This window comes from Babylonia areolata, chromosome 21, assembly GCF_041734735.1.
Source record: "Babylonia areolata isolate BAREFJ2019XMU chromosome 21, ASM4173473v1, whole genome shotgun sequence".
Taxonomy (NCBI): domain Eukaryota; kingdom Metazoa; phylum Mollusca; class Gastropoda; order Neogastropoda; family Buccinidae; genus Babylonia; species Babylonia areolata.
In genome coordinates, this window is record NC_134896.1 from 6,344,032 (window position 1) to 6,488,210 (window position 144,179).

General features: G+C 40.7%; 5 protein-coding genes across 5 annotated transcripts; 2 read left to right on the forward strand and 3 right to left on the reverse strand.

The window, feature by feature from the left end:
- Positions 1-1,442: 1,442 nt before the first annotated feature.
- LOC143296503 (poly [ADP-ribose] polymerase 1-like) lies at positions 1,443-52,893 on the reverse strand. Its single transcript, XM_076608471.1, has 25 exons — positions 52,654-52,893; positions 47,279-47,423; positions 44,580-44,698; positions 43,954-44,093; positions 43,017-43,088; positions 42,157-42,241; positions 39,703-39,819; positions 39,090-39,172; positions 34,029-34,148; positions 30,894-30,992; positions 29,713-29,858; positions 29,101-29,252; positions 27,316-27,382; positions 26,578-26,655; positions 23,493-23,628; positions 21,348-21,546; positions 19,817-19,942; positions 18,033-18,116; positions 16,428-16,673; positions 14,484-14,582; positions 12,893-13,045; positions 10,810-10,937; positions 8,526-8,587; positions 7,504-7,621; positions 1,443-4,676 (listed from the first exon to the last, which is right to left on the reverse strand). The coding sequence occupies exons 1-25, from the start codon at positions 52,771-52,773 to the stop codon at positions 4,604-4,606; spliced, it is 2,967 nt and encodes a 988-aa protein (XP_076464586.1). The 5' UTR covers positions 52,774-52,893; the 3' UTR covers positions 1,443-4,603.
- A 190-nt stretch (positions 52,894-53,083) lies between these two features.
- On the forward strand, positions 53,084-70,630 carry LOC143296504 (protein YIF1B-A-like). Its single transcript, XM_076608473.1, has 9 exons — positions 53,084-53,219; positions 55,118-55,264; positions 58,403-58,551; positions 59,806-59,910; positions 61,944-62,022; positions 62,519-62,576; positions 64,406-64,561; positions 65,759-65,852; positions 68,813-70,630. The coding sequence occupies exons 1-9, from the start codon at positions 53,192-53,194 to the stop codon at positions 68,972-68,974; spliced, it is 978 nt and encodes a 325-aa protein (XP_076464588.1). The 5' UTR covers positions 53,084-53,191; the 3' UTR covers positions 68,975-70,630.
- Positions 70,631-76,384: 5,754 nt separating this feature from the next.
- On the reverse strand, positions 76,385-113,565 carry LOC143296089 (uncharacterized). Its single transcript, XM_076607848.1, has 10 exons — positions 112,997-113,565; positions 105,184-105,349; positions 103,861-104,026; positions 100,241-100,382; positions 99,424-99,476; positions 97,451-97,737; positions 95,549-95,725; positions 95,035-95,177; positions 82,964-83,094; positions 76,385-82,050 (listed from the first exon to the last, which is right to left on the reverse strand). Exons 1-10 carry the CDS (start codon positions 112,999-113,001, stop codon positions 82,022-82,024), a joined length of 1,299 nt encoding a protein of 432 aa, XP_076463963.1. The 5' UTR covers positions 113,002-113,565; the 3' UTR covers positions 76,385-82,021.
- A 4,439-nt stretch (positions 113,566-118,004) lies between these two features.
- LOC143295744 (NPC intracellular cholesterol transporter 2-like) lies at positions 118,005-128,263 on the forward strand. Its single transcript, XM_076607365.1, has 4 exons — positions 118,005-118,214; positions 123,814-123,924; positions 124,698-124,873; positions 125,923-128,263. The coding sequence occupies exons 1-4, from the start codon at positions 118,124-118,126 to the stop codon at positions 126,007-126,009; spliced, it is 465 nt and encodes a 154-aa protein (XP_076463480.1). The 5' UTR covers positions 118,005-118,123; the 3' UTR covers positions 126,010-128,263.
- A 7,307-nt stretch (positions 128,264-135,570) lies between these two features.
- Positions 135,571-143,850, reverse strand: LOC143296715 (uncharacterized). The gene is made up of 3 exons (XM_076608770.1): positions 143,478-143,850; positions 140,187-140,394; positions 135,571-136,230 (listed from the first exon to the last, which is right to left on the reverse strand). The coding sequence occupies exons 1-3, from the start codon at positions 143,747-143,749 to the stop codon at positions 136,177-136,179; spliced, it is 534 nt and encodes a 177-aa protein (XP_076464885.1). The 5' UTR covers positions 143,750-143,850; the 3' UTR covers positions 135,571-136,176.
- Between the last annotated feature and the right edge of the window lie 329 nt (positions 143,851-144,179).

Genomic DNA, 144,179 nt, shown 5'->3' on the forward strand with positions numbered 1-144,179 from the left:
GGCTATTGCGCCCTTATAATACAACACAATACAACCAGCCTCACTCTGCCACAGTTTGTGTCAGCAGTCCAGTGAGAACTACCAACATCAGACCATCATGAGGCCACACACCAGAGGAGACCCTGCATTGCTGTCGAGTCGGGTGTGGGTTTGATTGACATGGATACTTATAAAGTGCCTTTCCTCGGATACCAAGCTCTGATCACTTTACATACACAGTCATTTTGCACAACAGTCTGCCTGCCTGGGTTGAACCAAATGAGAGCTGCCTTTAGGTGATCATCATTCATTTCCCATGTCATTCAGTCAGGCTTAAGTTACATATATATATATATATATATATATATATATACATGCAAACTCTCTCTCTCACATGTATACTGGAATGGATTTTATTACTTTCTGCCAAGTGCAAATCTCTTATTGCCCATGGCTTCTTTAACATGTGTCAGTTTCTTGATGCTGGTAACCACTTGCATGGTTGTCGTGTGTCTATCAAATGCAGGGGCAAGGAAAAGAGTGGGGGTAGGGGGATGGGGGTGGGGGGGGGGGATCTGCATAAAATAACGATTTTACTACCAAGCAGCTCAATGCTTCAGAGAAACCCATTCAAACAACCCCTAATGGTGGTAAGAAACTCCAGCTGGACAGTACAAGGTCTTCAGAGAAGAAGCCCCCCCTCAGTCAAGCGTTTTGGCCCTAAACTCCTTACACTCTAAGAGGGCCGATCTAGGGGAAGCAATCCACACTGAAATGAATGTACTATGACTAATTATCTCCCTCAAGAACTGCCAGAACCATAAATAAAACTGATTCAGCACTAGCCAGGTTGTGTCATGACCCAAAGAGATGAACAGAACGACAACAGCAACAATGTGCCGTCACTGCTCCACTGATTCACCCACAGTGATGAACAGAACGACAGCAGCAACACTGTGCTGTCACCGCTCCACTGATTCACCCACAGTGATGAACAGAACGACAGCAGCAACAATGTGCTGTCACCGCTCCACTGATTCACCCACAGTGATGAACAGAACGACAGCAGCAACACTGTGCTGTCACCGCTCCACTGATTCACCCACAGTGATGTACAGAACGACAGCAGCAACAATGTGCCGTCACTGCTCCACTGATTCACCCAGTGATGAACAGAACGACAGCAGCAACAATGTGCTGTCACCGCTCCACCCAAAGTGATGTACAGAACAACAGCAGCAACAATGTGCCATCACCGCTCCACTGATTCACCCACAGTGATGTACAGAACAACAATGTGCTGTCACTGATTCACCCAAAGTGATGTACAGAACGACAGCAGCAACAATGTGCCGTCACCTGCTCCACTGATTCACCCACAGTGATGAACAGAACGACAGCAGCAACAATGTGCCGTCACCGCTCCACTGATTCAACCACAAGAAGCCAAAATGCTGATCACGATTATGTAAAACATTTTATTGTTGCAAACAACGCGGGACCATACATGTCCAACATGTATCCACTTCTGGACATCAGACAGAAAGGAAACAGGGTGCATTAACTCGATACACACAGGCAGATCCAGATATATAAAAAGCAACAATTGTGGCCAAATCTGAACAAATTCTTGATATCTAAAACGCAATGATACTGCTGAAGCCATTTTGATCTGCCGCAGCCTAAGCAAGACAAACATGCATAATAAACATTACTCTCACTGGTTAGTAACAGATTAAGACATTCTCATCTGCAAAACTGGAGAGAGAAAAAAAACAGAGAAAGAAAAACAAGCAATGTATGAAATGAATACACATGATGAATAAATGGCGTTCCTATGATTACGCTGTGAACAATGGCATAAATTTGAACTTCAGCACAACCTATATCCACACACAACTGGGAAAACGTGCAATCAAATGATCATGCATTCACAAGGTGAAAAGTTAACATCAAAGCAAAGAAGCTGAAGCATTTTACTCATTTGCAAAAGCCAGGAGAGGAGCACAAAACAAAAGATAAAAAAAACCCACTCTCCTTAGGACTGTCAACAAAAATGGAATGCTACAAATAAACAACAATCACAATAAAAGTGGAGTCACATGCCAAAAGTCACAAAAATGTCTTCCCGATCCCTCCTTTTCTTTGGTCGAAAAAGATATCATGATATTCATTATAACAAAAACACTTAGCAGGATAGATCTGAACACTATCAGTGCCTAAAATCTTCATCCTTGTGTGATAGAGATTTTGAGCCTAGTGGCCTTGGTTACAAATCTGCGCTGTTTACTTGTATTTATACTACACATTTCTGACATGGCAAAATCAGATTAGTTGCCTCCCCTGAACAAAGACAATACAGGCTGAGCAGTGTAAAAAGCTTGCTTTGGCAAAACTTTGAACAAGCTTTCAAAGACTGCAGTCACAGAAAATTCAGAGTAGTTTCCCCTGACACTCTTTCAATAACAGCAATATCCAAGTTTTCAGTCTGGAGACCTTTTTCCACAGATGAATGACAATGTCTTTTGAAACCCCCAAAACACAGCAACAGCAAAAGGGACATAAGTGATCCAGGACAAAAGAGTGCCCGACAAAGGGAGACAAATGGGTGACTAGCAACATGCAAAATGATTGGTGCCGAACTAATGAAAATGGGCAAAAACGTTTGTGCAGAGGTGTTCATGTACATAAAAACTTTCATTCAACAGCAAATGTCGGAAACGCTGAAGACTAAAACACTAAAAGCATTATCATTTGTTGCTTATACACCAGATATGGGCTTCTTAACACAAAACTGTAACTTGTACACATGAAACTGCACTACTGATTCATTTTATCAAACTTAATTACACACACAGAGAGCTCCACATTAAAAGCCATTTTTAAACATGGGAACTGTTTGTGCGAGAACTGAAAAAAAAAAAAAAAAGGAAACAAAGATCTGCACCTACTTTTCACAGTGAAAATGTTCCCTGTGTATCTCCAAACTTCACATTGTCAAAATGTATGAATTCTGTACAAAATAAATGAATTTTTCGAGTGCATTTAAAAAAAGAAAAAAAAAAAAAGACACACCGGGTGGTCTTCTTCCAGAAATTACAAATCCTGAAAAATAAATGCTGCCTGAAGAACAGCAGGCACCTAACTAATTTCACATAACCACTCCTCCGAATCTTCCATGTTTTAAATCTACACTGAAGGGACCCACAATCAATTTATGTACCGGGCATTTTAAGTACCTTCCTGTGACCCACATCCCGATTTTACGGACATTCTGACAACCCTGAATCATCATCATTACTATGACTAATATCCTGATTTTACAGTCATTCTGACAATCCTGAATCCTCATCATTACTATGACTAATATCCTGATTTTACAGTCATTCTGACAATCCTGAATCCTCATCATTACTATGACTAATATCCTGATTTTACAGTCATTCTGACAATCCTGAATCCTCATCATTACTATGACTAATATCCTGATTTTACAGTCATTCTGACAATCCTGAATAATCATCATTACTATGACTAATATCCTGATTTTACAGTCATTCTGACAATCCTGAATCATCATCATTACTATGACTAATATCCTGATTTTACAGTCATTCTGACAATCCTGAATCCTCATCATTACTATGACTAATATCCTGATTTTACAGTCGTTCTGATATTAGTAAATCATATTCGTTACTATGACCACTACCCTGATTTTACAGTCATTTTGACACTTCTTATTTATTATATTCATTACTATGATCCATATCTGACACTCCTATATCATCATCAGTGCTATGACGAATATGCTGATTTTACAGTCATTCTGACACTCTTGAATCATATTCATTATTACAACTAATATCCTGATTTTACTACAGTCAAACAGTCCTAAATCATATTCATTATTAAAACTAATATCCTGATTTTACTACAGTCAAACAGTCCTAAATCATATTCATTATTACAACCAATATCCTGATTTTACCAGTCAAACAGTCCTAAATCATATTCATTATTACAACCAATATCCTGATTTTACCAGTCAAACAGTCCTAAATCATATTCATTATTATGACCAATATCCTGATTTTACCAGTCAAACAGTCCTAAATCATATTCATTATTATGACCAATATCCTGATTTTACCAGTCAAACAGTCCTAAATCATATTCATTATTACAACCAATATCCTGATTTTACCAGTCAAACAGTCCTAAATCATATTCATTATTACAACCAATACCCTGATTTTACAGTCATTCTGACACTTCCAAAATCATGATCATTACCATTTTTGTCAAGCAAGTTATCATGTTAACACTGACTAACTGACAAACGCAAAAGCCAAGCATGAGAAACGTACCTCTCTGAATGACGTTCATACCCTGCACCATAATATTTACCAAGTATGACTGACAAAATTCCCCCCCCCCCCCCCCAGAACATTTCTCTTCAAGTATGAATACTATGCAAACAAGAACAAATTCTCCTTCACATGTTTTTCCTATCGTTTTGTTCGTGAAAGGGCAGTGGGAAGAGGCCAGATAGGAAAAGTCTCTCTTGACAGGATTGGTGCCTCATCTGGGACCTGCATAGAGCTGGGAGGGGTAATCCAGATCACCACTTGTAGCTGAACTTGGTCTTCAGCAGGTACTTGATTTTCACCTGGGCTACGTCGTACACAATGTACCTGACCACCGTCAAGGAATACACCACACAAAATACAACAACACTTCTTCACCTCTAGGAGATATTATTTATTTATATATATTATTTATTTATTAATTATTATTATTACTACTACTACCCCTTTTTTATATATTATAATTATTATTTATTTATTTATTTACTTATTTATGTACGCTTATCTATTATTTATTCACCTTTTTTTTTTCCCCCAAGGCCTGACTAAGCACGTTGGGTTACGCTGCTGGTCAGGCATATGTGGTGTAGCGTATATGGATTTGTCCAAACGCAGTGGCGCCTCCTTGAGCTACTGAAACTGACTGAAACAAGGAGATAGGAGACAGGTGGCACAGTGGTTACGACGCTCATCTGCCGGTACAGAGACTCCATTAGGGTCTGGGTTCGAATCCCACTCTCATCTTTTCTCCCAAGTTTGGAAAATCAAACTGAATGTCTACTCATTTGGATGAGACGATAAACTGAAGTCCTGTGTGCACCATGAACTTGGCTCACTCAAAAAGAACCCATGGCATTGAGAGTGTTGTCCTTTGGCAAAACCCTGTAGAAGAAATCCACTCTGATAAGTACACAAGTATATATGCAATATATACGGATGCACTCAAGGCCTGACTAAGTGCGTTGGGTTACGCTGCTGGTCAGGCATCTGCTTGGCAGATGTGGTGTAGCGTATATGAATTTGTCCGAACATAATGAGGCCTCCCTGAGAAAATGAAACTGAGAGAGACACTGCTGACAGGTTTGCTGACAAAAAGGCAATATATCATCATATATCCTTTACCTCCACAGAACTACACAGTCCAACCATGCTTCCACATTCCAACAAGAACACTCATTCATAGTGAACATATGCTCTAACACAGCACAGATCATGTAACCCATGTTGTGCCCTACCAAGTGTTTACAAAAGTGCACAAAACAGAATATAAAAGGAAGTAAACATTAAATACAAAATAATAAAATGCAAAATACGATGCAAACACATCACAATAACCTCTGTGTGAACCAATGTAAAACTGAAAAACAAATACATGGTCCAACATACAACTGAAGACATTTATCGAAGTGGTGTAGCTAAAACAGAAGAATATTCTTGAAAAAACAGTCAAAAATGTTTTGCTCATGAATGTGTGGATCACTATGTGTATACGAGTGTCTGTGAAAGAGGTATTCTTTTCCCTTTGTATACAAGTGTGTGTGTGTGTGTGTGTGTGGTGTGTGTGTGTGTGTGTGTGTAGTGTGTGTGGTGTGCGTGAGGTGTGTGTGTGTGTGTGTGAGTGTGTGTAGTGTGTCTGTGTTGTGTGTGTGTGTGTGTGTGGTGTGCGTGAGGTGTCCGTGTGTGTTGTTCTTGAGATGTTTTTCCCACACGTGCCATATCAGACCTACACACACGTAGATGTCTTTTCGTTACCGTCTTCATAGAATTGAGAGGCAATTTTACACATTATTTTGATACGCTCTGAAGCTGACTGGTGAGAAAATCACATGTCTTTCAGACTGAAATAGAAGAAAAGCGAGCACTTGTTTCCGACAACAACAAAAACCTCATGCACACACATACATGTAGACCACCCAGTCACTTCAACCTCCCTCTCAGTGACGCACATCACTACACACTGCAGGGCTCCCACAGAAGAAAAAAAAAAAAAACCTGACTGCATGTGCCCCCGGAAAAATTTTGAAATTCACATTGAAAAGAGTGCAACCTGACGCAAATCTGAGCACATTTATAGCACTTTACTACCATCATCATAAACCTACAATTTTGCACACAGAACACCTCCAATCTTACATCTACAGGAATGAAAAAGGCACTGACACACACCAGCACTTCTCAGTTTTCACCTTTACAGCTTCAGTAGTGTCTCACAGTAACAATATTCCTGGTCATCACTCTAACTCGAAACAAAAAATCTTTTTCAGCTCAGTTGCTCATGCAGTTGCAACCCACTTGTTTCCAGAATTTGTCAACACTCAAATTTTGCACCCGATTAAGTCTAGTGTGTAAGCAACTTTTTTTTTCTTCTTCTTCTTTTGCTGAATATATTCTTTTTTTATTCGCGGAATCTCATTTTTACTTTACACAGAAATCCGCAAATTTGTGGAAAAGTGGGAGCCCTGACACTGGCAACAGCAGCACACAAGCTCTATAAAACCAAGTGCGCACACACACACACACACACACACAAACACAGATGTTTCAGTCTATCTTAAAAGTAACATCATCTTACCTGACTGCGCTTTTTTTTTTTTTTACATGATAACTGGTGTGTGCGTGGTGATCAGGGAAAAGTGGGCCAGTTACTCGTTTTTCTCTTTGATATTTGCTGGCAGGCATTTTGAGTGAACCGAAAGAAAATCGTGCGTGTGTGGAGTGATGGCCTAGAGGTAACGCGTCCGCCTAGGAAACGAGAGAATCACGGCTCAACCGCCAATATTTTCTCTCCCTCCACTAGACCTTGAGTGGTGGTCTGGACGCTAGTCATTCGGATGAGACGATAAACCGAGGTCCCGTGTGCAGCATGCACTTAGCGCACGTAAAAGAACTCACGGCAACAAAAGGATTGTTCCTGGCAAAATTCTGTAGAAAAATCCACTTCGATAGGAAAAGCAAATAAAACCGCACGCAGGAAAAATTACAAAAAAATGGGTGGCGCTGTAGTGTAGCGACGTGCTCTCCCTGGGGAGAGCAGCCTGAATTTCACACAGAGAAATCTGTCATGATAAAAAGAAATACAAATACAAATTTTCTGTTCTGTTTGAAGCAGACAAAGTATTTTGAATTGCAGTGAATTCAGAAACCCAAAGGATACTCGTTGTAGAGCAGACTGGAGTAGGGGATGTCGGCCTTGGAGCTGGCCCCCATGGGGATGACAACACCATCCTTCGTCGTGTGGAACCCTTTGGGGTCAGGGGTCGTCATACCAATACCTGACCAAAAAAAAAAAAAACCCCAAAAAAAAAGTTTCTTACTTTCTTTTCCTTAGATTTGTTCATGAATGAAATTTTCTTTTCTCATTTGTAATTTCCAGAAGAAAAAAAAAAAAGAACAAAAATAAAACAAAACAAACCATTTCTTACATTTTTTTTCTTAGATTCGTTTGTGAATACTTCTATTTTCATTGTGTTGTTTGTAAGTTCAATAGTATTAGTACAAAGTTTTTTCTTTCTTCCTTCTCTTATGTTACCAAAGATTTCTTAAACATACAGATACAAAATTATCTATTCCAGGTAGTTGCAGTACAAAAACTTCAAGGCAAGCTATGTGAAAAACATTCTAACATTAGAAAGGCACATAACCTCACTTCTTAAGACAAATCACATTCTACTACATAAGGAAGTCAGATGCCCACAAGTTTTTTCCTTTTAAAATTTGTTTAAAAATGTCAGATAATTAGCTATCTTTATGTAATTATATTTTTTTGTCTTTGTTTTTCGATGTTTTTTTTCTTTCAAGACTTGATTCAAAGATTCTTGAAACTCCAAAGATATGAACCTGTAGTCAATGCTTCTCCTCAATGCTAAAAGGATGATTAACCCTTTCAAAGCCAAGCCTATTCTATGCCCAGTGACAACTATTTGCCATGGGATGTTCTGGTCACAGATGGTAACAATCAAAATTTTTTTTTTTAATCTAGCAAGCAAACTACTAAAGGAAATTATATACATAACCTATACTTTTCTGAAAGAAAAACAAACACTCTATCCAATTATGACAATTTCATATAAATTTAATGATTTTATGACAGGGGAATTCCTACTATGACAAGGACGGATATTTTCATCCTGGGTGCACTTGAGAGGTTAAACAGAGGACAGCAATGTCTGTACACACCTTTGGTGCTGTGTTTCCCCTTAGGCAACTTGGTAATGTAACTCGAACTGGTCAGTTCATGCCTGCAAAAAGAAAGAAATATTTCTTAAAAACATATATGTTATAACAAGAAAGGCAGAGAGAAAAGACAGAAATGCAGGGTAACTTACATCAATTACCGTAAAGTTTGGTCTATTGAGTGCACTGGTATATAAGCCGCACCCACTAAATTTTGGAAAAAATTTAACTTTATACATACATAAGCCGTACTTATTTCCGGTACCGGAACACATATTGATACTACAGAAAAGCTGTTGATAATGTAGGTTATAAAATAAACACAAGCAAGAACAACACAAAGAAAAGCAAGCGAAAATACTGCTAGTGCCACAAAAAAATAATAAATAAACACAACGAAAATAAGATTCATAATTTAGGGATAGTCACATTTATCCAACGCCATCCTGCTCACTGAATCCACTAAAATCTTTGTCTTCACTGTCCGAGTTGAAGAGAACCAGCACAGCTTCCTCCGCCATCTTGTCACTGACTTCAGCCTCGCTTTCACTTCATGAACATGAAGGTGGAGGTCGCTGCTGGTTCGTCGCTTGCACTGTCGTCTGCTAGGTTGATCACCTTCAATTTGAAGGCTGCGTCATAGGCATAACGTCGCGTTTTCGGCATGATGAGGGTGTACGCTTGAGCAGAGTAGAACTGAATGCTGATCTGAAGGCTTTAATGTGTGCGGATTTGATTTATAAAATGTGAACAGTGAGCACACTATCCTGAAGCTCATCATGGACAGAAATCATGATTTTGGTGAGTTGAAGGGCAGCTAAGAGTAGACGAGAACGTGACACTCCCGGGATTGTTAAAATCCGCAAATAAGCCGCATCATTGTATAAGCCGCAGAGGTTGAAGCTGGGGTAAAAAGTCGCGGCTTATAGACCGAACTTCACGGTAATATGCAAATATCAAATATGTAAAATATTCAGAAATATGTCAATGTAATTTAACCTGATCTCTTTGAATGGTTAAAACATGTGCATGTCTAAGTGTGCTTGTATCATGAGCTACACAACCATATGGCAATTTCTCTTCAGAAACAATAGAGTGGAGTTGACTTGTATCATTACTCTTTGTCGCTACAGCTTTCTGTGTGCAAACTTTGGGCTGCTCTCCACATGGACAGTACATTGCTACACCACTTGACGGGCGCCATAGCCAAATGGTTAAAGCGTTGGACTTTCGATCTGAGGGTCTCGGGTTCGAATCACGGTGACGGCGCCTGGTGGGTAAAGGGTGGAGATTTTTACGATCTCCCAGATCACATATGTGCAGACCTGCCAGTGCCTGAACCCCCCTTCGTGTGTATGCGCAAGCATAAGATCAAATACGCACGTTAAAGATCCTGTAATCCATGTCAGCGTTTGGTGGGTTATGGAAACAAGAACATACCCAGCATGCACACCCCCAAAAACGGAGTATGGCTGCCTACATGGCGGGGTAAAACGGTCATACACGTAAAAAGCCCACTCGTGTATATAGGAGTGAACGTGGGAGTTGAAGCCCACGAACGCAGAAGAAGAAGAAGAAGAAGCTACACCACCTTCAGCACCACCCTATTTTTTCTGTCTGCAAGTGTGTGTGTTTTCCTGTCAGAGTGGATTTTTCTACAGAATTTTGCCAGGGATGACCCTATCGTTGCACTGGGTTCTTTTACTGCCTAAGTGCATGCTGCAAAAGGGATCCACTCTACCGTCTCATCTCAATGACTAGATTCTATCATCAGCTGAAGAGCAGACACACCTTGACTTATATTTTACCAAAAGATTCTATCAGTGGAAGACACCCTGACTTGCATGTTACCAAAAGATTCTATCATCAGCAGACACACCTTGACTTATATTGTACCAAAAGATTCTATCAGTGGAAGACACCCTGACTTGCATGTTACCAAAAGATTCTATCATCAGCAGAGACACCTTGACATACATGTTACCAAAAGATTCTATCATCAGCAGACACACCTTGACTTATATTTTACCAAAAGATTCTATCAGTGGAAGACACCCTGACTTGCATGTTACCAAAAGATTCTATCATCAGCAGACACACCTTGACTTATATTTTACCAAAAGATTCTATCATCAGCAGAGACACCTTGACTTACATGTTACCAAAAGATTCTATCATCAGTGGAAGACACCTTGACTTGCATGTTACCAAAAGATTCTATCAACATAAGACACCCTGAGTTACATGTTACCAAAGGATTCTATCAGCGGAAGTGACCTGGACTTACATGTTACCCAGGGCCACTTCGCACAGCAGCAGGATACCGATGGGGTCGCTCTTTGACGTGCGGCAGTAGTTGGCCGATTTGGACACCATGTCCGCAAAGTAGATCCCTTTGCCGAACATGTAACCCGTCTGAAACAGACATGTAACCCGTCTGAAACAGACATGTAACAGACATGTAACCCATCTGACATGTAACCCGTCTGAAACAGACATGTAACCCGTCTGAAACAGACATGTAATCCGTCTGAAACAGACATGTAACCAGCATAACCAGTCTGAAACAGACATGTAACCAGTCTGAAATAGACATGAAACAGACATGTAACCAGTCTGAAACACACCTCAGACCCTTCACCAAACATGTGACTCATCTGAAACAGAACACAGCCTCCACATGGGACAACAAAGGAAGTATCCAACAGAATGAAAATCATCCAAGCTTAGGCATGTTCTTCAAATGGCAGGTCAGTATGACTCGTATCGTGCACATATTCCTACGCAAATTCAAGTTTCACATATTGTGAAACAAAACGGGAGAGGACAGCACAATACACAATCTCAACATGGCCAGTCAATACTCACCAAAGCATATCTCTGTGCGTGCGTGCGTGCGTGCATGTGTGTGTGTGTATGTGTGTGTGTATGTGTGTGTGTATATGTGTGTGTGTGTGTGTGTATATGTGTGTGTGTGTGTGTGCATGTGTGTGTGTGTGCATGTGTGTGTGTGTGTGTGTTTTGTTGTGTGTGTGTGTGTGTGTGTGTGTGTATATATGTGTGTGTGTGTGTATGTGTGTGTGTGTATGTGTGTGTGTGTATGTGTGTGTATATCTGTGTGTGTATATCTGTGTGTGTGTGTGTGTGTTTCATCAACCAGCATCGTATCGTATCACATCTTTATTTCACAGTATTTTCCCTCAAGGCCTGACTAAGCGCGTTGGGTTACGCTGCTGGTCAGGCATCTGCTTAACAGATGTGGTGTAGCATATATGGATTTGTCTGAATACAGTGACGCCTCCTTGAGTAACTGGAACTGAACAACTAGCAAATTACCCTTCCCTAGGCATCAGCACTTCCACAACTCCAATTAAGTCCTCTGTGATAATAAAAATCTAATTCATAACGCGCTTTTCCATGTACAGGGCTCGCACTGAAGAATACCCCAAACCCCTGAAATCACAGGTGGGTCCGGGGACATGCTCCCCCATAAAAAGTTTTTAATTTACATTCAAAATGGTGCAGACTGACACAAATTGGAGCACATTTATATCACTTTACTTCCATAATCATATTCCTACAATTCACACAGAACACCTCCAATGTTACATCTACAGGGATGTACAAGGCATCAATACTTAACAGCACTTCTCAGTTTTCACCTTTACAGCTTCAGTAGTGCTTCACAGTAACAATATTCCCTGTTATCACTCTCACTCTCAGCAAATAAGATTCAGCTGCCACTTGCTGAAATTTTGTTTTCCGCCGAGATTTTTTTCTTTCGATAAATTTCTTTTCTTTTTTCTTTTTTTTTTTTGCTGCTCCATCATCTGCGCCGTTTCAGTGGCATTACTCCCACGCCGCTCATTTAGATTCCCCCATACACGGCCACACCTGGGTTCGTCCGTCCCAGTTCCAGTGTCGGCAGTCCAAAGGGAACCATCGATGTTAGGTCGCCTGGAGGCCACACACCAGAGGAGACCCTGCACTGCTGCTGAGTCACTTCGGTGGTGTTCAGTGGTGCCTGTTCTGTTTTAACGTACTTAGGACACCACCTACTAAGCCCCCTACTAACAACAATAATGGCTTAGTCGCGGAGCCAGACTGAGTGAGCATCTCTCCCAGAGTGGAGACCGCCACCACGTCCCTCAAACAACAGCCCCCCATGAATCTGCCAACACTGACGACATTGACAGGACTCACCCCAAGCACGGAAGTGGAGGGGTATCGAAACTGAGGTCACCATGAGAGCAGGGCATGAAAGGCCACAGACTTTGAGACTTTACTTTGCGCTGAAATCTGCAAATCTGGTGAAAAGAGGGAGCCCTGCATGTACACCCTGCTCTCTGCACCAGGCTGTAGCTACATACCACGGGAGCCTCTGGGGGTGCGATGCGCAGACCCTGCGACAGGATGCCGGCGAAGTTGGTGGTGCGAGAGCCGTGCCACAGCAGCTGTCGGTTGTGCATGGCCTTGAACGGCTCAAACTGCTGTTGCTCACCTTCACGGTCCACCTCAAAGATCTGTCACACACACACAGCTCACCTTCACACACGCTCACAAAGATATCTGAACAAGAAGAAACTCTCAAAAAGATCTGTTGTGACACACGACAAACACACTTGAAAAAGCTCTGACAAAGCTCTGCCGAACAGAAACAGACACTCACAGATAAGCACAACAAAGACTGACACTCACACAGGTCTCTGTACAAACAGACACTCACACCTCTGCACAACATAAACAGAAACTCAAGCTCTGCACAATATGAACAGACACTCACACCTCTGCACAACACAAACTCACACCTCTGCACACACAAACTCACACCTCTGCACAACATAAACAGAAACTCAAGCTCTGCACAATATAAACAGACACTCACACCTCTGCACAACATAAACAGACACTCACACCTCTGCACAACATAAACAGACACTCACACCTCTGCACAACACAGACATTCACACCTCTGCACAACATAAACAGACACTCACACCTCTGCACAACACAGACATTCACACCTCTGCACAACACAGACACTCACACCTCTGCACAACACAGACAGACACACCTCAGCACAACAGACACTCACACCTCAGCACAACACAGACACTCACACCTCTGCACAACACAGACACTCACACCTCTGCACAACACACACAGACACTCACACCTCTGCACAACACAACACAGACACTCACACCTCTGCACAACACAGACACTCACACCTCTGCACAACACAACACAGACACTCACACCTCTGCACAACACAGACACTCACACCTCTGCACAACACAAACAGACACTCACACCTCTGCACAACACAGACACTCACACCTCTGCACAACACAGACACTCACACCTCTGCACAACACAGACACTCACACCTCTGCACTCGTGGATATGCACAACACAGACGGTATTATACTTCTTTTTTTTTCCCTTTATAAAAAAAAAAAAAAATGATGATGGTTGTGGAGGATGACGATGCCTCCACTCTAACTGCCCACACATTTAACGGACAGTTTATTTCTACCACCGAGAAATAATTGGGAAAATAAAACAATGCCTTCCTTATACCTCAATAAACAACTATACAGAATAATCAGCTAAAAAATACAAACAAAGAACTGATAGAAACAAAAACATGAGACATGTATTACCTTTTGTTACAACATGTCAGTCTGTGTGAAATTTGGACTGCTCTTCCCTGGCTGAGCTCATCACAGCAGTGTAGAACTGCCCCTTTCTTTTTTCCTTCTTCTACTTCAAGTCTGTTTGCTTTCCTACGAAAGTGAATTTTTCCACAGATTCTCGCCAGCGACAAACCTTCTGTCACCGTGGGTTCTTTTAGGAGTGCATGTTACACACGGGACCTCATTTTATCGTCTCATCCAAATATATATTTGAAGAATCAGCGTCTGTTCAAAGGTAGAGTAATTATGCCACAATGCTTACATCCAGAACGTCCAAGGTATACTGCTGATGGGTTGCCGCGTGGGTGTTCTTGACATAGTCGCACATTTTCTTGTACATGTCGGCCTTCTTGTCCACTGGCTGAGAGAAACGAACCACACAATACAAATCAACAATCACAACATGATAATAATAATAAAAAGGACATTTTGTACGCCCAATCTAATGATACAAAAGCCCTGGTCGTTTACAATAAAAAAATTTTTTTTAAATGCAATGACACATGCACACTAAAAAAAAAACCACAAATACACCTGCAAGAACAAAATCATCCCGTTCCAACTCCATCCCACAAATCCACAACCACTCCAGACAAGATGTAGACACTCACACACACGAGTACACCCGCACACACAGACCATCCCGTTCCAACTCCATCTCACAAACCCACACCCACTCCACACAAAATGTAGACACTCACACATGGGCACGCACATCCCAATTGTTCAAGGCATATGAACATGTGTACGTTTAAAAATAGTAAAAACAATAGAAGTAAAAAATTAACTTGATTAAAATATAAAAGTGAAGACATGGAGTTATTTACTGAATTGTATGGCTGGAAATAAATGAGTTTTCAAAGAGTTTTTTGCAAAAAGAAGGGCAAGAAACAGCGTAACAGACAGGAAACGGAAGTGAGTTCCATGCGGAAAAAGCCCGGAAAGAGAAAGTGTGTTTTCCATATGATCTGGGGTTCTGTAGGAGGGAATTTTTAAGAGACAGTCATCACCTGAAGATCAGAGCTGGCGAGGTGGAGAGTAGTAATGCAGAAGCTCAGAAAAGCAAGGAGACATGCCAATCATAAGTTTATAGCACAAGAGAGAGTTTGTAATCTATTCTTTTCTCAATAAGTGAAAAACAATACTGTTTTCACGATTATTTAATATCATTATTAATCAGAACATAAAGTATTCAAATATTTCGGGGGGGGGGAAAAAAAAAGACCAAACAAACAACACACGATGGGTAAACTAGTCAGCGTTCCCAGTGAAAAGAATAAGAGCTTACAATGATACCCAACAAAGTAATGTAAAAACAACACTGTTGATCAAGTTTAGTGGTATGATATTCAAGAAACCGATTGCTCGGCATGCACAAGCATAACTTTGTGAGCGTAGAGAAGGGCTGAGGGGGGTATATGAAAGCTACATTTGCAATACATGTGTAATTTTTGTAAATGTGTATTTTTGTTGTTGCATTTTTGTATTTCTTTTTATCCCAGCAGATCTCTCTGTGTGAAATTCAGGCTGCTCTCCCCAGGGAGAGCGCGTCGCTATACTACAGCGCCACCCATTTTTTGTATTTTTTCCTGCGTGTAGTTTTATTTGTTTTTCCTATCGAAGTGGATTTTTCTACAGAATTTTGCCAGGAACAACCCTTTTGTTGCCGTGGGTTCTTCTACATGTGCTAATTGCATACTGCACACAGGACCTCAGTTTATTGTCTCATCCGAATGACTAGCGTCCAGACCACCACTCAAGGTCTAGTGGAGGGGGAGAAAATATTGCTTAGCATAGTGATCCTATCAGTATATATGTACACTCCTTGAAGTATACTGTGTAATGCTTCATCAGTTTTCAATGAATTCAGATTTTCTGTTTGCTTGTTCTTTGTGTGTTTTTTGTTTGTGCATTTTTGATGACTTTATGTGGAACTGGATTACATCCACATAAAGTCATCAAAAATGCACAAACAAAAAACACACAAAGAACAAGCAAACAGAAAATCTGAATTCATTGAAAACCGATGAAGCATTACACAGTATACTGGATTACATGTGTTTTTCTTGAGAAATACAACATTCACTGCAAGGGATCAGAAAAAAAAAAAATTGCTTTGCTGTAAATCATTTCAAGCTATTTTCTACATCAGGAAATCACTGAAAATCTGCAGTCCCCCCTCAAAAAAAAAACAACCACCACATACCTGCAACCCACACTTGAGTTTCTTGTAGTGGGCGTCGATGGGGTCTTCGCCAGCGTCGCCCCCTCTCAGGAGGCTGTAGGCGACCTCGATCTCCAGCAGGTTGTCCAGCATCTCCGTCTTGGTCTTGATGGCCTCCTCAGTGTCCAGCAGCTTGATGTTGCCCATGCCAAAGTCGTGCGGGATCAGCGTGTAGAACCGGTTCGTGGCGTCCACAAACTGTGTCTTTGTTCCTTTCTTGGTCACCAGCTGGATGGGGGTAAAGGGGGGTGGGGGGATGAAAGGAAATTTGACTGTAATTTTTTTTTTTTTATAGGCTTGACTTTTATTGTCATCAAGTTATGATTACATGCTTGCAATTAGACTAGAATTTTTCATGCATGTCATCAAAATATAATTACATGCTTTAAATTTGAATAGAATTTCCCCCCCCCCCCCAAGACATATATTGTCATAAAGTTATGATTACATGTTTTCAATTTGATTACAATTTTTTAAACATTTTTTTAATGATTTGTATGGTCAACAGGTTATAATTATCACATGCTTTCTATCTGAACATAATTTTTAAAAGCATGAATTTCATTTCAAGTTATAAATACATGTTTGCAAATTGAATAGAATTCTTTTGATGTGTGACTTTCATTGTCATCAAGTTATAATTACAAGTCAAGTTTGAAATTTTAATAGAATTTTTTTTTTTATGCATGACTTTCATTGTCATCATCTTACAATAACATGCTTGCAAACTGAATATTTTGCTTTTTGTATGCACATTGTCATCAAGTTACAATTACATGTTTGCAATTTGAATATATATTTGTTATTCATGACTTATATTGTCATCAATTTATAATGACATGTTTGCAATTTGAACAAATTTTTTTTTATGCATGACTTACACTGTCATCAATTTACAATCATGTTTGCAATTTGAATAGATTGTTTTTATGCATGACTTGTACTGTCATCAAGTTATAATTAAATGTTTGCAAACTGAATAGACTTTTTATGCATTGCTTTCACTGTCATCAAGTTATAATTACATGTTTGCAATTCGATTAGAATTATTTATGCATGTCTTATATTGTCATCAATATATATTTACGTATTTGCCAATTTGAACAGAAGTACCAAATATGCACTAACACAATAAAATTAGAACTTCCTCCTCCATAAAAAAAATCAATACCATTACCCCTTGAGTGCCACAGAATATATCACATACATGCATAGTGACGTCATTGATGACGTCATTAGAAGAAGGCAAATAACTCTGGAAGGCTGAAAATTCACACAGTTTATCTAGAGTGGTGTATCTCCAGACAATTTTCTCAGTTTTAGGCTTCTTGTTTTGGATATTGTTTTATGACTTGGAACACCAATTTCTACCATTTTCCTCTGGCACTGAGAGGGGTACAGCGCACATGCCTATTTCTATTCCTTTGAAAGAAGACTTTGGTAATCTTGTTCAAAACTAGTATTACATCCACAGATAAATTTGACAACATGAAGCAAATGCTGCTTGAGATTAAAATGCTACTCAGGATTAACAAGGAACGTATGACATGCATGTTCAAAACCAGCAATGTTTAACAGTCCTCTCACAGTCTGTAGTTCTGTCAGAACTTTGTAGGCGGATTCAATCTGCCGTTTGGACAGCTTTCCCAGGGGCATCTTCTTCATGTCGATCTGGAGGGGACAGAAGAAATTGAAACTGTCTGTAATATCTAACAACTTGTTTTGGTAACAATGTGATGGGTTGTTTTTTGTTAACAATTTGATGTTTTGTTTTGTTATGGAGGAATGTGGCAGAATGGTTAAGATGATCAGCTGTCAATACAGAGAGTCCGTGAGGGTGTGGGTTTGAATCCCGCTCTTGCCCTTTCTCCCAGGTTTGACTGGAAAATCAAACCGAGCGTCCTGTGTGCAGCACGCAATTGGCGAACTGAAAAAGAACCCATGGCAACAAGAGTGTTGTCCTCTGACATAATCATATAAAACGAAATCCACTCTGATAGGTAACACAAGTATATAAGCATGCACTCAAGGCCTGACAAGCGTGTCGGGTTATGCTGCTGTCAGGAATCTGCCTAGCAGATGTGGTGTAGCGTATATGGATTTGTCCGAACGCAGTGATGCATCTTGAGAAACCACAACTGGTTTTGTTAACAATGTGATGGGCTGTTTTGTAAACAACGTAAATATGGTTTTGTTAACAACCAAATGATTTCTTAACAAAATTAATCTTTGTGCTATAATCAGTTGCATCAATAATAAATATTCTATTAAAAACTTTTCTTTTCATCACACACAAATCTCACTTGTTATGTGGATGGTCACCCAGTGTTTATTACTCTTGTTTAATCAAGTAATCCGCGTGTGTGGGGTGTGTGGGGTGGGGGAGGGGGGGGGTGCGGGTGTGTGCTGATTATCTGGTTGCGTTTTTCCGCAATTTATCTTTATTCTTATCTTATCTGTCTATTATAATCAATGTGCAGTATAGTAGGCTATGTTTATAATGATATTCAAATAATGTTTCTTAATTCTTTCTGTTTTTACATTAAGAATACTAGTTATTACCTGCAGTGTGTGGATGTATGTATGAAACGGTGTATGTGATATTTTTTACATTTGTATCTTCGTAATATTCGTAAAAGCTGTTGTTCACTTTTACAGTTATGGTCCCCATGTTGTTTACTTGTCTATGTTGTGATAATGCACCTGACCAAATTTCTCCAGTTGGAGATAATAAAGTTATTCTTATCTTATCTTAAACTGGAGTACAGCTATCTCATACTGTGAATCACACACAGTACACTGAAAACTTACACACCCACACACTGTATGCCCAAATCAACATTACTGACGATAGAACCCAGAATAAAAAATAAAAAAAATCATGAATAAAATCAAAGCGTGACACTAAGAGAAAAAACAATCAGCTTCAAAACACAAACCCAATGTTGCTGGGGGAGGGTGGGTGGGGGGGTTCTTTTCTTTCTCCTTAATATTTTGCTATCTTAATTGACATGATCTGTCTTGCTCAACATTTTTTTTTTTTCCAAAGCATTATGACACTTTCTTCTGAACTGATCTACAGTAAACATTTCCGCAACTCCAGATAGTCTGCAACCCCAACATTATTTGTATTACTTAGACTGGGTTTTCATCCCTTGTGTTGGGCTTCGTTTTGTAGCTATCAAGTCATTTCGGCTGAGGGTCAAAACCTCTGACACACAACCGACAGACCTGGATGTATCTGGTGAACATTTCTGTGCGGCGTCCCTAAGGCTCTTCCCAGAGCTGGGAGGGAGTTAGGCAGCCATACTCCATTTCCAGAAGTCAACAAGTAAAGAAAAAAGCAAATATAAAAAAAAATGTGCACATACCTCAAACTCCATCATCGCCTTCTTCATTTGATCCACGTCAAAAATCAGACAGATCAGGTCCTGTACTGATTTCGGCAAACCTGATTTGGAACCAGACACCGACAGTTTCTTCACCGTTTCATCATCCTGCACAAACATGGAATGACACAGAGATATCACAGCTGTGTCCTGCACAATCATGAAATGACACAGAGATATCACAGTCGTGTCTGCACAATCATGGAATGACACAGAGATATCACAGTTGTGTCCTGCACAATCATGGAATGACACAGAGATATCACAGTCGTGTCTGCACAATCATGACATGACACAGAGATATCACAGTCGTGTCTGCACAATCATGAAATGACACAGAGATATCACAGTCGTGTCCTGCACAATCATGGAATGACACAGAGATATCACAGTTGTGTCCTGCACAATCATGGAATGACACAGAGATATCACAGTCGTGTCTGCACAATCATGGAATGACACAGAGATATCACAGTTGTGTCCTGCACAATCATGGAATGACACAGAGATATCACAGCTGTGTCCTGCACAATCATGGAATGACACAGAGATATCACAGTCGTGTCCTGCACAATCATGGAATGACACAGAGATATCACAGTTGTGTCCTGCACAATCATGGAATGACACAGAGATATCACAGTCGTGTCCTGCACAATCATGGAATGACACAGAGATATCACAGTTGTGTCCTGCACAATCATGGAATGACACAGAGATATCACAGTCGTGTCTGCACAATCATGGAATGACACAGAGATATCACAGTTGTGTCTGCACAATCATGGAATGACACAGAGATATCACAGTCGTGTCTGCACAATCATGGAATGACACAGAGATATCACAGTTGTGTCCTGCACAATCATGGAATGACACAGAGATATCACAGTCGTGTCTGCACAATCATGGAATGACACCGAGATATCAGTTTTGTCCTTTTGCACAAACATGGAATGATAGAGGTATCACAGTTGTGTCCTCTTGCACAAAGAATAACATAGAGCTTTGTTATCTTGCGCAAACATGGAATAACACAGAGATATCAGTTTTGTCCAACTGCACAAACACACAGATCAGTTTTGTCATCTTGCACAATCATGGAATGACACAGATATCACAGTTGTGTGTAGATGATGGGGCAGCAAAAAACACACCAAAAAACCCCATAAAACCCAACAAAAAACACCCATAAAACCCAACAAAAAATACCCATAAAATCCAACAAAAAACACACCATAAAACCCAACAAAAAAGACCCATAAAACCCAACAAAAAAGACCCATAAAACCCAACAAAAAACACCCACAAAACCCAACAAAAAAACACCATAAAACCCAACAAAAAACACCCCTAAAACCCAACAAAAAACACCCCTAAAACCCAACAAAAAACCAACAAAACCCAACAAAAAAACCCTAAAACCAAACAAAAACACCCATAAAACACAACAAAAGAAACACCCATAAAATCCAACAAAAAACAAACAAAACAAAAAAAAAGGACAGACTACCTGTCCATAGTCAATCTCCAGGGGGTAGAACTTGTTGGGTTTCTTCTGGAAGTCGTTGCGGTCCTCCCAGTGGTTGCCCGTCTTGTCCAGGTACAGGTTCTTGAACTTGTCAATGACGCTGTCCTTTGACCCGCACCGCTCCACCTTGTTGCCCCCCACCGTCGTCCCCACACGACCCCACGCCCGGAACAGCCAGTAGCTGCCAGGACACACCCACACCCACGGGAATTCTCTTCAGTTCTGTTTTAGTTACTCAAGGTGTTATGGCCTTGGGAGAAATCTGTACATGCTACGCCACCACATCTGCTATGCAGATGCCTGACCAGCAACGTATTTAGTCAGGCCTTGAGAGAAAAAAAAAAAGTGCATAAACAAATAAATGGATGCATAATAATCAGTGTGCATCAACACAAAAAATGAAACTTGACACGCGTTGTAGAGAAGGTGGTGGCAGAAAGGTTAAGATGCTAATCTGCTAATACACATTCTGAGAGAGCCAGGGTTTGAATTCGTTTCGCCCTTTCTCCCAAGTCTGACTGGAAAACCAAGCTGAGCATCTTGCCATTCTGATGAGACAATAAACAAAGTCCCATGCACACCATGCACTTGATGCACTGAGAAAGAACCCACGGCAATGAAAGTGTTGTTCTCTGGCAAAATTCTGCAGAGGAAATCCACTCTAACATAATTATATACATGCACTCAAAGCCTGACCACCTTGTTGGTTTATACTGATGGCAAAGCATCTGCCTAGCAGATGTAGTGTAGTGATTGTCCAGTAACATTGTAAATTGAGCATATTTGATATGACATAATTGTTTTAACAAATGTTACTGGACAATCACAATTTTCCATGTAATCTGCTACAGAAGAAAGAACACATACTCTCTTAAACACATACAAATGTTACTAGACAATGAAAAGTTTCAAAGAAATCTGCTACAGAAGAAAGAACATATACTCTACTACAAAAACAAACAAAACAACAAACACATACTAACAAATGTTACTAGACAATCACAACTTTCTACATAACATGCTAGAGAAGATGGAACACATACTCTGTTACACAAAATCATACACATACTGACACATGTTACTCGACAATCACCGTTTTCCAGGTAATCTGCTGCAGATGAAGGAACTACAGGCCTAGTGGTAATGCTGGGAAGCCAGAGAATCTGAGCGCACTGGTTCGAATCCCATTATCGCCCGCATTTTCTCCCCCTCCACTAGACCTTGAGTGGTGGTCTGGACGTTAGTCATTCAGATGAGGCAATAAACTGAGGTCTCATGTGCAGCATGCACTAAGCACACATAAAAGAGCCCACAGCAACAAGAGGGTTGTCACTGGCAAATAATGTAGAAAAACTCACAGGAAAACAAATTATACTGCAGGCAGAAAAAAAGAAAACAAGAGAGGCAAGGCCTTCAAGACTCACTTGTGATAAATTACGTCCCCTAGCATTAATTACAGAGTAATTTCCCTTTTTTACTATCTGCACCAAAACGTTTGCAAAATAAATAAAAATTCCATGCTTAGCAAAAGAAGTTCCTGTTTGAACAAAAAATGATGATAATGACTACTCTAGTTGTTGTGTCAGAATAAGAGGTCAAAGTGCCAAGTTTAGAGAATACAAAAAATATAAATATAACAGTAAATGCAGTTTGCATATAATTAGGCTTCTTTTTTTAATTTTTTTTGTGCCCATCCCAGAGGTGCAATATTATTTTAAACAAGATGACTGGAAAGAACTGATTTTTTCCTATTTTTATGCCAAATTTGGTGTCAACTGACAAAGTATTTGCAGAGAAAATGTCAATGTTAAAGTTTACCACGGACACACAGACACACACACAGACAACCGAACACCAGGTTAAAACATAGACTCACTTTGTTTACACAAGTGAGTCAAAAAAAAAGTGGCAATCTCAGTGTAGCGACGTGCTCTACCTGAGGGAGAACAGCCCGGATTTCACACAGAGAAATCTGTGGTGACAAAAGAGCGACACAACAAATACTCTGTTGTACAAAAACAAAGAACATGCCCAACAGCCCAAATTTCACACAGAGAAGTCTGTTGTGATAAGAGTTATACACTACAACAAATACTCTGTTATACAAAAACAAAGAACATGCCCAACCTGTTGGCACTGTCGCCTTCCAGGGCCTGCAGTTTGTAGAAAGAGTTGGTGCTGCGGGTGATGTCCACAAGGCCCAGCACAGCCGTGTACAGATTATCCCCCTTGTCTTTCAGCACATGGGTTGTTTCCGCCAATCCTGGACAACGGAAAAAATATTTTTATTGTTAGATGAATTATGCTTTTTGATTCTCAACTGAGAATGCATTGGATTGACAAAGAACTGCTGTAATGTTTTTACATTGTGTTTACATCTGGATGATATGTGGCGCTCAATTTATCTCCCTTGTCTTACAGAACCTGGGTCAATCCTGGACAACGGAAAAAATATTTTGATTGTTAGATGGATTATGCTTTTTGATTCTCAACTGAGAACGCATTGGACTGACAAAGAGCTGTTGCAATGTTTTCACGTTATGTTTACATCATGATGTAAGGTGCTTTGAGCTGCAGCAATAGCACTGGATATCAAGCCATAGATATTATGTTATGTTTATATTTATCTGGATGATGTAAGGCGCTTTGAGCAGCAGTGGTACTGGATATCAAACTATAGAAAAGTTATGAATTATCATTATTGCCATTAAAAGCCGATTAACCATTCATCTGACAGCAAGTAAAACTGTCCTGCATGTTACCATGATCACTGTTAATGTGAATCTTAATTCAGTTTAGTTTTCTGACGATGGCGGTTTGCATGCATTTTCATGACAAACGCTGGTTTTATGAAAACCACCTGACAGATGTTGACAACAAATCATTAATAAGATACTGTCTTCTCTTTAGTGTTACTGTAGTAGTATATTTTTCAAAGCTTGAATTTTCTAAGAAATTGACAAAAAAAAAAAGACATCAACCACACCATTTTGATACCATGTAGTGTGCAACCATGTAGTGTGCAAACAACTTCCAAAAACAAATAAAAAGAAAAAAGAGAAAAAAAGAAAAGAAAAAAGAAAGTACCTTCTTTACAACAGAGAGGAATGGGTGGAAACAAAATAATATTAAATGGAAGTGAAACAGTCATATTTCTCCATAACAAAGCCATCACCACATACATAAGCAGACACAGAAAAAAAAAGCACAGAAAAAAAACAAACAAACAACAACCAGAAACACACTCACACACACACACAAAGACGGTTTATTGTTTATTGTTGCCTATAGTCCAGCCGACTGCATAGGGCCATATCAGGACTGTCAAACCACATGATTACTCAACCGCGTCAACATAAAACTGTCACATCCACACACACACACAACAAAACACCACCAAGACAAACTCGTAAAACACAGTTCATGACAATATCTTAACCATTAAGCTCCTTATGGTAAATATAAGAGTAGGCTGTGCTGAGGACATCAGCCATTCTGCTTAATTCATCATCCCCAGATGACAAAGAAATCATAAAATAAGCAAGAGAGGCAAGGCCTTCAAGACTCACTTGTGATAAATTAAGTCCCCTAGCATTAATTACAGAGTAATTTCCCTTTTCTACAATCTGCACCAAAACGTTTGCAAAATAAATAAAAATTCCATGCTTAGCAAAAGAAGTTCCTGTTTGAACAAAAAATGATAATAATGACTCCTCTTGTTGTTGTGTCAGAATAAGAGGTCAAAGTGCCAAGTTTAGAGAATACAAAAAATATAAATATAACAGTAAATGCAGTTTGCATATAATTAGGCTTCTTTTAAAAAAATTTTTTTGTGCCCATCCCAGAGGTGCAATATTGGTTTAAACAAGATGACTGGAAAGAACTGAATTTTTTCTATTTTTATGCCAAATATTGGTGTCAACTGACAAAGTATTTGCAGAGAAAATGTCAATGTTAAAGTTTACCACGGACACACAGACACACACACAAAACCGAACTCCAGGTTAAAACATAGACTCACTTTGTTTACACAAGTGAGTCAAAAAGGAAAAAAAACAACTTCAAAGCCAAACAAACAAAAACACCCAAAAAGGCCATAAGACTAACAACACCGCAGAATGAACAGCCAGTGCCCATCCCTGTGTTTTCAATTTGACTACCTAATCACCTGAGCAAAACAGCACAGATAGTACAATATAGACTGCAGAAGAGAAAAAAGTGTCATGGTGTGCTCAGAAAAAGAAAGGGGAATGGACTGGGAAGGCAGAAAAAGCAGACAACTGTAAAGGAAGAGAAAGAAAAGGCAGAAATAAAGAGAGCAACAGAAAAGAGGACATTTGTGGCGCAGAATTTCCAAAAGGTGGAGATGCTGTTTATACTGAGAGACCCCCGGCATTGCACAGGTGTACGCATGGACACAGACAAATAAACAGGTGTACGCATGGACACAGACAAATATACAGGTGTACGTATGGACACAGACAAATACACAGGTGTACGCAGGGAGACAGACAAATACACAGGTGTACACATGGACACAGACAAATAAACAGGTGTACGCATGGAGACAGACAAATATACAGGTGTACGTATGGACACAGACAAATACACAGGTGTACGCAGGGAGACAGACAAATACACAGGTGTACGCATGGACACAGACAAATAAACAGGTGTACGCATGGAGACAGACAAATATACAGGTGTACGCATGGACACAGACAAATACACAGGTGTACGCATGGAGACAGAAAAATACACAGGTGTACGCATGGACACAGACAAATACACAGGTGTACGCATGGACACAGACAAATACACAGGTGTACGCATGGACACAGACAAATACACAGGTGTACGCATGGAGACAGACAAATACACAGGTTCGAACACACACAGACACACTCACGACACACCCTCACATACACACACACAGACACACCTCACATACACACACACAGACACACTCACGACACACCTCACATACACACACACAGACACACTCACAACACACCCTCACATACACACACACACACTCACGACACACCCTCACATACACACCTCACATACACACACACAGACACACTCACGACACACCCTCACATACACACACACAGACACACTCACGACACACCCTCACATACACACACACACAGACACACTCACACACTCACGACACACCTCACACACACACACACAGAAACATCCTCACCAGATTCTGGATCCACGGCAGCGCCCCCCTTCACCATCATCTTCAACTTGGTCGGCACACTCTTCGTGAACCGCTCCTCTGAAACCAGCAGACATTTTCAAATGCTGGATTCTCCTCAAATCCTAAAACAACATCTTTAAAAGGACCACAAAATCCTAAAGCAACTTCACTGAGGACCACAAAATCCAAAAGGACCTTTCTTACAGGACCACAAAATCTGAAAGACATTAATAAAAGACCACAAAATCTGTAAGCAACATTTAAAGGACAACAAAGCTCCAGCAGAAGAGAAATTACGTTTGCTGACTGCAGTCCCAGTCTCAAGGAATCCATCCCATTCTGACAACCTGGCGTGTGATGGCGCAATAACACAGACTAATTCAGAAGATTCCAGGGAGTAAGTGTGACTCACAGGGCACACTTTCTCAGTCAGACTCTGTGCCTAAGCAATTACTGTAGCAGGCTTGGTGGGTGGTGTCCTAAGAACGTCAAATCAGAACAGGCACTACTGAACACCACCAAAGTGACTCAGCAGCAGTGAAGGGTCTCCTCTGGTGTGTGGCCTCCTGGCGACTTAACACTGATAGTTGAATGGGGACTGCCAGTGCTGTGACTGCAACAAATGAACCTGGTGTGGCTGTGTATGGGGGACTCGGAATGAGCAGCATGGGAAACAGTGCAGATGATGGAATAGCAGGAAAAAACACCAACAGACAACAAACAGAAAATATGACTCACCGTCCTTTTTGGTCATTCCGCTCTTTGGAGCACTCTTCACAGGTCGTTTGCCAATTCTCTTGTCCACCTGCATTGTATAGTCAAAATCTGAATCACTACATTACCTTAGAGAAATTAACAGATTACATGCAGAACAGTAAAAGATGGCATTAAACACACACACACACACACACACATACACGCAAGCACACACCTTTCCACAATTCACAACACACACACTCACACACATACTCACACGCCATTTATGCATTAACACATAATGGACAAAATATATTCACATAATGGACAAATGTTTTGTTAAGGGCAAAACACCACCACCAACAACAAAAAACATCATGCAGTAAAACAGACAAAAAATTTAAAACAAATCTGACATAAAAAAACCCATCAACTTCCACATGAAAATGAGCCTCTTTGAGAAACTGAAACTGAGGGAGAACCAGACACTCAGTTTATTTTCCCCCTATTTTGTCATCAAATACACGGGCAATAATGTCGCAACATCCACTGTCAGCAACATGGCATGCAAGTAATAATAATAATAATGATAATAATGGTACTTATATAGAGCTGAATCTTGTGCATAGACAAATCTAAGCGCTTTCGCACCAGTCATTCTCACGCACGCATAACTCTAAAACTGGAGAAACTAAAGACAAGGAAGAGGCAGGGAAGGGAGGCTATTTTGGGAAGAGGTGGGTTTTAAGGCCAGACTTGAAAGAGCTGAGTGTGGAGACTTGACGAAGCGAAAGAGGAAGTTCATTCCAATTGCAAGGTCCAGAGACAGAGAAAGAATGGCAGCCAACAGTCTCCCCCCTCCCCCATTCTCTCTCCTGATTTTGCACAGATCTCATGAACAGCTTCAGGGGCTTTTCTGCAGCAGTCATGCCCAACTGACTGATGCCTTTTTCTTTCTTTCTTTTTTAATTTTTTTTATTTTTATTTTTTATAACTTTTTAAAAATGTTTTCCAAAAGCATGTATACAATACAGAGAAAAGTATGAAACAAACAATATAGAATGAACAGTAGCATCCTCCACTACAGATAGAAAGATTAAAAAAAAAAAAAAAAAAAAAAGAAGACTAAACAAGGCAAAACAAATCTGTAACAATCAACAACAACATCAACAAATACAAAACAAAAACAAAAACAAAACAAAAAAACCACACACAAAAAAACCTTGTCCAATCATTCAATCAATCAATGTTTACACATTAATGATTGTAGTAATCATGATGATTTAAGATGACATTCATAATAAATAGCCTGGACCAGTTGTAACATAGCAACAGCATCAATTATGTCAACTATTACAGTAATGGTATCAAGGATGAGGCGAAAGCGAGTGGTAGCATTATGATATCATAATAAGGAGCAATGAGTAAACCACTTCTACATTATTGGAAAAGAAAGCTTGTAGTTAATCACATTGTAAAGACAACAACAACAACCATAATAATTCAAAAAATAAATAAATACATATACGAAATAAATAAAGACCTGCTAGTACAAAGTAATGACTGTTATACATTTTTTAATTGAAATGGAACAGTACATTTATGCATTTCCACATAGCTCTCACACCCCTATTTGTGCAAAAAAAAAGGGGGGGGGGAAAACAGGAAAAAAAAACACACTCACACATAAAAAAAGAAACCAACTCACAAAGCACAGGAACACAACAAACAAAACAACAAAAGAAAAAAAAAAACCCAGAAAAACACACACGCAAAGACACCAGGTCAGGAAGCACAGATACGCAACGCAAGCAAGAAGCAACGTACGTCACCACCCCAGGGCGCCATGTTGAGGGTCTTGATGAGGTCAGCCACCACAGCCCCACCCTGCTGGACCTTCTGCAGGAAGTTGTCCGGCACCACCTCCACCTCTGCCCCCTTCACCTCCTTCATCGCCTTGCCCAGCTTGTCCACCTCCTCTGTCACAGGGGAACCACCACCCTCATCTCAGTTATCATACTGCTTGTCGTAGGGGAACCACCAGCCTCATCTCAGTTATCATACTGACTGTCGTAGGGGAACCACCAGCCTCATCTCACAGTTATCATACTGCTTGTCGTAGGGGAACCACCAGCCTCATCTCAGTTATCATACTGCTACTAATGTTGCTGCTACTGTTGTGGCTGCTACTATTATTACTACTCCTGCAACTGTTGCTTCTGCCGCTGTTGTGGCAGCAGCTGCTCCTACTACTACTAACAATAATAATATATTTTCTGGATGTTCCTATTTGTATACAATGTTATCCAATACTTTATTGTCATAATATGTGTGTGTGTGTGCATGTGTGTGCGTGTGGGTGTGTGTGTGTGTGTAAAACACGTGTGCACATGCGCGCGCCCCACCCACCCACGGCCACGCCCACACACGATGACTGACCTTTGGTGCTGATGCAGGCGGCTGTCTTGCTGTCGGGCTTGCTGACCACCACACCGCCCAGGCCCTGGATGTCTTTGGTCAGCTGGGCCTTGGCCTTGCTGATGATGACGAACCTCAGGTCCTCCAGGGGCTTGCTGGTGCTGGGCCTGCACCGACAACAGTCCACGTCACACACACACACATGCCAAATCCTGTCAGGCATTTGAAGAAACAATCAGGAAATTTGGTAGGAACACTCTCTCTGAGCCACATCAGCAAACCTCTGGGCACAGACACTGTCCGAACGCAGTGACGCGTCCTTGAGAAACTGTCTCTTAGCAGATGTGGTGTAGCGCATATGGATTTGTCCCAACGCAGTGACGCCTCCTTGAGAAACTCTCTTAGCAGATGTGGTGTAGCGCATATGGATTTGTCCGAACGCAGTGACGCCTCCTTAAGAAACTGTCTCTTAGCAGATGTGGTGTAGCGCATATCGATTTGTCCGAACGCAGTGATGCCTCCTTAAGAAACTATCTCTTAGCAGATATGGTGTAGTGCATATGGATTTGTCCCAACGCAGTGACATCTCCTTGAGAAACTGTCTCTTAGCAGATGTGGTGTAGCGCATATGGATTTGTCCAAACGCAGTGATGCCTCCTTAAGAAACTGTCTCTTAGCAGATGTGGTGTAGCGCATATGGATTTGTCCGAACGCAGTGACGCCTCCTGAAGAAACTGTCTCTTAGCGGATGTGGTGTAGCATATATGGATTTGTCCGAACGCAGTGACATCTCCTTGAGAAACTGTCTCTTAGCAGATGTGGTGTAGCGCATATGGATTTGTCCGAACACAGTGACATCTCCTTGAGAAACTCTCTTAGCAGATGTGGTGTAGCGCATATGGATTTGTCCGAACACAGTGACATCTCCTTGAGAAACTCTCTCTTAGCAGATGTGGTGTAGCGCATATGGATTTGTCCGAACACAGTGACATCTCCTTGAGAGACTCTCTTAGCAGATGTGGTGTAGCATATATGGATTTGTCCGAACGCAGTGACATCTCCTTGAGAAACTGTCTCTTAGCAGATGTGGTGTAGCGCATATGGATTTGTCCGAACTCAGTGACGCCTCCTGCAGAAACTGAAACTGTAGTATGGAGAACACACAGGCACACACACACACTCAGCCAACCACATAAACTGACCCATCCACTGCATCGACAGATGAGCTGACCGGGCCCACATGGGCAGTGACGGTGATGGTCGGAAACACTCTCTCCCGCTTCACGTACTTGTAGCTCTTTCTGAAAAACACAACACACATATTTCAGTCTAGGTACTCAGCTTATATCACAAACTGACATAAGCTTATAGTTGGGCCAGCTGCAAGATGAGAGCTGTATGATCAACGGTTTCCTGACTGCAATAGGAATTCATTCATAGCTTTGTCTTTTGTTAAAAACTATGATTCAAACTACGAGATAAAACTGCACTGGCTCTTAGTGCTGCAGCCTTGGGAGCTAGCTGGCCTTTGGGGGCCATCCCCAATGGCAACTGACCTGAAGCCCTCTTGGCCAAGACAGTGGGGGTGTAACTTGGGCAAGACACTCTCCACTATAATCAAATTCTAGCCCAGGTACCAGTAGTTGCCTCCTCTGCTGTTCTGAGGGTCACAGTCAGACAATACTACCATACATAGCAGGACAATACTACCATACATAGCAGGACAATACTACCATACATAGCAGGACAATACTACCATACATAGCAGGGCAATACTATCACTAATAGCAGGACAATACTATCACACATAGCTAGACAATACTATCACACATAGCAGGGCAATACTATCACACATAGCAGGACAATACTATCACACATAGCAGGACAATACACATAGCAGGGCAATACTATCACACATAGCAGGACAATACTATCACACATAGCAGGACAATACACATAGCAGGGCAATACTATCACACATAGCAGGACAATACTATCACACATAGCAGGACAATACACATAGCAGGGCAATACTATCACACATAGCAGGACAATACTACCATACATAGCAGGACAATACTACCATACATAGCAGGACAATACTATCACACATAGCAGGGCAATACTATCACACATAGCAGGACAATACTACCATACATAGCAGGACAATACTACCATACATAGCAGGACAATACTATCACACATAGCAGGACAATACTATCACACACAGCTAGACAATACTATCACACATAACAGGACAATACTATCACACACAGCTAGACAATACTATCACACATAACAGGACAATACTATCACACACAGCTAGACAATACTATCACACATAGCAGGACAATACTGCCACACATAACAGGACAATACTATCACACATAGCAGGACAATACTACCACACATAGCAGGACAATACTATCACACACAGCTAGACAATACTATCACACACAGCTAGACAATACTATCACACATAACAGGACAATACTATCACACACAGCTAGACAATACTATCACACATAGCAGGACAATACTACCACACATAACAGGACAATACTATCACACATAGCAGGACAATACTATCACACATAGCAGGACAATACTACCATACATAGCAGGACAATACTATCACACACAGCTAGACAATACTATCACACATAGCAGGACAAGGCTATCACACATAGCAGGACAATACTATCACACACAGCTAGACAATACTATCACACATAGCAGGACAATACTATCACACATAGCAGGACAATACTATCACACACAGCAGGACAATACTATCACACACAGCTAGACAATACTATCACACACAGCAGGACAATACTATCACACACAGCTAGACAATACTATCACACATAACAGGACAATACTATCACACACAGCTAGACAATACTATCACACATAACAGGACAATACTATCACACACAGCTAGACAATACTATCACACACAGCTAGACAATACTATCACACATAACAGGACAATACTATCACACACAGCTAGACAATACTATCACACACAGCAGGACAATACTATCACACACAGCAGGACAATACTATCACACACAGCTAGACAATACTATCACACATAGCAGGACAATACTATCACACATAGCAGGACAATACTATCACACACAGCTAGACAATACTATCACACACAGCTAGACAATACTATCACACATAACAGGACAATACTATCACACATAGCAGCACAGTACTACCATACATAGCAGGACAATACTACCATACACAGCAGGACAATACTATCACACATAGCAGGACAATACTATCACACACAGCTAGACAATACTATCATGCTGTGCTGTGTGGTTCGTCCGTCGGGATCGACGAGGACCATCTAGTCATCCTGGGGGTGGGTGTGTTGGGCTCTTTGGGTGCGCAGATGACTGGTCAGGACAATCCACGCCCGGAAGGTTCTGACGCAGTGTGGACAGGGGATGGCGGCGGCTGTCTGGGACTTTCTGGCACTGCTTTTCCTGGCCTGTCTGCGTTGCTCTGCTGCAGCGATTCTGTTGGCCTCACAGGATTTGGACAGCTGAACGCCACTTTGGTCTGTCCATTGCATTCAGCTCCCATGTGTCGTGGCTGATGTTGAAGGCCTTCAGAGAAGCTTTCAGAGTGTCTTTGAAGCGCTTCTTTTGGCCTACATGGGAGCGCTTGCCATGTTGGAGTTCACCGTACAGCAGTTTCTTGGGGAGCCGGTGGTCTGGCATGCGAACTACATGGCCTGCCCAGCGCATCATACATAGCAGGCCAAGAGACACTCGCAACCTTTTCTCTTTTTAATTTCCCACCAGTTCAACATCCCATTCGGGTTTTCTCCCAAGACACTGTATCCCTGCTAAGTTTAGATCTCTGTTTCACAATTCTTTTTTTATTCTTCTTCCAAATGTTCAAATTTGATCTGTCTTTAAAACCTTTCTTTCTTTTTCTCTTTTCAGCAAAAAGAGGCAGTAAAATCTATACACAAGTATAAGTCAGCACGCACTAAAAGCTCAAGCTTCCTAAAATGTTTTCTGCTATCTTCCCCACCCATCTTCAAATCTACAATCATGGGAATAAATACAAGCAAACCAAAACAATAATATTAATAAATCAGGTGTTAAAAAATAAAGTCCACAACAGAACATCTTAACTCCTCAAACATAACTACATTCCACAAACAGGATTTCAAAACTCACAAAAAAAAAAAAAAAAATTTTTTAAATCAAGTATGACATTCTACATGCCAGCCAAGCACTGCAGTTTCCTGCAGATATAAGCACACACACACACACACACACACATATCAGGTAAGGGCTTACAGAAAAGGCACATCGTGGAACTCTGTGGGCACCTTGAAGGCGTGGCGCTTTGGGGTCTTGGTGATGTGCATGCACTTGGTCCACTCTGTCACATTGCCCGAACACTTGTACCCCTCAGGCCTGCACACACACGTTTACATCATCAGTGGAGAACACTTGTACCCCTCAGGCCTGCACACACACGTTTACATCATCAGTGGAGAACACGTGTACCCCTCAGGTCTGCACACACATGTTTACATCATCAGTGGAGAACACGTGTACCCCTCAGGTCTGCACACACATGTTTACATCATCAGTGGAGAACACGTGTACCCCTCAGGCCTGCACACACACGTTTACATCATCAGTGGAGAACACTTGTACCCCTCAGGCCTGCACACACACGTTTACATCATCAGTGGAGAACACTTGTACCCCTCAGGCCTGCACACACACGTTTACATCATCAGTGGAGAACACTTGTACCCCTCAGGCCTGCACACACACGTTTACATCATCAGTGGAGAACACGTGTACCCCTCAGGTCTGCACACACACGTTTACATCATCAGTGGAGAACACGTGTACCCCTCAGGTCTGCACACACACGTTTACATCATCAGTGGAGAACACTTGTACCCCTCAGGCCTGCACACACACGTTTACATCATCAGTGGAGAACACTTGTACCCCTCAGGCCTGCACACACGTTTACATCATCAGTGGGGAACACGTGTACCCCTCAGGTCTGCACACATGTTTACATCATCAGTGGAGAACACTTGTACCCCTCAGGTCTTCACACACATGTTTACATCATCAGTGGAGAACACTTGTACCCCTCAGGCCTGCACACACACGTTTACATCATCAGTGGAGAACACTTGTACCCCTCAGGTCTTCACACACATGTTTACATCATCAGTGGAGAACACTTGTACTCCTCAGGTCTGCACACACACGTTTACATCATCAGTGGAGAACACTTGTACCCCTCAGGTCTTCACACACACGTTTACATCATCAGTGGAGAACACTTGTACCCCTCAGGCCTGCACACACGTTTACATCATCAGTGGAGAACACTTGTACCCCTCAGGCCTGCACACATGTTTACATCATCAGTGGAGAACACTTGTACCCCTCAGGCCTGCACACAAATGTTTACATCATCAGTGGAGAACACTTGTAACCCTCAGGTCTGCACACACATGTTTACATCATCAGTGGAGAACACGTGTACCCCTCAGGTCTGCACACACATGTTTACATCATCAGTGGAGAACACTTGTACCCCTCAGACCTGCACACACACGTTTACATCATCAGTGGAGAACACTTGTACCCCTCAGGCCTGCACACACACGTTTACATCATCAGTGGAGAACACTTGTACCCCTCAGGTCTGCACACACATGTTTACATCATCAGTGGAGAACACTTGTACCCCTCAGGCACACACACATGTTTACATCATCAGTGGAGAACACTTGTACCCCTCAGGCACACACACGTTTACATCATCAGTGGAGAACACTTGTACCCCTCAGACCTGCACACACATGTTTACATCATCAGTGGAGAACACTTGTACCCCTCAGGTCTGCACACACACGTTGACATCATCAGTGGAGAACACTTGTACCCCTCAGGCCTGCACACACATGTTTACATCATCAGTGGAGAACACTTGTACCCCTCAGGCCTGCACACACACGTTTACATCATCAGTGGAGAACACTTGTACCCCTCAGGCACACACACATGTTTACATCATCAGTGGAGAACACTTGTACCCCTCAGGTCCGCACACACATGTTTACATCATCAGTGGAGAACACTTGTACCCCTCAGGCACACACACATGTTTACATCATCAGTGGAGAACACTTGTACCCCTCAGGTCTGCACACACATATTCACATCATCAGTGGAGAACACTTGTACCCCTCAGGTCTGCACACATGTTTACATCATCAGTGGAGAACACTTGTACCCCTCAGGCCTGCACACACACATGTTTACATCATCAGTGGAGAACACGTGTACCCCTCAGGTCTGCACACACATTTACATCATCAGTGGAGAACACTTGTACCCCTCAGGCCTGCACACACATGTTTACATCATCAGTGGAGAACACTTGTACCCCTCATGTCTGCACACACATATTCACATCATCAGTGGAAAACACTTGTACCCCTCAGGCCTGCACACACATGTTTACATCATCAGTGGAGAACACGTGTACCCCTCAGGTCTGCACACACATGTTTACATCATCAGTGGAGAACACTTGTACCCCTCAGGTCTGCACACACACGTTTACATCATCAGTGGAGAACACTTGTACCCCTCAGGCACACACACACACTGACATCATCAGCCCTGTCCATGTATACTGCATAATATGTGGCACATGTTCAAATGAACATGTGTTGATATGCTCTGCATGCGTGCGCACGTTGAGGGACATACAACTAAATGTTGAGGCGTTTATGTGATCGAGTGTGTGCATTTACTCGCACATACTTGTATGTACATGTATGTGTGTCAAAAATCCTACTGTATTATGTTTGTACATGATTTCAAATTAATGTTTGTACCCTTGACACAGTATCCCCCCGCACCCACACCAGTATTCCCTGTGACCCTGGTACACTAGGTAACGAAGACATTCTATTCTATTCTATACAAATATATAAAAACATTAACAAACACACACGAATGTATGCATATTCATGGAAACACACCCCAAAACATGCACACACATGTAAGCACACAAACACAAAACCCACCCTTCCACCAAAAAAAAAAAAAGACATGCACAAAAACTTGTACACTCGCACCCTCACACATGTATTATTGGATACACAAACACACACACAAAAAGTGCACACAAACACAAACATGTACATGAGCACACACACACACACACATCTAGTAACTCTATTACCCAAATTAAATACAAGTAGTAGGATTAGTTTTTATGAACAACACGGTCCTTTTCATACAACTAAGCTGAATTTGCACAAAAGAAGTTTAAGAAAATGTCCATAAACTGCTGCCTTGAGCGTATGGTTTTACTCTTTTTCCAGTAACTCTTTATCAATATTACCACTGCAGTCATCTTTATTAACTGCATAAACAGTCAGCGTACATACACAGACAAGACCAACATACCCATGTGCATTTGGAAACAATGTTTAAAGATAATGTGAAAGATTCCAACTCACAAGAAAACACCCTCCATCTACCCTGTTTCCCCCAATTCAGCATTCATACCCCACTTCTCTTACCTTTGAAACTACAACATTCAAAACTCCCACTTCTCCTACCTTTTAGACAACATTCAAAACCCCCACTTCTCTTATCTTTTAGACAACATTCAAACCCCCACTTCTCTTATCTTTTAGACAACATTCAAAACCCTCAACTTCTCTTACCTTTTAAACTACAACATTCAAAACCCTCAACTTCTCTTACCTTTTAAACTACAACATTCAAAACCCCAACTTCTCTTACCTTTTAAACTACAACATTCAAAACCCTCAACTTCTCTTACCTTTTAAACTACAACATTCAAAACCCCCACTTCTCTTACCTTTTAAACTACAACATTCAAAACCTCCACTTCTCTTACCTTTAAAACTACAACATTCAAAACCCCCACTTCTCTTACCTTTTAAACTACAACATTCAAAACCCCCACTTCTCTTACCTTTAAAACTACAACATTCAAAACCTCAACTTCTCTTACCTTTTAAACTACAACATTCAAAACCCCAACTTCTCTTACCTTTTAGACAACATTCAAAACCACAACTTCTCTTACCTTTAAAACTACAAAATTCAAACCCCCACTTCTCTTACCTTTAAAACTACAAAATTCAAACCCCCACTTCTCTTACCTTTAAAACTACAACATTCAAAACCCCCACTTCTCTTACCTTTTAAACTACAACATTCAAATGTAAATATTAACGCTTGAACAAAATGTCTACAATCACCAGTAATGTGTGACGGGACATTCAACAAAATTCCTCCTCCATTCCTGATCTCTTTGAGAAAACCCACCTGAAATTCTGAATGAATCAGTACTCCTCCAAATCAAACTGTTTTATTTCAGATTGTTCTTACATCTTCAGTCCTCAATTTGAGCTGATTTACACCCCCAAAAGTGGAGTATGGCTGCCTACATGGCGGGGTAAAAACGGTCATACACATAAAAGCCCACTTGTGTTCATACAAGTGAACGTGTGAGTTGCAGCCCATGAACGCAGAAGAAAAAGAAGAAGAAGAGCTGATTGACTACAGAGATGTGATGAAAGCCCTTCAACTTTCACACTTCTCCTGATCCCAGAAAGAGGGGAGGGGGTTGTGTGGGGAGGGAGGGTGGTATCAGAATTTAAATACACATTTTCTAGTCAAGCACTCTCCAACATGATGACAGTTTATATGTGTGTGAATACATTCTCTTATTCAAATACATACTGGCAAATGCACACACACACACAGACACTGGAAACTGGAAATCTTTAGCACTCTTTCCCCCCCCCCCCCCCCTCTCTCTCCCTAAACGTTCAAGGAAAATGGGAGACACAACAACTGATTTTCAACACCAACATATCCATCACCAACATACAAAAGTTCAGTTTTTGTTTAACTCTTTCCATACGAACGGCAAAAGAGACGACGTTAACAGCGTTTCACCCCAATTACCATTATCAAAATACTGCAAGTGGAAGGCTCTTAGACTGAAGACGTGAATGCTGACAAAGAATACCACAATTCTGACGACAGAAGCTAAAGGTTGGGTCAGTGAGACACCCACTGGACATCCGAGGGGTCTGTGTAGAGGAGAAGAGAGGACTGGCCATACTGAGTGAGTTAATGTCTTACATTACAGCATGGCAGATGTTTTAGGTCTAATTCACACTGGCAATGATTCTCCAATTCTGTACGCTATACACACTGACGAAGGGGGTGAGAGACCACCGAAATATTCAATCAAGCCCATTGCAACTTTTTGGTTCTGAGTAGAGAAAACTTTCTGCTGTACAGCTCTACTTCACGTACGAGTAATACAGCTGTCCATCTTTACACTCGGCACAGGGATCCAGAGCTCCAAAGACCAGGCAGTCCGACACCGCTTCCAGCAACTGTAACACACCCACAAACATGGCTGTAACAACATCATAATAATAATGGATATCTATATGGCGCTGTATGTCTGATTTCGGCGATCCACCACTGATTTCAATACAGTTCAGTTCAATTCAAAGTAATCTACTGTCTGCTTCAAGCAATATCCAAAAAGAACATTTCTGAACAAGACTACCTGAGTACCTTCATTTCACCTGAGGGGATTTTCTGTACAAGACTACCTGAGTATAATCAATTCCCATGAGGGGATTTTCTGTACAAGACTACCCGAGTATAATCAATTCCCATGAGGGGATTTTCTGTACAAGACTACCGGAGTATAATCAATTCCCATGAGGAGATTTTCTGAACAAGACTACCTGATCGTTCGTTTATTTATTTATAGTCTGTTCATCTAAGATGATGATATTAGACTGTAGAGACTACCTGAGTATCCTCATTTCTCAGGACTTTCTGTACAAGACTACCTGAGTACGCTCATTTCCCCCAAGGGGATTTTCTGCACTAAACAAGACCACTGGTGTACCTTGGTTTCCCCTGACGGGATTTTCTGTCCGTTCAACTCCAGCAGAACTCGCAGAGCTTCGTTGGACACGTCGATCTTGAGGGCGTCTCTGTACTTCCAGATCATCTGGCTTTGTTCCTGGTACAGGGTGATGAACAGTGCACTGTACACTACCATGGACAGACAGACAGGAAGACAGAGACAGGGAGACACAGACAGAGAGACAGGGAGAGAGAGTAAGACAGGGAGACAGAGACAGACAGGAAGACAGAGACAGGGAGACACAGACAGAGAGACAGGGAGAGAGAGTAAGACAGGGAGACAGAGACAGAGAGAGAGAGAGACAGGGAGACAGAGACAGACAGGAAGACAGAGACAGGGAGACAGGGAGAGAGAGTAAGACAGGGAGACAGAGACAGAGAGAGAGAGAGACAGTGAGAGACAGAGAAAAAACAGAGAGAAAGAGAGTGTGCATGTGTGTGCATGTGTGTGCATGCGTGCACGCATGTGTGTGTGCGTGTGTGTATGCGAAGGTGTGTGCGTGCACACACATGAGCGCATGCATGTGCGTGCATGTGTGTGTGTGTCTTCAGCTTCACTGAAGAATAATTTTAATGTCTGAAATACACTCAGAGAAAGGGTGTTCCCTCAGTCTTACACAGAGTTGTCAGACTGACGCATAACAAGTCAAACAATCCCATGACACATAACAAGTCAAACAATCCCATGACCAGACAAATGTCCTGAGATATCATCATCAAGCCCTGTTGTGGTGTTCATCATAGTCCTCACTGAAGAGACAGTGAGAACCCTCCATGATCTCAACCAGCCCCAATGTGTTGCAGGCAGGCAAAATAGCCTGGTGGTTAAAGCACTGGACTTTCAATCTTTGGGTCCCAAGTTCGAATCTTGTTAACGACACCTGGTGGAGATTCTTCCGATCTCCCACGTCAATAGATGTGCAGACCAGCTAGTGCCTGAACCCCCTTCGTGTGTATACACAGGTAGATCAAATATGCATGTTAAAGATCCTGTAATCCATGTCAGTGTTCAGTGAGTTATGGAAACCAGAACATACCCAGCATGCACAACCCTGAAAACGGAGTATGGCTGCCTGAATGGTGGGGTAAATAAACAAAACAGTCATACACGAAAACTGTTGCATGTCTGTATGACTATGAGTATATATGTGTGCGTGACTGAAATCTGATTGAATGACACAGAAAACGAATGATGAGCACCCAATGGCAGCTGTCAGTCGGCTCTATCCAGGTAGGCAGCCTGTTGTGCAAGTGACTCTGTGTTTGTAAAGCGCTTACAGCTTGGTCTCCGAATGAGGACAGGCACTGTGTAAGTATCCACATCATCAGCATCATCATACGGTGGGGTGATGCCCTGGTGGTGACACATCTGTTCTATGAAGTGAATCTGAGAGCACAGGATCAAATCCCGTACTCACCAATATTTTCTCCCCCTCCAACAGACCCTGAGTGGTGATCTGGACGCTAGTCATTTGGATAAGACGATAAACCGAGGTCCCAAGTACAGTATGTACTTGGTGCACAAGCAAGAACCAACCATAACAAAAGGGTTGTCCCTGGTAAAATTCTGTAGAAAAACCCACTTTGATATGAAAAAAAACAAAACAAAATACACTTGAAGGCAGAAAAAAAAGGTGGCGTGACACTATAGCAACACTCTCTGCCTGGGACATGTGTCCCGAATTTCCCACAAAGAAATCTGTTGTGACAAGAATACAATACAATTTGCCTCTGTTTTCAGCACCATCCTCTTCTGACCCAGATGAAATAAAAGGCAATACCTGACAAATGTATGAAATAAATGCTAATGCCAAATGTGAGGAATGAATGCTAATGCCTGCCAAATGTATGAAATGAATGCTAATGCCAAATGTAAGGAATGAATGCTAATACCTGCCAAATGTATGAAATGAATGCTAATGCCAAATGTAAGGAATGAATGCTAATGCCTGCTAAATGTACGAAATGAATGCTAATGCCAAATGTAAAGAATAAATGTTAATGCCTGCCAAATTTCAGAAACGTTCAAGCACGCACACTCCGTCACAGTACAAGAGTTTTGTTCCAACCACTCAGTTAACAAGACAACATTCTTTCCTCTAACGCATACTGCATGACTTTGTCAAAAGAAACAATTCTGACATTCTTTGTCCCATCCTCTTCCTCATCCCCCCCCCCTCCCCCCCAAAGAAAAAGCAAATGAAAACATAACATCCCTTTCATCAGTACTATATCAGTGAGTTTAGTCTCACACTAGTCAACCATTCAACTATTCTGAAACTCCAGCAACGCAAGAAGAAGGCACTGGGGCCACTGTCCTTAGTGCCACGTCAAAGCCCACATCGGTCCTATCAGTCATCTACGGACCCCCCAAGTGTAAAGCTCATGCAAAGGAGGAACAACTACAAGAATCAAAACCCGTTGGAAATTTTACCTTCAACTGTTTTTCCTCTTCTGTTTCTTCCTTCTTCGCCTTCTTTCCTCCTGCTCCCTTCTCCTCTCCTCCCTTCCTCTTCTTCCTGCCACAAAAAGACATGCAGCTGTTCCAATAAACCATGAATAATAACACTACTACTATTAATAACAATGATTAAAAAAATGATGATGATGATGAAAGGTTATCTGTATAGTGAAATTCTCAAAGTTAATTTAGACTCCTTGGCTATCTATCACCCATTCACAGGCAGCCACGTCCCAAAATGGCCAACCACACTCAACCATAAACATACATACACCCATAAACAGAAAACAGCACAAATAAGATGAGGATGAAAAAAAGAAATCACAAAATCACCTCACAGATCAGAATGAGTTTTTAGCTGGGATTTGAGCACAGAGCGTGTTGGTGCCAAAGACTGATAAATGTTCATTGATTTTTTTTCTTCAAATAAAGTTGATAGCTCTATACAAACATGTACATAACTCAATAAACTGTAAATGATAAATAACAAAACAAATCACTTCATATACTCGCTGCAAACAGACACCTCAAAACAAAGTGAAAGACACACAAGAGATGCAATTTAATGAAATGGTTTCAAATAAAATTCATCCACACAGTCTAATGCAATTCTGAAGGAAATGCTTTTATCCGACATTGACGACTCTAACCTTTGATATTAGACTGTCAAGAACAGCACTGATAACATAATTCGGCATTGCCCTGCCATTCAGAAATTCTGGCATGAATTTTCCCCAAATCAGGCAAGTGAATGGAGCTGCTTCATTCATCATACCTCTGAACTGAATAAAACAAGGTAAGAAAAAAAAAAAGGGAATTCACACAAGACTTACGCTTCTCCCTTGCCCAGTTTCTCCAACAAGTAGTCCTTGTCTTCCTTCTTCAGCTTGCCAAAGCCAGTAATCCTGAAACACACAGAAACATTTAACTGGTGATGGGGAAGGGGGAAAAAAGAGAGAAAGATAAAGTCATATTTATCATTAACATATTTGACGTGCATGCGTGCGTGTCAGTGTGTGTACATGTGTGTATGTATGTGTGTGCGTGTCTCTGTGTATGTGTGAGTGTGCGTGTCTCTGTGTATGTGTGTGTGTGTGTGTGTGTGTGCGTGTCAGTGTGTGTGCATGTGTGTATGTATGTGTGTGCGTGTCTCTGTGTATGTGTGTGTGTGCATGTCTCTGTGTATGTGTGTGTGTGTGTGTGTGTGTCAGTGTGTGTGCATGTGTGTATGTGTGTGTCCATGTCTCTGTGTATGTGTGCGAGTCTGTGTGTGTGCACGTATGTGTGTGTGTGTGTGTGTGTGTGTGTGCACGTGTGCGTGTGTGTGGTGAGAGACAGAGAAAGAGAGAAAAAGGGAGAGCAAAACAATCTTAATGAAAACATGACATTAGTAGCTGAATTCCTTGATGAAGGAAGATGGACTCAGTACAACCAGTTAAAAAACATGTCAGTGGAAGCCCTGTGTTCCACTCGACTGTTGGCCGCTGTTCTTTCTCTGTCTCTGGACCTTGCGGTTGGAATGAACTTCCTCTTTCGCTTCGTCAAGTCTCCACTCTCAGCTCTTTCAAGTCTGGCCTTAAAACCCACCTCTTCCCAAAATAGCCTCCCTTGCCTGCCCTTCCTTGTCTTTAGTTTCTACAGTTTTAGAGTTATGCATGCGTGTGAACGACTGGTGCGAAAGCGCTTTGATTTGTCTCTCCACAAGATTCAGCGCTATATAAATACCATTATTATTATTATTATTACAAGTCAGACATCAAACCATCTCACTTCTCAGGGTTCAAATCAGCTCGGAAGCCCAGCTCATCTCGTTTTCCAATGAAGCAGTCAACATGATACCACTGGTCCTGCGGTCCGTGCATTTTCGATCTCAAGGATTCGTAGTCTTTCTTGGACACTCTCATCAAATCCTGACAATGTTTGAAAGGAAAGAAAAAAAATCCACATTAGCAGAAGAAAAAACAATCAACATTTTTTGTCTACAGCTCTTTTCAAGGCTGAATGACATAATGTGAAAAATGATGTATAAGTTTCACAAGTTTTTACTTACACATTTTTATGTGACATGTATACACTACTCTTTCTCTCTCAGTGCTTTCGATCGCTTTTATTATTTCTGTTAAACTTGATTACATATGCACTGTGAAACACAAATAAATGTTAACTTAGTAAAGTGTGTATGTATGTGAATGTGTTGTATGCGTGAGTGTGTGCGTGCACTCACTCATATTACAAGTGTGTAGCACACAGACTTCAGCTAAAGATTTATTCAAAACAAGATTTACGTTTTAACAAAAAACAACAAAAACAAAAAAACAAACAAAAAAACTAACAAAAAAGCCTATGAAATACATGTTCATTTCTCAGCTAAGTATAAAGCTGTCAATCCACTCTACCTTCTGAATTTTCTGATCACAGCCACGACAGGTACTGCGGCTGGACTTGGCGTACTCAGCGACAAAGTCGTTGTAAATGTTGACCACGCCTTTGGCGTCTCCCGATTCACCTGATGCAGCTGTTTACACACACAATAACAAAAGAAGTAATGTACACTGTCGCAAGAAGTAGTGTACACCACAGAAAATAATAATGTAATCTGTAGCAAGAGGTACTGTACACCATAGCAAGAAGTATTGTACACCAGAAGTACTGTACACCATAGAAAGAAATATTGTACACCATAGCAAGAAGTATTGTACGACAGAAGTATTGTACACCATAGCAAGAAGTATTGTACACCACAGCAAGAAGTATTGTACACCAGAGGTGTTGTACACCATGGCAAGAAGTATTGTACACCATAGCAAGAAGTATTGTACACCAGAAGTGTTGTACACCACAGCAAGAAGTATTGTACACCAGAAGTATTGTACACCATAGCAAGAAGTATTGTACACCATTGCAAGAAGTATTGTACACCAGAGGTGTTGTACACCACAGCAAGAAGTATTGTACACCAGAAGTACTGTACACCATAGCAAGAAGTACTGTACACCAGAAGTATTGTACACCACAGCAAGAAGTATTGTACACCAGAAGTACTGTACACCATAGCAAGAAGTATTGTACACCAGAAGTATTGCACACCATAACAAGAAGTATTGTACACCAGAAGTATTGTATACCACAGCAAGAAGTATTGTATACCTGAAGTATTGTACACCATAGCAAGAAGTATTGTACACAAGAAGTATTGTACACCATAGCAAGAAGTATTGTACACCAGAAGTATTGTACACAACAGCAAGAAGTATTGTATACCAGAAGTATTGTACACCATAGCAAGAAGTATTGTACACAAGAAGTATTGTACACCACAGCAAGAAGTATTGTACACCAGAAGTATTGTACACCATAGCAACAAGTATTGTACACCATAGCAACAAATATTGCACACCATAGCAAGACGTATTGTACACCATAGCAACAAGTATTGCACACCAGAAGTACTGTACACCATAGCAAGAAGTATTGTACACCAGAAGTATTGTACACCATAGCAAGAAGTATTATACACCATAGCAACAAGTACTGTACACCAGAAGTACTGTACACCATAGCAAGAAGTACTGTACACCAGAAGTATTGTACACCATAGCAAGAAGTATTGTACACCAGAAATATTGTACACCACAGCAAGAAGTATTGTACACCACATAAAATAATAATGTACACCATAGCAAGATGTAATGTATACCATAGCAAAAACAGGGCCCACACAGGTTTGCAAGTTCCAAATCTTTTCAATGCCATTTTCTGAAATTTCCATGACTACAAATTAACTTTTTTCCTCATGAAATATATTTCTTGTTATCAAAATGGCCTACTGAGAAAATAAAACTTAAAAACATTGCGGTGTTTTGCAAGTCCATTGCAGAGGTGTCAGAAAGGCACAATAATAAAGTGATATATACCTGATGTCTTGGTTCCACACCACAAATCAACAATTGGTATTATCCTCAAACTATCTTGGATGAAACCTTATAACTGCAAATATACTCACACTATTACAGTTAGTGGTGGTCACAATTTGTTACCAAACAAAGAAAAAAAAAATTCATTCTTCAATCAATGTAAACATTTGTGAGTGGTTGTTTTTTCAAGCTTTAGTTTTAGTTTCATGACTTTTCCATGATTTCAACCATAATTCCGTCTTTCATGTCCTGGAAAATTTGGTTTTCTAATTCCATGACTTTCTAGAATTTCCATGACCTGTATGGACCCTGCAAAAAGTACTTTACTAACATCAACATACACAGTTACACCCAACCACACACAAAGATGTTATCATATTATTAACAAAAACTGTCACCATGACATTGTCATGTACATCAAAATCCTTTCGCTGAGTTCCAGGCATCTCAATACTCAGGACAGGCATGCTGGCCAAAGAGTAAGAGTGCTGGATTCTCGCCTGAGTTTTCCCAGTTTGATTACTGATTTCAGCCATTTTTTCTATCTCCCAGGACAGCATGTGAGCAGACCTGCTTCTGCTTGAACCCCAGTCATGTGTATATGTATGCACAAGATCTGGGTCAAGGTCAAACCTCTGAACAGAAAACTTTCAACAGCCAATCACCACATTAATAATCAATCATCAGTCATGTGTATATGTATGCACAAGATCTGGGTCAAGGTCAAACCTCTGAACAGAAAACTTTCAACTGCCAATCACCACATTAATAATCAATCATCAAAGAGTGAAGCTGGATACAAACAGAGAGTCGACAATGATTAACAAAGACCCAAGACCCCGGCCATGAACAACTTGACCTTCAGGGCATTAGGTAATATAACCTCAAACCTTTAACTCTCTCCATATGAACGGCGAAAGAGACGACGTTAACAGCGTTTCACCCCAATTACCATCATCAAAATATTGCAAGCGGAAGGCTCTTATACTGAAGAGGTGAATGTTGACAAAGAATATCACAATTCTTACAACGGAAGCTAAAGGTTGGGTCATTCAGACACCCACTGGACATCTGAGGGGTCTGTGCAGAGGAGAAGAGAGGACTGGCCGTACTGAGTGAGTTAAGATTCACAAAGTAACAAACACAACATCGCCTCCCCTGACCCCTTCAGTTCCACCTACCTGCAATCTTCTCCTTAATTTTCTGCTGGTCCTCCCAGCGCAGGGAATGGAACCCATGGATCTCGTCCTCTGTCTCGGGACGAGCTCTTTTCCAGAAGCAGGCATAGTGGTGCCAGTTCGGCATCTTTCCGTCAAACATGGGGGACTGAACAGACAGGAAAAGTCAATCCGTTTCAATTTCTTCCTTTTGTAAGAGGTATCAAAGCGTGCAAACTGATGGCTACCTACATGGCAGGGTAAATAATGAGAACAGTCTATCTACTTCGCAGGGTAAATAATGAGAACAGTCTATCTACTTCACAGGGTAAATAATGAGAACAGTCTATCTACTTCGCAGGGTAAATAATCAGAACAGTCTACCTACATGGCAGGGTAAATAATGAGAACAGTCTACCTACATGGCAGGGTAAATAATCAGAACAGTCTACCTACATGGCAGGGTAAATAATCAGAATAGTCTGCCTATATGGCAAGGTAAATAATCAAAACAGTCTACCTACATGGCAGAATAAATGATGAGAACAATCTGCCTACATGGCAGGGTAAATAATGAGAACAGTCTACCTACATGGCAGGGTAAATAATGAGAACAGTCTACCTACATGGCAGGGTAAATAATGAGAACAGTCTACCTACATGGCAGGGTAAATAATGAGAACAGTCTACCTACATGGCAGGGTAAATAATGAGAACAGTCTACCTACATGGCAGGGTAAATAATCAGAACAGTCTACCTACATGGCAGGGTAAATAATCAGAACAGTCTACCTACATGGCAGGGTAAATAATCAGAACAGTCTACCTACATGGCAGGGTAAATAATCAGAACAGTCTACCTACATGGCAGGGTAAATAATGAGAACAGTCTACCTACATGGCAGGGTAAATAATCAAAACAGTCTACCTACATGGCAGGGTAAATAATAGGAACAGTCTACCTACACAGCAGGGTAAATAATAGGAACAGTCTACCTACATGGCAGGGTAAATAATAGGAACAGTCTACCTACATGGCAGGGTAAATAATATGAACAGTCTACCTACATGGCAGGGTAAATAATCAAAACAGTCATACACGTTGAAATGTTGCATGTCTGTGTGAGTGTGTGTGTGTGTGTGACTTGAAACTCAAATGAATGACACAAGAAACGAATGATGAGCGCCCAATAACAGCTGTCAGTCAGCTCTACCCAGGCAGGCAGTCTGTTGTGCAAATGACTCCGTGTTTGTAAAGCGCTTCTAGCTTGGTCTTTGTAGGATAGGTGCTATACAAGTATATATCATCATCATCATTATATAAACACACACACACACACACATATATATATATATATATATATATATATATATATAATTACACCACAAAGTCTGCGAAAAGCAGATGCCTGACCTGTGCATGAAGCCAAAAGATGAAACCAACCCCTCTTTTTTTTTCTTTTTTTTTTTCTTTAATTCACTCATTCTTGTTGTATAAAACAATCATGAATCATGAAATCCATCCTTTGGCAGACATTCACCAACACAAAAGTTTCAACAATACACAAAGTAATATCATTACTGGATTTTTTTTTTCCAGTTTAAATAAAAAGAATACATCAGAACTAAATCCCATTTATGTTGGAAACTCATATCATGAATCAAATAATGACTCTTAAATCTGCTCACAAACCAAGTCTGAGTAACCGACGAGTAAAATGACAAATGTAAAAATTTCAATTTTCAATCACGAGGACCTCTCTAAACTTTATTTCCAAAGGGTGCGTGAAATTTCCCACTAAGGTTGTGTGTTTGAAGTGCCACCCACCCACAAACACAGCATTGAACACACACCCACACCACACACACCCTCACACCACACACACTGCAACTGATTCAGAAAGTGGGGGTGGAGAGATGGGGGGGAGTACATTACTAGCATTTTAATTCTTGCAAAATGTGTGTCAGTTTATCAAATGTTATGTCGTGTTACAGTTTCCTGCAGAACATCAAAGTGCATTCCTTGTCAATTTTATCTGTCACATGGCAACAAAAGTATGTGCTGTCTGTTATTTATCATCACTGTTGTCTTTTTTGACTCACTTGTGTAAACAAAGTGAGTATGTTTTAACCCAGTATTCGGTTGTCTGTGTGTGTGTGTGTGTGTGTGTGTGTGTGTGTGTGTCTGTGTGTCCATGGTAAACTTAAACATTGACATTTTCTCCGCAAATACTTTGTCAGTTGACACCAAATTAGACATAAAAATAGAAAAAATTCAGTTCTTTCCAGTCATCTTGTTTAAAACAATATTGCACCTCTGGGATGGGCACAAAATAAATTTAAAAAATGAAGCCTAATTATATGCAAACTGCATTTACTGATATATTTATATTTTTTGTATTCTCTAAACTTGGCAACACAGACAACCGAACACCGGGTTAAAACATAGACTCACTTTGTTTACACAAGTGAGTCAAAAAAGGGAAATTACTCTGTAATTAATGCTAGGGGACTTAATTTGCTTTAAACTGATCTTTCCCATCTTAAACATTACATTTTGAAATTATACTCAATACATAAAAAGCTTGGATTTTTTTATTTTTAAGTGTATCACAAGTGAGTCTTGAAGGCCTTGCCCCTCTTGTTATTTATTTCATTATTATTATTATTCTTTTTTTTTCTTCTTTTTTTTTCTTGAGTCCTGACTAAGCGCGTTGGGTTACACTGCTGGTCAGGCATCTGCTTGGCAGATATGGTGTAGCGTATATGGATTTGTCCAAATGCAGTGACGCCTCCTGGAGCTACTGAAACTGAAACTGTTAACATTGTTATGCAGGAAAAAAAAAGAAGAAAAAAAGAGTGGCTTCAGATCTATTATGAAGGTGACTCATTCTTGCTGGGGTAAGCAGACCAGATTTAACAGAGAAATGTGCAATTAACTAGGATACACTTAACTTGAATCAAAAGATTGTGCTTGTACAGTACCCCACTCCAGCTCTTTCTAATTCTTCAGTAGCAGGGGAAAACTGAGCTTACATGATCAAATACCACACCTACAAGACTGCTTCCCCTGCAGTAGACCTTGAGTGATGGTCTGGATACTACAACATTGTCACCAGTATGAGATAATAAACCAAGGTCCCACAGCATGCACTTACAGTATGCAAAAGAACCCATGGCAACAAGGGAATTGTCCCTGGAAAAAGTATACTACGGTCCACTCTTCATGTGTGTGTGAGTGTACATGTGTGTCTGTGTCTGTGAGTGTGAAACCTGACTGATTCAGTGACTGACACAGTGAATGAATCATCAGTACCTAAAGGCAGTTCTACCCAGGTAAGCAGCCTGTTGTGCAAATGACTTGTTTGTAAGGTGCTTAGACTTTGGTCTCTGACCATGATAGACGCTATAAAAGTATCTTTCTCTATCAATCAAAAGAACAAAACCCAATGCAACGGTCAGGCCTTGATTCTTTAAAGCCCACCAAACACTGCATAAGAAAAAAAAAAGAATGAATAAATAAATAAGTATTTATGTATTGAGTATCATTTCAAAATATAATGTTTAAGATGAGTTTAAAGCAAATTAAGTCCTCTAGCATTAATTTCCCTTTTTTACTATCTGCACCAAAACGTTTGCAAAATAAATAAAACTTCCATGCTTAGCAAAAGAAGTTCCTGTTTGAACAAAAAATGATAATAATGACTGCTCTTGTTGTTGGGTCAGAATATCAGATCAAAGTGCCAAGTTTAGAGAATACAAAAAACATAAATATAACAGTAAATGCAGTTTGCAAAAAATAGGCTTCTCTTTCTCATCTTAAACATTACATTTTGAAATTATACTCAATACATAAAAAGCTTGGATTTTTTTAAAAAAGTGTATCACAAGTGAGTCTTGTAGGCCTTGCCTCTCTTGTTTTTTTTGTTTGTTTTTGTTGTTTTTTTGTTTTTGTGCCCATCCCAGAGGTGCAATATTGTTTTAAACAAGAAGACTGGAATTATAGTGGAAAGAACTGAATTTTTCCTGTTTTTATGCCTAATTTGGTGTAAAGACTTTGAAAAAGTGCTTAAAACACAGGGACAAGGGCTGTGGGGAGATCTTATCAAAAACTTTTATTTATTGAACGCAAGACAAGGACCCTCAAGGTGGATTTGGAAAGAAGGATTGAAACCATGGAAACCAAACCATCAAGCAACACACTGGACCTTATTAATTCTGCTGACATCAGTGAAGAAGAGAAAGCTACGCATGGATGGCCACATAATGAGATCCAACGTCCTTGCCAAAACAATACTCAAAGGTACTGCTGAGTAGAGATTTAGGGGACAACAGCAGAAATGATGAACTGACAACATTTACACAATGAACAGCCTCAGGAAAACCATTTGCAGATACCCTGGCTTTAACACACAACCAACAGACCTGGAGGAATCTAGTGAACAGTTCTTCATTTTGGCACCCCAATGACTTCTGAATTGAGGGGCAACAAGAGTTATCAATGAAAGGGACTGGGCACCCACTGAATCCTTATAGGTGGAGAGAGCTTTGAGTCATGAATACCTGACATGACTGGTTTCAACACCTGAATCAGCAAACAGGACTTGTCATAGGTCTTGGACATAACGCTTACCTGTCCGCTGTATCTTACCTATCTTTTACATAAACTGATAAAGCCAATTCATAAAATTAAAATGCTGGTCATTATGTATGGGCTTTTATCTGTAATATAAATCTATGCACTCAAAACAATAGATAATGCATTTGTTCATTTATTCCCAATCATATGTTACTGTTTGTTTACATTCATGTGCATGTGTGTATTTTGTGTTTGTTATGTGTTTGTGTAGTGTGAGGGTGTGTGCACTCTGGGTCTTCTTGTTTATGAGACTGCAAATTGTTGCATGTGCATTGTATGATCTATATATATATATATATATACACAGACAGTACTGTATGTGTGTGTGTGTGCGTGTTTGTGCGTGTTTGTCACGTGTGCGTGTGCTTTTGCATGCTTGTGTCAGTGTGTGCGTGTGGGTGCACACAGGTTTGCTGAGCTGTGACCATGCCAGAGTCAGATCAGAATGCGTGAAGTCGTTACTGCCTAAGGTTAATAAAAATTAAAGTGTGTCACTGTTTCGACATAAATCTTACACATAATATCTACTAGTTTAGTAGTTAACAACATATTTACTGAACTTCAGATCTGCATTTTTATAGTTTTGGCTTAAGTGCAAGTCATGCACTAGCACAGACAACAATATGTTACATAACAACACGAACTGGTAACAGCTGGCCCAACGATCATAATGAATAAACTAACCAGATAAGCTAATGACTATACACAGTCACTTTCCGAGAATCCCAACGGTTTTTTTTTTTTTGTTTTTTTTGCCTACCTGCACCATAATAGCCAGTCTCAACGAGTTCTGCATGATGTTCCCTTTGCACGCTTTGCAACCAGCCCTGCCACTTTTGGCATATTCTGCCTTGAAGGGCAAGTCGCTATGGTCCGACATCTTGTCAGTTTGCTCAAAGGACAGAATACCAAAATCACACCCAGAACAGAAACTGACGCGTTATGCACCGGCACCGATATGGCGGGAGTTGCTGTGTTGGATTGCACAAACTTTGCACACGTCACGCTTCTGCAAAACTGAAACTCTTTGCATCTTGCGTCGTCATCAGACGTTTGTACAGGAAAATATTTTCATGAGTATGCTTTAAAAATGTATCAGTTGTCATCTGTAATCGTTTTATTTTCAAACAAACTGTTTTAGGGCTTATAAATGTAAAATGTTTGCATTTCCCCTACTTTCGCTTTTTTAGTCTCGGTTGACTAAGACCTAAGGGACCCAAGACGACCGGATGTGAAAGTGTTCGGTTCCTGCCAACTTGACGGTGCTGAAAGCACCAAGTTATTGTTCAAACTTCGTGATGGACGTACCGTCAGAATATCGACAGCGTAAGTTTACGATCATCATGCGATCGCCAAAACGAAGTTTGTTAATTCTTATTTTACAGATTGCACTAAAAATGTTGAAAAGTTAGCCAATGTTGCATCCACATCCCACGTCTCTGGTTCGTAGCAGACGGAATGCAAGACGTGGCACACCTGAAAGAAGTTGCAGTGGCTGCAGAACTGCTACTGTTATAGGGAGCATTTTTGTCTGGAACCGCACCCTCTCTCTCTCTCTCTCTCTCTGTCTGTCTGTCTCTCTCTCTCTCTCTTAGAAGGATGACAGTTTTTAGTAACACTAAGTCTGTGAGACTTTTTTTCTACAGTTATTTGCCCATTCAGTGGTATCATTGACATTGGTCTGCAACATTACTTAGCAGAGTACTTGCGAAAAAAAAGTTAAATACTTATGAAGATTGGTGAAGGGTAATTAGATTAGATCCTTGTGTAAATTGTATTCTGGACATGATCAGCCCCTTGTTTTTTTTATATATTGTGAGTTATACATGACATATTGGTGACATATTGGTGATACTACAGATGATGTTGTATCATTTTTTATAATCTTATCATATAATATACTTATATGCCTGTATACATGTAGAGATGCCAACTGTTACAATTTTGCCGTATTTTGGTTTGCTGTTATGCTGAATCGCAGTTTATTCTGATGTTATGCCAACATCAAAATTGTCCCGACAAGTTCATTTTCAACTACATAGTGTGAACAAACATGCTTTCCTGTCATAACATTACCCAGATGCCCTAGACCTTTCGTTCACAAGGCCAGGGCAGTCACTGCTAACCTTGGTCTCACATGATGATTCTCAGCAAATCGCATGCATGTTTACATTGAAACAGCATTTTTGATGGCCACAATAGCCGAGTAGTTTAAGCATTGGACTTTCAGTCTGAGGGTCCCGGGTTTGAACTTCGGTAATGGTGCCTTGTGGGTAAACTAAAGGGCGGAGATTTTTCCAGTCTCCCAGGTCAACATATGTGCAGACCTGCTTGTGCCAGAACCCCCTTGTTATATGCAAGCAAAAGATAAATATGCACATTAAAGATCCTGTAATCCTTGTCAACGTTCCATGGGTTATGGAAACAAGAACATACCCAGCATGCACATACCTGAAAACAGAGTATGGCTGTCTAATGGCAGGGTAAAAGCAGTTATACATTTACTCGTGTACATGTACAAGTGAATATGGAAGTTGCAGCCAATGAACGAAGAAGAAGAAAAAGAAACATCATCAAGTGGACAAAACAAGTTATATATTGCAGTTACACCATGTTGCAGGTGGGCCTAAGTGTTTGTATGCATTGTACAGTTGTAGTTAGAATGTATGTTTGCTGATGTCACTCAGAGTCCGAGTATTCCTACCAAATTCCCTGGTTGTTCCTACAAAGACGTGACGGGGTTGGCATCTCTATACATGCTGTCAGGTATACATACAGTTATACATATCTGTGTGCATCCTTATATTTGTATATCTCCCTTTGCCTCCATAAAGAGGGCTTCCCAGACAATGTAAGTGGATGTGGGCACTGCATCTGTTCCTATCTACAGTAGACGGCCTTCAGCTTACAGCTGCCAATGTGCAGAGTCATAGCTAGAGGCTTGCAGCAACCTTCCCCCATTGCTACCTCTCCATGGTCACAGGTTGTGTTAGGGTATTGGTATGCCAGTCATGTTGTAGCAGAAGTCTTGTTCTTGGACGACAGGGCATGTCAGATGTCCAAATATATACTAATATATATATATATATATATATACATATATATATATATATATATATATATATATATATATATATATATATATATATACATGAATACATACATACATACATATATATGTCCATAGTAACTCAGATTTACTGACAGGGTGCTCCCTTTTTTAGCTGGCCAGAAACGGCGCGGCAAAGGAAATCGAGGAGGCGGTGGTACCTCCCGCCCCCAGCTGTTTGAAGACACCAGCAACAACCACCCAGCTCCCCCACCACAGCCACAGGGCTACCCCATGAACTATGGACAACAGCCACAGTATGGTATGGTATAATGATAATAATATTGATAATAATGATAGTGATAATAATAGCCACACAGGGCAGTGCTGTAAACTAGGAACAACAGCCACAGTATGGTATGGACCAGTGCTACATCAAGGAGGAGGCTAACTGGCACCTCAGTCTTGAAAGCCAGAAAGAAAAGAAAACAGTAGAAAGTGGTGTTTCTAGTCATAAATCAGTATCAAGAACAGTTAGCTAAAACTGAGAAAATCGTCTGGAGATATACCACTATGGATCAAATATGTGATTTTTCAACCTTTGGGAGGTATTTTCCTTCTTTTGATGATTTCATCAGCGACATCAGTGTATGTATAATATTACATAATGCGTACACCTTGGCATCTTCAAGGTTGATTAATAGTGATGATAATAATAGTAATGATGAGCATCTGTAATGCAAGAAGAGTTACAAAAATTAACGCCACAGAGCACAATAATCAAGAGTTACAAACAAGACAAATCAAATGCGTCACTGACAAAGTACACACACACACACACACACACACACACACACACAATTGCAATGTATGATAATACAATTCAGTAAAGTACAACACGATGCAGAACAATGTGATAATGTGAAACACAGTACAGTACAGTATGATACATTTCAAATTACAATACAGCGCAGTGCTACACATTTGCAGTACAGTATGTCTAAATACAATATATGAGAGTTTTGAAAGTTTTACAACTCGATTCAACAAACGTGTGTATGTTGTTGAATACAAATTAGAAAATATTACAGTACAGTATAGCTCAGTGTAAGGTATGTCATTGTGGTAGTGGGGGGGGTGGGAACTGGGTACATACATTTGTCAGATGAGGGTTGAGCCTTAGACTAGATTGAAAAGATTGAAGTAGTGATTAGTTTTTAATGTACTTTTTAACCCTTGGCTTGAAGTAGATACTAATGTGGTGATAGCTCAAGATGGCCTTAGTTGTCGGCAAGGCTCTAAACACCATAAATTGATTTGGGTGGGCACACCTTTTTGGGAGGGTTTTTTTCAAGGGGGGATGGAGGGGGTGGGGCGGTGCTATTGTTGTTTTTTTTATGTGTTGTTTTTGTGTGTGTGTTTTGTTGTGGTTTTTTTTGCTGCTGATGTAGTGTAGTTTATACGAACTGCACAGAACATTAAGATCCAGTTCTGAAAAGCTGCTTACAGTCCCAAGAACTAATCTGAAATGTGCTGGAAATAGGTCTTTCAGAGCTCAGGTTCCCCAAGTGTGGAATTCTCTACCTTCATCTCATAGAAATGCCTCTGATCTACATTCTTTTAAGTCAGATCTGAAAACTTGCCTTTTCCATAAGCAGTTTTGTTCTGGGCAGAACAGTTAAACCAAAGTATGTTGGTTAAGAAGTATCTTTGTACAACTTCACAAGTATTTTTGTTATCCTGTTTTAATTCATTGTGTGTTTTATGTAGTTTGGTCTTAGATGTGATGTCCCTTTTCTGTCTGGTTATTTTCAATCCCGTAAGTCCAAACGGAATTCTATATTAGAAATATTTTAATGCTGGTGCAATTCTGTTTTAAGTGCAGATGATATTTAATGTTAGCGTGCATGCACGTGTGTGTGTGTGTGTGTGTGTGTGTGTGTTCCATGAAATGCATTTTGTTTTAATCTGAGCCTTATTTACTTGATAGCTTTTATCATCGGATTCATCTCTGAAATGTGCTTTTGATTTATATGAACACATTGTATATTTATTTGTTGGCAGAGAGCTGTTGAAATGTTTTTTAAGGCATGTTTATATTCAACTGGATGATGAAAGGCGCTTTGAGCAGCATTGGTACTGGATATCACGCCATAGAAAAATTATGTATTATTATTATTATATGGATCAGTCAGTTGGCATGCTTTGACACTTCCTTGAAACTGAAACTGCACACGTGTTCAGCGCTTGACGTTTAGTTCATCCGAGGAGAGAACTTGACCCTGCATTCAACTCAGGAGGGAAAGGCGCCGCCTAAAAATAAAACGCTACCGCGGGAAGGGTTAGAGCTTTAACTTGGAAGAACTGAGAGCACAAAACGCTGTGAGTTCTCTTTCACGCTGCGCCTCCAGCCGTTATCAGCTGTTGGGAGGGAGAAAGACCAGTGTGCTGTTCCGCGCGATGGCAGCGGCCACAGGGAGAAAACAACACCTCTTCATTAACTTTTGATAACACGTTGCTTGTCAATGCAATCGCTTAATGAATAGTATGGTCTGAAAGAGCACAGTCTTAGCTTTAAAACGATAGGAAACTCAAATGTGAACATCCGATTATTTTTCTCAGGATAACTGTTTGAAAAAAGCAGGTATGCTTACCACCAGTTTGTTAACATGCATTTTGACACATTTTTAACACACTGAATCTAATCTCACAAAATTCGCTCAACACAGACAATACATTCCATGCACAGCATTACACATCAGCATGCCTCTCACTAACCTGTGTTGATAGCTGGAAATTCTGAAGGAAGCTGTGGCGTGTTAAAGATCACAACTGTTTTGCAGCTTGTACAAGTACTCCACAGGCACACTGATTCAGTCATTCACGCACATTGAAGAAAAGAGAGAGAAGGAAACAGAACGAAAGAAAGGAAGGGATGAAGGAGAGAAAGAGAGGCAAGGAAACAGCAGGGAAGAAAGACAGGGAAGAAAACAGAATGAAAGAAAGGAATGGAAGAAAGAAATGTGAGAGAACAGAATGTGAAGGAAAACCAAACTCACGGTACTTCTGCTATGAAAAAAACCCCACACCACCGCCAGTCACAATTGTCAGCACAGTTCTCTCAAGTAAATACTGCTATCTTAAAAAATATTTTCCAGCCAAAGAAAGTACTACCACCAACAAAAAGAGAAGTGTCCGCTCTTTCCAACAGTGCAAACATTAATGCCACAGATATAGGAGTATGCTCACCAGCCCGCTCAAAAGAGGCGCGCAAATTGCCACACTTTAATAGAAGACAAAGAAGGGTCAGTGACAGGTAAGCAGGCACAGCAGCTGACCTACTTATCAGTGTCTGGCACTATCAGGCCTGTCAGGGGGATCTCGCAGTCGGCTAAGTGTGTGGTTCTTCTTATAGCCTAGATAGCAGTGACTGACCCAATGTGTGTGTGTGTGTGGACAGGCTATGAGTTTGACCAGCCAGGGATGTACGCCCCACCACCCGGTGGTCAGTTCCCCGGTCAGCAGTTCCTCCAGGACCCTATGGCGTCCATGGCCATGCAGTACGGCACCACGCTGGCCGACCAGGGCAAGGAGTACGTCCACAAAAATGTGAGCTGCTGAAGACTCATATGTACACACGTCTGTTTGGAAAATTTAGTAGTGTTGGGCCTGTGCACTTTTGTTTGTGCTTTCACTTCTGTGAAACTGCATGTTTGTTGCATATCTGTTGTGGATGTGTGTTTGTGTGTGTATGTGTGCGTGTCTGTATGTTTATTTACATTTATTTGCTTATTTGTTTCTTTATTATTATTACTGTCTCTCTTTTTTTGTCTTTTTTTTTATAGTTTTTATTTATTTTTATTTTGTTTTATTTCTATTTTTTTTAAAATTATTTACTTATTCATTTATTTTTATTTTTCCTTGCATTTTATTTCATTATCTAGCTGCTTGCTTTTTCTTTTTTCTTTTTTTTTCCCCCTCAAGGCCTACTAAGCTTGTTGGGTTATGCAGCTGGTCAGTCATTTGCTTAGCAGATGTGGTGTATCGTATATATATATATGGCTTTGTCGGAACGCAGTGACACCTCCTGGAGTAACTGAACTGAACTTAACTGTTTGGAAATGTTGGTTTAAATGGAAAAAGAGGGCGCTAACCAGGGGGACAAAGGGGACGTTACCTACTTCCGGGAGGTTATCAGCCGTAGTACTTTCGTTTTCTCCGCATAGGCAGATAGTAGTTTGCACAGGACAGGAATGTCAGACCCCTGCCGGAGTCTGCTCTAGTTGGGTCACGGTAAGTATGTTATTTAAACATAATTTTAGATAGAAAATTTCCTTTTAAATACACATTGACCATGGCAAGGAATACATTCACAAAAATGTGAGCTGGTGAAGAGTCATATGTAGACACATGTCTGTTTAGAAATTGTTGTTTACATCAGTTACACATACTATACCGTGACCCACTGGTGCAGACTCCGGCAGAGTTATGTGCACATGCATAACTGTTTGTAAGTGTTTGTTGCACGCTGTTGTATATGTATCATTTCGTGTTCGCCTACCATATTAATATTATTAAAAACAGTCACCCTTCTTTGAGAGAGATGCGGCTATGGATATGTTTGAAAGTGTGTCACTGTTTCGACATAAATTTTACTTAAATATATATCAAATTTATACATTGTTTTTTTTCTTCGTTGTGAGGAAGAGGGTGGGACTAGGATGAGCATTTGTCAGAAGAAGAAAAAAAAGTAACGTTGTTAACATTAGCAGTTAACTACAAAAGTAGTGAATATCATTTAATGTGTCAATGCCATATTCAACAGCCAAACAATGTTTGAGGTTACATGTGTTTTCTGTGCAGTTAGAGAAGTATGTGGCCCCATCCAAGCTGAAATTCTACTTCGCTGTGGACACAACATACGTCGGCAAAAAGCTGGGGCTCATTTTGTTCCCTTATGCCCATTCTGTGAGTTACTTTACTCTTTGTTGATAAAAAATGGTATGCCTGGGGAAAAAAGCTGGGTTTTTTTTTTTCTTTGTTGTTGATAAAGAAGGCTTTTTTTGTCATCTTTTGATTGGAGTAGTTAACATTGTTGTTTTTTCTCCTTTTTTTTTTTTTCCTTTTTTCTTACCGAAAGGTATTTATACATATTAATGCTGATTTAGGAGAACAAGTTGACCATAGCCATATGTTATTCCACAATTGAATTTGTATGTTATGAATTTTTTTAATCAGAAAGTAGAAGTTGTTTGATGAAAATGTGAAGCAACTTGATGTTGCAGTGTGGCTATGAACTGAGGGGCATGTTGCAAAATAAAAATGATGATCACTTATCATTGTATGCCTCAGTTTGACATGAATTCTTGGAAAGTATGTGTGTGTGTGTGTGTGATTCAATTTGATTTATTTTACTTAAAGCTGATTCTTCATTGGTGATATTATTCATGAATAAAGATGGTAGGGGGTTAGGATAAAGGTAGCATGGGAGTAGGTGTGTTTCATGTGTGTGTGTCGTGTGTGTGTGTGTGTGTGAGGACAGTAACATTGTTAACAACTGAAGTTGATTAACTGCAAAAATAGTGAATTTCACTGTACTAATGTCAGTGCCAGATTCTTCATTCAAAGCATTTTAAATGGAACATTGAAGAAGAATATGTTCACCAGATGTATATGAACAAGCGCATGTTTTCTGAACATTTGGTCTTCCATGAGTTTAAATGGAGTTTAAAATGTATCTCAGGGTAGTGTAAATTTCACTTTGAATGTGATCCTTCTACAGGTACATTTCAAATCAAGAACTCATTTTGTAGTTGTCCAGCTTCACAACACTTTGTGATTTTTTTTAATTTTTTTTATTGCACCATGTTTCACTGATGTGTCCACCATTCCATATCCATATATGTATAGTATTACTTTTGGTGTCATATACTGTACCATGTCAAACTGATGCAAACTAGGCCTATTGGTTTGCTCTGCTTGGCCAAATTTCGCGCGGCTAACAGTGAAAAGACGGGCCCACCCGCTCTCAGCCAATCAAACGCCTCTAAAAACTATAAGCGCTTAATCATTCCTTTGGCCAAGGCTATTACTTTTTGTCACAGCAGCTTTCTCTGTGAGTGCGAAATTCAGGCTGCTCTCCCCTGGGAGAGTGCATTGCTACAGTGCATTCCCGCACCGTTTGTTTTTACCTTGCTGTCTGTAGTTTTGTTTTACTACCAAAGTGGATTTTTGTTTCTACAGAATTGTGCCAGGGACAATCCCTCTGTTGCCATGGGTTCAACAGGATTGTGCCAGGGACAATCCCTCTGTTGCCATGGGTTCAACAGGATTGTGCCAGGGACAATCCTTCTGTTGCCTTGGGTTCAACAGAATTGTGCCAGGGACAATCCCTCTGTTGCCATGGGTTCAACAGGATTGTGCCAGGGACAATCCTTCTGTTGCCATGGATTCAACAGAATTGTGCCAGGGACAATCCTTCTGTTGCCATGGATTCAACAGGATTGTGCCAGGGACAATCCCTCTGTTGCCATGGGTTCAACAGGATTGTGCCAGGGACAATCCTTCTGTTGCCTTGGGTTCAACAGAATTGTGCCAGGGACAGTCCTTCTGTTGCCATGGGTTCAACAGAATTGTGCCAGGGACAATCCTGTTGCCATGGATTCAACAGGATTGTGCCAGGGACAATCCTTCTGTTGCCTTGGGTTCAACAGAATTGTGCCAGGGACAGTCCTTCTGTTGCCATGGGTTCAACAGAATTGTGCCAGGGACAATCCCTCTGTTGCCATGGGTTCAACAGGATTGTGCCAGGGACAATCCCTCTGTTGCCATGGGTTCATTTGTGTGTGTGTGTGTGTGAAGTGAGTGCATGCTGTGCACAGGACTTTGGTTTATCATCATCTCATCTGAATGAGAATATGGTCTAAAAATATGGTCAAACATATCCACGCAAATCTGTGTGTGCTTGCATGGTTGATGTTGTGGTGTGGTGGCCGTGCCAGGACTGGACAGTACAGTACAGTGAGGAGGACCCTGTAGCTCCACGCTACAATGTCAACGCCCCTGACCTGTATATACCAGGTGAGACATCACGGATTGCTTGCTGTCTCTCCCTCCCTCTCTCTCTCACTCAAACTCACCTCATTCGCTCGCTCTCTCTCCCTCCCCCTCTCTCTCTACCTCGCTTCCTCTCTCTCTTAATACAATGCAATACTACAATACAATACAGTACAATACAAATGCTGGATAACAATTCTTGTGGGTAGGATGGTGGGGAAGGAGATTTCTGCAATACATTGTCTCCCTTGGTCTACCTGGCAAGTTCTACCATTGTGTAACTGTGAACACCATTTTCTAAACTTTTTGTGTGTGTGAGTGTGTCTTATTTGGCACAGCTCTCTGCACGTGAGTACCCAGCGCTGCAAAGATCCAGTCTTGGGTGAGTGGATGGGAAACCTGCTTGACACGCACGAATCATGTCCCTGTGTGTGAGGCTTGTGTGTGTGTGTGTGTGTAATTTTGTTATTATAAAATGGGGGAAATAAAGCTAAACCTTTCATGTTTCTTTTCCTTTCAGTGATGGCATTTGTCACGTACATCCTTGTGGCTGGCGTTATGCTGGGAATACAAGAGAGGTGTGTAGTGATCAATTAAAAGATACCTTTCTTCTTTTTCTTTTTTTTCCTTTTTTTTTCTATCTCTCACTCATGCTCATTTCTTTTTCTCTGTGTGTTTTCTTCACCACAGACATATACTTTGTGTTTCATTAATTTTCGATCAGTGCTTACAGATTCTTGAATGAGATTCTTGCTTCAGTGCGGATTGTTTAGTGTGCGACAGGCGCAGTAGTGGTTAAAGGGTTGGATTTTCAATCTGTGGGTTACGGGTTTGAATCTCTGTAACGGTGCCTGGTGGGTAAAGGGTGGAGAATTTTCCAATCCCCCAGGTCAACATGTGTGCAGACCTGCTAGTGCCTGAACCCCCTTCATGTGCATATGCAAGCAAAAGATCAAATATGCACGTTAAAGATCCTGTAATCCATGTCAGTATTTGGTGGGTTATGGAAACAAGAACATACACAGCATGCACCCCCCCGAAAATGGAGTATGGCTGACTATATGGTGGGTAAAAACGGTCATGCATGTAAAAGCTTACTCGTGTACATACGAGTGAACGTGGGAGTTGCAGCCCAGAAATGAAGAAGAAGAAGTTTAGTGTGCCTGTCTGTCTGTCTGTGTGTTGGTGGTGAGTGCATGCTACAGTGTATGTGTGAATGTGTCTACATGCATGTGTGTGTGTATGTATGTGTGCGTATATGTTTGTGTGTATATGTGGGTGTTGTGGTGTGTTGTGTTATGTTATGTTGTAGGACTGAGGGCTGTCATGTCCATACCTGTGTCATGTCAGGTCTTTCAGAAGGGTATTTTTATTTATCAGATGTTTATTAAGTGAAGGAGGCATCATTGTCTAAATCTGTCATGGGTTGGACTTCAGACCCAGTGTTCACCAGTGATCAGTGTTTGAGGCCCCATGTTGGTCTGGTGTTGTGTGCTTTGGAAAGTCAGTGGCATATATATATATATATATATATATATATATATATATATATATATATACATATATATATATATACATACATATATATATATATATATATATATATATGTACACACATATATATATATACACACATATATATATATATATATATATATCCATACCTTTTTTGTAAATCAGATGAAATCCTTTCCATCATGTACTCTTTATCTGGCAGAGGAGCTGCAGTATGTGTTTTTTTCTGTAGTATTTATAGAAAATGTTTTAGGGGAGTAGGTATTTATGTATGTATCTACTTACCTATGTATGTATTCATGTGTGTGTTTATACCTTCAGTGATAACTATGTATTGACTTTTTTTTTTTTTTAGATGTCTGATAATTTATTTGTATATCTTCTTACCTGTGTATGTATTCATTGTTTGTGTGTATACCTTCAGCAATAGCAATGTTTTTGTGTGCGGGTTTTTTTTTTGGTATTTATGTACGTATCTGCTTAACTATATATGTATTCCTGTTTATGTGTTCATACCTTCAATAATAGCTGTGTATTGTATTGTGTCTGCTTGGAAAAAGAAGGAAGATGCATGATCTTCACATAAACACACCACACTGATCAGGCCTTGAGAGTGTACGCTAGGTTTCTGACATTTATATTGAAAAAAGAAAAAGAATGAATAGATAATGAAAGATAAAATAAATTGTTTTAAAAAATGCCCACATTCTGACATCAGTGTGCAAATGCACGCTTGCATGCTCGCACATGCATGTGTGCACACACACACACACACACACACACACACACACACACACACACACAGTGACATAAATACCGTATGTGCGGCTCACAGAATACGTAGCACATCACATGGTGGGGATGACGTATGCACATGTAATGTGCTGTGCAGGTTCACTCCAGAGCAGATAGGCATCCAGGCCAGCACAGCGTTGGTGTGGATCATCATAGAGCTGGTGGCCTCTGTCCTCGGCCTCTACATCATGAACCTCACTGCCAACCTCAAGTACACCGACTGTCTCGCTTACTCTGGATACAAGTTTGTTGGGTAGGTATGAGGGTGTGGGCTGTTCTCTTTTGTGTTTGAGAGAGGAGAGATACCTCTTTGTCAGGTAAACAGACTGCCTTGCTTACTCACGCTACATTTGTTGGGTAGGTGGGTGCAGGTTTTGGGCGTTCTCTTCTGTGTTTGAGAGAGGAAAGATACAAAAGATACAATCTTTGTTAGGTAAACAGACTGCCTCATTTACTCTGGCTACATGTTTGTTGGGTAGGTGTGAGGGTGTGAATTTGGGGTGTTCTCTTTTGTGTTTGAGAGAAGACAGATATGGTTTTTGTTGTTGTTTTTTTGTGTGTGTTTGCCTCAGATTTTGAGATGTATTATTTTCTCCATTTCAGTGGTGGTGAGTGGTGATGGGGTTGATGAAGATGTTGCTATGGGGGTCTGTTCAGTTTGGGACCACTCTACAAGGCTGCACTCTCAAAATGTCCCGGCGTCAACAAGGCTGAGAGATACAGACACCTGCAGTGTTGGTCAGGGAATCAGCACAGCATTCCCAGTGACACATCTGTTAAGTGAATGACCCTTGACTGTGTGGTCCCAGTCTTCCCATTAGAGCCCAAGGCACACTCAACTCTGGGTAGGAGTTGGCCACAGGCCCCCAAAAAACCCACCTCAGATGGGGATTGAACCTGCATCCTCCCAGTCATCAGTACTGGATGCTAACCACTTTGCCACTGAGGCAGGATACATTCTTTATTGAGTGCACAAAGTGTTGCTTACTCAGCTACAGGTTTGTTTGGTATGTATGTGGGTATGGGATGTTGTCTGCATGGATGAAGTAGCTTGCACAGTGGGTCATGGTAGGTATGTCAGATTAGACATCAGTTTGAGAAAATAATGTCCTTTTAGTCACTTTGTATGGGTGTTGGCTATTCAGATGCACGCAGTTTTTGGGAAGCGGCTGAGTTTTGTGTTTGTGTGTGCGCGACTTCAAGTGTGTTTATTCAGGCATGTGTAGGATTATTTGAAGAGGGAGGTGTGGGGGAGAGGGATGGAGGAGATGGTTGTGGGTGGGAGTGGGGGTATGGGGTGGAGGGCAGAAGATGATTGGAGGAAATAAATAAAGCGGTGGGGTGGTAAAGTGTACGCTTTGGAGAGAAGATAAATTTAGAGTAAAGCGAGCCCGAAAGTTGTCCGGTTGTTTGTATTTTCCTTGCTGATGGTGTGCCTGTGTGGTTTCAGGATGATCTTCAGCTTGCTGGGCGGCATGGCGTTTCAGGGTACCGGCTATTACATCACCCTGCTCTGGTTCAGTGTCGCTTTGACCTTCTTCCTGGTAAGACCGCCAGTGGATCTCACTTTTTTCTTTTTTTTTTTTTTTTTTTTTTTTAATTTGTGGCCCATCAGTATAGGAAGTGTTGTGGTTAAGTGGGTTAGGTATTTTATTTCCAATCCAGAGTTCACTACTGATCAGGGTTCGATGCCATGCCGCCGCCGCCCCCGCCGCCAGGGTGTTGTGTCCTCGGAATGATGCTTTACCCTTTCATATCTGTGTGGAGTGTGGAAAATCGGAGTAAAGCGCCTTTCCCCAAGGAACCAACACCATGACGAAGCAGGGCCTCGAACCCTGATCACTGGTGAACACCAGAAGTCCCAACGCCTGATTCTGCCTTGGCGCCTCCGTACAAGTTACAAGAAAGAAAAAAACTGACAAAAGAACATGTGAAGAAATGAACAAGGTTGAGACTGGGTGGTTTTTTGCAGGTGTGCAGTTTGAAAGAGAAAGTGGTTGGTTGGTTTTATACAAGTGTGAAGCTTGAAAGAGAAAGTGGTTGGTTGGTTTTATACAAGTGTGAAGCTTGAAAGAGAAAGTGGTTGATTATTTTTATACAGGTGTGCAGCTTGAAAGAGAAAATGGTTGATTATTTTTATACAGGTGTGCAGCTTGAAAGAGAAAGTGGTTGGTTGGTTTTATACAGGTGTGCAGCTTGAAAGAGAAAGTGGTTGGTTGGTTTTATACAAGTGTGAAGCTTGAAAGAGAAAGTGGTTGATTATTTTTATACAGGTATGCAGCTTGAAAGAGAAAGTGGTTGGTTATTTTTATACAGGTGTGCAGCTTGAAAGAGAAAGTGGTTAGTTATTTTTATACAGGTGAGGAGCTTGAAATAGAAAGTGGTTGGTTATTTTTATACAGGTGTGCAGTTTGAAAGAGAAAGTGGTTGGTTATTTTTATACAGGTGTGCAGCTTGAAAGAGAAAGTGGTTGGTTGGTTTTATACAGGTGTGCAGCTTGAAAGAGAAAGTGGTTGATTTATAACAGGTGTACAGTTTGAAAGAGAAAGTGGTTGGTTATTTTTATACAGGTGTGCAGCTTGAAAGAGAAAGTGGTTGGTTATTTTTATACAGGTGTGCAGCTTGAAAGAGAAAATGGTTGATTATTTTTATACAGGTGTGCAGCTTGAAAGAGAAAGTGGTTGGTTGGTTTTATACAGGTTGCAGCTTGAAATAGAAAGTGGTTGGTTATTTTTATACAGGTGTGCAGCTTGAAAGAGAAAGTGGTTGGTTGGTTTTATTCAGGTGTGCAGCTTGAAAGAGAAAGTGGTTGATTTATAACAGGTGTACAGTTTGAAAGAGAAAGTGGTTGGTTATTTTTATACAGGTGTGCAGTTTGAAAGAGAAAGTGGTTAGTTATTTTTATACAGGTGTGCAGCTTGAAAGAGAAAGTGGTTGATTATTTTTATACAGGTGTGCAGCTTGAAAGAGAAAGTGGTTAGTTATTTTTATACAGGTGTGCAGCTTGAAAGAGAAAGTGGCTGGTTGGTTTTATTCAGGTGTGAAGCTTGAAAGAGAAAGTGGTTGGTTATTTTTATACAGGTGTGCAGCTTGAAATAGAAAGTGGTTGGTTATTTTTATACAGGTGTGCAGCTTGAAAGAGAAAGTGGTTGATTGGTTTTATACAGGTGTGCAGCTTGAAATAGAAAGTAGTTGATTATTTTTATACAGGTGTGCAGCTTGAAAGAGAAAGTGGTTGGTTATTTTTATACAGGTGTGCAGCTTGAAAGAGAAAGTGGTTAGTTATTTTTATACAGGTGTGCAGCTTGAAAGAGAAAGTGGTTAGTTATTTTTATACAGGTGTGCAGCTTGAAAGAGAAAGTGGTTGATTGGTTTTATACAGGTGTGCAGCTTGAAATAGAAAGTGGTTGGTTATTTTTATACAGGTGTGCAGCTTGAAAGAGAAAGTGGTTGGTTGGTTTTATACAGGTGTGCAGCTTGAAATAGAAAGTGGTTGGTTATTTTTATACAGGTGTGCAGTTTGAAAGAGAAAGTGGTTAGTTATTTTTATACAGGTGTGCAGCTTGAAAGAGAAAGTGGTTGACTGGTTTTATACAGGTGTGCAGCTTGAAAGAGAAAGTGGTTAGTTATTTATAACAGGTGTGCAGTTTGAAAGAGAAAGTGGTTGGTTGGTTTTATACAGGTGTGCAGCTTGAAAGAGAAAGTGGTTGACTGGTTTTATACAGGTGTGCAACTTGGAATAGAAAGTGGTTGGTTATTTTTATACAGATGTGCAGCTTGAAAGAGAAAGTGGTTGACTGGTTTTATACAGGTGTGCAACTTGGAATAGAAAGTGGTTGGTTATTTTTATACAGATGTGCAACTTGAAAGAGAAAGTGGTTGATTTATAACAGGTGTGCAGCTTAAAAGAGAAAGTGGTTGATTGGTTTTATACAGGTGTGCAACTTGGAAGAGAAAGTGGTTGGTTATTTTTATACAGGTGTGCATCTTGAAAGAGAAAGTGGCTGGTTATTTTTTATACAGGTGTGCAGCTTGAAAGAGAAAGTGGTTAATTTATAACAGGTGTGCAGCTTGAAAGAGACAGTGATTGGTTTTTAGTAGGTGTGCTGCTTGAAAGAGGAAAATTGTTGGTTTTTTGCAGTGTGTAGCTTGAAGGAGAAAATGGTTGGTTTTTCAGTTCTGCAGCTTGAAAGAGAAAGTGGTGTTTTTTGTGTGTGTTTTTTTGTTGTTGTTTTTGTTTTTGCAGGTGTGCAGATTGAAAGAGAAGTGGGTTTGTTTGTTGTTTGTTTTTTGTTCTTTTTTTCTCTTTTTTTTTTGTTCTTTATTTCTTTTTTTTTCTTTTTTCCTTTTTTTTGCTGCTTAAAAGGGAAAATGGATGGCTTTTCACAGTTGTGCAGCTTGGAAGAGAAAATGGTTGGGTTTTTTTTTTTGGCAAGTGTAAAAGAAAATGGCTGGTATTTTGCAGGTGTGCAGCTTGAAAGTGGTTGGGTTTGTTTTTTTTCAGGTGTGCAGCTTGAAAGAGAAAGTGACCCACTCGTCGGCGGGGGAGGAGTACCGGCGAGGCGGCACCAAACGCAGCCTGTACTTCACGGTGGCCGTGGCTCTGGCACAGCCCCTCCTCATGTGGTGGCTCACCTCACACATCATGTTCGGACGCAAAGCGTAGTGCTGGCCCGGCGGACTCGGCCTGTTCTGTGTACTCCTGCTGACCCCGTGGGGGTCGGTCATTCACCTGTTCGGATCTCGAGCCTTGTCATGTCCGTCATGTCATTCGTTAGGTGCCAAGTCTTGTCACTGTGACTGCGGATGTGAAACGTTGGACTTGGTCCTTAGGAAAATAACTGGCTGTGTGAGGTTTTGTGAAAGATGTGTTGTGAGGTGAGTGGATGGTTTGAACAGTAGCGTTGGTGACGTTTTGTTTCTTGAGAAGTGAGGCGAATATTGTGTGCATTGACTTCAGTAACACAGGTTGTTTCTTGTGAATTGAGTTGATGATACGTGCAGTGAGTTTGGTATTGTTTTGTTTCTTGTAAATTGAACAGATGATGTGTGGGGTAACTTCTGTGGCATGTTTTTTGTTGTAAATTGAGTGAATGGCTTGTTCAATGACCTTGATAGCATGCATTGTGTGGAACTGTTGTTTGTGGATTTTTCCTCACCTGCTGTCCTTTTGACTTGTAAATATATATATATATGCCTAAGTACATGAGCAGTGCAAAGCTGACTGACTTGCTTCCGCTAGTTTATGAGAAAACATAAACCACATTAACCAGTCTCTCTTTGCTTTTGACTCACTTGTGGGTGTAATTCACACAGTCGGTGTGGTGGTTCATGGTGCATTTAAGCCAGTGTTGCAGCTTGTTCGCTGCCGTGTTGGTCTCTACCCAGGGGTCAAATCTGGCTAGCCTAGATTAGCCCTGGGGTCTGCGTTCACTAGCTTGGGATGACTCCTGGAGGTAAACTTGGAACTGGAACGGTCAGAACTGACTTCCCCCCCTACCACTCCACCCCTTGAAATTTATCCGTTCCCGTTTGTATTGGATGTGGAAATTGAAATGACCCATTAGGGTAAATTTACCATGACCCCAACCCGTAACAACTTGACCTAAAGGGCGTCAACCAGCCGGTCATTAAACACTTCAGGGGTAAATTTGGCTCAGAACCAATGCAGGCTATCAAAGTAAAAAAGGTACCACATTTGCCTCTGTTAAGTTAAAATTAGAAGGTAGTGAGTCGGTAATGGCCAGCTCAGAATAACCCTCCTTCCTTCTTAGCAGCTTGAGTAAACCTGCAGAATGGTGGTCATTTTTAAAATACGGGGTGTGGGGAGCAACAGCAGGGTAGAAACGTGTGGCGTATGTAAAAGCCATTTACATTTATCCATCAAGGTGCAGCCCACAAATGCAGATTATTTAAATGTATTTTCTCATTCACTTTTCACCATTAGACAAAAAAAAAAAGTGGTCACCATTGTGAATATTATTGGAGTGTTATGCGAACATTGTACAGATTTAACTGGTTTATGATAAGTGGTTCAGGTAGTTTCTTGAAGTTTGCGGTTCGTTTGAAATGAATAAAATTCATAATTTAAGATATTTGATTTTATATTTAAGTTGTACATTAATGCTGTGTGAATTTGAATGTTGATAGTCTATGTCCCTGGTCTCTTGCCTTGTACCAACATTCATATGCTCTCTTTTGTCTCCACTTTAAACCCAGCATGTTAATGTCTTTTTGTTGTTTTTTATCTGTATCTTTGGTGCATGTCACTGTTGACAGGTTGCAAGAATGTCTTGTTAAGGGGAAAGGGTGGGGGTGGGGGATCACTGCCATATATAATGTAGACAATGAGATTGAGTGAATGGTACATAAAGTGGACACATGAGGTTAAGTCTCGTTTACTTATTGACTCTGTCAGTCTGTGTGTGTGTGTGTATGCGTGGTGTGGTGTGGTGTGTGTGTGCATGCAAGCATTTCATTTGTAATTTGACACAAAAAGTGAATGATGGCATATAAAAATTCTTGTTCAGATAACGTGTACCAAATGCACACCCCACCTGCCAAGCTTTGAGGGAGGGGTGTGTGGGGGGGATAAAATATGTAACTCTTCCAACACCTGATACTGAAAGCAAGTCAGCTTTCTGTGTCGAATAAAATTAACAATGTTTTGGAGTAGGCAGCTGAGTAGTGGACTGAGAAGAACCAAAACATGGAAGTTGGCAAGGAGAAGAAAATGAAGAGTGAATGCTGTACTTCATCTGTGACACCTATCTTTCAACCTGTCTTCTAAATATCAGAGAAGCACAAATGCTCAAGGGTTAGTCCTGTCAAGGTCTTCAATGTCGGCAGATTCACTGGGGGCAGTCACTGGAGGGGGATGCTCCACACAATTATTGTCGTCAGTGGTATCCTTAGCAAATCATATCAGAACAGGCACTTCTAAACTGGTGTGTGGCCTCCTGCCATTCCCTGACAATTCCCTGTGGACTGCTGATACTGTGATTGCGACAGACAAACCCTGGTGTGGCAGTGTATGGGGGACTCAGAATGAGCAACGTCAGAGTAATGCCACTGAAACGGTGCAGATGATGTGATAGAAAAAAAACAAACCAAAAAAAATCAATGATTTTCAATCACACTTCCAATCAATCACATCAACAGTGTGTAACAACAGCAACAAAACATCAAGTGTCAAGATGTATTAAGCACCAAAGATATAATAACGCAGGACAATGAGCTCTACAAAAAAACAAAGCACAGTTTCTGCATCCAAATTAACATGATGAAAACAAAGCGGTTTCTCTACTACATACGTATCAAAATACTTTTGGACCACCTACACGCTGATCAGACATCATTCAGATCTAAACACCATGCCAGGACACAAGTTCAGTTATGAATGAGGATGATGATAATGTGGGTAAAAGCAAAACAAAAAACAAAGTGTCGCTAGTGCAAAGTCAGAAGATTTCATTCAACATAAAACGTCAGGTACATTTTTTGGTTAATGAACAATCACACACCGACACACAACAATCCTAGTTCTTCAACAATGCCATTGCACTTAACAGATTGCAAGCAAAAGCTCATTTCACAAACCAAAAGTATAACCCCCCACACGCCCCAACTCCCCCATTTCAATTATACAAACATCTTTTATTGAAGCATAACATGGCAAGCTAGCTAACAAGGGGTAAAATTGTAAAAAAAAAGTTAAGTGAACCAACAAATAGAAGCAAAAAGATTTCATGCCCACCTCCAAAGTCGTACAGATAAAGATCGACAGGGATTTCGGTATAAAGCCCAATTTCATCCAGTCTCTAAGACGTGACATGCATGACAGCCAGTCGTGTCTATGACCATCAGAAGAACAGAGGAGACCACCGCTGTCCTCTACTATCTGGCATAAAATTTGATTCTAGTGGAGAGTGTCTAACCTCAGTTACATCCCCACTCTCGGTCAAGAAGGCTTTGGGACAGTCTGCATGGGGATGGTCCCCAAAGGCCAACTAGCCCCCAAGGCTGCTGCACTATGAGTCAGAGTAATCTTGCCTCTTAGTTTGAGAGTCATAGCTCTTCAAAAAAGTAAAAGCTGGAAATGACTTCCAACTGCTGTGGAGAAACCATTGATATAGAGCTCTCTCTTTACTGATGGCCCAACTGTAAGTGTATGCTAATCTCAGGACCAAGCAGCATTGAACCTGCCCACAGTATTCGCAATGTCTGCTGACAACAACTGTGAACTAAAAACAGTGGCTGTGAACAACTGATAAGCGAACACAACATCACACAGCCCTGAGATGAGAATAGCGCACTGGGTCAATCTGGAACAGAAAGGAACCACTGCAGACAAAAAACAGACAGGAAAGAGTCCTACACTTCACTTCTATGTCACTGGTACGTCAATGCGCTCAAAACACCAGCGACAGACAGAAAAAACAAAACAAACGACAGAGAAAAAACAACAACACTTAACAACTCTGGTTTTGAGGCACCAAAGACAGACACACCAAATAAAAACAACCAGAAAAAAAACATAAAAAAGACGCTTTACAATTCTGATATAGAAACGCCAGACAAACAGGAAAACGAAAACTACTTAACAACAATGTAATAGAAACACCACTTAAACACTTTTTTTTTTATTTTTTTTTTATAGAAACATAAGAGACGGGGGTGGGGGGGACCCAACACTGCTATAGAAAAACCAGAGACAGACAGGGAAACCCAACACTGCTATAGAAACACTAGAGACAGATGGAAAAACCCAACACTGCTGTAGAAACACCAGAGACAGACAAGGAAAAACCCAATACTGCAATAGAAACCAGAGACAGACAGAAAAACCCAACACTGCTATAGAAACACCAGAGACAGACAGAAAAACCCAATACTGCAATAGAAACCCGAGACAGACAAGAAAAAAAAAGACAACACTGCTATAGAAACACCAGAGACAGACAGAAAACCAGCGACAGACAAGAAAAACACCAAGACTGCTATAGAAACACCAGAGACAGACGGAAAACCAGAGACAGACAAGAAAAAACCCAGCCAACACTGCTATAGAAACACCAGAGACAGAAGGAAAACCAGAGACAGACAAGAAAAAACCCAGCCAACACTGCTATAGAAACACCAGAGACAGACGGAAAACCAGAGACAGACAAGAAAAAACCCAGCCAACACTGCTATAGAAACACCAGAGACAGACGGAAAACCAGAGACAGACAAGAAAAAACCCAGCCAACACTGCTATAGAAACACCAGAGACAGAAGGAAAAACCCAATACTGCTATAGAAGCACCAGAGACAGACATAAAAACCCAACACTGCTACAGAAACACCAGAGACAGACAAGGAAAAAACAACAACACTGCTACAGAAACACCAGAGACAGACAAGGGAAAAAACCCAACACTGCTATAGAAACACCAGAGACAGAAGGAAAAACCCAATACTGCTATAGAAGCACCAGAGACAGACATAAAAACCCAACACTGCTACAGAAACACCAGAGACAGACAAGGGGGAAAACCCAACACTGCTATAGAAACACCAGAGACAGACATAAAAACCCAATACTGCAATAGAAACACCAGAGACAGACAAGAAAAAACCCAACACTGCTATAGAAACACCAGAGACAGACAAGGAAAAAAAACAACAACACTGCTACAGAAACACCAGAGACAGACAAGGGGGAAAACCCAACACTGCTATAGAAACACCAGAGACAGACAAGAAAAAACCCAACACTGCTATAGAAACACCAGAGACAGACAAGAAAAACCCAACACTGCTATAGAAACACCAGAGACAGACAAGAAAAAACCCAACACTGCTATAGAAACACCAGAGACAGACGAGAAAAAAACAACAACACTGCTACAGAAACAGTCGAGACAGGAAGGGAAGAAACCCAACGCTGCTATACACTGATGACCAGAGACAGAAAAAAAACGAACAATTCTGTTACCAGTACAAACTTGGACTGAAAAGAACAAGACAGAATACAAAAAGAAAGGTCCAACACTTTAAACTGTTGTTATTCTTTACAGACCAACAGAACTCAAGATAAGGCCACCCATCTTGATAAAAGGGTAGGGCGGTGTTAGTTTTGCAGTCACACACGCCCCTGTAAGACCACTTTGCAAACAAAGCAAACCTTCTAGTAACTAAAAAAATGGGTTTTTTTTTTTTCTTTTTTCGTTTTGTTTCATAAATGTTTGCATCATTCAATTGAATTCTCCAGTCACCACAGAGAACACGGTCGTCGAGCTGACTACATACCTGCTTTACTCAAGATGTCTGAGCAGTTTCGTTATCAATCACTGAACCCTGTTCCAACATGTAAAACTGATGGAAGCAATTTAAACAAACAAAACAAGAAACCCACACACAAAAATACAGACAATATTTTGGATAAAAAGAGGAAACAGTGACCCTCATAAAGATTATGAAAAAAGAAAAAAAAAAAAAAAAAAAAAAATCTGCCATAATATTCTACATAAGCACAAGGTGGCACATGCTTTGCTTTGCAACAAACTACCCAGGTGCATTTCTGTTTTTAAATTCTAATATAAACAAAGCCCAACTGAAGGACTGAGCAAAGCTGGGCACTGAAAACATCCCAATAAAATACTGCCAAATAATTACACATAGTTTGTAATAATAATAATAATAATATATATATATTATATATATATAAGAGGTAAAAATGGGCATACACAACCAAACACTGCCAAACAGCAACTCACACATCCTGAACCCTCAAAAAATAATTCAATAAAAAAGCGCTCAATTATAAAACCCAGAGACAAAAAATGTAAGACTTCCTTCAAAAAAATACTATTGAACTGACTAGTAAGGCATGCAGTGAGAAAATAAGAGACAATAGAAAGAAAGGAAAAAATAACAAAAACAAAGAAAGCCATGGAAAAGAAGTAATACCAGCTTAATCCCTTCAGATTTTGTTGTCAAGAAAACCATCCTCCATTTGTCTAATTTTCACCCCGTTAACTTTCAGACATGTTTTATCCTTCAATTTCCTACTACATTTCTCAACATCAGAGCAACGACAAGTCTATCAGCATTTAGGACTACTTTCCTTTCAAAGGTAAAATACTCCTGTAAAACAGGAAGCCATGTTACACAATTGCAAGGTAACATTCGTGCACCGAGTCTGGCAAATTTCAGTTCAAGAGGCAGGATCCCCCATGTGGTGAACAGTACGCATGTAAACGTGACATTGGCGCTTGTCTATGCAGCTGCATGAATGCAACACAGGCGCCAAAAATGTATACATTTTGCAATGTTGAAACATCTTCTAGCTACACTGCCTAGTTTTCAACTGCTGAAAAGAAACATGGGTAAAAGTCTGGATAGTTTACACAATGCATAGCAGATAATGATCAACAACAGCCGCAGAACAATGAATGAATGAATCTCCAAAGTCAATACAGGAAGCAATAATGCATGAGATCTGACTGTGAGCATATAAAGACGACATAATGCTGAGTACAGACACGCGCCACGCTTGTTTGCACACTGTTAAAGAATGAAAAAATGCCACACGCTCAAAATATATTAGCTGTAAATACAGTTTTTAGTTATCTGCATTTCACACAGATGATTGTAATTGCAAAAAAAAAAAAAAAAAAAAAAAAAAAAAAATTACAACCCTGTTTAAAATATAAAAAAACTGGTGAATAATACAAGTCCACAAAACTGTTTCACAAATGTAGATGATGTATTCCATGCACTTTCCCCCACCACCCCACCCCCTTCACCCTCAAATGGACAAAATATCTTATTTCAAATGGCATATGTACAATGAAAGTAAACACAGAAACTGCTTTCATGTCCAGAACAGTACATGGAAGTACACCAACTTTTTTAACCAAACTGGGCACTGAGATTTCCTTTCAAACCTGGATTTCAAATTTTCTTCTTTCTTTCTTTTTTTTTTCTCTTTTGGGGAAGATTAAAATAATCTTACAATGACAGCAAAAAAAACAAAAAAACAACCCCCAAACAAACAACCCCCCCCCCCCCCAAAAAAAAAAAAAAAAAACACACCAAAAAACATGAACACACACACACAGACATTGCAATAATAACATGGACTCTGCCCCCATATCAGAGTCAAAACCTTAAGGGAAGTTTTACACATTAATTCATGAGCAATCAAAGTTGCTGTGGAAAGTGCAATGGTCCTCCGACTTCTTGGCATTTCTATATGGATCAGAAGTCTGGCTATCAAGCATGAGGAATGAAAAAAAATTAGCAGGTGACTCTTAACAAATTCTTTTTCTAATGATTTCCTTTCCCCACAGCAGGGAAGTAACAATTGTACAGACTGCCCGGCCCCTCTTTCTGCATGTAGATGGGAGCGGACCAGGATGTACGCTGTGGCCCAGACAAAAACACCGATTCCCTTTTGACACAGTTCTGAACCGCATTGTAATCTGCATTGTACTGTATGACTGTTTGTCACATCAAATTAAGTGAAATTCAGGCAGCTCTCCCCAGAGCTAGTCAGCCATGTCTGACTATGACCATCAAAGCAGCAGACTATCTGGGCTAGAATTTGGTTGCAGTAGATGAGGTCTTGCCCAAGTTACCTCCCACTTTCTGGGCTGAGAGGGTTTCAGGAGACAAGTCAGTGTAGGGATGGTCCCCAAAGGCCAACCAGCCCCCAAGGCTGAAGCACTAAGAGCCAGTGCAGTCTTGCCTCCAAGTTTGAGAGTCATAGTCCTTCACAAAAGACTGAAAACTAAATGACTTACCATTGCAGTGGAGCAACTATTAATCATACAGCCCTCACTATGCTGTTTTCCGAACTGTAAGCTTATGTCAATCTCTGACATAAGCCTAATCACTGTCTGGCATTTTGTTTGTATATAAAAGGAACAATGGGCAGTGATCATTGGAGGGAGTGGGAGAGGGGGTCACTTTTTTAACTCAGCCAGTGTACTTAATCAAATGATTCTTAGACCGAAGTGCAGTGGAAGATGTAACAATAAAGGTAATTAATGCAGCTGCAAAAGCAAAAAAAAAAAAAAAAAAAAAAAAAAAAAAAAAAACTTCTTTTTTTTTAATGAAAACTGACAGCAAACAAAAAGTGCAACTCATGATGCACACACATGTATTGGTCAAGAAAATAATACTGTGTTAAATTCCTCTTGATCCCACATAAAAATACATCATTTTATTTTATCAATCAAAAGAAAAAAAAAAGAAAGAAAGAAAACACACACACACACAAAACAAAGAACAAAGCAGTAAAGCTCATGGACTGGAGACTAGAGTAGAACAAATGAGGCATTTTTTAATCATTACAAAAATGGTGGTGCTGATGCTTTTTGGGGGGAGGAGAAAAGTGGAGAGGTTGAAAGTTATAGAAGAATTCAAAAACAGCCCAGTCAGCGGTGACTGAAGACACCTTGCCCCTTCAACCTTTGGTTATTCTCCCATCCAAAATGTGCACACTTTTAAAGACTCTAGCTGCTTTCTGGTCATCACCAAGTTCTCTGAGTGAGCTTCTCACCGTCCTCTTGGAGGAAAGCACATCATCACGTGAAGCGCAATCCATTTTTGACTCACTTGTGTAAACAAAGTGAGTCTATGTTTTAACCCGGTGTTCGGTTGTCTGTCTGTGTGTGTGTGTGTGTGTCCGTGTGTCTGTGTGTCCGTGGTAGACTTTAACATTGACATTTTCTCTGCAAATACTTTGTCAGTTGACACGAAATTAGGCATAAAAATAGGAAAAATTCAGTTCTTTCCAGTCATCTTGTTTAAAACAATATTGCACCTCTGGGATGGGCACAAAAAATAAAAAAAGAAGCCTAATTATATGCAAACTGCATTTACTGTTATATTTATATTTTTTGCATTCTCTAAACTTGGCACTTTGATCTCATATTCTGACACAACAACAAGAGCAGTCATTATTATCATTTTTTGTTCAAACGGGAACTTCTTTTGCTAAGCCATGGAATTTTTTATTTATTTTGCAAACATGTTGGTGCAGATAAGGGAAATTACTCTGTAATTAATGCAAGGGGACTTAATTTATCACAAGTGAGTCTTGAAGGCCTTGCCTCTCTTGTTCTCTGTCTTTGTCCACACATGTTCATCTGTCAAAGAGGGTGATGTTTCTAAAAACTTTAACAGGGCAAAATCCTTTGCTACTTCCAGGGTCTAAAGTATCAAAATAATACCTGTGACTGACAGAAGAACTTGTTTCATTTGCATAACATCCAATTCTTTTTTCTTTCCATTTTGCATTCGTGTGAATAACAAAAATGAAAATAAAAGCCAAACAAAATCTAATTCTTTTTTCTTTTCATCTTGCATATGCTTGTGTAACAAAAAATGTGAATAAAAATGTTCATCCAAAAAAAGAGGAGGAAAGACTGCTAGTGCTTGGACTGCGTCAGAACCCAAACACAAAGGGGTTAGGGTGTGTGAAAGGGGAGCAGGTATGGGCAAAATGTTAATAGGAGGATACATAAAACTGAGAACAGAAAAACGAAAAACAAAAACAAAAAAAAACAACAACCAAGCTTCATCCTTTTTGAAGCAAACTTAATGACAACCTCGCACATCGCACACTGAAAGCATTTTCAAGAATTTTCAAAGTTTAGTAAAAACGATTTCTTGAACTATCACCATCTTCACCTACCTGACGTACAAGCACACAACCATGAAAACTGGCAAACACTCACTCAAACAAATTTGGTGATGTGAAACACATATAAATCGCAGAAATGGCTTCGTAATGATTTTTTTTTCTTCCCTTCTTTGTTCTGACTGGCACCAAAATCACAAAACTGCTCAAAGAACAACACACAGTTCTTTTTCTACCTCAGACCCAGCTGCATCTCTCTCTGAACTATGTGAATAACATCTCATCCTACTGCACGCGCGCGCACGCACACACACACACACACACACTCATTCAAATTCAAACACACAAAAACACACACACCACACAGAGCAAAAGATCACTTGCAGTCAGAACTCTTTTTTTCTGAACACTGTTGCAGTCTATTTTTCATCAGTTATGCATCTGTGGGAGCAAGAAGCACGACTGATGTATTACAAATGCACATGCAAGCACACACACACACACACTCTCTCTCTCAGTTAGATCTACAAGGTACTAGGTTAACTTAATAACTGTAAAGTGAGTAAAGCAGCATAAATCTTGACTGATCACCACAATCAGCCCAGATCATACTTGACATCAGTTTATCCAGTCTGTGCTCAAAAAGAGGGGTGAACATCAGTTGGAAATAGTATCTATGGGTAAGTTTCCCTTTCTGCCCAAACCAGAGCTGTTAAAATCTTAATTGCTGTCACAAGCATATATACATTTCTTTTCTTCTTTTTTTTAAATGCAAAAAAAGAAAAAAGTTTTTCATCATCAAACTTTAATAGTTAATTTGCACATAATTTTCTATTATGGCTTTCTAATCACAACAGATTTATCTGTGTACAACTGTACAAATTCTGGTTGTTCTGCCGTACAAAAAATCATTGTTAATTCTCTTGGCCAGACTATGTGCTATTACTTGACTTGATTCACATATATTCTGGTTACCTGCCCATTAAAACTTTTTTTGCTGCTGTCGTTTTTGCGCAACTGTAGCAAAGACAAACCTGTCGCCTATTTCTTTCGTACACCAGCTGCAAGCTACAGAGGGTTCATCGTTTCTCACCTTGTCCAAAAGACTAGCACCCAGAAATGTTTTCATAAAGGTGGGATATGGGAAGATCTGATGTGTGTGTGTAATTGGATACACAAACCTGTAATCATCTCCCTTTCCTGGGCAGACTGCACTGTTTACAAGGCCGTCCTTCCCTCCTCCACACAATCACTGCTGGCTGACAGCATGTCTCCAAGGGAAGACAGGGCTACTGACAACAGTCCCTATATTTCACTGGGGTCTGTTGTGACAGTTATGAGGAGTCACTTGGAACAGGCTAAAAATACAGGGGTCATTTGTGAGGTTTTACACGGGTCTTTAAACAAGCTAACAGGGAGCAGATTTCTTCTGCATCAAGGACTGTGGCCATTTGACAGCAGGACATAGTCACCGACAGGAAGTGCCCAACAGAGTAGTTACAACCCGCCTTCAAGTCAAGGCTGCTGAGGTTCTAGAACTTTAGCTGTGCAAGACCAACCACGTCCCATGGAAGATACAATCACGTGGCAGAGACAATCACATGGAAGAGGCAATCGCACAGAAAGCCCATGTGTAGAACACTAAAGCCAGGACTGAGGAACACAGACACAGTGAAGAATAATGTGACGTGGTATGGCATTCTGCCCCTCCAAGCTCAAAACGAGCACAGATGTCTCTACCTTGCAAACATGCATCTGCCTGTGATGATGACTGCTCACAGCATGTACCTGCTGAACAGGAAGACACCCCACAGCAGCATCCCCGTCACTGCAGACTACTGACTCTTTCTGCACTGAACTGCACTGTAGTTCTTAACTGCACAGCCATGTGTGCTGTTATCTCTGAGTGCCCACAGTCATTGTGGGATTCCATGGGCACGTAATCCTCTGATGAAACAGACAACGAATGCCTAAAGAGTGGAGTGAGCAATGACCATGCTGGTACCAGTGAGTGCACTCACAAGTCACAGCCCGAGAAGACTGAACAAGTTTGAATATTCCACTGCACTCTGGTCACCTGCTTAACCTTCAACAGTCTTGTCAGCTTGGCACTTCAGAGCTTTACAGCTAGATTCAAGTAACAAACCACCATCTGTACTTCTCAGCTACTTCCAAATGTAAGGCCTGCCAGCTATGGGTGATCAGATACATATGAGGTTAGACCATAAGGAGGAAGAAGATGGCAAAGTTCATGTATCCCCCTGTATGAAAATCCTTCCTGTACAGTCAGCAGGTGGAAGAACCCAGATACCTGGAGCATGACAACACACACACACACACACACACAACCACCTGCACTCATGAACACAACTTGGATGTACACCCCCTTTAAAACAACGCCCTCTCTGTCATCACATATTTCCCAGTCTACTGACAATTCTTTTTTTTTTTCTTCCTTTTTTTAAATGCATAGTGACACAAAGTGGCTTTATCAAGTTGAGACAGACCTGTATCCCAGCAAGTAAAACCTCTGTTCCACACCCTCTGTCATGTAGGGGGTGAGGCAGGGGGATGTGGAGGCTGGGGATGTGGGGCGGAGGGGGGTGGGGGGGTGTTGGGGTGGGGGGGACTGAGAGAAGGTGCCACCGAGAACAGCTCAGATATTTCACAAACACAGCTCTGACGACAAACACCTCACGTTCTGCAGAAGATGGTGGTGACATGAGACGCAGTAGTAGTAGTAGTAGTAGTAGTAGTAGCAGCACAATGTTGAACAGTGTAGGTGTGCCTTTTGTGCAAGCATGAGCAATGATGGATGATGATGAAGAGGGCAGGCAGAAAGAGGACAAAAGTTAGCGGTTCAACTGTCACAGTGCCTTTAACATGCAACAACAAGCCATCATCCGACACGGAGCTACAGACTCTTATCTCTGTCCAGGATCCGTCAGCTGCACTCTTCTCTGGTCAGCCATGTCGCTGACCCCCCACCCCCACCCCCCTCTCTCTCTCTTCCCCCATGAACATCCCGAGTGTTGAGCTCCCGTCACCTGGTCTTTGGATTCCACTTCTTCTTGTCAGTTATCTGTAGCTCAGCTCTTGACGAATAGCTGAAAGAGAAAGGCCAGGGGAACGATTAATTTTCTGCTGATGGAACGGTATTGTGCATCATGACTTGCTTTCCCAATCATAGGATTTTTGTTGTTGTTGTTTGTTGTTGTTGTTGTTACTATTGATGATGATGTTGCTGTTGTTGTTGTTGATTATCATGTTGTTGCTGTTGTTGTTGATGATGGCAATGCTGCTGATGTTGCTGTTGCTTGCATTGTACACAGATGACCCTGTCAGGGTCCCTCAAGCACATATTCACACTACCATTACGCATGCATGCATGCATGCACACGCACACACATACACACAGGACAAATACACACACAAACATACTGAACCCATTTTCTCATCTGATTTCACATTTTCAATGAAGTATGGAAAATGTAAATGTAACTATGACTTCGTTTTCAAGCTACATATAACAACACTTGAACAGACTTGTTGAGAGTTTTGATACATACAAAATTGTGTTCTCAACCTTTTTTGTTGACCTGTTACAACAATATCTAGTCAAGGAAATTGCTGTCTATAAAAATCTCAGCATCTTTGAAACAGCAAGAATGGAACTGACATTGTTCAAATGTTTGTTTGTTTGTTATTTTTTACTTTAAGAACACACAACCCCTTTCCCCCCAGATTCATACAAAATGCCAATGCACATCAGCTTTAAATGGTCCTCTTTTTTTTCTTGTTCTTTATATGCTGATGCAAGTTTTCAATTGTACAAACAGGTTTCTTGACAAATTCATCTAGAAATTAGCTGATCAAAGATGGAAAAACATAAAAGTATACATTTCTATTTTTTCAGTCTGGCTACTACTTAATATTCCCCGCCCCCACACCCACACCCCTGCAACTCCAAAGCCCTCTCCACTCTCCCTCTCTCTGTGCTGATCTCAGACATGTACATACCGTCAATGATCTCCATCTTCATCCGCTGGACTTCTCGGCGCATCTCTGTCAGGATTTCCTGTTTCAGGGACTCCAGGTCCCCTCCGTTGGCAGTGCCAAAAGCCTCCTGACCCGTCAGTGATGGGTTACGTCTGAAGCACACCACACCTTTATTAGCAGGTGTTCACCACACCTTTATTATCAGGTGTTACAGGGTTACACCTGAAACCACCACACCTTTATCATCAGGCATTACTGGGTTATGGGTTATGTCTCAAACACCTTAATCATCAGGTATTACTGGGTTATGTCTCAAACACCTTAATCATCAGGTATTACTGGGTTATGTCTCAAACACCTTTATCATCAGGTATTACTGGGTTATGTCTCAAACACCTTAATCATCAGGTATTACTGGGTTATGTCTCAAACACCTTTATCATCAGGTATTACTGGGTTATGTCTCAAACACCTTTATCATCAGGTATTACTGGGTTATGTCTGAAAAACCTTTATATCATCAGGTATTACTGGGTTATGTCTGAAACACCTTTATATCATCAGGTATTACTGGGTTATGTCTGAAACACCTTTATCATCAGGTATTACTAGGTTATGTCTCAAACACCTTTATCATCAGGTATTACTGGGTTATGTCTCAAACACCTTAATCATCAGGTATTACTGGGTTATGTCTCAAACACCTTAATCATCAGGTATTACTGGGTTATGTCTCAAACACCTTAATCATCAGGTATTACTGGGTTATGTCTCAAACACCTTAATCATCAGGTATTACTGGGTTATGTCTCAAACACCTTAATTATCGGACTTCCGGCCCGGTCTCCGATGTCGGCAGACCACGATCGTCAGTGCTCCGTACATTTTTGCTAAAAAAACTGTGAAAGTAATATACCTAAGACATAAGTTAAATGTTCACCAGCACAGTCTGTGAGTGAGGTATTGTGGTGTGTATTGTGTTTATCTAAATAACATCTTCTGTGTGGAGAACGCAAAAAAAAAAAAAATTCATTGGAAAGGAGTTTTTCAGTGCCTAAACGATCATGGCGGCGGGAATGCCGGCCCCGCCAGTAGCCCCAGTTTATGTTACGGCGCGTGCACTGCCAGACTATGAGTCGCTGCCTACAGTCTACGATGTGTGTGTAGCTGCGGAAGCGGTTTGTGGGCGTGAGACAATCCGTGGTGCTCAGCGTGTACGTGGTCTGTGGCGGATTTATCCGAAAACAAATGAAACCAGAGACAAGCTCTTGTTGGAGGGGTTCTTGTTCAGGGGAGCACGTGTCTCTCTCCTAGACAAAAATCCGTTCGTTATCAGAGACCAGACTGATGAGAAACCAACCACCAAACTGTGGATAAACAATGTACCTCTCAGTGTGGACAACAAAGACATTGAAGCCGCACTGCAGAAGCTAGGAGTGGAGATCAGATCCTCACTTCGAAATGAGCTAGCAAGGAACCCCGATGGACGGCTGACACGTTTCGAGACTGGCCGCAGGTTTGTGTTCATCTCTGTGCCGAGCACACCTCTGCGACCAGCCTTGAAACTTGGTGTGTTCACCGCGGCTCTCTATCATAAGGAGCAAAAACAAAAATTAGTCAAGTGTAGCAAGTGTCTACAGGATGGACATCTGGCAGCAAACTGTGAGGGAGAGGTGGTGTGCAGGGGATGTCTGCAACAGGGACACAAAATGTGTGACTGCCCCTCTGTTGTGCCCCCTGCTACAGAGGAGGAGGGAACAGCAGCAGAGCAGTCTGAAGAAGTGGGTGAGGAAATGCCCAGTGCTCAGAGTGGCACCACACCAACACACCGTGTGCAGCCGCCAGCGCGCGCCAGCGATGCGGCAAAGAAAACCAGCCACGCGAAGCCTGCTCATGGCACAGCGAGCAGCGCCGGAAAAAAGAGGGAAAGGAGCGAGTCTCCCCCTACCACAAGTCAAAGTCTTCCAGAAAACAAAAGGCCCGCTGTCCTGACGCAGCCAGAACACAACGGAGAGGCAGAGGCGGAAAGCATGTCGGAGGAGGGGGGTAACACTTGACACGTGTTCTCTCCCAACCAGCCTGACCACTCCCTCACGACCTTTGGCTATGATCAACGGACTTTTGATTAACGATTGACGATTATAAATTCCGCATCAGAAAGTTGAAAAATTGATACCACCTTTTCAAATATGAATAATGACATATGCATTGGTACTCTAAATGTTCGAGGGCTTAGAAATAACCTAAAAAGGAAAGTAGTATTTGACTTCCTCAAAAAACAAAAGTTAGACATTGCATGTTTGCAGGAAACATACGTGACAGATGATATATTGCCTCAAATTAATGTGCAGTGGTCTGGAAGTGTATTCTATAGCGTAGGTACTAATAGAAGCAATGGACTTGTAATTCTAATTTCCAGCCATAAACAGATTCATGCAGAACTCATCGAAGCAACAGAGAGAATATTGTTAATAAGAATTTTACACGACAACAAATCAACTATCATAGCTAATTGCTACGCACCCAATACGACCGTTGACAAAATATCATTCATTAACAAACTCGGCAACTTGTTACATAAGCAAGATTACGACCACCTGTGGGTTCTGGGTGATTTTAACACAACAATCCATGCTCTAGATAACATAGCCGGCAAGCCTCACTCACAACGAGAAAAAGAAGCCCTTCTAGAAATGTTATCCTCTTTTGACTTGGAAGATACGTGGAGGTCTGTCCATCCAGATGCCAAAGAATACACTTGGTCAAGATCTGCTCCTTTTACAGCTAGAAGAATTGATTATATTTTCAGCGACACTACCTCCATTACACTTGTGAAGGAAATAGACATTGAATTATTCCCTCACTCAGACCATAAACTTGTGAAAGCGATATTTAGTCCAAACAAGTTTCAAAGAGGCCCAGGATATTGGAAATTTAACAACTCACTCCTATCTCAGGAACGGTTTCTAGAAGAAACAAGCACATTTATAGATTCGCATTTTTCACAATCTCAAGAAGGAAACCCACAAAAGACCTGGGAAATGTTTAAGGTTAGATACAAGTCATTTTGCATAAGCTATTCAAAAACCGCCAAAAATCGATCTCCCAATAAACACGCCAAAATCAAAATGCTAAACGAAATAGAACAAAAACTACATCAGAACATTCATGATAAAGATATATTAATGAAAGCTGGGCAACTAAGAAAAGAAATAGAACTACAAGAATTAAAAGAAGCAAGAGGTGCTCAGATCCGCTCAAGAGCCAAATGGATAGAAGATGGTGAAAAAAACACAAAATATTTCCTCCGCCTTGAAAAGATCAAAGGAGCTGCGAACATTATAACATCTCTACGCATAGACGAAAACATGACAGACAATTCACAGAAAATATTGAACCAGATCGAGAAATTTTACACAAACCTATACAAGAAGGACATATCCATAGGAAGAGGAAGACATATAAAAGACCATTTCCTGAGTAATGAAGATTATCCAGTACTTACAGAAGAAGAAAAAGACCAATGTGACAAAGAAATAACTTTGGACGAGCTGACACTAGCCCTTACTAATTTAAACAAAGACTCTGCACCCGGTAGCGATGGCTTGACACCAGCATTCTACAAAACGTTCTGGGACAAATTAAAAATACCATTCTATCGTTGTATTACAGATGCACTTAAGAAAGGAGAACTACCTTCTTCAATGAAAAAAGGAATCATAATTTTAATACACAAAGGCAATGACTTGGACAGAAATAACCTCGCAAATTATAGACCAATTACTCTTACAAACACAGACTACAAGATATTTACGAAAGCGCTGGCCATGAGACTCCAAAATGTAATCAAAACAGTTGTAAATGAAGATCAGGTAGGTTTTATAAAAGGTAGAAACATCGCAGTCCATTTGAGATTTTTCGATGATCTCACAAAATATCTGAACACAAACAATCAACCAGGGACTCTCATTGCCCTTGATTTCTCCAAGGCTTTTGATACATTATCAAAAAAATGTATCATCGAAGCCTTAGATATTTTTAACTTTGGCCCAAGATTCACAAATTGTGTTTCGACCATAATGAACAAGACAATAAGCTGTGTTCATAATGGTGGATGGTTGTCTGATTGGTTTCTAACAGAAAGAGGGATCAGACAGGGATGCCCCCTCAGCCCTCTTCTTTTTGTACTTGCAGTAGAAATACTGGCGATTCGAATTAGAAGTAATAAAGATATTCAAGGGATTGACCTAACTCCGCTCGACAATATGTGCAACCATAGCAACAACTCTAAAATAAAGCAGTTTGCAGATGATACAACACTAACCCTTAAAAGTGAACAAGATATTCAAATAGCTACAAATATTGTAACGCAGTTCGAAGAGTATTCAGGTCTGAAGTTAAATAAAAATAAATCTGAGGGCATGTGGCTAGGGTCAAGAAAACATGAAACAGGTGAAATAAATGGCATTCCCATGGGATCTGACAGACTGAAACTTCTGGGAATATATTTCTCAGCAGAAATGGAAATTTCGGAAATCGAAGAAAACTGGAAATCCAAAGTTGAAAAAATAACTAAGGTGATAAAACAATGGGAACGCAGAAACCCCTCTCTATATGGTAAAGTTATTCTGGCAAAAACTTTTCTACTGTCACAATTCTCTCACGTCCTACAGGTAGCGTCTGTACCAGTTAAAGTTCTGAACACCATTAACACATTAATGTACAGATTTCTTTGGAAAAAAAAGTTTAATAATAAGAAAGCATTTGAAAAAATAAAAAGAGGCGTTCTCAGCCTCGATAAAGAAGATGGTGGTTTAAACATGATCAACATCGAACACCAGCAGCAAATGTTCTTGGTGAAATGGGCAACCAGACTCCTTAAAGAGACAAAATCTCACTGGAGCATTCTGGCGAGACACAACATGTCCCCCTTTCAAGATAGTCATAGCAGTTTCAAGTGTAACGTTTCACCCAAAGAAATTAAAAAACTGGAAAAAGTGCAGTCAGTCTTTTGGAGAGATGTAATAAAAACGGTGGCCATCTTTAACGAAGACAGACCGATAGAAAACATAAAAACAGAACCGTTATGGAATAACAGAAATATAAAATACAAAGGAAATGCGCTACACTTTCCCAAATGGAGTAAAGGCGGCATCCGTGTCGTGCAGGACCTTTGGCAGCACGGAAATATAATGACGTATGAAGAAATAGTGCGTAAATTAGGCGCTGACCCTGGCCTTCTTTTTGAATACAATGCCATAATAAACTCAATCCCACAAACATGGAAACTCCATCTAGCTAATGATGTCCACAATGATGAAAATCCAAACGACATTGCAACAAAAGAGGGGAACCTCATTACCTTGTCAAATAAACAAATAAGGAAAACATTCGCCCGAAAACAAAACCATGAAATATGTGCAGCCCAGTTTTGGAAACGTAAACTAGACATCAATATAAGTGACTACTTCAAATTAGCATACGAATGTACGAAAGAATCACGACTGAGGTTACTTCACTTCAAATTCATACACAATATTTACCCAACGAATATCCTGCTAGCTAAAATGGGTGTAACGGACACAAACAGATGTAACTGGTGCCAAGAAACCGATTACATTGAACATGCCTTTTACTCCTGCCCCAAACTTTCCTCCTTTTGGAAACATGTGAAACAACTCATTCTCACACGTTACGATACGCTGATTTCCATGGATGAAAAAGTAGCTCTGTTTGGTACAACAAAAATGGACACTCCAACTGATGAAAAACGAAAGGAAATCAATACGATATTGTTAATAGCAAAACTGTCCATCTCCAAATTTAAATACGGCAAGTGCAAAAATCTTGACCTTATCTTTGAATCAGAACTCGGCCTACGTAACCTATGATCAGTATCCGTTAAAATACCAGAACACTGAGTCAGGCCCACAAAAAATCCTGAGGGTAGTATTCAGTGTGCACATACATATTATTATACTTAGGTATAGAGCTTGTGGAGAGGGAGGGGATTGAGTGAGTAAAGGAGACACAGAGAGAGTGAGAGGGTGTGTGTGTGTATGTATACCATGCCTCTCTTTCAGGGAATATGATTTTGTGTGAAGACATCATGTATGTGTAATATATGTTGCATGGTCTTGTAGGTGATTGAACATGCCATTGGGAAGAGGACAGATTAAAGACATGAGGAAAGAAAAAAAAGAAAAGACAACAGAAAGGAGAAAAATGATGATGGAAGGAACAAAAAAAAAAAAGAGACAAAAAGATATAAAAGAAAAAAAAAACAAAAAAACGAAAGGCAAAAAAAAAAAGACAAAAAAAAAAGAAAAAAAAAAAGAACCTTCCAGGGATGCTGAAACTATCCTGCTCACTAGCAGAACTTTTAGGCATCCACTGATTTCTCCGAAAAAAAAAAAAAAAAAAAAAAAAAAAAAAAACACCTTAATTATCAGGTATTACTGGGTTATGTCTCAGGTATTACTGGGTTATGTCTCAAACACCTTAATTATCAGGTATTACTGGGTTATGTCTCAAACACCTTAATCATCAGGTATTACTGGGTTATGTCTCAAACACCTTTATCATCAGGTATTACTAGGTTATGTCTCAAACACCTTTATCATCAGGTATTACTGGGTTATGTCTCAAATACCTTAATCATCAGGTATTACTGGGTTATGTCTCAAACACCTTAATCATCAGGTATTACTGGGTTATGTCTGAAACACCTTTATCATCAGGTATTACTAGGTTATGTCTCAAACACCTTTATCATCAGGTATTACTGGGTTATGTCTCAAATACCTTAATCATCAGGTATTACTGGGTTATGTCTCAAACACCTTAATCATCAGGTATTACTGGGTTATGTCTGAAACACCTTTATCATCAGGTATTACTAGGTTATGTCTCAAACACCTTAATCATCAGGTATTACTGGGTTATGTCTGAAACACCTTTATCATCAGGTATTACTGGGTTATGTCTCAAACACCTTAATCATCAGGTATTACTGGGTTATGTCTGAAACACCTTTATCATAAGGTATTACTGGGTTATGTCTGAAAAACCTTTATATCATCAGGTATTACTGGGTTATGTCTCAAACACCTTTATATCATTAGGTATTACTGGGTTATGTCTCAAACACCTTTATCATCAGGTATTACTGGGTTATGTCTCAAACACCTTAATCATCAGGTATTACTGGGTTATGTCTCAAACAACTTTATCATCAGGTATTACTGGGTTATGTCTCAAACACCTTTATAGCATCAGGTATTACTGGGTTATGTCTCAAACACCATTATATCATTAGGTATTACTGGGTTATGTCTCAAACACCTTAATCATCAGGTATTACTGGGTTATGTCTCAAACACCTTCATCATCAGGTGTTACAGGGTTACACCTGAAACCACCACACCTTTATCATCAGGTATTACTGGGTTATGTCTCAAACACCTTTATCATCAGGTATTCCTGGGTTATGTCTCAAACACCTTTATCATAAGGTATTACTGGGTTATGTCTCAAACACCTTTATCATCAGGTATTACTGGGTTATGTCTCAAACACCTTTATCATCAGGTATTACTGGGTTATGTCTCAAACACCTTTATCATCAGGTATTCCTGGGTTATGTCTGAAACACCTTTATCATAAGGTATTACTGGGTTATGTCTGAAAAACCTTTATATCATCAGGTATTACTGGGTTATGTCTGAAACACCTTTATCATCAGGTATTACTGGGTTACGTCTGAAATACCTTTATATCATCAGGTATTACTGAGTTATGTCTGAAACACCTTTATATCATCAGGTATTACTGGGTTATGTCTCAAACACCTTTATCATCAGGTATTACTGGGTTATGTCTCAAACACCTTTATCATCAGGTATTACTGGGTTATGTCTCAAACACCTTTATCATCAGGTATTACTGGGTGATGTCTGAAACACCTTTATATCATCAGGTATTACTGGGTTATGTCTCAAACACCTTTATATCATTAGGTATTACTGGGTGATGTCTGAAACACCTTTATCATCAGGTATTACTGGGTTATGTCTCAAACACCTTAATCATCTGGCATTACTGGGTTATGTCTCAAACACCTTTATCATCAGGTATTACTGGGTTATGTCTGAAAAACCTTTATATCATCAGGTATTACTGGGTTATGTCTCAAACACCCTATCATCAGGTGTTACTGGGTTATGTCTGAAACACCTTTATCATCAGGTATTACTGGGTTACGTCTGAAATACCTTTATATCATCAGGTATTACTGAGTTATGTCTGAAACACCTTTATATCATCAGGTATCACTGGGTTATGTCTCAAACACCTTAATCATCAGGTATTACTGGGTTATGTCTCAAACACCTTAATCATCAGGTATTACTGGGTTATGTCTCAAACACCTTTGTCATCAGGTATTACTGGGTTATGTCTGAAACACCTTTATAGCATCAGGTATTACTGGGTTATGTCTCAAACACCTTTATCATCAGGTATTACTGGGTTATGTCTGAAACACCTTTATCATCAGGTATTACTAGGTTATGTCTCAAACACCTTTATAATCAGGTATTACTGGGTTATGTCTGAAACACCTTTATCATCAGGTATTACTGGGTTATGTCTGAAACACCTTTATCATCAGGTATTACTGGGTTATGTCTGAAACACCTTTATAATCAGGTATTACTGGGTTATGTCTGAAACACCTTTATCATCAGGTATTACTGGGTTATGTCTGAAACACCTTTATAGCATCAGGTATTACTGGGTTATGTCTCAAACACCTTTATATCATCAGGTATTACTGGGTTATGTCTCAAACACCTTTATCATCAGGTATTACTGGGTTATGTCTCAAACACCTTTATCATCAGGTATTACTGGGTTATGTCTGAAACACCTTTATCATCAGGTATTACTAGGTTATGTCTCAAACACCTTTATCATCAGGTATTACTGGGTTATGTCTCAAACACCTTTATCATCAGGTATTACTGGGTTATGTCTGAAACACCTTTATATCATCAGGTATTACTGGGTTATGTCTCAAACACCTTTATCATCAGGTATTACTGGGTTATGTCTCAAACACCTTAATCATCAGGTATTACTGGGTTATGTCTCAAACACCTTAATCATCAGGTATTACTGGGTTATGTCTCAAACACCTTAATTATCAGGTATTACTGGGTTATGTCTCAGGTATTACTGGGTTATGTCTCAAACACCTTAATTATCAGGTATTACTGGGTTATGTCTCAAACACCTTAATCATCAGGTATTACTGGGTTATGTCTCAAACACCTTTATCATCAGGTATTACTGGGTTATGTCTCAAACACCTTAATCATCAGGTATTACTGGGTTATGTCTCAAACACCTTAATCATCAGGTATTACTGGGTTATGTCTGTAACACCTTCATCATCAGGTGTTACAGGGTTACACCTGAAACCACCACACCTTTATCATCAGGTATTACTGGGTTATGTCTCAAACACCTTTATCATCAGGTATTCCTGGGTTATGTCTGAAACACCTTTATCATCAGGTATTACTGGGTTATGTCTGAAACACCTTTATCATCAGGTATCACTGGGTTATGTCTGAAACACCTTCATCATCAGGTGTTACAGGGTTACACCTGAAACCACCACACCTTTATCATCAGGTATTACTGGGTTATGTCTCAAACACCTTTATCATAAGGTATTCCTGGGTTATGTCTGAAACACCTTTATCATAAGGTATTACTGGGTGATGTCTGAAACACCTTTATATCATCAGGTATTACTGGGTTATGTCTGAAACACCTTTATATCATCAGGTATTACTGGGTTATGTCTCAAACACCTTTATATCATCAGGTATTACTGGGTTATGTCTCAAACACCTTAATCATCAGGTGTTAATGGGTTATGTCTCAAACACCTTTATATCATTAGGTATTACTGGGTGATGTCTGAAACACCTTTATATCATCAGGTATTACTGGGTTATGTCTCAAACACCTTTATATCATTAGGTATTACTGGGTGATGTCTGAAACACCTTTATCATCAGGTATTACTGGGTTATGTCTGAAAAACCTTTATATCATCAGGTATTACTGGGTTATGTCTCAAACACCCTATCATCAGGTATTACTGGGTTATGTCTGAAACACCTTTATCATCAGGTATTACTGGGTTACGTCTGAAATACCTTTATATCATCAGGTATTACTGAGTTATGTCTGAAACACCTTTATATCATCAGGTATCACTGGGTTATGTCTCAAACACCTTAATCATCAGGTATTACTGGGTTATGTCTCCAACACCTTTATCATCAGGTATTCCTGGGTTATGTCTGAAACACCTTTATCATAAGGTATTACTGGGTTATGTCTGAAAAACCTTTATATCATCAGGTATTACTGGGTTATGTCTGAAACACCTTTATCATCAGGGATTACTGGGTTACGTCTGAAATACTTTTATATCATAAGGTATTACTGGGTTATCTCTCAAACACCTTTAAATCATCAGGTATTACTGGGTTATGTCTGAAACACCTTTATCATCAGGTATTACTGGGTTATGTCTCAAACACCTTTATAGCATCAGATATTACTGGGTTATGTCTGAAACACCTTTATATCATCAGGTATTACTGGGTTATGTCTCAAACACCTTTATCATCAGGTATTACTGGGTTATGTCTGAAACACCTTTATCATCAGGTATTACTGGGTTATGTCTGAAACCCACCACACCTTCATCATCATGTATTACTGGTTTACACCACACCTTTATCATCAGGTATAACTGAATTACATCACACCTTTATTATCAGGTATTACTCGTTTACATCAATATTTATCATCTGGTGTCACTGGGTTATGTATGAAACCACCACACCTTTATCACCAAGTATTACAGGGTTACATCTGAAACCCACAACACCTTTACCACCAAGTATTACAGGGTTACGTCTGAAACCCACAACACCTTTATCATCAAGTATTACAGGGTTACATCTGAAAACCACCACACCTTTATCATCAGGTATTACAGGGTTACGTCTGAAAACCACCACACCTTTACCATCAAGTATTACAGGGTTACGTCTGAAAACCACCACACCTTTATCATCAGGTATTACAGGGTTACGTCTGAAAACCACCACACCATTATCATTAGGTAATACTGGGTTTATCATCTGGTATTGCTGGGTTTATCACCAGGTATTTCTGGGTTATGTCTGAAACCCACCACACCTTTATCATCAGGTATTACTGGTTTATGTCTGAAACACCATTATCAGGTATTACTGGGTTACGTCTAAAAACCACCACACCTTTATCATCAGGTATTACTGGGTTATACCGCACCTTTATCATCAGGCATCACTGAATTAAACACACCTTTATCATCAGGTATTACTCAGTTACATCACAATTTATCATCAGGAATTACTGGGTTATGTCTGAAACCCACCACTCTTTTATCATCAGGTATTACTTTTGGGGACCATCCCAATGCCGACTATCCCAAATCCCTCCCAGCTAAGCGAAAGGGGATATAACTTGGGCAAGCGCCCTCCACTGTAATCAAACTCTAGCCCAGACAGTGGGGACAGCAGTTGTCTCCCCTGCAGTTCTGATGGTCATAATCGGACACGACTGCACTATCCTCGCTGCTTACAGCCCAACCTAACCCTATAGAGCCCTACCAGAGCTGAAAATCAATATCAATATCAATCAACACAGGGCCATATCAGAGCTGAACATTAGAATCAATATCGGTCAACCTGAAAATAAAACACAACAAAACAAACAAAATAAGGCGCTAGTACAGTCAAAATCATGCACAAAAACCCAAGACCTGTCTCTAATTTTGACCATCCTGTCCATTCTTTGGTCACAGGATTTGAAAAAATAAAAACAAAAAAAAACCCAACTTAATCTGAACACAAACATAATTATAGATAATACACCCACCCCTCCTCCTACACACACACACACACAACTACACACACACACAACCACCTTCAATATTCCCTGAAGCCACCACCACTTACTTTCGAACCATTTTGGGGGACTGGGACTGTGGCTGGGAGCCATTGACCTGTGACCCTGGAGTGGGCGGGGCCTGCTTGTCCTTGGCCCTCCAGCCGTCTGAGGGGGCCGGAGGGGGCCCTCCCCCTGAGGGGCCATCTGAATCCTGCAGGTCACAACATGCAGTCCTCGTCACATCACTGCACTGTGTTGTACTGTGCTGTACTGTATTGTACTGTGCTGTTCTGTATTGTACTGTATTGTATTGTATTGTGCTGTATTGTATTGTACTGCACTGCACTGTTGTGTTGTATTGTACTGTACTGTACTGTACTGTGTTGTACTTTATTGTATTGTACTTTGTTGTATTGTATTGTGCTGTGCTGTGCTGTGCTGTGCTGTGCTGTTCTGCATAACTCTTTTGTCACAAAATATTTCTCTGTAAGAAGTTCGAGCTGTGTTTTCCTATCAAAATGGACCACAACCCCCCCCCCCCCCCCCCAACACACACACACACAACACAGATAAGTTGCTCACCACATTTTCAGTCTTGATCCGTCGTGCTGCCAGCTTCTTCTGCATCTCACTCATCATGTCGCCCATGCCACCACCTCCACCCCCACCGCCCCCTCCACCACTGCTGCCCCCTCCCCCACCCCCACTGCTGGTGCGTCCCATGGTTCCAGAGGACACAGCAGGGCTTGGTTCCTCAGGCTGCAAGGAACAAGAAGGCCACTCCATGTATTCTAAACAACCAATGGCTACTCCATGTATTCTAAACAATCACAGCCCAATCCATGTATTCTCAACAATCATAGGCCACTCAAATTATTCTAAACAATCAGGAGCCACTCCATGTAAACAATCATAGGCCACTCCATATATTCTAAACAATCAATGGCCATTCCATGTATTCCAAACACAGGCCAATCCATGTATTCTAAAAAAAACCATAGGCCGCTCCATGTATTCTAAACAAATCACAGACAACACCATGTATTCTAAACAATTAATGGCCATTCCATGTATTCTAAACATAGGCCACTCCATGTATTCTAAACAATCACAGGCCACTCTGCTACTCTGTGTAAACAATCGTGGGCCACTCCATATATACTACACAATCATGGGCCATCCCATGTATTATATACAGTCACGCCTTTTCTGGGCTTGTTCATAAACTAATCATCTTAGGGGTGTGAACATGTTAAATCACTTTAAATCTAAGCTATGATATGATCTAAGTTCATATACAGCATAACAACCATTCCATCCAAAATGCATATGTTAAACAATACTGTTTTATGTAGCAGTGGGCTTCATCATCCAAGTAATTCCAATTCAAAAGACCCCCCACCTCAAGTATTTCAGTCACAAATCTGGACAAAAAATGAAAAATGAATCCAGGTGTAAGCTTGATCCTCTTGTGTAAGGTATTTCTTTCAGGGTTTGCCCAACGAAATCTTGTGAAGGTAATCTCTATTGCCTGACTTTCAGAAAACTACATCATTTGAACATTTTTGTGGCAATACCTCATCAATTTCTTTGGCCTAAGAACTGTGAAACATCAATAAAACCAAATGGAAAGAAAGTGATGCTATATTAGTAGACCATATTTAAAAAGCTGTGAAAAATCTTTAGGTGTGTTAACAAAATACATCCCATACCCCTTTTCCAATGAAAATTGCCAACTAGCCTGATGATGCCACACACACCACAGAGCTGTCATGTCTATTTCATTCTCTCTCTGCTGCAAACACACACATAAACACATGCATACTTATCTGCATCACTCTCTCCCTGCTTCAATCTAAATCAGCCACAAACGTAAGTATGTGTCAGTGCATGTGTATACATAAGAGAGTGTGTGTGTGTGTGTGTGTGTGTGTGCGTGTGTGTGTGCGCGCGCGTGTGTGTGCGCGTGTGTATGTGTATGAACGAGAGAGTGCATCAGTATCTGTAAACAAGTGCATGCTCAAATGTACATATGCCAGGTACCACACTTAATGCCTTTGTGTATGCTCTGCATGTTCATCAATCTGATCTGTGGAGAGTTTAAATCATTCTAAGAAGAACACATAAAAAGACTGAAAATCTTGCATCAGAGCTTCAGTCTGAAGCTAGGATTGTCTGTTTCCCTTAACCCCTTTTGGCCCCGCAAACGTGAATCATTACGACTGGAAGGTATGCCTGTCTTTGTATGTGTGTAGCAATGCAAGACTCAAAAATCTTTATTTGATTCAAACAGAATAATCTGGTATGAGCAAGGGGTTGCTAAAATGACATACAAAGCAAATCTGATTAGAATAACCAGCATTAGAGAGGCCCTCTGAAGGCAGTCAGTCCTGAGACCCCAAAGAATTACAGTAGAAGAGTCCTGGACTTATCAGAAGCCCAGACAGACAGACAGACAAAGCTGAGCCCTCCAGTTTCTCTTACCTTCTCCACACGCTTCAGTTTGGCCTGCTGCAGAGCCGCCGCCAGACCCCCAGTGTTGGCCGACGGGGCGGGGGCAGGGGGTGGGGGAGGAGGAGCAGGGGCCCCTCCCCCTGAGGAGGAGGGGGGAGGGGGTGCTGGAGGGGCAGGGGGGGCGGCAGGGGTGGGGGGAGCCGGGGGCACGGGGGGTGCAGGGGGGGCTGCGGGAGGGGCAGGCGGAGCGGCAGGGGGGGCCGGGGGCTGCGGCTTGGGGGGGGCCCCCATGCTGGCTTGGCCAGCGTCATACATCCCTGCAACCAAGAGGGAAATTTCAGTTTCAGCGCCGTATAAATACATATTAATTTTTTCATATGATCTTTCTCCTTATCATCAGATATGATGGTGGGCAAAAACGTTAAAAGTTTCAGTTTTAAGGACGTGTCAGAGGGTGTGGTCACATCCATTTTATGATACACCACTTCAGCTGTAAAATGATTTCTTAAAAATCAATAGAAGCAGATACCTGACCTGTGCAGTATATAGCATTCAGGCATGCCTTTCCCAGGTCTTACCATGACGAACAGATGATGTAAAAATCAGGAACTAAAACTTTCCCCAAAAATGTTCAGTAACACATCATATTCTTACAGATGTGATGCTGCAGAAGTATGTACATGTATGCGTGTTCACACATACACACACACACAAAAAAAAACCCTTTCTGTCCTTGTAAACATGGCCACCCTTCACTGTCTTCTTTCTTAAAACTCTGGTGATGTTCTTTTTTTTTTTTACTTGGTTTTTTTTTTATGACAAGGTTTGGTTTTTCATCTTCTTTAGTCTGTCCATCTTCATCAACCTCACACATTCACACAAATGAGCACACTTTCTCATAATTTGGGCTCTTCCACAGCCCATCTTGGACTGAATACCTGGAGCACACTGAGTTACAACTTCGCATCTGCCACCAGGTTCCTGAAAAAAGGTGCTCCCAATCACTTTTTGTTGCTGTTGTTTTTATCCATAACATGTGGTCCATCGCTGAAGGTCACACTCAGAACAGTCATCTATTTTTTACATTTTTCCACTACAAATACGTCTATTCCAAAACAATGGCAATATGTGATAAAGGCACTCCCTGTTCTACTGCACTGTGCTGCTTTTTGTTGTTTGTTCTTGATGTTTTGCTGCCCCATGACCTGCACCATTTCAGCAGCATTACTCCCATGCTACTCATTTTGTCTCCCCCATATACGGCCACACTCAGGTTCATCTGTCAGTCTCAGCATCAGAAGTACGCAGGAAACGAGCCATGTTAGGTCATCAGCAAGCCACACACCGGAAGAAACCATGCAAAACTGCTAAGCCACTTTGGTGGTGTTCAGTAGACGTATTTAGCTTAAAAGACACCATCAACTAAGCTCCAGACTGACGACAATGATCGCTAAGTTGCAGACACAGACTGAGTGAGCGTCCCCTCCAGAGGCACCATGTTGTGTTGCTTTCTTGTCACAAGACTGAAGGCATTCCTCGAAGGTGAGATTCAGGCTGTTCTCCCTGGGCACAGTCAATGGCCATGGGGCAGCACCACCTGTTTTTGCTTCCTCTTCCCATCTGCATGAATGTTCGTTACCCTAAAAAGAAGATTTTATGTAAACGATGACAACTTTCCTGTTCCTATGGGTATGCAACATATGTTGTACTTGGGACTTAAGTTTAGCATGGATGCTTGCAGTCGCACACACACACTTTCACACATATGGACACACATGCACACACACACACACGCACACACAACTCCCCCCACCACCACCACCCCCACACACACACAATCAATGTATCACTCACCATGAAAAGATGTGAATCACAGAACACACGCACAGATAGATGCACACACATAAAACACACAAACAGCACAGTCACACACATACAAAGCTACCCGACTGCGACAGTTGCAGTATCACTTTATTCACACATGCGAATCATCGAGTACTCACCCCCTCCCCCAGACATCTGCCGCCTGTGAGTTTGATGCTCTTCACGGTGTACACTGCAACAAAAACATGCTCAACGTCAAACGCTCACACCTTTCATAGTATGAAATCCACACATGTCTACACCAAACACCAGACCTTTCATGTGTACTCAAACAAGCACCACACACACACACCTACTACAAATTATCTTAATGCAACACAACAACCTATACAATTTGAAATAAACATTAAGCGTACATATACATTCAAAGTAATACCATACCATCTATTTGTGATTCAAACTGCAACAAACACACATGTACATACTGAAACATAAACTACCCACAAGATGTTGAAATAACAGACATGTTTGTGTGTGCATGAATGAAGCCTGAATGAATGACAAAAGAAATGAATCATCAGAGCCTTCAGGCAGGCACAAGTCATTTAGCAGAGCACTACCCTGATAGGCAGCATGCAAATGACTCCATGTTTGTACAATGCTCAGAATTTTGTCTCTGTCCGGAGATAGGCACAGGAACGGAACAGAATGAAACAAAACGTCTTTTATTACCAAGTGTACCGGGGTCAATAGGAATACTGGAGAAGGATAGTACATCAAGGGTTTAAACATGAGTCCAAAATTACATTCCAACACAAATACAGTTGGTATTCTGTGACACATATGTATCTGTACATATATACACTTACGTGCAAATACAGGCACATACTCTCACACACACACAGAAGCACCCTCCACCTCAACACACACATAGTCACTATACAACTTAAGTATCAACAACAAGACTGAATGGCCTACCCCCCACACTCCCCTCACCTGTCCATATCGCCGCCACCAGCGTTATGGGCACTGTTGACGGCCTGCGGGTGATGGGCATTGCTGACGGCTGACTGGGCGTACACTGCAGGCTGAGGAGGCGGAGGTGCTGGAGTTGCAGGGGCTGGGGTTCGATACATATCTGACAGATAGAAAAAATGCACACACAAAAATCATGTGAACAGGGTTCATAAAGAGCTGTAGTATGATACACAGGGGTGCAAGCTGAGAGACCTACTCAAGCCTGAAATTTGTTTTCTGCCCAGACCGAAACCGGAAATAAGCCTGAAATTTGTTTTCTGCCCAGACCGAAGCCGGAAATAAGCATGTGTGTGTGTACGGGGGGTGTATGTGTGTGTACACCTGTACAAGTGTGTGGATGGGGTGTGTGTGTGTGTGTGTGCGCGCGCGTGCCTGTATGTGTTTAAGCGTCTGTGTATGTATGTGAGCAATGGTAAAATATGTGTTTGTGTGTCAATCTGTGTACCATTATGTGTGGTGTCTGTCACTGCATGCATGCGTGTGTGTGGGTATGCGCACGCATGCCTGTATGCCTGGGTGTGTGTGTGTGTGTGTGTGTGTGTGTGTGTGTGTGTGTGTGTGTGTGTGCATGTGCGTGTACTTGTGTTTGTGTGTGTGTTTGTGTATGTAAGCCATGGTAAAATGCGTGTGCACATCTATGTGTTTGTGTTTGTATGTCTATCTGTGTATGTGTGGTGTCTGTCAAGGCGTGCGCAAAACATAACACTACATGCAGGTAAAGCGGATGAAACTACGGAACGTCAGCTATAGATCCTTGATCTAAATAACGTATACCAACTGCAGCTATGAATTGTAGCCACATCATCAACTGGCATAATCACAGCAATACGCCAAAAAAAGTACTGACTTCAAATGCTATAACATTTATCTTCAGTGACAATTTCTTCAGTAATTAATATGTGCGGCGCTTCTTGGCATTTGCTCTCTGTGTTTGTGTGTATATGTGTGTGTGTGTGTGTGTGTGTGTGTGTGTGTGTGTGTGTGTGAGCAAAATAGTTTTTCTTTACTCGGCCGAAATGCCTTACTCTGGGGGCTTGAATCATAGAAACTATGGAAGGATCTTAGTATCAGGCAGGTCTGTGAACCGATGTGAAAATGAGAGACAATCAGTGCTTTGAACATCAGTAATTATGTCATGCAAGTGATGCAAATGAATCTTTGGTACTTTGGCTATAATTACCAGATCTAAATAACGTACACTAAAACTGCAGCCATGAAGGGTATTGCTGCATCCTTGCTGACGTAATTTCAGAAACAGACTCAAAGTCAATTGCTTCAATGTTTTTTTGTCACAATTGCTACAAAGTGACTGTCAAGTCAGAGATGGCAATCGATGGTGATCACACGCATGCGTGTGTGCATTTGTGTGTGTGCGTGTGCGCCCATGCCTACAAATGTGTAACTGTGTGATTTTGTGCATGTGTGTGTATGTTCGCACATGCGCACCCCCCCCCCCCACCCCCCTCCCCCACATTTCATCTTGAGATGCAAAGCATCGCAAAAGCCATTGTCGGCATCATCATAGTTAAGTTTCATACTACCCACTCCCGCATTTTTTCTCTCTCAATATTTGCACAGATCTCAGGATTGAAAGGCATCCAGGGCTTTTCAAAAGGTGTTGGCAATAAACGATCGCAAAATGACCTGTTTTTCTTTTTTCACGTGTGTGTGTGTGTGTGCGCGCGCACACGCGCGTGCATTCCACTGTGGGAGTATTCTTTAATGTTTCTTTTTTTTTTCCAGGCACGTTGAAGCACGCTACCAAGTGCAAACGAGTGATAAATTTCCCCAAGAAAGAAAGGGTTGTCAGAACTCAGTATTCTTGTAATTTTTCATCAAAAAGACTTCATTAATATTCTGCTGTCACAAAATATGTCTGGTGAACACACTTTGCATCGCTTAATCGCCAGAAAGTGCAGCAACGTGTTTATCTCCCGTAGTTTTCAAGACATCGATGCACTGGCAAGTAAACTAAACACTGGTTTTGGCAAACCTGAATTTGAGTACTTCTCTGACATTTCTTTTCAACTCGAGTTTCGTCACATATAAAATGACGTCATTGAACATGCACATGACAGAGAAATCAGAGACAGCGACCAGTCAACACAATTTTAAAAAAATAAAAAAATTTTAACAACTTGTTTTCATTCAGTTCACAAGTCTGACAAGGTGGTAAACAATCGCATACATTTGTCTTTCTTTTTTTTTTTAAGAAAAGAAAAATAAAACAAAAACAAAACAAAAAAAACAAAACAAGACAGAGCTAAACAAAACAAAAAAAAACAAAAAAACACACACACAACACCCCGCCCCCCACACCCCCAAAAAAACAAAAACAATGAAAAACATAAACAGAAAAAAAAGGTTTAAACAGTTTGAGTATTTCATGAGTGGAACTCGATTACACAAAATAGGCTAACATGCTGAATGGAGTTGTAACACTTCATTTTCAGTGGGAGATGGGGCCTCGAGGATATGTTATCGCAAAGATTTTTTTTTTTAAATTTAAATAAATAAATAAAATAAAATAAAATAGATTTTCTTTTTTTTCTTTTCCTTCCTTTCTTTTCACTTTCTTCCTATACACAAACACTTTGTAAGGACTGTGTAATAAAGTTATCTACCAACCACCGCTAACATATATACATGCATATACATATTTGTACTTGTATTCACTATTTGTATTTCTTTTTATCACAACAGATTTCTCTGTGTGAAATTCAGGCTGCTCTCCCCAGGGAGAGCGCGTCGCTATACTACAGTGCCACCCTTTTTTTTTCTGTATTTTTTCCTGCGTGCAGGTTTATTTGTTTTTCCTACTGAAGTGGATTTTTTCTACAGAATTTGCCAGGAACAACACTTTTGTTGCCATGGGTTCTTTTATGTACGCTAAGCGCATGCTGCACATGGGACCTCAGTTTATCGTCTCATCCGAATGACTAGCGTCCAGACCACCACTCAAGGTCTAGTGGAGGGGGAGAAAATATCGGCGGCTGAGCCGTGATTCAAACCAACACGCTCAGATTCTCTCGCTTCCTAGGTGGACGCATTACCTCTAGGCCATCACTCCTGATGAAGGGCAGAGCACTTTTGATGCAATGTCAGTCCTTTGCACGAACTGTCAACTGCTACATAAACCAGAACCGCAATTCAGAAAGATCTTTCAGGATCAAATTTTCATCAAACATTTTACTTTTAAATGTAAAATTCTGTGAGAACATTGCTGTGTGAAATCAACTATTAAGAATTCGCATAATAGAAAAACCTAAACATTCCTGGGAATTTCCATTCTGATTTCATATATGTATACACATGCACTGAAGACACCAAAAGGGAAGACACACTGAAGGGAAAACAATTGAAGGGAAGCAATCCATCCTCATGCATTCTGAATGAAGGCTAAGGTGGAACAAATTTGGTGGTCTCCCATAAAATGCTGCCACTTTCACACAGCCCTTTGATACGTGCAGTTCCATATTTAGGCAGAACCACCTACGCTCATTCCTTCACGCAAAGAATAACCATAGAAAGCATTGGGAAGCAGATACTGATGATCAAAGCAAAACCTCTGTACTCACTCATGAGAGATTCTAAGGCTGAGAGCATGGCTTGAGAGAACTTTTCTGCCTCCTCCCGACTGGCAAAGTTGAGGCCATACACCTGGCGATTGTCGCGCCACTGATGGAAGGTTGGGGTGGCTTGATTGTACTTCAGACCCTTCAGGATGGCACAGTTTATCACCACCTGAAACAAACATATTTCACACGCTTTTTTCATGGCACCTTTCAGTTTCACACACAACAGAGCACTGAGTACTTCAGATTCACCGATCCAAGATGGGAAAACAATCATCCAAGATGAGAAGATGTCAAAAGTCTACATCAAATAAAGTCAAACAGTATACACACAATTTTTTTTTTTTTTAATTCAAGACTTTATAAAATCTGTACCTGACTGGAAACACTTCAAAAGTCTTCTTTACCAAGATAATCAATTTCAAAGCAGATTTGCAAATCAGAGATGGAAGACTGACAAAGAAATCACAGGATAAGAGCAAACCTTTAAGCGGGAAGGAATTTATTTTCATTCTCTCCCAACCCCCAACACCCCCCAAAAAATCTTTCATCGCCAATCAAGCATATACACCATCTGATTAAAAAAAAACCAAAATTTTTTTTTTTTTTTTAACAGAAATGCCAACAACTCAAGAACATTCATCTTTGATAACCAATCAAGCATTCACCATCTGATTCAAAACAAACTACAAACAAGAGAGGCAAGGCCTTCAAGACTCACTTGTGATACACTTTTAAAAAATCCAAGCTTTTTATGTATTGAGTATAATTTCAAAATGTAATGTTTAAGATGAGAAAGATCAGTTTAAAGTAAATTAAGTCCACTAGCATTAATTACAGAGTAATTTCCCTTTTTTACTATCTGCACCAAAACGTTTGCAAAATAAATAAAACTTCCATGCTGAGCAAAAGAAGTTCCTGTTTGAACAGAAAATGATAATAATGACTGCTCTTGTTGAGTCAGAATATCAGATCAAAGTGCCAAGTTTAGAGAATACAAAAAATATAAATATAACAGTAAATGCAGTTTACATATAATTAGGCTTCATTCTTTATTTTTTTGTGCCCATCTCAGAGGTGCAATATTGTTTTAAACAAGATGACTGGAAAGAACTGAATTTTTCCTATTTTTATACCTAATTTGGTGTCAACTGACAAAGTATTTGCAGAGAAAACGTCAATGTTAAAGTTTACCACGGACACACAGACACACACACACACACACACAGACAACCGAACACCGGGTTAAAACATAGACTCACTTTGTTTACACAAGTGAGTCAAAAAACCACCAACCACTCCACAGGACAGGGATCGTTTACAAACCTCATGGTCCTGTAGTTTGCGTCCAACAACTCTGAAGGTGTTGTTGGTGGTGTGCTGGTAGATCTGGACCTTGGACAGTCCCTGGGTGTTGCCGCTTGGCACCCACTTCTTGCTCTGGTCGTCATAAATCATCACAGAGGCCCGTGACGATACAATGGCCACCTCGCTGTCAACAATACAACTTTTTCTTATTGTCAACAGTCAAGCTGAAATTTTGATTACATCCACCAAGAAAAAGTTATGTAGAAAAAAAAAAAAAATAATACAAATAATAATAATAATAATAATGTACATTTATATAGCGCCCTTTCTCTCTTAGAGCTCAGGGTGCTTTACATGAAAGAAAAATATTACAAGTTACATAAAACATTTATGACCATTCTTACTCAACCCCTCCCCCCCCCTCTCTCTCCCCACACACACTCTCTCCCTTTCCCACTCTACATATATATCCAAAGTGAGCTGACATGGGTGGTGTTGGAGAACAAGGAAGCTGACAGTGCTTTTATATAGGTTTTAAAACGATGAGTTTTTAGTGATGAGCGAAAAGCAGAAACAGAATCAGATGCACGAATATGATGAAGAAGGCTGTTCTAGATGTGAGGAGCAGCAAAGAAGAAAGAACATTCACAATATGTTCTTGTAGTTGTATTAACATGAGGAAGTTTCAAAAGTTAACAGTCAGAGGAAGAGCGGAGATTTCTTGCGGGAGTATTAACACTGATAAGGCGAGAAGGATATGTAGGTCCTGCAGAGTGGAAAGCAGAATAGCAGAGACACGCAACTTTATTCAATGCTGGGTATGTTCTTGTTTCCATAACCCACCGAACGCTGACATGGATTACAGGATCTTTAACGTGCGTATTTGATCTTCTGCTTATATATACATATGAAGGGGGTTCAGGCACTAGCAGGTCTGCACATGTGTTGACCTGGGAGATCGTAAAAATCTCCACCCTTTACCCACCAGGCGCTGTCACCATGATTTGAACCCGGGACCCTCAGATTGAAAGTCCAACGCTTTAACCACTCGGCTATTGCGCCCGTCAATTCTCACTTCAATGGGGAGCCAATGTAGAGTGCGGAGGTGAGGAGAAATGTGATCAGTACATGGGACTCAGAGAGTCAGATGGGCAGCATTGTTTTGAAGTTTTTGAATTCACTGAAGAATATTATGTGTACAGCCTATGAGAAGAGAATTACAGTAGTCGATTTGTGACAGCACAATAACAGAGATAAGAGTTTTAGTAGTTTCAACAGAAAGGTACTGACAGATAGAGCTGATGTGATGAAGTTCACAATTGACTATGCCGTGTATGCATATCAGATTTACTACCTGAGCATGCATGCTGAGGTTTGAGTCAAGAATGACTCCAAGGTTCCTTGCTGATGCAGAAAACTGAAAGGAGGAGTTTGTATTATACTCCATGTTTTGTGATACATATACTTACCATGTCAAACTGATGCAAACTAGGCCTATCGGTTTGCTCTGCTTGGCCAAATTTTGTGCGGCTAACAGTGAAAAGACGAGCCGTCTTGCCTGGTCCGCTCAAACGCCTCTAAAAGCTTTAAGCGCTGAACCATTCCTTTGGCCAAGGGTCAAACTGTGGTATTACCAACCACAACAGAGGCAGGAAAAGAAGTAGATGTGGACATTCTTGCAAAGGAAATAACCATAGTTTCAGTTTTGTCATTATTTAACTTTAGTTTGTTGCATGACCTCCAGGATTTAACATTGAGAATACAATCCTGCATTGACAGAATCAGACTGTGTACTTGGTTTGGTTCTGCAGACTTTTGTAGCTGAGTATCATCAGCAAAAGAGTGGTGAAGAACAGAATGGCCAGAAATGACATCAAAAAGAGGAGCAGTGTACAGAAAAAACAGAGCAGGGCCAAGGACAGAACCTTGTGGCACACCATAGGAGATCAGGGTTGGATCAGACTTAGCCTTGTGGCACACCATAGGAGATCAGGGTTGGATCAGGCTTAAAGTTATTAACCTTCACTGGCTATTGTGGGTTGTACCTGACCCAGAAGGGTACAAAAACGCAAATATCTCAGCCAATTCTTGATATTTTTCTATGAAATTTCAGAAATGCTTCCTACACCTAAAAGGCCAACTTTTGCAAAAAAATGGGAAAAAAAAAATCATTAATTAGTTGATGAGTAATTAAAGGTGGCGTTTTAACGACACATGGACGCTTGTGTGGGTCGTGTATGACCCATGCTTTTTAAAGAGGAAAAAACATGGTCACCCCTCAAAAGCTCGTGCGGGTCATGCACGACCCATACCTTTTTAATAGTAATTTCAGATGGTTTAATTTGCAATAAGTGAAGGAAAATAAAGAAGTTTTACTTTCAATAGCCTCACTACCCCACTACTCACCCACTACCCACCCACCCCCTCCCCGCCCCATCCCTTTCACCTGTCTTCAGCTATAACCCCTTTCCATCCCTTTCTCTAACAGCATGTACCTGTGTGACTGAATATCTTTGACTGTGCGTGTATAGGATGCTATCAGTCATCTCTCTCTCTCTCTCTCTCTGTCTCGCTGTCTGTCTCTCTCTCCCTCTCAGTCTCTCTGTGTCTCAGTCTCTCTCTCTATCTCTGTATGCATAAGTAGGGTTTGTATGTATGTGCATGTGGTGTTATGCGTTTGTGTGTGTGATCAGTTGTGTGAGCGTGTGTGTGAGTGTGTGTGTGTGTGTGTGTGTGTGTGTGTGTGTTTCTCAGTGTATGTGTTTGTGTGAGTCTGTGTGTGCATGTGCGAGTGCATGTGTGTGTAATCAGTTGTTACAATATGTTTTCCTTTTCTGTATTTTGTTATAATATAAGCTTTGGAGGAATATACAGGTTTTGGTCTCTTTACAAAGTATGGGTCATGCACAATCCACACAAGCTTTGGAGGAATATACAGGTTTTTGTCTCTTTAAAAGGTATGGGTCGCAGACGACCCACATGAGCTTCCGTGTGTAGTCAAAAGCGACAGCGGTATGGGTTGTGGTCGACCCACATGAGCTTCCGTGTGTAGTCAAAAGCGACAGCCAGCAAAGATTAACAGAGACCTGGAAGCAGTTGGATAGGCATGAAGAAAACCAACTCAGAACTGTTGAGTGAAACCCCAAAACATGTTCAAGTCTGAAAAGGAGTATACTGTGGTCTATCGTGACAAACGCAGCCGACAGATCGAGCAAAGTTAACAGACAGTTTACCTTCATCAACAGACAGTAACAGGTCATTAACTACTTTCAACAAAGCAATTTCAGTGCTATGGGCAGATCTATATGCTGACTGACAAGAAGAGAACAGGTTGTTTAATGCAAATGGTCTGAAAGTTGGGAGAGAACAATGTTTTCAATAATTTTGGACACAAAAGCAAGGCTGGATACAGGGCGAAAACTTTTGAGGTCATTGTGATCCATAGTGGCTTTCTTTAACAGGAGCTTAACAAGTGCAGTTTTGTATAATATCAGGGAAGACACCAGAAATTAAAGAATCATTTATAATTTTATTAAGTGCAGGCAAAACAACATCCAAACACTCATTCAGTAGATGAGTAGTCGTGTGGGAAGGAGGTCTAGGTCACATGTTTTTGGAGCAGACTTTTTCAACACACTAAGCACATCCGTCTCTGAAACAGGTGCGAAAGCAACAAAAGGAACACCCTGAAACCCTTTTTCCAAGGGATGCGACACAACTGACCGTGAATCCAGTTCTTTCCCTGAGGTTCAAAATTTTTTAGCAAAAAAATCTGAGAAGACACTGGGCAGTACTGAAAATGGATAAGATAGAAGGAAGCAAAGAAGATTTTGTTCTGCCACAGACCTTATCTGCAATGCAATATAGTTCTTTGCTTGATTCAGCTTCGGAGATCCCGGTGTTGAAAAATAAAAGTCTTCGCTTTGTGCACAAAATACAGGCAACTGTAAGTCGTTGCAATGACACAGCCAATGCCTATGTAAAACACTGGAAATATCCATGATTAATCTCCTTCCTGTTTCACCTCCTTGCCTGGTTAAAAAACTGAAGCCTTATTCCATACATGATCACTCATTCACTGTCAGATGTTTATAATCTATAATATAGTATAAAGTGAGAAAACAACAACAGTGGCATTGGTTATCATTGACCTCAAACTGAGCGGCTGGAATGGTGTCAGCCATCCAATGAATCGGGCAGACTGCATGCACTATCCTACAGCAAGGCACCCACTTCTCCAAAGAAATGGAACGGGATTTACTGAGAACAGGCATTTTTCAATGTTTAATTTGGCTCCATGTTCGCTGTCTTCAGTACTGTTCTGAGACTGCTGTCATGGTCAGCTTGAGTTTTTCCTTGAATTCATGATGATAAATACTGTCGGACACTTCTTTGCTCCAGGAATGTCTCTCAGTTCTGCTATGGTGTTCTGAAAAATTTTAGCAGCTGCATTTTCACACAAAAAAAGTCTCCTGTATCTCTTCAGTCCAACGTGTGTAGTAAAACTGTGATCTATCTGCTGGCTTCATCCAACTCCAGTAGGTGATAAGCATTCTTTATATCTAGCTTGCTGAAAACTAGATCCATTCAAGTCTGCAATTAAATCATGAATCTATTGTTGACATTGGATATTTCTCTCTTTTAACCCTTTCAGCCCTTTAAAGTCTTCTGCCTGTGCAATCCTCCCTGCCTGGCATGTTATGGCCTGGCTGCATCAACAGGAAGGGGTGCTTCACTTCAGGCACAAATTCAGAGGAAACACTCAACGTATAGCTACCGAACTTCACATGACTGAAATATGATTTTGACACAAGTTGCTGAAGTCTCAAGACAAGGGATGCACTAGTTTACTTGTAACTTAAAACCAAAAATAGTAACAGTAAAATGTCAGCTTCTGTAGATGTTGAAGGTTGTGGGCTATCTTCTTGATTGAAATGTCCGCCACTTTGTGTAGACCGGTTGCTAATTTCATCTCCTTCACTTTCCCAAGAAATATCGGATAAATTATTGAACAAACCGTCATTATATGGGGCAAATTTGCTGCAAGAGTGAGTCACAATTTCAATCCGCACTTACTGCGCAGAAAGCCTTTGACGTTTCACCATATCGATGCGAAAAAGTGGATAAAAAACACACTAATCGTTTGATTTTCAGAGCGAAACTTTGAGTGCAAGTGAGGAAGGAAGTTAAGTTGGAGTTACTTACCTTACATAGCAGTTTAATGCATAATAATGAGCTGACGAACCGGTTTAAATAAACAGGTTTCTTCGCCCACCTGTCAGGCAGGCTCAGGCGGAAAATGGCGATCAGCGGCACACGCCTCACAGGCAGGCGCAGGGTTGATTGAGTTAATTGTCTGATTTGCTTTGCACAAATCTATGGAGATGTGTACATCTTTCTTTAACAACCACCACATGGCTTATCCATGGTGTTGGGCCTTCCACTTTCTCAATAATGTCTATTTTTTCTAGTCTCTCAAGCTCCTTTTCCACACTTTTGCACACAAGGGAATTTGGTGATGATTCTAGCTACTGGGGGCACAGATATTTGTCAAAATGTCAACTGATCTTGAAATTCTTGAAGCAACCCATTTTATCATCAAACAGGGTAGGGAACTCATCAGGTATACTTGTCAGACCTGTGTGGAGAGAAAAGTGTATGAGCTGTGGTCGTTGAGCAGTATCATAGTTAAGAATATTGCTACAGGCATCTGTGGACAGCACATAAAAGACTGATTCAACTTCTGAAATTTTGTGCATGATTTTCACTGGGGAAAATCCACAGACTGGAACAGTGGAAGGGGTTTGTCAGAGTTGAAAGAGTTGATCTTGGGAACAGGGTGCTGAAGTTTGGTAACTTTAGAACCATGGCACTTGTACATGTATAGAATGGCGCAGGATGTTTATAGAAGCACTTGTGTTGATTTTGAAATCAACATACTTGTTTTTAACAGATGTATTTACCCTGGGTACTGAAGTGGATGTAGGTGAAGTGGACATTAAGTTCAAATATAAGACGAACTTAATATCAGATGAAGCCAATGGAGTAGAGGAGACTGAAAACTGAATATGTCATACCTTCAGGCCAGATTGACAAACACGGGCAAAATATCCAGTTTTACCACAATTCAAGCAAATCTTCCTCCTTCCTGGACAGTCAGCTCTATGATCAGACTGAGAATAGCCACAGTTGTGACATCTTCCATCACTTGTGAAACAATGACCTCAAAGACCTGGGATACCTTTGTGACTTGAATGACCACCCAGCTGATTGGTGTGATTCCACTGGTTGGAAGTTGCCATTTCACTAGAGGAGTCTTTAAACTGAAGGTGACCTGCGTGATGATATTGTTGACTGGTACCACGATGACTCTGTGAAACATCTTGATTGCCATAACCTTGACGAACAGCATGTGAAATGTCTTGTCCTTGTACACTCTATGCAACAGAACTGGCATGGGTATTTCATATTATTGCAGCTCTGTTTTCTTAAAGTTCAAGACGGCAAACTTCTTCCAGTAATTTTGTAAGTGTCCGATTGTCCTTCAATGCTTTGTGCCAAACTCTTGAAGATGTGCACCCTTCAATTATTTGTGCAAGGATTTCTTTGTCCACATCATGGAATTCACAACTGGTAGCGGCTGCACTAAGGTGTACACGATAAGAATCAATACTTTCACCTTTCTGTTAGATCAGGCAAAACTTGAATGTTTTATACCATGCGTTTTGTTTCTGTGTGTATCGTTCATGGAATGATTTCTTCAAATACAATGTTGCATACTCACTGGGAAGTGGATTATTACCCTCAGATAAATCTCCATTACCCTTCTGTTTATCAGTCATTGTTTTGTAAATTTCAAAAAGGTCACCACCACCATAATGTTACAGCAGCAATTTCTTCTGTCAGATGAAATGTCCAATGCTGTGAGTAAAATTTCCAGTTTCAACATCCCATTTTTCCCATCTGGTGCCAGCTGTAGCTTCTTCTCCATGTACAATGAATTTTTGAAATGGTGGTAGTGAAGACATAGTAATGCAGTAAACCTAAGCACAAAATGTACATGTATTCAGTTAAGCGCGGATATTCACTGTTGGGGAGACAAGTCTGATTACCAACCGTTAGATCTGAAAGACACAAAGTGACAAAGGCACTTGCCACGGTCACCAAAGTCTGATTCAGCTTTCATGTAGTGAAAATAAAAAACTCATTATCCTCATCGCGGGTGTTATGTCTATTTGTCTGCAGAATGAAAGTGACAAATATTTGAGAACCTGCATGCACATGCAAGTGAAGAGCTGGGAGGAAGACGAGGCCAAACGCTTTGTACGAGTGATACCCATTTATTCTCCGACCGTTGTGTATCCATAGTGATCTTAACTATATATTATTACATGGCATGATGGGAGGTTAAGGTATTCCGTTTCCATGTACACAACAATGAAATTTCTTCCAAACATAATACTTATTCAACTACATTTTTGATTAGAACTACTGTCAATAAGCATGCATATTATTATGGACGACAAGATTACTCATGTCTTCCTCATCATTCCCTGTTTTGTTTTGAACAAGTGTCCTTGACTTCACCATAGAGTCCCCATCAGTTTTCAATTCTAATTTTATTTTTCTATTCTGGTTACCTACTTTGTCAACAACAAAAAACTTTTCATGACTTTCAGGCTGTTAGTACACAACAGCTCTGGAGGCTTGAGTCCATACACTGACCAAAGCCTCATAGTCATAGTCATATTAATCAACTTCTAACTAATCTATATAAGTGAGTGTCATTTTCGAAAAAAAAAAAAAAAAAAAAGTGAAGTATGGTACCTACCTCATATTGACGTCTGCTTTTCGGAGCTGACTCAATCAGAAGTGTGTAGTGGAACTGACTCAGTTCTTAATCAGCTTTTGCTGAGATTGTTGCACAGTCACAATCGGTGTGAACGACCCAACCACGTAACAGTGCTGACAATGGACCGAAATGGTTACAGCAGATGATCAGCGGATCACGTTTTGGGCACAGATTAGACGAGTGTGCACGAATAGGGGCCTACTGCTGGCGCATAACAGCAGTTTTACAAGTACGGTAACAACTGTATGCTACTTTACCGCAAATGATCCTCCGCTCAAAAGCAGGTTTGAGAACGAAGTTATTCCAGACAACTGTTACTGCGGCTGCAGTTCAGCTGAGCAGTTCCCGAACTTTTTCGGTTTTCCTGTACAGTTCACTTTCAACAGAACGAACACATACTTAATATTTTTTAAGAAGGGTAATTTTATCGCACACAGGCAAAAGTAAAAACGTGTTCACTAACGAAAGCACAAATCTGATGCCAGCAAAGAGCATCCGCTGATAGATTACACAACAATTTGTATGAGTAACACTGAGTCCAGCATCCCTTTCTCTCTCGACGCCATGATCTGACTCGTTATTGCTGCGGACCAGAAGTTCTTCTTATTTGCATGAAAGATCTCACATGAAATATTTATTGCTGTGAAAAATATTATACATTTTATCAAACCTTATAATGTGCGCATAGGAATTTTCAATGCTTTTTTATTTTAGTTTTTTTTCAGGACTTTTGGTGCGACTGGAACAGGAAGTTTAAGTGACTTCCCGATTGAGAAACGCCCACTCACATTATATCCCTGGAGTAAATCTTTATCTCACACACACGCGCGCGCGCACACACACACACACACACACACACGCGCGCGCGCGCGCGCACGCACGCACTGGCACGCGGCACTGGCACGCACGCACGCACTGACACTGGCACACACTCACACCACACAGTGACACCGGCTGCACACACACACACACACACACACACACACACACACACACACACACACACACACACACATATATATATATATATATATATATAGTACACACACACCGTCACACACACACACACACACACACACACACACACACACACACACACACACACACACACACACACACTGACACACACTCAGCCTGACACACACATACAAGTGCAGATTTTGTTTTTCCAGAAGATTGCCGGTATCAAGCAGTCTGCTGAAACACCTTTGGATTTTGGCCGGCGAACGTCACCGCAGAGGGATCCGGCTGTGTTGGGACCATGAACTGACTCTACTGAAATACATAGTGTACACAACTGAAGAATCCTCTGACACAGCTCGATCACTGACTCACAACCTGTCTCTCGTAAAAATGACGGTTTGCAGATGAATACACATCTTATCCACTCCGATTCTCTGTGCATCTGAATCGATAACTTGACACCGTGTACTGACCATCAACTTGATGATTATACCGCGTTGCAAATACGTTTGTGAGAAAACTGAAAACAATTCAGAATCAGTTAGTAGAAACAGGAAAAGAGAGAGATATATATATAGCTTTTAAAATTACTGTCTCCAGATGGGCCAATCCAGCTATAGTAGCGGTCTGCGCCGGGTAGTACAAACCCCCAACCCGGCGGCACCCGGTGACAGCCCATGCATGCAGGTCTTCGTCAACTGACGAAGAATTCTCAGGAAGGCCCCAATTTAACCTTCTCAACTCAGTTAGACCGACCCTACTTCTCAGTGGGGAGAGATCATTAAATCAAAATGGCTGTTTGTGAAGCTCCTATCCTTAAAGGATGCCAAGCAAGGAACTTTTGCAATTGTGGCTAGTTGTTCAAGATTGGGGAAAAGCGTAAAACCGGATCCACCCGCAATCTGACTTGGATGGATGTCTTAATTTTTGCCCGTTTGGTTTGCCCTGGTTCTTGTGCTTGCTGCTGGTGTTAGGAGGTTGGCTGACCAAATGTCCACGGCAGTGTTACTGGTCATGATTTTATACTAGCACATTGTTACTTTGTTGGCTATCTTCTATCGTATGTATAGTACGTCTCTAGTGTATCCCACTCTTAGTCTTTAAGCATAGACTCTTTAATTAGTATATGACGTGACTTTGATCAGCTGTGTTGTGGTATCTTGGTACACTGAGTATCCGGCTGTTGCCGGGTCACATGCCTCAGTGGACGCTTTTTTCTGCGCTATTCCAGACTTTTTCTTCTTCTTCTTCTTCTTCTTCTTCTTCTTCTTTTCTGTCACTGCTGTTGGTAGGGGTTTTCACACATAGCAGCAGTATTCGAGGTTGGAACGCACCAATTCAAATCATACAAACATCTCAGTCTTCAGTCTCGCGGCAGGATTCTGTCTCTGAAGTTGCTCGGTGAAGTCATGGATGACTGACCGTGTGAAACTGAACGGCAAAAAGATAGATGCACGACAATTCCGATCGACATCCTTCCATCTGTGTCAGTACAGACTCTTCTCCGGCTTTATCTCCCATGCCCTTTTCGTGGAAAATGCCGCCATCTCGCCAGCACAGTTTTCTGATCATGTGCATCACCTAGGTTTTAACGAGTCATCAAGATGTCATAACTTGCATCAGCATTGTCACAAAGACATGCCAGACCACAAACCTTGAACAGGTATATGCAGTGGTTCCATACGCGAATACTGTGACCTCACTGGCACTATAAGTAACCAAAACATTTTTGTTTGTGCATGTATTTGATCAAAGCTAGACTGTTGTCATTTCTGTCTCGCTGGCTATCCATGGAAGCACCAAAACCTCTCCAGCAAGTTCAAAATTTTGCCACAGCCAGCCTTGTACACCCTGCTGTTTTTTTGGGTTTTTTTTTAAAGGTATATATATATATATATATATATATATATATATATATATATATATATATAAAGAATTACCGGTACTGGCTTCTGTTGAGCGGCAGAGTTAAGAACGGCATTCTGTCGTCAGTACACTTTATGGAACCGCACCTCAGTATATTTCCAACCTTTTCAACAGGTTAGTACGTCCTTTCAAGGTTTCTCTGTGGCTCTTTCGCTGATATAATCGGCTTTTGCGTTCCCCTGCATAATTGTTATTCAACTGAGCCGCGGAGAATCTTGACACGACGCAGAAGAGCTTTTAGCTTTCAGCAGTACAAACTTGGAATTCACTTCTTTTTCTGCCCGTTACAATCCGGCAGTCCTTCATTCACTTCTTAAAAAGAAATAGATAAAATTAAAAAGATAAGATAAAATAAACCTTCATTTTCAAGCAGTCTGTCAGTTAGATCCACTCCATTGGTATCTGTATCCCCTGGCTATGGATCAACATCTATTTCTCCCTCTTCTTCTTTCCGAGTCTTTTTTGTCAGTGTGTGTGCGCGTGCGTTGGCATAATGTTGTGTCACAGTATGTACGTGTGTCAGTCATGCAGTATGTGTGTGTGTGTGTGTGTGTGTGTGTGTGTGTGTGTGTGTGTGTGTGTGTGTGTGCAGTTTTGTGTCTCAGTGACTTGTGCATGTGTTGTGGTACTAGGACTTAATTAAATTAAATTAAAGAAGTTTGACAGCCGGCGCCGCGGCTACTATAAAATATACTGCTGATTATCAGTGATGATAATGATGATGCAGGGTTTAGGCACAGTTAAATCCCCCTCCATCCCCTTGACTTTTTATATAGATTTTCATGTGAAGAAAAGGGCCTAATTAGATAATAATTAAAAGAAATTAATTTTAAAAAAAACTCAGTGTGTATCTGTGTTGCACTGCTTCGAGTCGGCCATTTTGGAGGTCAACGTTTTGTTTGCAGCTTTAAATACACGAAAAGTATCCTCACTGAGCAACAAACTTCAGATGAATGAAGGAACTGTAACCATGCATGTGGTACGTTCGTTGATATTAACAACTGAAAAACTTGTGTATGCAACATAATCACTGCTGGGCCGCGGACAACACGCCTGATTCTTAAGAACTAAAACATTCAACACTCGATCGGTCTTCCCTTTCTAGCTGTTACATTTAGTGATCAGTCGCACGGCACCGTCACCGGTGATAACTATAATTATGTCACTTAACTGGATAGTGCAAAGTAGTAAATTAAGAGACTGAGAAAACAACTAAAAGCTGGTTTGACTGACTCCGGAACGCTACTTTGTTTTTCACTCTTCACCCAGATGACCAGTATCTCAGTTAGCAAACACCCAGCACACCCAGCCCTCTTCCTACCGACCACTGCCCACACCCCACTCTCCATCCACTCCCATCCACTGACTCCCAACTGAAGAGAACGGGAAATACTGATTCAATCCGGCATGGTTACTCAGTCAGTGTCAGATCTCACCGCGCTCAGTTGATATTTTTCGGTAAGCTACAATTAAGCACGGTGTATCATGATGAGCAAAATGATTTTTTAAAGGAATGTGGGTTTATTTATTTATTTATTTATTTATTTATTTATTTATCTTCTTCTTTTTAAAAAAGAAAAAAAGAAAAGAGAACTGCATGTGGGTTCAGTGTGAGAACTTGAAACTAAAAGTGACGGCTGAGTGGAAACCAAGCATGTTCTGTTCTGTTTTTGTAATGCGGCTATTTTTATGTTTCCATAACAAGAAGTTGGGTACTAGCAGGTTCACACATCATGTTGATCTGGGAGATCAGAATTTTCTTCACAATTCGCCCACCAGCTTTGCCGAAATCAGGATTGAACTCGATCGGGTGTATACTTGGGCACCGGTACTGGTAGTGAACTGAAAAATCTAAAAGTCTGGTTTGACAAGCCGCTTATGTACCTAGATAGTAGACAAAAGGGATTGTTTAGGTTAGGAGAAAAAGAACCTGACATATGAATTGTTTTTATGCCCTCTCCTTCCTCCCTCCCAATCACCATCCCCACCCCTCAACCCCCAACCCTTTTTAACCCACTGGGGTAAAACCAGAGGTGGTGGGGCGTTTGCTGATCATCACCGTTCGAGTTGAGTGAGCTCCCCTGACAGGCCTTGCTTGCGGAATCTCACGTGACACAGCGGTGTTGTCAGCAGCGCAAGTGTGGTCACAAAGACACTGTTAAAGGTTAAAGAAACGACTGATTTTATAACGAAAAACAGATAACACAACAATCAAAAATGAAGCAATACGCAGCTGCTTTCGTGGTCGTTTTGATTTCCATTGTTCTTGTTGAAGCCGACTGGCATACCGTGGGTTTTAAAGACTGTGGTAAGTTGATAACCCTTTTTCCTGTTAATCTCATGACAGTCGAATGATCCCGATCATGTGACTTCATTGAGGGGCGTCGGCAAGAGTTCTCACATAACTGTAGCATGTAAGTTACTTAGTTAGGCTTGAACTACGATGACTGAGAGAAAAGGGGAAAATGTGACTGAAACTATATATTTATTTCATATCTTGGAAATGCAGACCATGATTCAGCATCTTCCGAAGTCAGAATTTGGGAGAGGTGACACTGAGACTATTATTCATGTGGCTCTCAGAATGATATTGATAACACTAAACATCCGGGTTGAGGTGAAAGTCCACTGACGCGAAAAACCGATATGTGTGTGTGTGTGTGTGTGTGTGTATTAATGAATTTCGTACTGAAAGGAGAAAAAATGGCATCAACCTTTTTTTTTTTATTGGGCATTGTCATTTTTGTCATGCACATTTTATGATTCTTTGGGCAAATCCCTTCTGGACTAAGACCCAGTAAGAGTATTCACAGAGAACAGAGATCCCCCTCTACCAGGTCATATACTATCATAAATACATTGACTGTCGAAATGAGTGCAACCGAATAATTAAAAAGGCAAAGCGTGAATATGAGAAGAAGCTTGCAAAAGAAATTAAATCAAACCCCAAATATTTCTGGAAATATGTCAAGTCAAAGACAAAGGCAAAGGTTGGAATAGGACCCTTAAAGACTAATGATGAAATCTATGTTTCCCATAAGGACAAGGCAACCCTATTAAATTCCTTTTTTGCAAGCGTTTTTACGAAAGAATCTAGTGATAATATCCCTCGCCTAGAAGGAGAAAAATCGAATGGAAGATTAGTGGTGGACATTGTTGTCACACCTGAGGCAATTTATGATAAATTAAAAGGGTTAAATCCCAACAAAGCCCATGGCCCTGACAAGATACCCCCCAGAGTATTGAAAAAGTTAGCTAGAGAATTAAGTGTACCCCTGAGTATCCTCTTCAGTAAAACTTGGGAAAGTGGAATTATTCCAGACGTGTGGAAGAAGGCAGATGTCGCGATATTTAAAAAGGGAACCAAAACTGACCCTGGTAATTACACTTACAGGCCAGTGAGTTTGACGTGTGTAACATGAAAGTATTTGAATCCATAATACGAGATACAATTGTGGCACATATGTCAAATAATAATCTATACTCCAAGTGTCAGCATGGGTTTAGAAAACACAGATCTTGTATTACCCAGCTCCTAGAGGTAATGGAAGACTTCACAGACATGATTGATGACGGTTTTAATATTGACATTTTGTACCTTGACTTTAAGAAAGCATTTGACAGTGTCCCTCATCAAAGATTGCTTGTTAAACTGAAGGGATATGGAATAACAGGAAATATTTATAAGTGGATAGAGCAGTTCTTATCTGAAAGAGTTCAGAGAGTTAGAGTGGGTAAAGAATTCTCAACTAACGAGAAAGTTTTGAGCGGAATACCCCAAGGAAGCATACTGGGACCTGTTCTATTCACCATCTTTATTAATGACCTTCCAGACATGGTAACAAGCAATTGCAAGATATTTGCAGACGATACAAAACTGTATAACATAAGTAACCACAAGGATATACTACAAAGAGACATTGACAGACTACAAGACTGGACTAGACAATGGAACCTATATTTTAATGCCGCAAAATGCAAAATCATGCATATAGGTAACAGAAATCCTGAACATGAGTATTATATGGATAGTCAAAAAAGTATAAGCATTACTAAATGTACCGAAGAAAAAGACATCGGAGTTATCTTTGACACAAAATTTACTTTTGAGAAACATATTCATACGGCAATCAATAAAGCAAATAGTATGCTTGGAATTATTAAAAGGACCTTTACTTACCTTGATAAAGAAAATTTCCTTTGTCTATATAAAGCCTTGGTAAGACCACACTTGGAATATGGTAACACTATATGGGGATACCCAAACCGGAAAGGATTGCTAGCATCAATAGAAAGGGTGCAAAGAAGAGCTACAAAATTATTAAGTGAACTAAAAGACATGGATTATGGAGAAAGGCTGAGGCAACTGGACCTTCCATCACTGAAATATAGACGATATAGGGGAGATATGATCCAAGTATACAAAATCATATACAATTTAGATGATCTAAGAGTGGAAGATTTCTTTGAATTGAACACTGTTGAAAAAACACGAAGCTCTAGCAAAGATATATACCCAAAACATACTCGATTAAATGCCAAAACATACACTTTTACTAATCGCGTTATAAAATGGTGGAACCCACTAACAGAACTAACCAAAACAGCACCAACTCTTAACCAATTCAAGAATCTTCTGGACGCTGATATAAATGTAAAGATAAAAAAAGTATTAATATGATGATTAAATTACTCGTAGGAAAATTACCGCATGCAATGCAGACACTACTCAATGTTGACGAAAAAGAAGGGACATCAAAAAGGCCGCGAGGCCTACTTCGTCCCTATTCTATACCTATACCTATACCTATTATGTGAGCAAGATTTCTCTCCTCTTCTTTCTGTCACACAACCATCATGATCATCGACTTGCCAGTTCAGTTCTTGGTCATATGTGTTTCTTCAAGAGATTTCCATCAAAACCTAGCTCCATTATTTGGTTGTTCAAGCACCCTGCTGCTGCAAGGATTAAGGCCAGACACGGTGGTGAAATTTTGACCAAAATCATGATTTTTTGTGATTTTCGTTTTTTCGCATAATTTGCTTCTTCAGCATCTAATCTTTATAGTCCATTTCACCTGGCTACTATATTCACTTAAATAAAGCTTCAAACAACATCAACATGTGTGATTTCTTGTGAGTACAAGCACATCTCTTTCTTTTCCTGTTTTCTCAGTTTTGTGTTTTGTCTTCGTAATACCATTTTTCAAAATGCTAATGCTCAAAAACTTTAAAAGATAGCATGTTCAAACTTGGTATTTTCTTTCTTTATGTATTCATCTTTATTATAGTGCAGTGGTTTGTATAGTGGTGGTGGTGTGTCCATCGAGATCGATGATGACCATCGATGTCATCCAGATTGGGGATGGGGGGAGGGTGGTGGTGGGGTGGGGGGAAGGATGCTCATGAATCTATCTGTGAGTGCGCAGATGGCTGAATAGTCCAATCTGCGCACGAAATGTTCGCTGACAGTTGGGGCAGACAAAGACAGGCATATCATTGTCAGAGAGCTTGTTTGCCCGTGACTTTCTGGCCTGCCTCTTCTGAACAGCTGCAGCAGTCCTGTTGGCCTCGCACAACTTGGCGCCTTTGTGCACAGCAGCGCGCCATTTGTTACGGTCCACTGCAGATTCCTCCCAGGAGTCAGGGTTGATATCAAACGCTTTCAGAGAGACTTTCAGAGTATCTCTGAAGCGCTTCTTCTGACCTCCGTGTGATCTCTTCCCTTGTTGCAGCTCGCCATAGAAGAGCCTTTTGGGCAGCCGATGGTCTGGCATGCGTGCCACGTGTCCAGCCCAGCGAAGCTGGGACTGCATCAGGATGGTGAAGATGCTGGGAAGGGTGGCTTTTGCGAGCACCTCTGTGTCTGGGGTCCTGTCTTGCCACTTGATGTTCAGTAGCTTCCTGAGGCATGTTGTGTGGAAGTGGTTCAGCTTCTTGGCATGTCGTTGGTACACTGTCCAAGTTTCGCAGCTGTACAGTAGTGTGGGGAGAACTACTGCTCTGTAGACCTTTAGCTTGGTCTCAAGACTAATGCCTCTTCTGTTCCAGACATTTGCACTGAGTCTACCAAAAGTTGCACTTGCTCTTGCAATCCTGACATTCACTTCATCGTCGATGGTCGCATTTCGTGACAGTGTGCTGCCAAGGTATGTGAACCGCTCCACCGCACTGAGTCTCTGACCGTTGACTGTGATGTTGGGCTCAACGTAGGGTTTCCCTGGGGCTGGCTGATGGAGAACTTCAGTAAAAGAATGAATATACACTCATTTGAAAAACATTATGTCAAGGAATTTATACACATTTCAACAGAAAAATAATAATAAATGTATTTATTCAAATTCCAGAATACCACTGCACTATGATAAAGAACAAATATAAATAAATCAAATAAAACAAACAGAAATAACATATCTATAAAGGTACTGAAGTTTTAAGCTTTTAATTTTTGTGTTTGTCGGCCATTTTGGATTCGTTTCCATGGAAACCGTCACGACAAATTGCACTAAATGACCTTTTCAGACATGTTTAGTCCAATATCTTTGCACACCATGTCACAGAAAGCCATAAACTTCAAGTTTATTTCATACGTTTTTGTACTACCGTGTCTGGCCTTAAATATGTCCGCTTGAACAGGATTGCATTGATTTTTTTTTTTTTTTTTTTTTTTTTTTTTTAATCGCTCATTTTCAACTGAACAAAATGCTTGCTTTGATTTTACTTTGATTGGTGCATTTCAATCAAGATTAGAGGTTTAATTTTGTGTTAGATAGATGGCTCATTTGTTTTCACATGCAAATTTTGCATGAATTTTCCCTTGCTAATTTTGCATCATTAGTTTCAGGTTCAAGATTCTACCTTAACACTGGACCTGAAATGTTTTTAATTTTAGACAACCTCAATTCCCTTTTCACTTTTTGTAGTTATTGCTTTGATGATTTCCTTTAAACACTTTATCATCACTATTTCCGGTTTTATCACATGGAGTGAATTTGAACTTCAAGGAAAGAACTGATATAAATTTACAAAGTTACATTATGTGATTATCAATCTTAGAGTCAGATTCAGAGATTGCGCCAGAACATATTGTAATTTGTATGCTTGTAAAATTGTATTTACTATAAATTATAATACTAACCTCTGAGAACAATTCTTCTCCAGTCCTCATTTTTAAGATTTTACTTTTTTTTTAGTGGCGGGAGTTGAGTTTTTATGAGCAGGATATTAATAAGAAATAAATCAGCCTTGCTTCTACTGTATTGAATATCTGGCTATCCAACGTGCCAACAGATATTCTTAACAAGTCTGATAATCATTGTGTCCTCATGCTGGTTACAATAAAAGAGATGCCCCCAGAATGCTATATATATGTGTTTTTAGTGGTATACATTCAAGATTGAAAATGTAGTTTAAACTTTCTCAGTTTCTGTGACTTATAATGTGTAAGGTGAGTGTGTCTGAAATTTGTAAAGTATTACATGTAGCACTGTAACTGTAGTGTAAGTAATGATGAAAAAAAAGAGCATAACTGCTATAGTATATGTCATACACAAGATACAGGCATGGTATAAATATTGTATTCAGAAAAAAGTTCTATTGGACTATGGAAAAAATATACAGAAAACAAAGTTGTTTCCTGAAGGTGTTTTTAAGATATAAATGGTATAATTTGGAATAACTACTTCTAATGTTCTATACTAGAATTTGTTGAAAACTAATAAATTATTTCTGGTGCCTGCATGACTGTATTAGTGTGTGTGTGTGTGTCACTGTCACTGTCACTGTCGTTGTGTCAGTTACATCATACATGTGTTTGATGGTTAGTATGTCTCACAGACACTGTATGTGTGCAAGTTTTTGAAAACAGAAAAGTCTGTCTTCAATCAGTGGGATTGTGTTATGTGCAGGCTCCGAGAAAGGTAATGTCACCCAAGTTCAAGTCAACACCACTGTGGATGAGGGGACAGTAGTGCTGAAGAAAGGCACCTCAGTGGAGTTGAGGGTTTCTTTCACGTCAAGTAAGAGATCTGTCTAGTAGATCTTCTCACAAGCCTTGTTTCAGTGTTATGTACACATTCAAGTTAACATGAATGTCACACCTTTTCATTTTTTTGTTTTTCCATTTATCCTTTCCCCTCTTTCTCTACATGCATGCAAATTATGTACAAGCTCCTTTATGATTATATTATCTTGTTTATGACAATCATCACACTGGCATCATCTCTGTTTTTGGTGTGTTGACTTCACTGATGATTTAATTTGAATTGTCGCGCAGTGCTGATGTAAGAACAAAAATTCTTTGGTATGTGCGTTTGTGTTCAACTACTTCCAGTTCTGTACAATATTTGTGTACACATAATGACAATGATACGTATGAATGAATAATCATTTCATCAGGTATCCAGATTTCATGATTGATCTGATTTTTAAAAGAAAAATTTTTATCTCAGTAACTTTACTATGTTTAATGTTTTTCAGCTTTCCGGGTACTTTCCTTTTTCCGGTGGATACTGGATAGTCAAAACTAAAGCAGATGTCACTGACCTTACATGTTTTTTTTTTCTTTTCTGGCTATGGTTGGAATGTTTGGAACTGAAGAAGAATGACTGATTATTTCTAATTCTGTGATGATGCTTCCAGTTACTGCAGGGTTTGGACTTTTCTGGAGGACAGGCTTGTTTAATTTGTGTTATAATGAATAGTTGTGTGCACCCTGTAAATTGTTGCGACAGACGTGTGTTATTAACTGATTAAGTCTGTGTTGTAAAATTCGGTGGTGTTTTCTGTACAGATGAGGATACTGGAACTTTAACGTCATCTGTGCATGGCATCCTCGGAGGTATTCCAATCCATTTCCCCCTGCCCAATCCTAATGTTTGTCAGGACTGCAACGTCACCTGTCCAGTCAAATCGGGCGAAAGCTACGTTTACACTCCGAACATCGACGTAAAAACTGAGTATCCTTCGGTAAGATCTGTGTCTGGCACCATACCATATATAAAAGAGAGTAGATAAAATCATATATTATCTATGTTAAAATTTAAATCATATGATATATTGTCTGAAATCAGAAATGTTGCAAATGTTGTCATCTGTATAAAACTCAGATTAAAAGTTGTCTGTGACCACAATCTTGAAATATGAATGGTTTAATTAGAATGAATAAACTTTCAGTTGACAATGTGGTTATACATTGGACAAAGAGATTTTTTAGGGAAAAGTTTATCAAAGCATGAACTGAAGGATACTTTTACCTTGAAATTTTCAGACAAGTTGAATGGCTTCTAATGAAGAATACATCAAACATTGTTATTCTGTATTGAACCGAAAAATTTCTCTGATCACACGTAACTTGGGACAAAGATGTGTGTGAATGATCAGTGGGTGTGCAATAAGGTGAGGGGAGTGAGTCTGTGTAGTCAACCTGATTCTATTATCTGTGGGTGTGGGGGTTAGTTGGGCTGGGTGCGAGCTCTTTACAGTTATTTATACACAGAATATTCTGTTTCGTTCTCTGTAGGTCTTGACAGTTGTTGATTTATAAATACACAGAATATTGTGTTTCATTCTTTATAGCTCATTACGGTTCTTGATTTACAAATACACATCATGTTCTGTTTCATTCTCTGTAGGTATTTACAGTTGTTGATTTATAAACACACAGAATATTGTGTTTCATTCTCTGTAGGTCTTTACAGTTGTTGATTTGTAAACACACAGAATATTGTGTTTCATTCTCTGTAGGTCTTTACAGTTGTTGATTTATACCAGAATGTTGTGTTTCATTCTTTATAGCTCATTACGGTTGTTGATTTATGAATACACATCATGTTCTGTTTCATTCTCTGTAGGTATTTACAGTTGTTGATTTATAAACACACAAAATATTGTGTTTCATTCTCTGTAGGTCTTTACAGTTGTTGATTGATGCACAGAATATTGTATTTCATTCTCTGTAGGTCTTTACAGTTGTTGATTTATACACTGACTATTCTGTTTCTTTCCTGCTGTTACAGGTACGACTGGTGGTGAAGTGGGAGGTAAAAGATAACAATAATGCTGATGTCTTCTGCTTTGATGTCCCTGCCGAAATTACTGACTGATCACTTTGAATACTTGCCACAGCAACTGTTGCTGGCTCACAGTTTGCCTTCATGTTTAACCTCCACCCTGGTCTAGGCCACAGTGGGGATGTTGTGGAACTGATGTGTGACTGTCTGTAGATACATACATGTGTAAACTTGTGTCAGCCTCCGTGTGTGTGTGTGATTGTTCATTGATTTTGTTTTTAGTGGTGGCATTGTTTGTTTCCGGAACTTCATTTAGACTTTCTTAAAGCCCCCCCCCCCCCCCCCCCCCAGCCCCCCTCCCCACATCAGTGCCTGCTTTCCATGCAGCATAAAAAGATCAACACTGTGTCTATGCAAGAAATGGATTTGCTTATCAAAAACAGGATCAGGGATGTAACAATGCCAATTTTTTTGTCTTGTTCTGGAAGTAGAATGAGAGTTGGTGCATTTGGACAGTCACTGTTATTTTCCTGTTCTCTCTCTGTCCCTGATGATTTTCAGCTGTCAACCAGGCTGTTTTAAAAAAACAGCTTTTGTAAATTGAATCTCTCCCCTTCTCCCCTGGAATGATAGTGTGGAAATGATTAAAATATCAGTGTGTGTGTTTGTTTTTTTTGTTTTGGTTTTTTAGTTTAATCTGTAATGATGCTGCTCTTTGATGCTTCATGGTGATTTATGGTCATTCCAAGCCTGTTTTTTAATCTCAAGTCTTTTCTGTTGCGTTAAGTGATGGAACAGCTGACGATGGTTGTTAGTGATGTTTATTAAATATTACATTGTTTTGTGCTCTCTGTGCTCAAAGAGAAGCCCTTACATGACAGGAACTAGTGCATTTGTTTGTAAACCCTCAGATGCTGAAAGTTCAGAACCAAGTATCCTCCGATATGTGCATTTTCTTTGGAATTAGAAACGTGATCATGTAATTGTGCACAAGGAAAGAAGTGTGTGGGAGGAAAGAAAGGAAATGAGAAGGGTGAGTTTGAAGTTTCCTCTTCATGTCTTTGTAAAGGTGATAGATCGTGTTGTCCATGGACAGAGTCTGTTGGGGATGTTAATGCAGTGTGTATTGACTTGTCATGTTCTCGTTCACAGCATGGAAAATGCTAGACATGCAAATGAAGGCATTGCTGGTGATTGCGTCATCAGGTTTGTATCAGCAAGTAGGACTCACTAGGTCTAGGTCAGCAAGTATGGCCCACAAGTCTAAGTCAGCATGTATGGCCCACAAGGTCTAGGTCAGCAGGTATGACCTGCAAGGTCTAGGTCAGCAGGTATGACCTGCAAGGTCTAGGTGATGACACACAAGGTCCAGGTCGGCGAGTATGACCCACAAGGTCTAGGTCAGCAGGTATGACCTGCAAGGTCATGAAGAGAAGTTAATGAGTACTGCAGCTGTCTTATTAAAGGTAACACAGATTTTCCATGATGAATTAGTGCGGAGATGATTGATTACATGAGAGAAGTTAATGAGTACTACAGCTTTAAAGGTAACACAGATTTTCCATGATGAATTAGTGCGGAGATGATTGTATGTCCACTTGACTGAGCTCGAGGTGAGGAGGGATGTCTTATATTTTGCACCAGTGGGTTTTGCTGAATGTATTGAATATCTACGGTTGGAGTATGATTGTCACTGAATGAATAGATAGCTTTTTGTACTTTAACGCTGCTGACAAAGTGTGTGTGTGTTGGAAAAAAAGAAAAAACAACCACCAAAATTTGCTTGATTTATTAAAATCTTTTTATTTTAAAGGTTATTCAGTAGTGATTTCTGGTATGTATTTTTATTGGCTGTTAATGAGTTATGATGTGTAACTTACATATTATACACTGCAAGCAAACAGTGAGTGAGAACCAAAGCAACACCTGGAAATGATTCATTCTGAATGAATCTGATTATGACCTTAGAGAACAAAGACATACTTAATCCCATAAGCATAGCGATCATTCCATTATACATTGGCACAAATTTCACAACATGGTGAATGCTAGCATATTTTTGAAAACAATAAATCTGTTTATTTTGTAGTTCACTGTTTCTGTTTTTTTCTTTTTTAAAATTTTGTTTTAGTAAAAAAATTCTTCTGTATAACAGTTTACACTGATATATCTGGTCAACTGCCACCCTAGTTCTCTCTGCTTGAGTGGTGGATGTATTGACTTATTTATATTATTCAGTAGCTGCTTCTTGGTCTTATGCAGCATTATAAGGAATCATTTGACACTTTTTGCAAGGCTTGAGATTATCTCTAAATATGCAATAAATGCTTTCTTTTTGGAAAAGAAATTGTGAGTGTTCGTGATGGTGACACACTGTTGTATGGAAGATGATTGAGAGAGAGAAAAATATTTTTTCATTCAGAAGACAGTAAAACAGAAAAGGTGTAATTGCCAGCTGCCATAACAAAGTGGTTAGCACTGTGGACTGATGTCTGGGAGGAGGGGGGTTTGATTCCCAACAGAGGTGGGTTTTTTTGCCTGCGGCTGAATTTTACCCTGAGTGTGCTATGGGTTGACTGGGACTACACAGTTGAGTTTACTCATCATCCACTTCACAGATGCGTCTTTTGATAGTGTTGCTCAAAGTTCTCGACCAACGCTGCAAGTGTCTGTATCTCACAGGCTGGTGAATCATAATGACGGGAAGTGAGAGTACTACCTAGTTGAATAGTACCAAACCTGGACATCCATAGCAGCATCGTCCTCCTCCTCCTGCTGCTGCTCCTCCTCCATCAGCAATGTAAAAAGTGGTCCTAAATTATGTGGCCTTTCATGCCCTGCTGTCATGGTGACCTTAGTATCAATGACCCTCATATATGTACGTGTGTGAAACTGATATATAAATGTCATATTTTAATTACACATACTTACCGTGACCCACTGGTGCAGACTCCAGCAGGGGTCTGGATTCCTGTCCCGTCCAAACTACTAGTCCGCAATGCGGAGAAATCGAAACAAGCTGCGGCAAATAGCCTCCCTGGTGTTACTGGAAGCAGCATCCTCTTTTCCGGCAGCCATCCTGGATTTCCTGACCTGTCCTACATTTGCGGCAAAGTTTTTTTTTGCATTTTATATGTTTCTGTCCTTTCATTGACTCCTTGTCTTTGCATGTTACCATGTTTTCAAACAGCGTCAAACTGCGTCGATCGTTTGGGTATATATTACATCTACTGAATTATTTTTTGGGGGTGGCAGGTTGGGGAGATACTCTCTCCATACAACGATGCAGTGATTCACTGCTGCTGACACCATTTAAACATCACAAATGGAAGGTTCTAACAATGAAGAGGTTGATGAAGACAATGAGTTTCAGTTTCAGTTTCTCGAGGAGGCATCACTGTGTTTGGACAAATCCATATACGCTACACCACATCTAAAAGGCAGATGCCTGACAGCAGCATAACCCAATGCGCTTGTCAGGCTGAGTGCACATATATATATATATGTGTGTGTACCTATCAGAGTGGATTTCTTTTTACATAATTTTGCCAGAGAACAACACTCATTGCCATGGGTTCTTTTTCAGTGCGCCAAGTGCATGCTGCACACGTGACCGGTTTATCATCTCGTCCAAAAGACTAGACGCTCAGTTTGATTTTCAAGTCAAACTTGGGAGAAAGGGTGAGAGCGGGATTCAAACCCACACCCTCGCAGACTCCCTGTATTGGCAGCTGAGCGTCTTAACCGTTCTGCCACCTTCCTCCTTGAGGACAATGAATACGGCATTTCTGACGATGAAAGCTGGAGGAGGCGATGCCACTCCACCACCAAGATCAGACGAGTGTTCGCTGCTGGGGAACAAAAGAAAAGGAGACAACTGGCGGTCCTGGGCACCGAGCTGAATAATATTTAACAGAACTATGGAACTGGATGGTCTTCAGTGAGTTTAAGAAGATAAGAAGAAGAAAAAAATGGAGAAAGACACAAACTGATGAAAGTAGCCAAGGTTTGACCTGAGGCTATGTATATCAGAATGACAAGGTAAACTATTTTCACCAGTCGGTGCCAAAATAATGGGTTGCTTGGAATGTGTGTAAAAAAAATTTTTTTTAAACCCAGAAAGAAGCAAAAAGGTTAAAAACTGACTACATTGTGTAATGAAATTTTCAGTTCTAAAAAGCATTATAAAAAATTAAGTTCTAAAACGCATATGTTCTCATTCCAGTATTTTCACATACACACAATAAAGTTGTTTCTTATTGATCTCTTTCTTGATAATCAAGATTAGGCGAGTGATTTAAGGAAATGGGATTCTGTGCATCTGGACTAAAAATGAAATTAGTAAAGGAGAAAACAAGTTTTTTAATTAATTTTTTCCCCCTCACCACATCAATTTTTAACACACCCTGGAAATATTTTATACACACTGAACACAAAAAAAAATATCATCAGTGATTCATAAGAAAACGAGTGTGTCTTGAATGTTTGATTTAGATTAACTAGTTTATCTGCTCTTAATGTATACATTTTTTGTGAAGTGCCATTGAATGCCAAGGTTAAACACACACACACCATTTCAAATAATTCCCACAATACTTTATTAATAAAATAAAATAAAGAAATGAAAAAAAAACCCAGTAAAGCTGAAAATCTTTTCTTCTTTTTCTACATGAAGAAAATTAAAATATTTTATGTGGAAAAAACAAATACCATTGGATTATGACCGACTAGAATAGCACAATCAAAAGGATGCACAACTGCTTACACAATACAAGCATCTGACATTGCTCATCAAAACACTGAATGCTTTTTCATAATGCTGAGTTGATGAAACGAGCCCACCGTTCCTGAAGTAATTGTGTATTATGTGAGGCTCTGAAACAATTCATGCAATGCATGAAGAATCCTACAAGACACAACATTTACACAACCCACACAACAAGAATAATAATAATAAATATCATCATCATCATCATAATCATTACAATTATCACAATGATGATAAAGAACCAACAAATAATATGAAAACTTTGCACAATTCCGAGTATTCAAAAATTTTGGAAAACACATAAACTGAAATAACATCTGTACAAAACTGCAACTAGTTACATTTGAGAGGGAGAGAGTGCGCCTGTGTCTTTGTCCTGTTTTATCACAGTTTCACTGGAGATACACAAAAACAACAAAAATGAAACTCACAAATAAACTGCAATACTCTTATACTGAGCCTGTACAACATCACAACATTTTTAAATTGCTGAAATTACATTACACTTTGACATTGTATACTTCCATTGCACACACACACACACACACACACTACAGTATAAAGAACAGAAACATTTGAGAAAATATTTCTGGGGAGCTAAGAATAATATCAACTACAAAGAAACATTTGTAAGTGTATGCGTGTGCATGCGTAACAGAACACTTCTACATATATAAAGATCTCTTTCTTTCTCTTCTCTTCTATATATATATATATATATATATATATATAAAAGTGTGTGTGTGTATTCATGCGTGCATGTGTTTGTTTGTGAGAAGGAGACTAGAGATATATATGTGTGAGAGACAGATGAATAGAGCAAATAACCTTATTTTTCCAGATTTTTTTAAATAACGATTTTGCAGCCACAATCACAATGGAAATAAAATTGCACAACATGACAAATTGTACATCCTAATAAACAAAGCACCAAGATTGAACTATACATGCACAACAGGCAAATGGCAATAAATTCTTGAACTATGGCATCTGTGTATTATTCATTTGAAGAAAAAAAAAGGGGTGGTTGGGGGGGGGGGGGAAACCACATACACAACAGGCAAACAGCAATTACTTCTCAAAGGATGGCACCTTCTTGTTATTCATTTGATAAAGAAAAAACCCCAACAACAACACATTCTGCAGTGTAAATCTACAGCAAAAAACAATGCAAAGAATTGTAAATCGATAATATTTGGAATGCCAGTGATCGCTACCACTTCTCTGTGTCAGTTTCTCTCTGAAAAAAAAAAGGAAAAGAAAAAACAAAAGGAAGAAAATTATTCTGATTAGACTGGCGTTTACAATGCCTGCAACTTCTTGTTCATCAAAATCTGTTTCTCTTCAAATTCCTCTCTGATGATGTTCTTAACTGGGCAGAATCCATTATCTGACTTCAACAAATCACACAACCACGCACACACATTTTTACACACCCAAACACTCTACACACACAGACACAGAGAGGAATGGAAAACTGAAATATTTCAAAATGTCAAGCAGATATCACATCAAAAATGCACTAAAATTGGTGATGCAAAAAACAAAAACAAAAAATGGGGGTGGAAGGGGATTTTGAAAGGAACAAATGCCCCTGGAACAGGCAAGTCAAACAAATGCCACTGGAACAGGCAAGTCAAACAAATACCACTGGAACAGACAAGTCAAACAAATGCCACTGGAACAGACAAGTCAAACAAATGCCACTGGAACAGGCAAGTCAAACAAATGCCACTGGAACAGGCAAGTGCAAAGGAAATAGATTCATATTCTGCACCACACCTGGGCTGAAGAGTATCAGGGAATGAAATTGATTAAGTTGGAAGAGTCACACATAACGCTGACTCTAGACACACCACAGCAGTCAACACTGCTCAGTGTAACAGTCAGGGAAATGAGGGGAACCACTGCAAAGCAATTGACATCTATTTACTGGGGTTTTTTTCCGTCTGTTTATTCATTTATCTATCATTTTTACCAGAAGCCCAGCCAACAAATAAGCACATAAGAGGCATGAAAACACTGTTATTATTGATCCCAGAGTTTAAAGGTTAAAGGTCCCATAGCTGTTTATGGCCGTCGGGGTCAGTGAATTCATATCCACTGTGTCTAGGGCACAGCACAGGAAGGCGGGACCCTGTCCTCCTCCCTTCTGCTGTTTTAACCTTCCCCAACTGAAGACAGGTACCCATTCACACCTGGGTGGAGTGAGGAAAATGGGAGGGAAGTGCCTTTCCCTTGGACACAACACCAGGTTGAAACGGCGGATCGAACCCTGACCAGTGGATCGGAAGTCCAACACCTTACAGGATACTGTTTCTGTCATAGCGCCTCATCTTGATCCCATAGAACCAGAATAAAATGAAAGAAAAAACACACACACACACCTGGAATAAAATCAAGCACAAGTACAGTCATGAAAATAAACCAAGGACGCTGACCAATTCTGTCAATTTTTTCACAGGAGGCATTTTAAAAAGAAATCTGAGCACAAACATAATCATAAATAATAATGATAATAATAATAATAATGATAGTATTCATTTAGCGCTGAATCTAGTGCAGAGACAAATCTAAGCGCTTTCACACAAGTCATTCTCACGCATGCAGTGTGCAATAACACACAAAACTATATGTATCAACAGGCATACAAAACAACAAGAAAAAAAGAAGTACCAGCTGGCAACTCACACATCCTTGGCACAAAAAACAAATAGAACATATGAAGATTGCCCAATTATCAAGTCCAGAAAAAGAATAGAAAATATTCAAGGCTTTCCAGAAAAAGAAGGTAAACGGACTAGCACAGCAGACTACATGTCCGTCTAGGGAGCAAGAGAATTTGCCTACACTGGTTCGAATTCCACATTTGCTGGTATTTTCTCCCCCTCCACTAGACCTTGAGTGATGGTCTGGACGCTAGTCATTCGGATGAGACGATAAACTGAGGTCCCAGCATGCATTCAGTGCACATAAAGAACCCATGGCAACAAAAGGGTTGTCCCTGGCAAAATTTCATAGAAAACCCCAATTTGGTAGGAAAACAAATAAAACTGCAGGCAGAAAAAAAAAGAAGAAGAAGAAAGAAAGGGTGGTGCTCACAGTGTAGCAACATGCTTTTCCTGGGGAGAAAGCCCAAATTTCACACAGAGCAATCTGCTGTGACAGAACATTTGTACAAATACTACAACAGAAGAATGGAAGAGGCAACAAAGAGCGGGAAGAGACCAGGAACAAAGACAGTGACAGAAAAAGATGGGGACACTGTATACACCGAGAGTGTCCCCAGAGGAGTGGGGAGGAAGAAGAAGGTTGGGGGGGGGGGAGCAGAAGGGTGGGGGGGTGGGGGTGTGGGGGGGGGGAGGCCAGAGGTCAACATCACTGACAGACATGGTCACGATGGTGGTCTAGTGGTAACACGTCTGCCTTGGACACTAGAGAATCTGAGCGCACGGGATCAAATCCCACACTCAACTGTTTACCCCCACCCCCTCCACTAGACCTTAGGTGGTGGTCTGGATGTTAGTCATTCAGGTGAGATGAAAAACTGAGGCCTGGTGTGTAGCATGCACTTAGAGCACATAAAAGAACCCATGACAAAAAGAGCTGTCTCTGGTAAAATTCTGGAAAAAAAACAAAAACAAAAAACACTTTGATATGAAAAAAACAAATACCATACACTTGCACATGGACAATAAAAAGAAGCTGCACCCTGATAACACACTCTCGCCATGGAGAGCAGCCTAAATTTCACAAAGAGAAATCTTGTGACAAAGAGTAATACAATACAACAGAATTGTCATTTTCGAGGGAAGAGGGAGTTCTTGTGACTGCTCACACACACACAGAAAGTTTCTTTATTTAATTATTGTATTTTATTTTATTTTCCCTCAACTCCTAACTAAGCATGTTGGGTTACACTACTGGTCAGGCATCTGCTTAACAGATGTGGAGTTGCATATATGGATTTGTCTGAACACAGTGTCACCTCTATGAGCAACGGACTGAATGAACTTCTGATTTCTAAAGTGGAGTTGAAGAAAGATAAATATTGTGTGTACACTATCAAATCATTTATTGTTCTTCACCAGTTTCCTTCAAAATTGGGCCAGTTTGCCACACACACACAAAGAAAGAGAAAATAACCCAACAACATAAATCTTGTGTTTTTCACAGATTTTGCACATGTTCTATGTATAGATATATATTAAATTATTGAATTATGTAACTAACAGTTCTTTGTTCAAGGAACATTGTAGCTAATTCAGTGAAAACACCTCTTATCCACCACCACACATAGAAAAATATGCGCGCGCGCGCACACACACACACACACACCTCTTTCATATTAATCTCTTCTTGTACGACAATCCTATGCTTGGTCGCTGACATCTGTTCAATTTTGTACTTCCCTGCTCACACCACTGAAACTATTCACTGACTCTCCGGCAGTGACGTCAGTAGTAGCAGCAGCATTGTTGTAGCTGCTACTGTCATTGTTCTTGTTGTTGGTACCAACAACTACACTTTTTTCCCCTAGTCGATAACTAGGGCTATTTTCTTGGTGCTTTTGCAACCTGTTTTTTTTTTTGCAAAAACTGTACAAATCACCAAGTCCTGATTTAGATTATATCTTAACTAGCTAAATGGAAGATTCCAATTTCAAAGTCTACCAGGGAAGCCTCTAAACAAGAACTGTGGCCAGCAAGCCACTTACAACAAGAAAAGTATAAACCAAGAACTGTCTTTGGCACCGTTTCATTCTGAACAAAATACCGTGAAAGACAACTGAAAAAATAAACAAACAAACAAAACAAATAAAAAAAATCAATAATGCTGTATTCACAAGGCACACATAACAGAGGAAGACATAACCAAAGAAGTGGACTCACTTTGTTGGTGCAAACAGCAGGACCAGGGGGTTGGGAAATACTTACAGTAATACCATGCACAAATACAAATAAAATAACAGGAAGAATGCTTTAAAGATACACACAAAAAAACAATAAAACATAGCTGCTTGAGATCTAAGAGAGAAGATGAAAGGAAAACAAAAATAGAGGACAGCAACACACAGGTGAAAATTACTTACAATAAATTTGCAGAGGACAATCTAAAAAAAAAAAAAAAGATTAAAAAAAAATAATAATAAAATAAAACATTAATAATTCATCCACATTCATTGTCCACAGGACATGGGAATTCTACAACTTGAAACCCACCCCCACCCCCACCCCCGAAAACAACAACTTCCCACACAGAGGATAAAAAAAAATTAAGGATCTGAAAAACAAACAACCACCACCTTCACCACAAACATTTTGCAGTGGAATAAAGGAATCTTCAAAAACAGACAGATTGCTTCTCCACATGCACACAGGGCGCCGTTGGGATCATGACAATCAATGTTGAGTGGTCACAATGAATTCAGTGAGACTGGCGTCACCTTCTGTCACATGATCCCTGGACAGGCGCAGACTGTGGGAAGAAGTCTACTCCACAAACTTACTGTCTGTTTCGGCTTCAGTTTCTTCCTCCAGATCTTCCTGCACAAACATAAAAAAGAAAATCATACATCAGTACAGACAGACAGAGAGAGACAGATACAGGTAAACAGACAGGTACAGACAGACAAATGGAGACAGACACAGGTAAACAGGCAGGTACAGACAGACAGATGGAGACACAGGTAAACAGACAGGTACAGACAGGCAGATGGAGACATACAGGTAAACAGACAGGTACAGACAGACAGACGGAGACAGACACAGATAAACAGACAGGTACAGACAGATGGAGACAGACACAGGTAAACAGGCAGGTACAGACAGACAGATGAAGACAGACACAGGTAAACAGGCAGGTACATACAGACAGATGGAGACACAGGTAAACAGGCAAGTACAGACAGACAGATGGAGACAGACACAGGTAAACAGACAGGTACATACAGACAGATGGAGACAGACACAGGTAAACAGACAGGTACAGACAGACAGATGGAGACAGACACAGATAAACAGGCGGGTACAGACAGACAGATGGAGACAGACACAGGTAAACAGGCAGGTACAGACAGACAGATGGAGACACAGGTAAACAGACAGGTACAGACAGACACATGTAAACAGACAGGTACATACAGACAGATGGAGACAGACACAGGTAAACAGGCAGGTACATACGGACAGATGGAGACAGACACAGGTAAACAGGCAGGTACAGACAGACAGATGGAGACACAGGTAAACAGACAGGTACAGACAGACACAGGTAAACAGACAGGTACAGACAGACAGATGGAGACAGACACAGGTAAACAGGCAGGTGCAGACAGACAGATGGAGACAGACACAGGTAAACAGGCAGGTACAGACAGACAGATGGAGACACAGGTAAACAGGCAGGTACAGACAGACAGATGGAGACACAGGTAAACAGGCAGGTACAGACAGACAGATGGAGACAGACACAGGTAAACAGGCGGGTACAGACAGATGGAGACAGACACAGGTAAACAGACAGGTACAGACAGACAGATGGAGACAGACACAGATAAACAGACAGGTACATACGGAGAGATGGAGACAGACACAGGTAAACAGACAGGTACATACAGACAGATGGAGACAGACACAGGTAAACAGGCAGGTACAGACAGACAGATGGAGACACACAAGTAAACAGACAGGTACAGACAGACACAGGTAAACAGACAGGTACATACAGACAGATGGAGACAGACACAGGTAAACAGGCAGGTACATACGGACAGATGGAGACAGACACAGGTAAACAGACAGGTACATACAAACAGATGGAGACAGACACAGGTAAACAGACAGGTACAGACAGACAGATGGAGACAGACACAGGTAAAAAGGCAGGTACAGACAGACAGGTGGAGACAGACACAGGTAAACAGGCAGGTACAGACAGACAGATGGAGACAGACACAGGTAAACAGACAGGCACATACAGACAGATGGAGACAGACACAGGTAAACAGGCAGGTACAGACAGACAAATGGAGACAGACACAGGTAAACAGGCAGGTACAGACAGACAGATGGAGACACAGGTAAACAGACAGGTACATACGGAGAGATGGAGACAGACACAGGTAAACAGACAGGTACATACAGACAGATGGAGACAGACACAGGTAAACAGGCAGGTACAGACAGACAGATGGAGACACACAAGTAAACAGACAGGTACAGACAGACACAGGTAAACAGACAGGTACATACAGACAGATGGAGACAGACACAGGTAAACAGGCAGGTACAGACAGACAGATGGAGACAGACACAGGTGAACAGACAGGTACAGACAGACAGGTGGAGACAGACACAGGTAAACAGGCAGGTACAGACAGACAAATGGAGACAGACACAGGTAAACAGGCAGGTACAGACAGACAGATGGAGACAGACACAGGTAAACAGACAGGTACAGACAGACAGATGGAGACAGATACAGGTAAACAGGCAGGTACATACAGACACAGGTAAACAGACAGGTACAGACAGACAGATGGAGACAGACACAGGTAAACAGGCAGGTACATACAGACAGATGGAGACAGACACAGGTAAACAGGCAGGTACATACAGACAGATGGAGACAGACACAGGTAAACAGACAGGTACATACAGATGGAGACAGACACAGGTAAACAGGCAGGTACAGACAGACAGATGGAGACAGACACAGGTAAACAGGCAGGTACAGACAGACAGATGGAGACAGACACAGGTAAACAGACAGGTACATACGGACAGATGGAGACAGACACAGGTAAACAGGCAGGTACATACAGATGGAGACAGACACAGGTAAACAGGCAGGTACAGACAGACAGATGGAGACAGACACAGGTAAACAGGCAGAGACAGACACAGGTAAACAGGCAGGTACAGACAGACAGATGGAGACAGACACAGGTAAACAGGCAGAGACAGACACAGGTAAACAGGCAGGTACAGACAGACAGATGGAGACAGACACAGGTAAACAGGCAGAGACAGACACAGGTAAACAGGCAGGTACAGACAGACAGATGGAGACAGACACAGGTAAACAGGCAGGTACAGACAGACAGATGGAGACAGACACAGGTAAACAGACAGAGACAGACACAGGTAAACAGGCAGGTACATACGGACAGATGGAGACAGACACAGGTAAACAGGCAGGTACAGACAGACAGATGGAGACAGACACAGGTAAACAGACAGGTACATACAGACAGATGGAGACAGACACAGGTAAACAGACAGGTACATACAGATGGAGACAGACACAGGTAAACAGACAGGTACAGACAGAGACAGACACAGGTAAACAGGCAGGTACATACGGACAGATGGAGACAGACACAGGTAAACAGGCAGGTACAGACAGACAGATGGAGACAGACACAGGTAAACAGGCAGGTACATACGGACAGATGGAGACAGACACAGGTAAACAGACAGGTACATACAGATGGAGACAGACACAGGTAAACAGACAGGTACAGACAGAGACAGACACAGGTAAACAGGCAGGTACAGAAAATGAGGATGGGCAGCCTGAAAAAAAGACATGAAAGACTGACTGGAAAGGTGAGACGGAAAGAATGCAACATCTGACATCAGAAAGAAGCCTGCATGTGTGTGAGGGAGATCAAGAGAGAAAGACTCTAACAGTCTGAGTGATATCAGATGAGGCAATAAGAAAAGGCTGTGTGTCTATGCATGTGAGAGAGATAGAGAGACTAAGTGCTATTTTAAGATGGAGCAATAAAAAAAAAAAGCCTGAATGTATATGCATGTGAGACAGATTGAGACTCTAAGTGATATTTTAGGAGGGAACAATATAAAAGCCTGAATGTGTATGCGTGTGAGAGAGATTGAGAGACTGAGATTGAGAGTGAGTGAGAGAGACAAAGGGAAAAAAAACTGTACAGGCATAAATCTGTGCTCACAAGTGTGCAGTTTTACATGCATGTGAATGTGCTTCTGCCTATCTTTTGATCTGCCTAGAAAGAGTCTGCAACATAAAGCACAAGTCAGCTCAAAATCAGTTGATCTGACAATAAACTGTTCTGAGAGCACAAGATGTAATGGCTAGGTGCTAATATAGCTATTAACTTCAGCTGTTATAAAAATGTAATCTTTTCATGTGCATATGTAGTTCCAGACTAACTGCTCACCAAGTCTACCAGAGGCATTATGACCCTTAAAGGATAAAACATTTCTTTTAATAGTCACAGCTCTCCTGCCACAACTCAGTCTGGGCATTCCTCTTCACGCGAGTAACACCTCTACCAGATTCTGTGACAGATAGCGTCCTTCATCCTAAAATACTATGATCCCAACTTCATAAACCAGAACAGAATATAACTAAAAGAAACAGAACTGTGTCAGTGCATGTTGTGTGTGAAAGGCAGCACAAAAATGTGACACCAGGGTTCCTACTTTACCACCCACATACATATTACAAATCTGATTACCTTCTCCTCCTCCTCTGCCTCGGCCTGTTTCGATGCAGAGAAATCCTCTACAAAGTCAGGGACCTCCCTGACTGGAGAGAGATGGTCGCTGGTCACGCTGGTGGTGGCCGCCTCCCTGTTCCTCTCCTCTGGCCAGGTGGAGGGAAGCTGTGTCACCCCCACCAGCTCTGGCTCCCCCTGCTTCTCCCCGACTGCATTGTCACTCAAGCTGCACACACAACACACATGATGTTCATATGTATAATGTCCAGTGATTTTTTGCTTTTGTTTTTGATAGTCCTCATAGAATAACTTCATTGTATTCTAACATTTCATTGTCTCTTTTTAAAAACAAGGAAATTTTGATCGGTCACTTGACTCTGTCAGTTATTTAAGAAAAATGTAAAACATAAAGAAAAGATGTAAGACACATCTTCTGAAGTTACAATCATAATCCAAGATGCCCAGAACTGGCAGTTTTTCATCAGTGACATTTCTGTGCTGCACACTTTCTATGATTTGTGGATGAGGGAGACTTAAATATTGTAATAATCAGAAGTCCAGAGGACATACTTCTAACAGACTTCTCCAAGACGTTCGACAAAGTAGACCAGAGTTTCCTTGTCCACAACACCCAACAAATCAGCATCACTGCCAAGTCCCAAGATGTATATTAACTGTATTCTGGACAGAAGGCAGGTCAGGTTTGTCAACAAGAGAAGATTTGTTTTAGATCATCTTGAGGAAGGTGGCAGAATTATTAAGATGCTTATCTGCCAATATGGCGTCCCTGAGAGTCTGGGTTCAAATTCTGGCCTTGACCTTTTCTCCCAAGTTTGACTCGAAAATCAAACTGAGTGTGTAGTAATTCAGATGAGACGATAAACTGAAGTCTGATGTGCAGGCATGCACTTGGCACACTGAAAAAGAACCCATGGCAACAAAAGTGTTGTCCTCCGGCAAAATTCTGTAGAAGAAATCCACTCTGACAGGTACACAAATGCATGGATGCATTTGAGGCCTGACTAAGCGTGCTGGTTATGCTGCTGGTTGGGCATCTGCCTAGCAGATGTGCTGTAGCATACATATGGATTTGTCCGAATGCAGTGACGCCTGCTACAAAAATAGAAAACTGAAACTCCTATTTACTCAGCAGTCCCCCAAGGCAGGGACTTGGGACCCAGCCTCTTCCTGTTGCACAGTAACCACCGGCCATCAGGCCTGTCCTCCACTGCTGGCTGTTCTTCTGATGACACTGTCTGCCACAGAGATGTCAGTACTGCCAACAATCACCATCATCTATGAACTTGCCTTATGGCAATGAAGATGGAAGATAATACTCCATCCCCAGAAATGATCAAATCTGCAGATGACCTGATGCCCACACATCTAGGACAAAACAAATCTCTATACTCTGCATGGCCCAGAGCTTCAGTATGAAGCCAAGTAGCAAGCTCAGTTGCTTGTTACAAAGGACACAAAAGGACACACAGGTTAACACTGCCTCAAAATAAGCCAGCAAGTGCATGCTTTGTCAAGTCCATCTTCAAGATCGGCAACTCACAAGTCAAAGAAACTGCCTAGAGTTAACACCTTTATTCCTGTACGGAAATTTTTCCATCACTGCCATACAGACCATGAAGACCCAGAGGCATGCTGCAGGATGATTCTGGCATCATTTCTGGTGCTGTCCCACCTCCAGTGCCAGACTGGCTACAGGTAAATACAAGCCTCACATGGGTCTTATCTCAGTAAACATCAAATCATCTCATTTCCCAATGCCATCTTCTTCATTTCACTTGTCCATTAGTCTGGGTGACTGTTGGGGCACCACCAATAACCTGTCAACCACCTTCCTCCATCCTTCTCTGTTTTCTGCTTCCCTAAGGGCCTCTCTCAGCCTCAGACCTGTCCATTCTGGGATGTTGTCTTCCCTAAGGGCCTCGCTCAGCCTCAGACCTGTCCATTCTGGGATGTTGTCTTCCCTAAGGGCCTCGCTTAGCCTCAGACCTGTCCATTCTGGGATGTTGTCTTCCCTAAGGGCCTCGCTCAGCCTCAGACCTGTCCATTCTGGGATGTTGTCTTCCCTAAGGGCCTCGCTTAGCCTCAGACCTGTCCATTCTGGAATGTCTTCCCATCTTTTTTTCTGTCTGCTTCTCCTTCTCCCTCCTTGAACAATCCCATCTACAAGAATAAAATCAAATGGCATGGCTTTATCTCTGCAAACATTATATTCTCTCAATTTCCCAATCCCATCTACAAGAAAGAAATCAATGCCACTCCTGCCCAGCAGATTCATAATGATATGAAATCCACATACACACAACTTAACTAAAGTTAAAGGTTAAAGGTCCCAAAGCCTTTTATGGCCATCAGGGCAGTGAATTCATACTCATTGTGTCTAGGGCATGGCATAGGAAGGTGGTGCTCAGTCTTCTTACACCATTTTAACCAACTGAAGTCAGGTAACATCCATTCACACCTGGGTGGAGAGAGGAGAATCAGAGTAAAGTGCCTTTTACCAAGGACAAGACACCATGCCAAAATGGGGACTAGAAGTAGAACCCTTACCACTGGTGAACACTGGATCATGAATCCAATACTTAACGATTCTGACAAGGCACCTTCTTTCTTCTTCTTTCTTCTTCACATAACACCATCAACATTGACTTGCCGACGACTCGGTCATGGCTGATGCATGCTGGGTATTTTTGTGTCTCTATAACCCACTGAATACTGACACGGATTACAGAATCTTAAAGTGCATATCTAATCTTCCATGTTCATATACGCATGAAGGGGGTTCAGGCACTAGAAGGTTTGCACATAGGTTGACCTGAGAGATTGTAAAAATCTCCACCCTTAACCCACCTAGTGCCCTTACTGAGTGTGAACCCAGGACCCTCAGATTGAAAGTCCAATGCTTTACCCACACAGCTATTGAGCCCGTACTTGCTACAAATGACACAGTTATCACCAAAAAACCTGTCCATCTTCCACAGTTCCAGCAAGAAAGGAATGGATCTGAGCATGTGGACTGTGCCCCTTCCCTCAAGTACTTGGAGTCTCCATCAATGCATCTTCTAGATGGGCAGATTATCTCCTATGATGAACCTAACTGGTTGTAATGATAACGTGACTAAATATTGTTACAACACTGTATGCTTTCTCAAAACACACAAAATGAAATACACATTCGTCGCCTTAGTAATAAATACATGTTAAATCATATAAGCTGGGTGTAGAATCAGAAACTGTGTGAGTGTTATTCCACGCGAAATTTCTAAAAATAAAAATAATAAATGAACGTACCCTGCAACAGCATCGACAAAATCGTCGTCGTCGTCTCCACTGCTAGCCGTAAACGAGTACTGACCGGTAATCTTTGTCCTGTTACTGTTCTTTTTTCTTCGATTATTGTCACTGTAGATATCCACTTCTTGCCTCAACTCGTGAATAATTTTACGAATCTCTGCTATCTCCCGATTCAAGCGGACGTAGAGGAGGTAGACAAGACCTGCACCTGTGGCCGCTCCAGCAGCCAGGCAGACGACATATGGACCTAACTTTCGAAATACAGACATTGTCTGTTTAGTATCAAAGATTGATCCCAATGGAAATCGCAGAATCAAACAGACCTTGCTGCAGAACTTTCGCAATGAAGGGACGAAAGTGAAACTTAGCTTTGCCGATTGGGTACATGGGACATAACTCTAGATTCAGAAATTGGGACCGAGATGGGCGGGTCCGGTATTTTCATCGGTTAGGTCTAGATGTCTCTTCTGATCTCTGCGTGGCGCATTTTCTCACGTAGTTATACTTGTTTTCCTATCACATATTGCAAACACTGTTCAGGGCCTCTAAGGGATATACCTCTAAACAATTATCTCGAAAAGTTATGACATCCTGATTTATGTCGTCTGCTTAGAAAGACAACTCTCAGAGTCGGTACGTGATTATCATATCATGTGTCAAGGCTTTAAGGCTTTATCAGCCTTTTGCCAGATAATTAGG

Excerpts from the sequence above, each read along its gene's own strand:
- LOC143296715 (XM_076608770.1), bottom strand. The coding sequence starts at position 143,749 with ATGTCTGTATTTCGAAAGTTAGGTCCATATGTCGTCTGCCTGGCTGCT. Across the intron at positions 140,395-143,477 it reads TTTGTCGATGCTGTTGCAGG|CTTGAGTGACAATGCAGTCG; the intron begins GTACGTTCATTT and ends TTGTGTGTGCAG. Across the intron at positions 136,231-140,186 it reads AGGCAGAGGAGGAGGAGAAG|GAAGATCTGGAGGAAGAAAC; the intron begins GTAATCAGATTT and ends ATGTTTGTGCAG.
- LOC143295744 (XM_076607365.1), top strand. The coding sequence starts at position 118,124 with ATGAAGCAATACGCAGCTGCTTTCGTGGTCGTTTTGATTTCCATTGTT. Across the intron at positions 118,215-123,813 it reads CGTGGGTTTTAAAGACTGTG|GCTCCGAGAAAGGTAATGTC; the intron begins GTAAGTTGATAA and ends TGTTATGTGCAG. Across the intron at positions 123,925-124,697 it reads GAGGGTTTCTTTCACGTCAA|ATGAGGATACTGGAACTTTA; the intron begins GTAAGAGATCTG and ends TTTTCTGTACAG.
- LOC143296503 (XM_076608471.1), bottom strand. The coding sequence starts at position 52,773 with ATGTCGGACCATAGCGACTTGCCCTTCAAGGCAGAATATGCCAAAAGT. Across the intron at positions 34,149-39,089 it reads GATGGACAGCTGTATTACTC|GCCTGAGGGGTACAAGTGTT; the intron begins GTACGTGAAGTA and ends GTGTGTGTGCAG. Across the intron at positions 13,046-14,483 it reads ATACCTTGGACGTTCTGGAT|ATCTTTGAGGTGGACCGTGA; the intron begins GTAAGCATTGTG and ends TGTGTGTGACAG.
- LOC143296089 (XM_076607848.1), bottom strand. Across the intron at positions 99,477-100,240 it reads GGTGGCGGCGATATGGACAG|TGTACACCGTGAAGAGCATC; the intron begins GTGAGGGGAGTG and ends TTTTTGTTGCAG. Across the intron at positions 82,051-82,963 it reads GAAGATGGAGATCATTGACG|CTATTCGTCAAGAGCTGAGC; the intron begins GTATGTACATGT and ends TTTCTCTTTCAG.
- LOC143296504 (XM_076608473.1), top strand. The coding sequence starts at position 53,192 with ATGGACGTACCGTCAGAATATCGACAGC. Across the intron at positions 53,220-55,117 it reads ACCGTCAGAATATCGACAGC|CTGGCCAGAAACGGCGCGGC; the intron begins GTAAGTTTACGA and ends TCCCTTTTTTAG. Across the intron at positions 58,552-59,805 it reads AGGAGTACGTCCACAAAAAT|TTAGAGAAGTATGTGGCCCC; the intron begins GTGAGCTGCTGA and ends TTTTCTGTGCAG.